This window comes from Triturus cristatus, chromosome 12 (assembly GCF_964204655.1).
Source record: "Triturus cristatus chromosome 12, aTriCri1.1, whole genome shotgun sequence".
In the NCBI taxonomy this organism is placed as follows: domain Eukaryota; kingdom Metazoa; phylum Chordata; class Amphibia; order Caudata; family Salamandridae; genus Triturus; species Triturus cristatus.
In genome coordinates, this window is record NC_140595.1 from 859,641,560 (window position 1) to 859,785,738 (window position 144,179).

The 144,179-nt window shown below is 49.5% G+C and overlaps 1 protein-coding gene across 4 annotated transcripts; it reads left to right on the top strand.

Moving 5' to 3' along the window:
* Nucleotides 1-3,818: 3,818 nt before the first annotated feature.
* LOC146783118 (uncharacterized) lies at nt 3,819-81,584 on the top strand. 4 transcript variants are annotated; one of them, XM_085637093.1, is made up of 2 exons: nt 3,819-4,000; nt 74,391-81,584. In XM_085637093.1, exon 2 carries the CDS (start codon nt 75,028-75,030, stop codon nt 76,243-76,245), a length of 1,218 nt encoding a protein of 405 aa, XP_085493219.1. In that variant the 5' UTR covers nt 3,819-4,000; nt 74,391-75,027; the 3' UTR covers nt 76,246-81,584. The 4 variants fall into 4 exon arrangements, with proteins under 4 accessions (XP_085493219.1, XP_085493218.1, XP_085493221.1 ...); XM_085637092.1 differs by having other exon boundaries at nt 74,394-81,584; XM_085637095.1 differs by lacking the exon at nt 3,819-4,000 and adding an exon at nt 33,010-33,711.
* Nucleotides 81,585-144,179: the final 62,595 nt, after the last annotated feature.

Consider the following 144,179-nt stretch of genomic DNA (forward strand, 5'->3'; position numbering starts at 1 on the left):
GCAAAATTATGACAAAATAGACGTGTAAACAATAGAGAAAAATAGCTTTCTGATTTATATGAAAGAAGAACCCTTTTTAATATTCAATAATGAGCCTGGGAGTCTTAGCAACGTCTTGGCATTTAAAGACACATTTCTGGAGTGAAGAACAAACTCATGCAATGCAAATATATTTTAAATCAATGGAAATACTTTCAAAATGCAACATACACTTGACTGCAATGTTAGGAATGCATACGTTAAGTTAGGAGAAACAACCATTATTGCTTTGCAATTGCAATAATGTTTTAAAATAAGGGAAATGCAGAGGAGAGAGAAAGACAATTTCAAAGTACAATAAGAAATTAGAGCTTCAGCCAAAGATGATTAGATAGAGGGCTGAAGGAGACCACACAGGCGTCAGCGACCCAAGGGGTCACTGCAGCGGGGTAGTCCCTCGAATGGACTAAGGAGCAGATCTTTATACTCTTTCAATGATTAACTATTGACCACAAAATGACGACATTCTCAGGTGACCTATAGGACATGACGCACTTTGGCCACTTTTGGGAAATATATAAGAAAATAGAAGTGCCACACACGCTACAAAAAGTTTCTCAAAAGGTCACAGGATGTTTGGCCATGTATCATAATGAAATTGAACATCTATTGAACAGGATTTGTGTTGCTTCAGGGAAACCTTTATAGGAAAGCGGAACATTTAGGAAGATATAGGTTGCAGGTCTTAGTTACATTAAAGCTAGCAACAGATACAGTAATATGAAAGATGACAGATGGCAAGTGGCCCCCACCATCACGTATAGTGAGATGTCTCTTTTAGCTCGGGAAGTTCCCTATTCTTGCGGTATTGCTATTCTCGCGGTATCTACGTGGGTGTAAGAGAAGAAGAGCACATCGAGGGAGTGGGGGCCTCAGGGGAGCTGGGCCTCGCTGAGGAGATGTAGTGTGAGAGATACACTTTGGGGCCCATTCATAGAAAGAGAACAGCTGAGACAGTTTGGTCAACCTAACAGATTCCTTTTATGCTAGCTGGTGTGGGCTTATCAGGGTCTCATGCCTCAGGTGTGGGCAGAATTGGCCTGGGGTACTATATGATAAAAAATAGACCCTGCTTCAGCATCCCCCTGCACGAACACGTCAGCCAACATCTACGAAGGCTCCACTAGCTCCACGTAGAGAAAAGAGTCACCTTCAAAATCCTCACACACGCCTACAAATGCCTACACAACACCGGACCCAAATACCTCAACAACAGAATCAACTTCCACATACCCAAAAGAAACCTCCAATCTTCCAGCCTCGCACTGGCCCAAACCCAGCACATCCGCAGAGCCAGAGCAGGTGGAAGATCCTTCTCTCACATTGCGACAAAAACCTGGAACGAGCTCCCAGCAGACATCAGACGTGCCCCCTCCCTGAACACCTTCAGGAAGACTCTCAAGACATGGCCCTCCGGCTAACAGATCTGGTGACCCTCCTTCCCCGACCCCCCCCAGCGCCTCGAGACCCTCACGGGCGAGTAGCACGCTTACAATCCCCCGATTGATTGATTCAGTATGACCAGGGCAAAGATGCGTAGGTAACGAAATCACTTCCTTGAAAGATATATTAAACAATAAACTGTGCAGATGGCTGGTAAGTAAGGGAATAAAGGTATCTGGTACCGAAGCAATGTTATTGCTACTGGGTGAAGTTGTATTTCAATTAAAAAATAAAAACACATTTTAAAAAATGTTTTGAAAAATTTGCATTAGTGAAGCTCCATGTTTTATTTTTTTACATGTTGCCTCTGAAGTCCTCTGTTCCACTGCACTTTTCACTACTTTTTCCCCTCTAGGCGCTTGCCTCTCGAGTTTATGTCTCAGTACATGCAGTGGAAGTGGCGCTCATGTGTGCTTTGGGTCAAGTATTTTCACAGTTTGCAACATCATTTCTGTAGCACAAACTGCAACTAATCCAGTTTCTCAGAACAGTATTATTTACTGTGTGGAGTAAATTCTTCTGTTTGTCGATAATAATCACTTTCTAATGGTCTCTTATTTCTGTGCCCTTGTAGTACCTGCACATGAGCCTCTTTCGAGAGTTTATACATGCTTATACCACTGCTTCAGTGACGATCACGTATTATAAACAGACAGAATTATACACGGGTTACAGTGAATTACAGGGATGTTTTTCACTGAGGTGGTCTGAGTGACGTCAAATAGACGAGAATGAAGCTTGAGTTGTCTATGATGTCACTCGGAATCCTATAGTGAAAAACATCCCTGTAACTCTTCACTTTTTATAATTGTATGCTGTGCATGGCACCCAAAACATCTGTCCCGGCTTTCAACTGCAATGGAGGGACAGAGCAGTAATAGGACAGCCATACATAGCACACCCTCTCCCCCTTGACCCAAATATGGAATAAATACCTTACCTGCCATCCTAGGCCAACCCCCAACCCCTTCCCTGCATCCTTTCCCCACTTCAGATGTGCTGGCTAGTTTCAGTCAAAGTAGACAAGCAGCGCTGCGCTGACAGGCACTCGAGAGTCCCGTCACCTGGCCTGGAAGCCGCTTATGAGGCAGCAACAATGGTGAACTAGTTTTGTTATGAACTATTGCTACGTCACAGCAGTGAGTTACTAGATTTGTTAAGTGGTGTAAACGACAGAGGCTTCCTATCAACGACTTCTTTCTGCTAATGACAGTTAATTTCAGTGATATAGTCCAGAGAAGCTGAACAGGCATTTTTCATTCCCACTGTTTTAACAACAGTTGACTGTTGTATCTGTGCTATTTGCATAAATGGGACGCGACCAGCAGAGGCCTGGTAATAACTAATAGTTACAGGTATGTTTTCACATTTTTGATACTCAAAATTACAAGACGTAAAACGTTATGATTTATGAGGTGCAACACTGAAGGTCTGCACTTAACTTTCAAACAAAAACTGCTGTAGTGCACCATTGCGTGGCAGTATCTTGAATTTAAAAGCAATTTATTCACAACGAATAATACGAGTTAATCTACAATGTGTCTCTGGTGAGATAATGAGAGGAGATTGCAAGGGCTGTTGCACTGGCGGTTGTGGGGTTCAGGCCCCGTAGATAGGGAGGGGTGCAGGCACCATGGATAGGGGCAAAGGGGTTCAGACCCTGTGGATGGGAGGGCCCAGGGCCTGGGGGGGGGGGGGGGTTGCTCATGGCCCATGGGGATCCAGTATAGGGGGATGGTGAGGTTGGTCTCTAGGAGGAGTCCGGCGCCTCCATTAACCTCAGACTGGCCTTGGCCGCTCCCGCCCCCTCCTACCTGAGCGGACCCCCCACCCGCCCCGGGCTCAGAGTCTGTTGATGCTGGGGGATATCAAGGTCTATGGATGGGGGGTTTCGGGGTCTGTGGAGAGGGGGTCCAGGGTCTATGAAGGTTGGTCTAGGAGGGGCCCGGCTCCTCCAATAACCTCAGACTGGCCTTGGCCGCTCCCAGCCCCCCTGCTACCTGAGCGGACCCCTCCCCACCCCCCGGCTAACTGAGCGGACCCCGGCTCTCGCCCCCTCATTTCTTGTCCGGAAGTCAGGAGCGCAGCGTTTCCACTCCCGGTTCAGCGGCGGTAGAGTCAGCACTAGCACTGATTGTTAACTCCCACTACCTGATGCGTATGATCGTCTTCACTTCCGGGTCAGCGGGGTTGGCACCAGCAGCAAATGTTGACTCCTCCCACTATCGGACGCGTGTCACTGTTTCCACTTCCGGGTCGGCGGCAGCAGAGTCAGCCCGGCACCAATGCTAAGAAGGCCCATTCTTTTTCCTGTGTCCTGCCTTCCTCTTCCGGGTTAGTGAGGTCAGAGTCAGCGCCAGAAGCGAATGCTGCTCGGTCTCGCCCTACTTCCCTTCGCCCAGCTGCATATAAGAGAAGGTGTCTGCAGTTATCTTCACCTTCAGACCCCCCCAGGGACAGCTTCCCAGGCCCCAGTGCTGCCCCTGCCCCAGGAGGGAGGGGGACAGAGTCTGCTCAGGTAGGAGATTGTCTGCAGCTTCTGCTGTGTTTGTAGCAATAGACTGGATAACCCTGGAGGGAATCTGTGCCGGGCTGGGCTCTTCTATCCGGGGACCTCTGGGGGGCTTTCCTTCCGTTCCTGAGGATGTATGTGATCAATATTTGTGTTACAGAGGGGATCTCTTCACTGCACTGCATCATACTGCACTGTGAGGAATCTTTGCACACTGCACTGCATCTTACTGTTCTACGAGAAACCTGTGCATGCTGCGCTACTGTTAACTGCACTGAAATAAATCTGTGTACGCTGCATTGCACCTTGCAGTACTATGAGAAATCTGTGTGCACTGCATCTTACTGCAATATGAGAAATCTCTACACACCGCAGTTCATCTCACTGTACCATGAGGAATATGTACACTCTGCACTGTATCTTTCTACACTATGAAAAGTTTGTGCATGCAGCACTGCATCTTACTTCACTATGAGGAATCTGTGTACACTGCATCTTACTGCACTATGAATAAATCTGTGCATGCCGCATTAAAGAATATGTACACACTGCACTGCGTCTTACTGTGCTATGAGCAATCTGTGCATGCTGTGCCTACGTTTAGTGCACTATGAGGAACCTGTACACTCCGCACTGCATCTTCCTGTACTTTGAGGAATGTGTGCACACTGTACTGCATATTACTCCATTATGAGGAATCTGTGCACACTGCATTGCATCTTACTGCACTGCGAGGAATATATCCACACTACATTTTACGGCACTGTGAGGAATTTATGAATGCCACACTCCAGCCTAATGCAGTACGAGAAATCACTGCATGCTACACTGCATCTTGCTGCACTAAGAGGAATCTGTACACACCACACTTCATCTTACTGTACTATGATGAATCTTTACACTCCGCACTGTATCTTCCCGCACTATGAAAAGTTTGTGCATGCAGAACTGCATCTTACTTCACTATGAGGAATCTGCATATGCTACACTGCATCTTACTGCTCTATGAGGAATCTATTCACACTGCATTTACTGTATTATGAGGAATCTGTTCATACTGCACTGCTTCTTACTGCACTATGAGGAATCTGCACATGCTACACTGCATCTTACTGCACTATGAGGAATCTGTGCACGCTGTACTGCATTTTACTGCAGTATGATGAATCAGTGCGTGCTGCACTGCATGTTACTGCACTATAAGAAATCTGTGGACTGCACTGCATCTTACTGAACTACCAGGGTTATTTATAGAGGATCTCTGCCAGGATCCGGGCTGAGCTGGGCTCATCTATCTGTGGACTTCTGGGGGGCTTTCGCTCCAGCCCTGAGGGTGTTTGTGGTCATCATTTGTATCAAAGAGGGGATCTGTGCTGGCACTGCATCTTACTGCACTGTGATGAATCTGTGCACCCTGCATCTTACTGCACAGTGATGAATCTGTGCACCCTGCATCTTACTGCACAGTGATGAATCTGTGCACACTGCATCTAACTGCACCATGACCAGGGTTATTTATAGAGGATCTGTGCCAGGATCCTTGCTGAGCTAGGCTGGTCTGCCTGGGGCCCTCTGCAGGGCTTTACTTTTGGCATCAGGGCTGTTTGTGATCATTATTTGTCCCTCCTTCTTTACAAGCTGTTCCTGATTCCTCACTTCTTTTCCTCACCACACTGTCCAAGTTCTTCCTTTGACATCTCCTCCTTACTCTCCCAAGCCCTTTCTCCCACCCACGCATTTTTCACTGCCTAATCTTTTTCCCATGATCTTTTGTCCATTCTGTGCTTCATCGTTTCTTTCTGCCATTTTGCATTTCTTCTTTCTCAACACCGTTCTAATTCTTCCTCCACCTTTCCAATGTTACTCTCTACTCAAGGATCCTAATCCTCTTTTCTCGCCCCATCTGCTTCTTTCCCCTCTACGTTTTGACCAATATGTTCTGGTCCTTAATCTTCGTTAGTGTTCAAGGCACAGGCAGTCCCTGGCAATAGCACTGACTGTGAGCATTTAAACACAACACTGCATCCACATCTATCATGGCGTTCAACGATCTGGATGTTGAACGTCATGATACATGCGCACTGTGAACCATTTTCCCTGCAGAAAGACTATAATGTTTTGTTTAAGTGAATCAGATTGCAATATAGGGGAATCAATTACAGCTGAATTTTCTTCTGAGCACAGTTTCAGGATATGAAAGTGCTTACAGACAGGGAGGGCCTTAAGAAAGTTCTGCATAAATAATATTTCAGGAACTAAACACGTGTTGGCAGCAACAAGTACATTTAGAGTTTGTGTTGTAGTTGAACAATAATTCTGATTGGACCTTGAAGATGATTATGGTGTTTATTTGCAGACAAACTTTGTCAAATAAGTTTGCTGCATATTAGTCTTAACTTCTTGAAGGAAACTGATGGTGCGCAGATAGGCATATGTATATGCATTTTAAAGCACACTTGGTCAGTAGCCTTGATTGCAGCAAATTAAGGCTTAACAAGAACTGCGGGTCTAGGGCTGTACCTCAAGAAATGTTAGCAGAGGGAATAATAAATGTTGCATTTTAATAAACATTGTACAAGTAGATTTTGTAGGGTGTGAATTTATCTCATTCTAATTCGAACCGTTACAAGATATTTTCAACCCCTCCCTAAGAACCACTGTTACCAAGTTTTGGAAAAAATGGCATCAATGGTGCTTATTAGGGACATTTATTTATTTAGTTGTTTTGTCTTCTCATACTTGACTTTTTAGCTTATTTGTTATTTTTAGTACAGTATGTTAGTACAGGAGACAGTTCTTGTGCTGATAGCATGGGGGAATTCTCATGCCCAGACTCTATAACACGCAGAGTGTTAAAACTCTGTGTCCATGGTTCAATTAAGTAATCCCAGGTTTGAGCTTCCATCGTTTATTCTTGGCTGTGATGTGACAGAGCTTTGCCATCGCTTGAATTACAGGCCACGTTTGGAAAGAACTTAGCCTCAGAAAGCAGATAAAACTCAATAATAGAGCACAAAGTGTGATAATCTAAGGTGCCCCCGTCAACACAGAATTGATACCTGTTAGATTTGGGGGTCTCTAATTGGCATAGGTAGATACCTGTGACAAATAGGGACCCTTGCTTCTAGTCAGGGTAAGGGGCTACACTCCTAAAATAACCCCTGCTCACCCCCTTTGTAGCTTGGCACGAGCAGGCAGGCTTATCTCAAAGGCAGTGTGTAAAGCATATGTGAACACATACAGTAATACAGTGACAACACTACAAATGGACACCACACAGTTTGTATTATAAAAATAAGTATATTTATATAGACTTAACACAAGACCAAACAACACAAATCCAAAATACTGTACTCAAAAATAGTCTCTCAAATGTTATAAAATAGCTCAGTTCTCTCAAGTTGTAAATGCAACACTTTACTCTCAATGTACCTTAGATGCGTAGCGCAAACAAAAGGGTTGCAGGGAAGGTGATGCATTGGTTCCTTACACACAGGGGAGTGGATTTGTCGGTTCCTTACTGCTGCGCAGGGGAGTTGATGCTCGCTTCCTTACTGTGTGGGGAGTTGATGCATCGGTTTCATACTGCTCTCCAGTGAGATGCGATACTCTTCTCCGGTGCGATATGACAAAATAGTGTCTTGGTTGCGATGCGACAACGTTGGTGTGATGTGCTCCTAAGAAATCAGATCCTGCTACAAGACGAACCTCTGCCTGAGGAGAAGGAACCGGGAAAGCTGTAGGAGTACTGTGCCTGACCTGGGGAATTGGCATGCAGTGGTTGCCTTGCTGCTGAAGGAGAGGAGAAAGATTTCTGATAAACTTTGCTTCAACTTGTGCTGTTTAAGGTCTCCAAGGGCTTGTGCTGAGCTTGCCCCCTGAACGAAGTCCCAGGACCAGTGGACTTCCCCTCCTGTTCTCCCCGTGAAGCTGACGCCGAGAGAAGTGTGCGCCTCCCAACTCTGCGCGTACTTTAGCAAGCCTGTGCCCCCCTGACCGGCCCAAGCACCGTGACTAAGGCCCTCGAGCCGTAGCTTGCAACGCAAAGGAAGAACTTCGTGACAGTTGATTTGCCTCTCTGCATCGTGCCACTTTGCGTGCCCCCCTACCCTTGCTGAGGGCAGGCTGTGGCTCAGAGTGGTTGGTACGTGGCTCTCCACCGGAGCGTGCTGCCGGCTTCGCATCGCGCTGAGAACAAAGGCGCCGTCCACAAGGGTACGGCTCGAACGCCGCAACGAAGAGCCAGCGCATCGTATGTCTGCACCGTCCCCCTGAGCACCGCAACGGAGGTCCCCTTCGAGCCGGAGCTCGCACCGCGATTGAAAGGACAACGCGCCGTACACGTGCGCTGAGGATTCACTGCGCCGTCCCTGATTAACTTCTACAAAGACCAAGGTACTGTGCCCCCTTCACACCGTAAGGTGCACACGTCACCCGGAGTGTCTGCCAACGCTTGTGAGCCCCGCTCGCAAGCCTCTTACCACCACACGAACCGGCCGACGCGCACGAAGCGCTCAGACCTCCTGAACTAAGCTTTAACCAAGAACGCTTTATCTAAATAGTATTGTGGGCCCGTTTTACACATTATTGGGTCTTGTCATAAGTCTGCTTACATAAAGAAGTATATTTTTGATAACCCAGTGTGGAGTCCATTTGTGGGGGGTGTCATTGAATTGTTGTATGTGATCACAAATGCTTAACCATTACGCCTGAGATAACGCATTGTCTGCTCGCGCCAAGCTACCTAGAGGGTGAGCAGGGGTCATTGTTAGAGTGTAACCCCTTACCCTGACTGGAGGAAAGGTTCCCTGCTTGATAGAAGTACCTACCTGTGCCAACCAAAGAATCTGGATTCTAACAGCAGGACTGATCCTGCACACAGGTGTGTGTCAGCAGGGCTGATCCTGCACACAGGTGTGTGTCAGCAGGGCTGATCCTGCACACAGGTCTGTGTCAGCAGGGCTGATCCTGCACACAGGTCTGTGTCAGCAGGGCTGATCCTGCACACAGTGAGATGCGATACTCTTCTCCGGTGCGATATGACAAAATAGTGTCTTGGTTGCGATGCGACAACGTTGGTGTGATGTGTGAACGCCCAACGGCCGTGCGGTGACTCGATGATCTTTGGAGCCGCGACAGGCCCTGCAACGCGCTTCCCCAGTGATGCGACGATGACCTCTGTGGCAGCGTCCCACTTTTCTGGCGATGTGCCGCGCTTCGGCGATGCGATGATGGCAGCGGCGGCTCGCTTCCTCGGCGATTCGATGACCGCAGCTGCGGCGGCGACACACTTCTTGTTGTCGCGCTCCCAGCAACACGCAGTCTCTCAGCAGGCACTTCAATTCCCAGCAAGGGAATTCAGGGGGGAGCTGGTTGGTGAAGCAACCACTGCAGGCCAACCCCCAAACACACAGCACAGGGGTAGTCTCCTCCTTCAGCTTCCTGGTTCTTCTCCTCAGCAAAGGATCGTCTTGATTCCCAGAAGTGATCTAAAGTTCTTGGGCTTGGGTCCCAATATTTATTCTACTTTTCTCTTTGTTCTCTGAAGGCAGAGAGGCCTTTGCCTAGTCCAAACCAGTTCTGGTCAGTCCTGGAGCACTTTGTTGACATGTCTCCTCCTTTCCTTTCACAGTGCAGGGCAGGGACATCAGACACACCACAGGAGGTGGAGCCATTATTGTGGAGGGAAGGCCCAGCTCTATTCAGGTCCCAGGTGCAACCCCTCCCATCCATCTAGATGCAGATCTCTCTATTCAGCCTTGTGCTGACTCACCCTGTCTCCTGGAATCCCCCAGCCCCTGTCACTCAAACTCCAGACAAGGAATACACAGCCTAGCAGAGGCAGGTTTGGATGGTTAGACAAGAAAATACCTACTTTCTAAAAGTGGTATTTTCAAACACAGGATGTTAAAACCAACTTCACTAAAAGATGTATTTTATCATTCTGAGTTCAGGCATACTAAACTCGAATTTCTACCATGTTCATTATTATTATTAAACTTTATTGTTTGATTAATTAAAACCTTACAATATATACGCAATAATTCATAACAGTAAAATTAGTTATAAAATCAAGTATAAAAACATTTAAACTTTAAGTTTGTTACACTATTGACATATTATGTACTTCCTACATTGCATTCTTTAAATTTTTGATATTCTAACTTAATTCTCAGTCTCATTAAAATTTTTACAAAAGCCGAGTTTAAAATTATATCATCAGTATGGAGGCATCTTATTAATGCTTGTCTGCAACTCCTTATTCCACGAACATTAACATGTCTCTTAAGAAACTGCTCGACCCCATTCTTTCCAACATCCCCAACCTTAGATCCCTTGACCATATCCCCCTTCCCTGGACGGACCACTTTTTGGTTCCCCTAGTATGGGACAATATTACTGTGCCCCCGCCACTCCCAAAAATTAGAACGTACTCCAGACAATGGCAAAAATTGGAACCAGAGGTCTGGGCAGCCAAACTTCGAGAAAACGTTCCTCATCCCCCCAATAACACCTTAGAAGGGGATAAAAAATTCAGTACCTGGATCACTCAATCGCTTGACGCCATCCTGCCCAAAACCCACTCTCTTAGACATATCAAGAGAGTCAACCCCTCACCCTGGTATACCCCGGAACTCAATCTGCTACGTAAGGCGTGCAAAAGACATGAGCGTAACTGGAGGAAGGAAAAAACCGAGGAACGGAAAGAGGCATTCCGTGCCGCGGTAAAATCCTATAAAAAAGAGCTCCGTAGCATCAAAGCCAGTTTCTACGAGGACAGAATTAAAAACGCGGCCTGTTCAGCACACGAAACCTACTCAGTTCTAAAAGAACTACTCCACGCCCCTGACCCCCCACTCAAACCCCTCGACCCCAAAGCAGCGGAAACCAAATGCCAAAAATTAGCCACTTTCTTCGATGAGAAGATTCAAAACATTCTCCTAACCATTCCCCCCCCCGAACAGGACCCCACACAGCCGGATCCTACCATCACTACCGCCAACCCTCCACTGCCACCAGCCCTCCAACCCTCCCTGGACACCTTCGGGCCCGTAACAACGGAAGAAGTAGGAGCTATGCTGGCCGCAATTAAAAGTGGTTCTCCCCTTGATCCTGCCCCCCTCCGCTTCCTAAAAAAAGTGTCAAATACCATCATCCCCCCCCTCACGGCCCTGATCAATTCCTCCTTCTCAGAGGGCATTGTCCCCCCCAGCTGGAAAGCGGCAGCAGTCAAAGGTCTGCTGAAAAAACCCTCTTTAGACCCGCAGGACTTCGCCAACTACAGGCCCATATCCCTTCTCCCTGGAAACAGCAAGATCGCTGAGAAGCTGGTAAATAAACAACTATCGCTTTACCTAGAAAGCAACAACCTCTTAGCGGCCTCCCAGACAGGGTTTCGTCCAGGTCAGGGCACCGACATCGCCCTCCTGACAGCAGTGGAGAAGGCCAGAAGCGTTCTGGATACGGGAGGATCAGTGGCAGTGATCCTCCTAGACCTCAGTGCGGCCTTTGACACTGTAGACCATCCCACCCTAATCCACCGACTGGGAGAGATCGGACTAAAGGGTCTGGCCCTGAAATGGCTAGAATCCTTTCTGACTGGACGCTCCTTCCAGGTGCGGGAAAACGACAGCTGCTCATCCATCATCCCCCTCCGGTGTGGAGTGCCACAGGGCTCATCCTTGAGCCCTACACTTTTCAACGTGTACATGGCCCCACTGGAGAAGAGGGTCAGCTCGTACGGCGTGTCAGTCATCAACTACGCCGACGACACTCAGCTGGTAGTTACCCTTTCCCACCCTCACCACGCCCCATCCGACCTCCACAGCTGCCTTTCTGAAATCCACCGATGGATGAATCTCTCCTCATTAAAATTGAACGGGTCCAAGACTGAGATCCTCCTGATGGGCCACAATGGGCCCTCCCTACCACCTCACCTTTGGCCCAGGTGCCTTGGGGATCCTCCCGCACCTAAGGAAGAAGTTAAGAGCCTGGGTGTGTGGATTGAGAAGGACATGAGTTTCAGAACCCAGGCAAAGAGAACTGCAGGAACATGCTTTGGACTACTTAGAGCCTGCAGGAAGATCTTTCCCCTGCTCCCAGAGACCGCAAGGAGGCTCCTCATCCAGGGTCTAATCCTGGCAAGATTAGACTACTGTAACGCTATATACTTGGGAGCTCCTGAAGCCACCTTGAATTCACTGCAGAAAGTCCAAAATGCTGCAGCCCGCCTACTTACGGGCACACCTGGAAGATCCTCCGCCAGGCCAGCCCTCAACTCTCTCCACTGGCTCCCAGTCAGAGAAAGGGTCTTGTTCAAAGCCCTCTGTCTGGCCCACAAAACACTCAACAACAACGGTCCCCCTCTTCTGAGAGAACTTTTAATTCCATACAAAGCAGAGAGGGATCTCCGGTCCAATTCTGAAAATCTCATTGTAGTCCCTAGAGTGAGAAAAGCTAAGACCGGTGGCCGTCGCTTCTCGGTTCACACGGCGAAGAGATGGAACCAGCTACCCCGAAAACTTAGGACTGAACCGAACTATCTCCAGTTCAGAAAGACCTTAAAGACCTTCCTTTTCCCGCAAATATAATCCCATTAGTTGGCCAAAACCCCTGGAGAAGCAGATCAGCGCTGGGATGCTCTTCGGAGTTACTACGCGCTCTACAAAACCATTAAATTAAAATTAATTAAACCATTAAAAAGAATAGATTTTCAGTTCTGGACAAACACAAAGTAGATGCATGATGTTTTCTTCTCCAAGTTTGCATAAGGTGCAAGTCATTGGACCCTCTGTACTCCACCATGGCATTAGATGACATGAGCCTGGAAATGTTCCAAAGCGGGCTTTTATAAAAATGTGTTTGTTTCTCAGACAAAGGAGTTTCAAGGTACGGTTGCACTTTAACCTTGGTATAGCCATTCAGGAGCGGCCACGCATGTTTTCTTTTTGAAAAGGTGTCTTTATCCAGAAGTAATGATAAATGCTTTGTAGAACTATTAATTACTTTTTTAAAAGAGTTCAAAGTAATTGGCATTTCCCAGACCGAGTTTGCTGAATATTCCTCTAACGATGTAACTAGGTATTTCCACGCCTCGGCTTTCCGGTTTAAATTTATTTCCTGCCACAATAGTTTGGACAGTTGATTAACAGTATCCGTTTTTATCCTTTTCCACACTTTAATAAATTGACCTTTTCGAGCAAGGACCTGATTGGTCATCCCAAATTCCATTTGTATCTGCGCAGGTGATGCATTATGTGGAATTAAAAAGAGTGCTTTATAGATTTTCGTGACTGCGTTATTAATTATGACCGAGTCTTTTCCACACAATGCTTCACTACCATATGTCAAAGTTGGTAAAAGTTTTGCTGATAGTACTTTCAACAAAGGGCCATAACTCTGCCCTCCTATGGATTTCTGTATAATTCTAAATGCCACTAGCAATATTTTTGCTTTCCGTCGAATATCCATCTTGTGTGGTTGATATGATCCTCGATCATCAAATAATACTCCTAAATATCTATATGTATTTACTTGCTCTAATTGTGAGTTATCCAGAAACCATTTATACTTATGTTTTGACCTTGAATATTTCTTAATTTCCATAATTTTTGTCTTTGATTCACTTATCACCATTCTATTTTCTGTGGAGTAGGCAGATATCCTATTTAACAGGCGTTGTAATCCAACCTTCGTTTGGTTAAGTAAAATAACATCATCTGCATATAGCAGGTTTGATATCATAGTGTTGGCAAGTTTGGGTGGACAAGCATTCACCCCATCCAGGGCTCGCGTTAGATCCGCTAAAAATAAATTAAAAAGCAACGGGACCAGGACACATCCTTGTTTCAAACCTGATGCTGTTGGAATTTTTACTGTTACTGTTAGGCCATCTCCCATCCGAACACTGACCCATGTGTCAGAGTAAAGAAGTTGGATTAAGTTTAAAAGGGAGAGAGGTATACCTAGATTTATTAACGTCTGCCACAAAAGGTCTCTCTGCACACAGTCAAAAGCTGCCTTAAAATCTACAAAACACAAGTATAATGATTGTTTCCTAGTAATGTATTTATCCATTAGAACAGATAACACAAGGATATTTGTTGTAGTACCTAATCCTTGTGTAAATCCAGTTTGATTAGGAGGAATGATCTGCTTTTCTCTTACCCAATCTGTTAGGTTAGATAGCAGTACACCGGCAAATAATTTGGCATCCGTATCCTGGAGTGTAATAAGTCAGTCATTTTCCGCCAAAGACCAATCTCCTTTTTTATGAATGGGAGCTATCAGTGATCCCTTCCAAGTTTCAGGTATTGATGATGACCGTACAATTTCATTAAAAACATTTGTCAGGTATCCTGACCATAGTCTGGGGTCATTCTTATAAAGTGCAAACGGTATACCATTTGGGCCTGGCGCGCCATTTTTTTGTTTCTGGATTAATTTACAAATTTGTTTATCTGTTATATAAATTTCTTGTATTTTGTCCTTTCTCATTGGCTCAGACATATTAGCCCTAGATTTCAGTCGTATTGTGTCCCCGACAGGATTTAAATGTATAGACAGAAACCTGATCCACTCATTCTCAGTTAGGGATGATGTTACAACTGTTCTCTTAGATCGTGCTAAGCCGTTTATCAACATCCAGAATTTTCTGGAGTTTGATTGTTTACTGCAGAAGAATACTTTAGCCCAAAAATCGTGTTTCTTTTTATTCTTTTCATCCCACAATAACTTCTGTAGGTTACGATTGACCCTTTTTAATTTTATGCCCAAATCCATATCTTTAGGATTCATTCTTTTCTTTCTCCTCAGTTGATTACGAGATCTTTTCAAAATCCTAGTTGTTACAGTTAGAGTAATTTTGTTCTCTCTTTCTGTTTGCACCTTTTCTTTTTTAAAGATTTTTTGCTTAAAGGTATTAACAAGTTTTTGTATAAAATTAACCCATTATTCAATTGCAGTTAAGGTGTTATCTTCAAAATATGTTTCTACAAATTTAAGGGCCGTCTTGTTAGTGTCTTCTTTACTATGCTCCTTCCATATTAATTTCTTATAGTTTACGGAGCCTGTCTGGCCTGGCAATGTTCTATATTCAGAATGTTTATTAACAGACAAATTAGTAATAAGTATTTGTTGACTGTGATCACTCTCAGATGCTTTTACAATTGAAAAAGAGATCACATTAATAAAAATATTCAAATATACCATAGTGTAATCAATTCTTGATTTATGGTCCTGTGAATAAAATGTCCAAGCCGGTGGGGAGTCTTGGGGTAACCTCCCGTTTAGGATTCTTAAGCCCAGCGCTTCTAGGTCATTAACAAAGTTGCGCCTAATTGGGTTTTAAAAGCATTAGGAACAGTTGGAAATATTTGCTGCGGAATTGCCCAGAAATTTTCTTGTTCCTGAATTAACTCATCTCTAATATTGGGTACAAACAAATGTAAATTAAAATCCCCTGATATAATATACTGTGTGAAAGGATCATCAATCATTAGCTGAGATAGCATTGCAGTAAGGGAAGTTGTCATAAAAATTCTATAACAACTAGATATTGTCGATAAATGTGCATTGCTTATTTTTCTTCTTAGGCCATTAATATTCCATGAGCATAATTTAAATAATTCATTTTCTTCATTTATTTTAGTTCTTTACTTTATTTTTGTATTCTGTCATTGTATTTTACTGCCATGGAGAGCCATACTTATCCACTTTTCATTGACTCCAATTGGTTTTTCCATTTCCACTAAATCCAGCGGTTGTTTAAACAATGATTCTGTCTTTCCAATTGCAGTTTTTAACACCGACTGTACCTGTAAGCCTATTTTATTTTGTTGAGGGAGATTCAGAGATAAAGGAATAGCAAATGGTTTCGGATACATTGTAGGCTTTGGCCTATTCATTTTTATTCCCCCGCTGAGAAAAATTTCCTTTACATTTATAATTAATTCGACTACAAGGATAGTGTCCAATGTTATCAATGTCATTTCCTTGCTACTATCAGGATTTGTAAGAAATTCAATGTTTTCACTTGAGATTTTTTCTAGGGAAGGAATAGATTTAAAGGGGTTGAATAATATTTCCTCTATTCAAGATATCATGGCTACCTCTTGAACAATATTCAGGGACAAAAATCAACTGTGGTTTATCATGTACTGTTATCTTTGGTCTTCCCAGATCTATAGTGGGAAGAAGGACATAATTTGAAATCTGCCGAGGCTCTTTGTCATGATCCCTTATACCATCATAGCTCGTAGTTTTTTGCCTCTGGAGATCCTGGGGACTATTGTAATTTATGCCCTGAGTTGGACGTAGGATTTTGTTTATTTGTTGACCATCCATGTCCTCTTTCCTCATAACATTGGTGTTTTCCTTTGCAAATAATTTCTTAGCAATTTCCATCTTATCGCAAGTACTGTATGGTAAGTTATATTGAGAATGAATTGTTCTTTGAAATATTGGTTGTATTTGGTTTTCACTCTCATCCTCTCTTCCCTTCTTAATCTTCTCATTTATAGTTGGAATTTTTATATTATCCATCTTTTCCATCTGTACCTGTATTGCTCTTTGAATTGTTTGTAAGTGTTGTCTTTCTACTTTCTCACTCTTCTCCACCTTCAGTTTTACATTGCTAGCGGTGATCATTGGTTTTGTTATTTTTTCCTTTCCATTTTGATCCGTTGGAATAATTTCTATTACACCATAAGATCCTAACAATCCACTCTCTTTCCCATATTTTTCTGGTTCTTAAGACTTTATTTCATTAGTTGATAATGAACTATCTCTGCCTTTTAAATTTTGAGTATCATTTGTGTCTTCTTTAGGATAATTTTCCCTAGTGCTTTTGTTAAATAGGGCAAAGTACTTCTTGTTACTTCCATTGGTTAGAGAGCTCCTATCCACATGAGATTCTTTAACTTGCTTTCCCTTAAAGCCTTCAGTTTGATTAAGATCGTTATCTTTCAAGGCATTAGACTTTCTTTCTGAATCTTTTGGTGTTATTACCAAACTAGATTTGGCTTTATTTCTTGCTTTACAGAGTTTTTTCTTATGCTTTTTTGATAAGTAATACTTTGGCAATTTATCTTCCATGTCCCCCTCCCCTTACTAGGGGGTTCTTCATCATTTAAACTTACGGATTTTTTAGTATCGTGTAGTGGACTCTGATCTACTTCGGTTCTTCTATTATCCGTAATTGCCATTATTGGGTGACAATTGATCTAATTTATTACTGTGCCCAGTTTTTTCCTGATGGTTCAGATGCATTTATTACTGGTTCCTCCACGATTTCTCCCTTACATGCATTGACCAGTTTCTTTGGCTCATCAGAAATCTTTCTTTCTTGTTGCAGGTCATTTCCTGTTAACGTGGTAAAACTACCTTTGTAGGGCGCTTCCCTAAAAGGGATACACTGATCAAACTCCTAATGTTGGTTTGCCTCGTATTTTGGATTGATGTAATTGATTTTACAATTCTCTCCTTCTTCCTTATGTTTCACATTTTGCAGACTTATTCTTACATCTTCAAGAATTGTAGTCATTGCCTGAGGTAATGTTATTAATTTACTTATTATTGGGGCACATTTGCAATCAATGGTTGTAGTATAGGCCTGCGTTTGTGCTCTTTTGATTAGGCTATTTAACTCAGCTAGTTTCTGATCAATGCTCACCACCGAGCTTGCCATCACATTAAGTAGGTCCACTTGAATCTCCATTTTATTTGATTGGAATGTCAAAGCTTCTAGTGTCATAGCGGATGTACGATAGAAAATATCCCAAATTGGCCGTTATTCCTGATTAGTTGTAGTTGTGGAATGATGGTGTTGTTGGCTACTCAATTTTTTTTAACATTACAGTTCAAATAAGTGTCATTCTCGGTCCCCCCTTCATTAGGTAATTGCTTTCCCTGTATTTTTTTTGCTTTACAATGAGATGCAGAGTTATTAAAGGTACATCTATTACTTGGTGTACTACATAACTGTATGTCCTCTTTACTTTTTCTATATACTCCATTGTTTGCTTTATATCCATCCTGGTCATCCATGTTAAGGTAGTCCATTAAACTATTATCCTTGTCAGATTCTTTGTTTGGAGCGATATCACCATCAATTTTTACACAGACATCACTACTAACTATGCATGGTGATGTTCCATCTCTATTTAATTCGTGAGGCTCTTGATTTACTATTAGTAATATTGTGTTGGTCCCTGTGCCAGGTTCCCATTTGATTTTCTCAATTATTACATTTACCTCCAAAGGTGGCTGATTACTGACAATCGATATATCCAGTGATCTTTCAGGTACATCTAAATCAGTCTGTTCCTTTTGGATTGCTTGGACTACACTTAGCATTTCAAGATCCGTAACATGACCCTTTATTGTATTTAATTTTACAATGTTTTCCCTCTCTAAAGGAAACATAGACATACTCAATGTTTGCACATCTGAAACTTGACCGAGATTTTGAACATTTTTATTATCCGGCTTAATTTGTGTTTGAAGATTACTTGCTTCTACTGCTGTTTGCATCGACATCATAGCCTCCAATTGATCCTTCATAAAGTCGAATCTATATCGAATTTTTGAAGACTTTTCAAACATTCGTGCAATAGGAGAAATTAAAGATTGATTCCTTCCTACTGTATTTGTTTTTATTTTGGGTACTTTTAGTACTTGAGCTTTTCTTGTTTTTCTTGTGCTAGTTGCAGAGGCTCTATCTCTGCCCGAGCGCATAGTGGAACCACTCCAACCAGTACTTTTTACGAGTGCCTTTCTTGTGCTCCAATAATCCAGATGCAAACCGGACCTCAGGTAGAACACAAACTGCACCTAGATCAACTATGCCACCCCTAGATCCTCCTGGCACGCTCTCTACCGCCCGTTACTACTGCTGTAACTCGCGGCGGCACTCAATAACGGGGTGCCCTTTGGCCTGCTTTTCAGCTTCCTTCTAATTCCACAGTCACCAGCGTATTCACATCTACAGCACTGCAACGCAATGCACCAGTTACGTTGGATTTACCGGGGGATGAAGCAATGAGATAGTAAGGTACAAAGTAATAATTGTCCCGGAATAAACACCACCCCCTCCTCCCCGTGCTCCACGCTCCCGTGCACAAGATGGGGAGAGAAATACTTGCAGAGTAGCCAGCACTTCACTCGCGGCGCTCTCAGCACCTCGCGGCTCCTCAGATACTCTCTCCCGGTTCTCTACTTGCTACTGGGGTTGAGGGGGTTACAGGTTTGCGGAGGGTTGGGGTAAGGAACAGCGCCTGCTTCTACCCGCTCTGCGCTCCGCTACCCGTGATCTGGTATGATCTGGTGTCCGGGGGTGCACTTAAATCCCCCCTCAGACCACGGAAAAGCGGGTGCTCAAGAGCGGAAGGGGGCGGAAGATAGAGCTGCTGAGCCGCAGTGCTGTGATAGCCGGGGAGAAGGAGCGGGGAGCAGAGAACTGGCGTGGCTGCTCCGCCCAACTCAACCCACTGAAGCCACTGGTGCTGTGCTGTGCTGTACTGACACCTGTACCTCCAGCCACCGATGACTACCGTTGGTCTTACTAGTCCTGACGCCCTCTCGTCCTCTCGCTCCTGCAGCTGTTCAACCTGCTCATCCGCTCCCCGGCTCACACGGCCGCTTCGCTTCGCTTGCTCGCCTCCCTCCCTCGCTCGCTCGCTCCGTCAGCAGTAGAGCAGGGATCGCGGATATCGGGAATCCACGGGAGGGCTTCAAGGGGTCTTTAATTTTAAACGTGGTTCGGCAGCACTTTTCTGGAAATGCTGAGCGGGAGCTAAGAATAGCAGTACGGCGGTGTGGCGTCCTCGTAGTGCTTTCGCTCCGACTCGATTGGCAATCCGCAATCCGCAAAACCTGGACTGGAAACAGCAACTAACACCAGCCTCCTGACTTCGAGAGAGTCTAACTCTACTATGTTCCCTGAGTCAGTTAGGATTATAAAATGTAATAATCATACTGCCCATTCTGGCCTATGGAGAACAGGTAGCTTTGCAATAGTGAAAAACGAAAATGGCTGTAATTCACTATTAGGACATGCCACACACACACCAGGGCATGTCCTACCTTTTACCTACAATGCACCCTGCCCTTGGGCCTACCATAGGGGGGATGTCAGGAACTCAATTGCTTGCACACTTACCGCTTCTGTTCCAAGAAAGACTATGTTGATTCGGCACCTTAAGCCGAGAAGGTTGCATCCCCATCTGTGGCTTCTGTTTTACACATTGCTCCTGTTGCAAACCAGCTCGAACTCCATCCAAGATGGCGGCCGCCGTCTATTCAATGTGACATGCTCTAGTCTTCTGGAGAAAGGCTCGAGCCCAAGCCAATCTGCTGCGCGAGCGCCCGGTGAGCCGTGCACTTCAACCGAGGAATTCCGCGTTGACAGCCGCGTCTCTCAGCTGTTCCAGTGAAGAGACTCAATTCCTGTAAGAGTTTCCCCCCCCCTAATTTTTACCCATTAGTATTTATAGGGTATGCCCACCGGGAACCCGTTGCCCTGATTAGAGCCCACTATTTTTATCAGTGTCTTCCCTTCATTTTCCTCCCCCTTTGAAATAACTCGAGTTCACATGTTTTTTAGACGCGCTGAGTAAAGCGTACGTCAAAATAGTTTTCAGCCAGAGTTCCAGAGAGAATTCAGAGTGAAGAGAGTTCATCGACTTCTGTGGAAGTATTTCATTTCCCAGTCAGCGTTCATTACCGTGAGTCCAGAGAGCATCCAAGAACACAGCGAGACCAAGTAAGACAGAGACTTCTTGCTATTGGTTCAGGAGACTGAAGAGATGTATTTAATTGACTTTTTCCACAATTTATCTGAGAGCAAGAGTTATCACCTTTCCATACAAGAATATTGGAGCCTGTTAAGACTACTGAGAAGAGCGCTATAGTTCTTCAGCATTCCAAGAGAGTTAGGCTTAGTGCAGCTACTCCAGGTATGAAAGTCAGTTCCCTGTGAGAGTTAGAGTTTGGTTAAGGTTTAGATCAATGACATAATTGTTCCCTTCTCACTCCAGGTTGTAAAACTTAGGACTGCAGCACTATAGGAACACAAATTTCACTACCATCAAGAAAGAGGCAAAACTGTGCCTACATCAGGTAGACTATGTTCTAATATGGGAGGGAGAGAGGAAACCCAGGGAATAGGGAGGAAATAGAATTGTAAGGTTGTTCTTTTCCCCCTTCTGCAGGTCAGCCAGATCCTTCCTGAATCTAGAAAACTGAGGAGAAAATGTAATACAGAAGATTCAGAATAGAGAAGGTGGCAGCTCCTGAGATCGCAGGCAGTCTCTTTCTTTTCCATTCCCCTTTCCCCCGTGGGTGTCTATACAGAATTATTCTGTCTCGGTAACAGCGCTGGGGATTTGGGACTTGTCATCTGCTTTCTTGGCACCAAGGTGAGAAACCTGACCGGTGACTAATATGTATAAAAGGGAAGGTTTAGTGACTGGCAAGTGGGTGCACTTGCCCAGTCAGCATGGCAGTACCAGACTGCACACAGGCTCTGCAATGGCAGACCTGAGACACACTTTACAAGTTGCTTCGGTGGGTGGCACAATCCGTGCTGCAAGCCCACCAGCAGCATTGGTTACAAGCCCTGGGCACACGCAGTGCACTGTACTAGGGTCTAACAAGTAAGCCGATCATGGAGTCACTAATCCATACATCAATTTACCATAGGGAGCAATGTGGCACTGAACAGCAGTGGCACAGTGCCCAAAGCATCTATAACCAGCAAAAACACATGAGGCAACAGCAAATAAATGGAAGGGAGACCCACGCCAATGGTGCCAGGTCTAACAATACCCAAACATGCCCTACTAACATTGGTAACAGCAGAATATTTAAAGGTGAACCCTTTGTGAAAATATTTGGCAACAGGGTGTGATGGGTAACATGGCTACAAAGGAGCTACCTTGGATCTTGTCATTGGTAAGACCAACTCCATCCGCCTGAATTCGATCCTCCCATGTAATTGGACAGACCACTATTGCATCACCTTTCTAATCTTGGATTCGGTAAGAGCAAGTAGAGCCCAGCCTAAGAACCCAAAACAGTTGAAAAGATGTCTAAGAAACATCAACCCGCAAGATCTGACTGCTCTCTACGATAACATCCTGCCCCCTCCCTTGCACATGTCGGATGTCCACGACCTTGCGGCCCATTATAACCACTCAATGCTTAATTTACTAGACACGGTTGCTCCACTACAGACGAAAAGAATGTCCTCTAAACTCTCCAAACCATGGTACAATGCTAGTCTTAATTCCGAAAGAAGAAATTTAAGACTTGCAGAAAGGTTATGGCAATCCCATCCCTCCCTCGAACATCTCTACCATTTGTGATCCCTGAGAAGCATTTACAATAAACGCATCTGATGCTCGAAGGCCACCTTTTTCAGAACTCAACTTGACCAAGCAAAAAAAAGTCCAAAAAAAACTGTTCGAACTCATCAAGTCCCAAGCTAACAGTTATCCTAATCTCTCGTCACTGGGTCAAGGGTCAGTGCCGAACTGTGAAGAATTTGCTGACTTCTTTATGGATAAGACTATTAAGATTGAAACTAAATTACGTTCTGCCCTTGTTCACCTGTCAATCAGTTCACTGAACACCCTCCATCCCCTAGGTGTGGATATCATTGGCCTTGCAAGCCCTACCACCCCAAAAATGCATCCTGGAGCATGTTCCAAACCTTGGAGGAAGGCTCCATTCTCAAAATGCTGTTGACTTTGAAACCTTCTAATCACTAGAATGAACCTCTGCCATGAAACCTTTTCCCGGAAATTAGATCCTCCTTACTATCACTTTGGATTACGATCGTCAGTGCATCACTTCGGCAAGGTGCTATTCCAGATCTCCTAAAATCGGGTCAAGTAACCCCGATTCTAAAGAAACCATCTGCTGATCCCACGGACCTTCATAACTTTCGCCCAATCTCTAACTTCCCCACCTTGGCAAAGGTCCTGGATAAAGGTGTGCTTGCCCAACTCTGTAACCACACCAACCATTTCCATCTCCTGGACCAATGCCAATCTGGTTTCCGCCCGGGCCATAGCACAGAGTCGGCGCTAACATTGTCGATGATGCGTTAAGAATATTGGATCACAATGAGTCGTGCCTTCTGATCCATTTGGACCTCTCGTCAGCATTCAATACTGTCAAACACGATAACCTAACTGACCTCCTGAAACACAGGATGGGGTTGGCTGGGCCTGTACTTAACTGGTTCTCTTCATTCCTTCAGAACAGATCCCAAAGCTTCAAGGTGAACCAATCCCTTTCCCATCCTGCACTGGTCACGCTGGGGGTTCCCCAAGGTTCAGCACTTTCTCCCACGCTCTTTAACCTGTTCATGGAGCCTCTGACAGAAATTCTGCTATGGGTGGGCAGATGTGAGCCACAATGTTGGACAGGCCACAGGAAGGGCTTGCTCCCTCCCCGCATGACAGGGCCCGAGCCCCGGCCCTCCAGGTGTTACCCACAGCAACAACCCGCACCCCGTCTCCCGACGGAACTCCTGCCCCCGGACATCCAGGTATCATGGGGCCGAACCACTACCGGCTCCCCCGGCCGGACCAGCCGCCATTTTGGACACTGCACCACGAGGCCGCATGGCCTCAGCTCGACCCTAACCCTGGGCCTGGCCAGGCCCCGACATCCCGGCACCACCATCCACCCAGGAGGTGAACGGACCACGTGGCAGGTCAATGGGAGAAAGAAGTGCCGATGGCTCTCCCCCGCCAGGTGCCGATCGCCCTCCAGCTCCCCCGGGCGCTGGCTCCACCCCCCTGCTGGGTGTCTGGACTCCCTCATCCCGGAACTTCCGACCTCCAAGTGCGAGGGTCCGGACATCAAAGGGCGCCAGACCTATAACTAGGGCAGCTCCAGAGCAGGAAGGCAGTTGTATCCTGGAGTCGAGAGACACCGAGAAGAACTCATCCTTGACGGACTACCGGCGCTGCCGTAGCCCTGCCTTGTGAACTATCGTCCTGCCTGCTGGCGCTGCCGCGGCCTTCTGCAACCTCCATCCTCGTTGGGACCTGCTGGCGCTGCCGTGGCCCGTTGGAACTACCACCTTCATCGGGACCTGCTGGCGCTGCCGCGGACCGTCCAAGCCCGAACACCGAGCTCGAGGATTGTGAGCTATCCATCATCGCATCTACCAGATTGGTAACCAGACTGTCCCGCTACCCTCTTTCCCAAACCAAGAGACTAGAATCGAGGGGACCCCTGAGTCCAGACCTCCCTGTACCATTCCATCGTACCTTAAGAAATCGCCTATAAAGAACGTTAAATCCTATCCTTGTGTGGTGTACATCTGTGGGGGGGAAGTTACTCGACTGTACGATCGCTGGAGACGGCTCTCCCCGGAGACCTCTCCCCTTGTCCTCGGCCGACCCTCCCGGTCCGTCTAACATTGGTGGCCAGCGGCGCGATCCGAATCAACGCGTAATCGTACAGAGAGTAGCTCACCCCACGACCAAACCACAATGTCAACCAAAGAGAGCGGATCCACCGAGAAATTCCAGATGGAGAAATTGGAAGAGTACAGCCATCGTGAGTTGAAACAATTCTGCATGGAACTAGGCATTGCTACCACCGGCCTGAGTACCAAAGATGATTTCAAGCACGCCATTGAGTCGTGGGCAGAAACCGGGGTCGCCAGATCCCCGGACCGAAACAGTGCAGCAGCAGAGAGGAACGCCACGGCTCCCGAGGAGCGAGGAACGGGCCTCTCGCAGGAAGAGATCCAAGAAAGAGAAAAAAACAGACTACATGAGTTAGAAATGGCACGGCTCAAAATGGACGGTGAACTAAAATTAGCCGAGCAAAAACTGAACCTAGAACATCTGCGGCTCCGAGAAGAACGGGAAGAAAAACAGAGGCAGAGAGAGCTCGAAGAAAAGAGATTAGCATACGAACACGAGCGCAAACTGGCAGAAATAGACCTACGAAAGCAGAACAAAGAACCGGAGGTGCCCGAGCAACCGCGCACCCCGGGAGCGACAGAAAAGAAAGTCCACATCCCCAAGGATGTCGTTCGAGAGTACGTCCGAGAGGACGACATACAACAGTGGTTCAAGGCCTACGAGATCGCCATGACCTCCCACCGGATCGACCGAAGTGACTGGGGAGCCGGCCTATGGGGGAGGTTCGTCAACGAAGGCCGCGATGCCCTGCTACAGCTCCCAGACCATCAGATGTCATCCTATGACCACATGAAGGCTGCCCTCCTCACCCGATATGGGCTCACACCCGAAATGTACCGCCAGAGGTTTCGGGACTGCACCCGGATCCCGGGTACAACTTGGGTGGAATATGTCAACTATTTCAGCCGAGCCTTCGAGGGTTGGATCAAGGGGAGCCACGTAACAACCTACGAGCAACTTTTTAATCTCATGGTGTGGGAGCACCTCTCTAACAACTGCTTCGTCGAGCTCAGGCAGCACCTCCTCGACAGTAAATTGACTGACCCACGGCAACTCGCCGCCGAAGCTGACCGGTGGGAAAGCACCCGAGTGGGCCAGAGAGGGCCACACGAGCAGAACCGGAACAACCAAGGTCAGCACCGTCCCCGAGGAGGAGGAGGAGGCCAGGGGCGAGGGAGAGACACCGTCCCGGCCGCTCCCGCTGCCAGCACCCCGCCCCCGGCCAGCCAGGGCAACCCCCCGATGCGCCCGGGGTTCCGAGCCAATGTCACGTGTCACCGATGCCAGCGAATCGGCCACTACGCCAATGACCCGAACTGTCCACAGAACCAAACCCCAAAACCCCGCCAGGTAGCTGCCGCCGCCCTGGGGGGAGAACAAATCTCCGAAGAACAAGAAGAATACGAGCAGGCACAACAAGAGTGGGAACCGGCCGCCATGGTTCTAGCGTGCCTAGGGGGGAAAGACATGGTCCCGCGGGCCCCCCTACCCGCCAACACCAGAAAATATAGCCAGTGGGTGAACATTAATGGGCGCCGGGCCGAAGCACTACGTGACACAGGGGCCAGTGTGACGGCCGTCCGCTGTCACCTGGTAAAACCAGAGCAGATCCTGCCGAACATTCTCTGCCCCGTACGGTCAGCCGACAATTCAGAGAGTCTGTGTCGAATGGCCTGCGTCCCCTTCGAATGGGGAGGGGTCTCCGGCATGTTGAAGGTGACGGTCCGAGATGATGCCCCCGTGGACTGTCTCCTGGGGAATGATCTTGAGAGTTCCCCGTGGGCCGCCGTCGAAAGAAGAGAGCACCTGGGGATGTTGGGCCTCCCGGACTGGGCATGCGTAACCACCCGGTCCATGGCCGCCCGTGCCATCCCCCGACCAGAAGAACCAGAATGGCCTGCACCTCCTCCCCCGATCGCTCCAGTAGAGGACACCGACTATACCGACCCCCCCCCAGAGCAAACCCCCGAAGGGGTCGCCCAGCCCCAGGACCTTCCCGACCTGGCTCAGTGGCGTCAAGAAGGGGGGCCCACCCAAGAACAGTTCCGTCAAGAGCAGAATACCTGTCCCTCCCTCGAGGGACTCCGCCAGCAAGCCATCGCCCAGAGCGCCGGGGACACCACCGGAGCCCATTGGATCTATTGGGATAACGATCTGTTATACAGTGAACAGAGAATCGCGGAGTTAGGGGCCAGTCGAGTGCTGGTGGTGCCCCTCCGTTTCAGAGACTTCCTGTTAAATTTGGCCCACGATGTCCCTCTGGCTGGACACCTGGGCCAGGACAAAACCTACAGTCGCCTGGTGACCCATTTTTTTTGGCCGAAGATGAGAAGCGACGTCCTCAACCACTGCCGGTCCTGCCCCACGTGCCAGGCCAGCGGGAAGAGCGGCCGCAAACTCAAAGCACCTCTGCAACCCTTCCCAGTTGTCACCACCCCATTCGAGAGGGTGGGGATAGACATTGTGGGGCCCCTGGACCCCCGCACAGCACAAGGACATCGGTTCATCCTGGTACTGGTGGACCACGCCACCCGCTACCCCGAGGCTGTGCCCCTGCGAACTGTGACAGCCCCGGTGGTCGGCCGGGCCTTAATGGGGATCTTCTCCCGGGTGGGCTTCCCCCGAGAGGTCGTCAGCGACAGAGTCACAAACTTTATTTCGAAATATATGAAGTCCCTCTGGCAACAGTGCGGGGTCACCTACCGATTCACGACCCCCTATCACCCTCAAGGAAACGGACTGGTTGAGCGATTCAACCGCACGCTCAAGGGAATGATTGGGGGATTGGAAGAACCCCTCCGTCGCCAGTGGGATGTACTACTTCCGTGCCTCCTCTTCGCCTATCGAAGTTCCCCAGAAGTCCCTCGGTTTTAGCCCTTTCGAACTCTTGTACGGGCACCCTGTGCGAGGGCCCCTCAGCCTAGTCAAAGAAGGTTGGGAGATGGCCCCCCTAAAGACCCCTCCAGACGTCTTCAAGTACCTCCTGACACTACGCAATCAGACCCGGCGATTCAGGGAAATGGCAAAAGCGAATCTTGAGGCCAGTCAGGAGGACATGAAAAAATGGTACGATCAAAATGCCTCCTCCGTTGAGTTCGAACCTGGTCAACAAGTGTGGGTGATGTCCCCCACCGAACCTTGTGCCTTGCAGGACAAGTGGACGGGCCCCTTCAAAGTGGTCGAACGCAAGAGCCCCGTCACCTATCTCATCGATATGGAATCTTCCCGGAACCCCCTCCGGGTCCTCCACACCAACAGACTCAAACCCCACTTTGTGCGCTCGGAACTCAGCCTCCTGATGGCTACAGACAGTGGAGCGGAAGAAGACTCCGAGCCTCTCCCTGATCTCCTGAAGACTCAGGAGAAAGATGGTTCCGTAGACGGGGTCCGGCTCTCCGATGCCCTCACCCCAGAACAGCGCCAAGGCTGCCGGGACCTCCTTCTGCAGTTTGCTACCTTGTTTTCCCTCACCCCAGGGGTCACCCCCTGGTGCTTGCACGACGTGGACACTGGGGACAGTCCCCCTATCAGACACCGGGCCTACCGCGTACCAGATCGGGTGCGGGCCTGCATCCAAGAGGAAGTATCCAAGATGCTCACGCTCGGGGTCATCGAGCCCTCGGACAGCCCCTGGGCCAGCCCGGTCGTGCTGGTCCCCAAAGCTGCTGCCCCCGGCACCACTCCCGAACTCCGATTCTGCGTCGACTATCGGGGCTTGAATGCTGTCACCAGGACCGACGCTCATCCCATCCCCCGAGCGGATGAATTGATCGACCGCATGGGGGCTGCCCGCTACCTCAGCATCTTCGACCTGACAGCGGGCTACTGGCAGATCGGTCTCACCCCCCGGGCCCAGGAACGGTCCGCCTTTTCTACCCCCGATGGCCACTATCACTTCAAGGTCATGCCCTTCGGCATGAAGAATGCCCCGCTACTTTTCAGCGACTAGTGAACCAGGTCTTGGCGGGGCTCGAGGAGTTCAGCGCCGCCTACCTGGACGATATCGCTGTGTACAGCCGCCACTGGTCCGACCACCTCCACCACCTCCGAGAGGTCCTGCAGGCCCTCCAGCGGGCCGGCCTCACAATCAAGGCCGGCAAGTGCCAAATTGCTCAGGGATCCGTGACCTACCTCGGACACCAGGTGGGAAGCGGTCTGGTGGCCCCTCTGCAACTTAAAATCGCTGCCATCCAGTCCTGGCAGCCCCCAGTCACACAGACCGAGGTCCGAGCCTTCTTGGGGCTCACCGGCTACTACCGGCGGTTCGTGAAGGACTATGGCAGCATTGTGGGGCCCCTCACGGGACTCACATCCAAGAACCACCCGAAGAAGATTAACTGGACCCCAGACTGTCAAGCGGCCTTCGAAAAGCTGAAAGCCGCCCTGTGCACTGCCCCTGTGCTCCAGGCCCCCGATTACAGCCGGGAATTCATTGTGCAAACGGATGCCTCCGACCATGGCATCGGGGCGGTCCTCTCCCAGCTGAACTCCGAGGGACTTGACCAGCCGGTGGCCTTCATCAGCAGACGCCTCCTGGCCCGAGAACAGCGCTGGAGCACAATCGAGAGGGAGGCCTTCGCAGTGGTGTGGGCCCTGAAAAAGCTCCGGCCCTATCTCTTCGGCACCCACTTCCGGGTGCAAACAGATCATCGACCCCTGAAGTGGCTAATGCAGATGCGGGGGGAAAACCCCAAACTATTGCGTTGGTCCATCTCCCTGCAGGAGATGGACTTCACTGTGGAACATCGACCGGGCCAAGACCACGCCAACGCGGATGGCCTGTCACGCTTTTTCCGCCTCGACGAAGAGAGTCCCCAAGAGGATGGGTGACTCTCCCTGCCTTCAGCTGGGGGGGGACGCATGTTGGACAGGCCACAGGAAGGGCTTGCTCCCTCCCCGCATGACAGGGCCCGAGCCCCGGCCCTCCAGGTGTTACCCACAGCAACAACCCGCACCCCGTCTCCCGACGGAACTCCTGCCCCCGGACATCCAGGTATCATGGGGCCGAACCACTACCGGCTCCCCCGGCCGGACCAGCCGCCATCTTGGACACTGCACCACGAGGCCGCATGGCCTCAGCTCGACCCTAACCCTGGGCCTGGCCAGGCCCCGACATCCCGGCACCACCATCCACCCAGGAGGTGAACGGACCACGTGGCAGGTCAATGGGAGAAAGAAGTGCCGATGGCTCTCCCCCGCCAGGTGCCGATCGCCCTCCAGCTCCCCCGGGCGCTGGCTCCACCCCCCTGCTGGGTGTCTGGACTCCCTCATCCCGGACCTTCCGACCTCCAAGTGCGAGGGTCCGGACATCAAAGGGCGCCAGACCTATAACTAGGGCAGCTCCAGAGCAGGAAGGCAGTTGTATCCTGGAGTCGAGAGACACCGAGAAGAACTCCTCCTTGACGGACTACCGGCGCTGCCGTAGCCCTGCCTTGTGAACTATCGTCCTGCCTGCTGGCGCTGCCGCGGCCTTCTGCAACCTCCATCCTCGTCGGGACCTGCTGGCGCTGCCGCGGACCGTTGTGCCTACCACCTTCGTTGGGACCTGCTGGCGCTGCCGCGGCCCGTTGGAACTACCACCTTCGTCGGGACCTGCTGGCGCTGCCACGGACCGTGTAACGACCACCTTCATCGGGACCTGCTGGCGCTGCCGCGGACCGTGTAACGACCACCTTCACCGGGACCTGCTGGCGCTGCCGCGGCCCGTCCAAGCCCGAACACCGAGCTCGAGGATTGTGAGCTATCCATCATCGCATCTACCAGATTGGTAACCAGACTGTCCCGCTACCCTCTTTCCCAAACCAAGAGACTAGAATCGAGGGGACCCCTGAGTCCAGACCTCTTTGTACCATTCCATCGTACCTTAAGAAATCGCCTATAAAGAACGTTAAATCCTATCCTTGTGTGGTGTACATCTGTGGGGGGGGAAGTTACTCGACTGTACGATCGCTGGAGACGGCTCTCCCCGGAGACCTCTCCCCTTGTCCTCGGCCGACCCTCCCGGTCCGTCTAACACACAAGATGCTCATCCACTGCTAAGTGTGGGCAGATGTGAGCCATAGGGTGCTCATTCACGGCTAAGGGTGGGCGATGTGAGCCATAGGGTGCTCATTCACTGCTAAGGGTGGGCAGATGTGAGTCATAGGGTGCTCACTCACTGCTAGGGTGGGCAGATCTGAGCCATAGGACGTTCATTCACTGCTAAGGGTGGGCAGATGTGAGCCATAGGGTGCTCATTTACTGCTAAGGGTGGGCAGATGTGAGCCATAGGTTGCTCATTCACTGCTATGGGTGGCCAGATGTGGGCCATAGGGTGCTCATTCACTGCTAAGGGTGGGCAGATGTGAGCCATAGGGTGCTCATTCACGGCTAAGGGTGGGCAGATGTGAGCGATAGGGTGCTCACTCACTGCTAGTGTGGGCAGATGTGAACCGTAGGGTGCTCATTCACTGCTAAGGGTGGGCAGATGTGAGCCATAGGGTGTTCACTCACTGCTAGGGTGGGCAGATGTGAGTCATAGGGTGCTCACTCACTGCTAGGGTGGGCAGATGTGAGCCATAGGACATTCATCCACTGCTAAGGGTGGGCAGATGTGAGCCACAGGACGTACATCCACTTTTATGGGTGGACAGATGTGAGTCATAGGGTGCTTACTCACTGCTAAGGGTGGGCCGATGTGAGCCATAGGACGTTCATCCACTGCTAAGGGTGGGCAGACGTGAGACATATAGTATATATCTTTCTAAGAGTGGGCAGATGTGGACAGATGTGAGCCATAGGGTGCTCTTTCAGTGCAAAGGGTGGGCAGATGTGAGCCATATAGTATCATTTACTGCTGAGTCGTTGTGCTGCAAGGGGTCCTGCTAGAGGCACCTTCTCCCTCCTCAGTGGTCTCTTCTCAGGTTTTCAGGTCCTTTGCACTGAAGCCCGGCTGCCTTCACTTGTGCATCACACGCACGTCCTGGTGCAAGGAAAGAAGTTCAGGGTTTCATTACTTACTCTAGACGGGCCATATTAAAAGCATCTCTGCAATATCAGCCTGGAAGGGGCGTGGTCTTAGGATGAAAGTGACCACCTCACCTCATCAAGCAGTGCCAAGTCCTGTGCGTTCACCTGATATACTAATGCATTTTGGGTGCTGTAGTCTTGGCCTGCTTTCATTGAAGTAATACGTCTAAGAGACCTGCACTGATTGGCAGACTGAAAGCCCAGATGGGACACAGTGTCCACGAGGGGATGCGGTGAAGCGCTGTTATGATGCTTAAGGCGCTGTATGTGTCACTCCCTCCAGGAACGATTTCTTGGAGACATTTTAAGAATATAATAGTTTTATGTATGATTGGTTTAAATTAACTCTGTCACTCATTTCTTCCATTTTATCATTGTGTTGCCTGTCCATTATTGCTATAATTTACTTGTTAATGAACTTGAGATTTTAAGAAGGGGGAAGGACAACGAAATCAAACGTTAGGTTTAGTCATTTATTTTATTGAGGAATGTAAATGATGGTAAACTTTGTACAAACGGTGCAGTAGCGTGACCTCTCACAGCCAGGGCTTAAATTTTAATGTGCTAATAAAGCATGCATGCACAAATGCAGTATGCATGCACTAGCACACTAGATGAATGCCAGGTGCCTCATCCGGGGTAGTAAGTGCTATATGAATACAATTACAACAAAACGCCGCATGTGTTGGCGTTGCCAATGCTCGTTAGTGTTACAGATTCAGTCAACGACGTTCCCTGCAGTCTGATGGTGGTTGCCCGTGATGTAAGTTTCTTCCTGATTGCTGTGCTAGTGTCACCTCCGAGCTCATCCGGGGCAGGGACATGACATTCATATACCCCTCTTGTGGTGACACTCCGGTCCCAGGCTGAGGGTACAAGGCGCCTCTCCCTCTCTCTGCCCTGGGAGCCCCTCCCTCTCTCTGCCACCTCTGCCCTGGGAGCCCCTCCCTCTCTCTGCCTTGGGAGCCCCTCCCTCTCTCTGCCCCCTCTGACCTGGAAGCCCCTCCCTCTCTCCCTTGACCTGCCCTGAGAGCCCCTCCCTCTCTCTGCCCTGGAAGCCCCTCCTTCTCTCTCTCTCTGCCCTGGGAGCCCCTCCTTCTCTCTCTCTACCCTGAGAGCCCCTCCCTCTCTCTGCCCTGGAAGCCCCTCCTTCTCTCTCTCTCTGCCCTGGGAGCCCCTCCTTCTCTCTCTCTACCCTGAGAGCCCCTCCCTCTCTCTACCCTGAGAGCCCCTCCCTCTCTCTACCCTGAGAGCCCCTCCCTCTCTCTACCCTGAGAGCCCCTCCCTTTCTCTCTACCCTGAGAGCCCCTCCCTCTCTACCCTGAGAGCCCCTCCCTCTCTCTGCCCTTGGAGCCCCTCCCTCTTTCTGCCCTTGGAGCCCCTCCCTCCCGCTCTCTCCGCCCTGAGAGCCCCTCCCGCTCTCTCCGCCCTGAGAGCCCCTCCCGCTCTCTCCGCCCTGGGAGCCCCTCCCTCTCTACCCTGGGAGCCTCTTCCTCTCTCTCTCCGCCTTGGTAGCCCCTCCCGCTCTCTCTGCCATGGGAGCCTCTGGCAGCGTCTTCCTCTCTCTCTGCCCTGGGAGCCCCTCCCGCTCTCTCTGCCCTTGGAGCCCCTCCCTCTCTCTGCCCTTGGAGCCCCACCTTCTCTTTGTCCCTCCCTCTCTCTGCCCTGGGAGCCCCCCTCTCTGCTCCCTCTCTCTGCCCTGACCCGGAAGAGCTCCTCAGCCGGGGGTCCAGAGCCCAGAGGCAGCGCCTGGGGTCAGGTTATGGCTTGCCCTCTGACCCTGCAGTGTTTCCGCCTCGCCTGTAGGGTTTCTGAAGCTACCAATGACTTTAATGGTAGCCTGAGCATTGCTCCCGGCGTCGCCTCAACAACAGGTGATTCTGGGCACATTACTTCTCTCTCCCCCCCCCCCTCCCCCCTCCTGAAGCATGGCTGGCCCTGGGCAGTGTGAGTGACTGCTGCTCGAGTCAAGGCTCCGATGCGGGTCCAGGCCGCGCTGTCAAAGCTGTAATAAATAATAATAAAAAGAAAGACAGAGGGGACTAACGCTTCCGGGTCAGCGGCGGCAGAGTCAGCACCAGCAGGGAATGCACAGAGGTCTGTCTGTGTCCAGAAGCAAGGAGCCCTGTCCCTCTGTCTGTCCAGGAGGAAGAAGCTGCCACCCGTCCACAGCTCTCTTCACCTCCAGACCCCCAGGGGCAGCCCCCCAGGCCCCAGTGCTGCCCCTGCCCCAGGAGGAGGGGGACAGAGCCTGCTCAGGTAGGAGATTGTCTGCAGCTTCTGCTGTGTTTGTAGCAATGGACTGGATAACCCTGGAGGGAATCTCTGCAGGAGCTGGGCTCTTCTATCTGAGGGAGGGGGGGGGCTTTCCTTCCGGCCCTGGGGGTGTTTGTGGACATCATTTGTGCTAAAGAGGGGATCTCTGCACACTGTGCCTTATATGACTGCACTGTGAACAATATGTGCTCAGTGCTTTGTATTTCACTGCGAGAAATCTGTGCATCCTGCATCTTACTGCACTATGAGGAATCTGTGCTCACTGCACTGACGTTTACTGCACTGCGTGGAATCTGTGCTCACTGCACTGACGTTTACTGCACCTTACTCCACTATGAGAAAACTGCATGCTGCGCTACTGTTTACTGCACTGAGAGAAATCTGTGCACGATGAATTGCTACTTGCAGTGCTCCACTGATGTTTACTGCACTATGAGGAATCTGTGCACACCACACTGCACTTTACTGTACTATGAGCAATCTGTGCACACTGCATCTTACTGCACTATGAGCAATCTTTGCACACTGCACTGCATCCTACTGCACTATGAGAAATCTAAAATCTGTGCGCACTGCATCTTATTGCACTATGAGGAATTTGTGTGCACTACACTGACCTTTACTGCACTATGAGTCTGTACACACCGCACTGCTTCTTACTGTACTATGAGGAATCTGTGCACAGTGCACTGCATCTCACTGCACTGTGAGGAGTCTGTGCACACTGCAGTTCATCTTACTGTACTATGAGGAAACACACACACAATGCAGGTAAAGGGTGTTCATTCATTTGTGATTCTCTAAAGTGATTCAAGAAAAAAGAGGAGAGGATGTAGAAAGATAGTGCAGAATCTATTTTTAGGTCGATGCTATCAGACAACCCAGGCTGTCTGATTGCAAAAGACCTATTGTGGTTTTACCAGGAACTGTGAGAGGCTTACAGCCCGCCCATTGCTCCTCATTGGTTGGTTTGATTGTCACTCCCATGTATGTGCTTCTTATTCGATGATTTTACTTGTTCCAGCTTGTCCATCTTAGGCTTGTCTCTCTCCTGGACCATAGCCTATTTTCTATTTCTCTGATTGGCTGGCTTCTACCCTTCCACTGATCACTTTTTGGGAAGTTTATTTTTCTTTTCCATGATAGTGTCTTTTGTTCCAGCTCTCTCCTTCCCTCCCGATGTGTTTCCCTCAAATGCCCCCCTGAGCTTAGTGTTTCTGTTGTGTGTACTTCTCCTCCAACCCTCACGCGAGCTCCGTGTTCTTGCCCATGTGTGCCTCACCCCCGTTCCCTGTCCTGCTGTCACTTGTGCGTGCTTCCTGCTCTCTTATGTGCTCCTGGCTCTCTTATGTGCTCCTGGCTCTCTTATGTGCTCCTGGCTCTCTTATGTGCTCCTGGCTCTCTTGTGTGCTTCCTGCTCTCTTGTGTGCTTCCTGCTCTCTAGTGTGTTTTCTGCTCTCTTGTGTGCTCCTGGCTCTCTAGTGTGCTTCTCCCCCGTTTCCTGTCCTGCTGTCACTTGTATGTGCTCCTGGCTCTCTGGTGTGCTCCTTGCTCTCTGGTGTGCTCCTGGCTCTCTGGTGTGCTCCTGGCTCTCTGGTGTGCTCCTTGAAGTTCTGGGTATTTTAAGCCCAGCGGTGCAGGGAACACACCCTATGACTTAGGGGTTCTTCCTGTTTCAGACCTACAGAAACACAGAGTCTTCTGGGTGAAGTCAAAGATCAGTTTATTGGCTGCAGACCAATTACAGGCGTCCTAGAAGTACAACAGCGTGTATGTTCTCAGGAGACTGCTAAAAATCACAGAAACGAGCTTCTTCTTAAATACAGATTTTCCTGCCTCAGGCGTACATTCTTGGGTTTATGGCATGGTCATTCAGAGTGTACATTACAAACGAAAAAGCAGAGTCATGATGACCATCCCACATTCCAGTGAAGCCAGCCCGCAATTATTTACACAGTAAAGCTCAGATCCCACCTCAGATATCGATAGGCCCCAATAAACATGAGCATCTCCTGTTTTGGGAAACAAGCCATAAAGCAGGAATCAGCAATGTGTGAAAGAGATTAGCTGGGGGCTTGTGTAGGATGAAAAGACTTTATGGTGTGTCAAGCCCTGATGCTAATCACAGGTGGCCAGAGGACGGGGAACTCGTGAGACCAGTTTGACCTGGGGCAGCGGAGCCAAGCTGCCCAGGTCACAGAAAAGTCAAAGAAAGCCACATGTGCTTTAAAAGACCCGTCTTAGCTTCATACTATATAGCCTATGTTAGGGCAACCATAAGATGGCCACCAATACAAAATGGAACCCACGTAGTGATGTAAAATAGCGTGTACACAGTGCATTCATAGCTAAAACGTTACAGAAAGCACTCGTACATACCGCATTAACCATTCGCGGTTCACTATTACCGAGATAGACAGGGGTAGGGTACTATCTCCTACGCGGTCCCAAATTCTAAAGTACGACAGACCCTCCTTTTGCCCTTACATAGGCAATAACTACACACATTTCAATCCGAGTCTAGGTCAATATTCACGAAGTCATGGAGATGTTGCTGTAGCATCATCCTATTACTTAGCTCGTCCCTCGATACAGGTTTTCTTACACATAATGTAGCACAGAGGCCACATATCGCAGGGGCACACTGTATGCACAGACAGAACAGGAAAAGGATGGCTAAGATCATTCCAATGACCATCAGAACTTTCCAACCCCAGGCAGATATCAGTTCCCAGAACCACCCCACCAGTGACCAATCTCCTTTATCCACGTGTATGGACTCAGATATTTTATGCAGTTTGGAGATGGCTTGATAGACTGTTGGAGCGTTGTCTGGTATGAAAATGCAACAACTGGATTGGATAACCTTACATACCCCACCACGGTCTGCAAGTATGACGTCTAGAACCATGTGGTTCTGCAAAGTCATGAGGCAAATTCTGATCGTCTGGCTTGTTCATGTTCAGGTAGAGGGTGAAAAGAGTGTGAGGAGATAGTAGGAGGAGGTATAGGCTGTACAGTGGGTGCAATAGGCTCTTGAGAGGAGAAGAATACAAATCCTACAGTAAACACTATGATACTACATAATACAAACAGGCATAATAATACAAAACGTTTGCGTGTCATGATTTTACACATTCTTGTTCTAAAGTTCATTTTCTCAGTGAGTCTCTCCATCTTACAAAACTCCATCCTCTAATCGTGCCGCTCGCGGCGGGTGAGTATCTTCTGCTAAGGAGTACGCCTGTCAGTCCAGGGAACGCCCTAGACCAACCAGAACCGTCGACCTAACGTCTTCGGCCTGTACCCCAAAGTCTTGGCACCGCGACCCTGCGGCTGAACCCGGATGGTGGTTCGAAAAACAAAAATCAAGAAAGTTCTTCAGATGGGAGAGCTCTGGTTATCAAAAAATAAAAAGGAAAAAGAAAAAGAATATTTATTTGTCTATGGGCCTTGGCCTCAGATTGTAACGAAAACGGCCAGGCACTGTTTGATCTTGAAACAAGAGTTCAGGCTCTGTAGTGTCCAATCGAATTGACGGTGGCACAGCTTCTTGCAAAATATCGTCACTTTCCTGCGCTGAAGCTGTGCCTTTTATGCGTGCATCACTGAACGGCACAAAACGAGGTACAGTGTCTGTTTCAGAGTCTGCGATACTCTCCTGGACCCACTGGTCATACGGCAGAGGCAAAGGGATCCTTTTGATGTGGGCGCCGTGGATCCAGTTTTTCTTCCCCTTCACTCGAACCGCTGATCTCGTAGATAGGAGCACGAGATGAGGGCCGATCCAACGAGGCTCATCGTTGCTCTTGCGCTGAAAATTTCTCACCAAGATCCACGTGCCCGGGTCAATATGGTGTCCTGGAGCCTCAGAAGCCGGGGGGAGAGTATCATGCACCTGTTGGTGTAAAACACGCAGTTTAGCTGTCAATTCGTGCAAGTAATCAAGTAACACTGGATGCTCGATCTCACTGAATTTCGTCGGTCTTGGCACACCCCATACATTGGCCGGGCGGCCAAAAACGACCTTGTAGGGACTAAGTCCCACCCGTGAATGCACGGTCATTCTGGTGGACAGGAGTGCTAAAGGCAGGGCATCAGGCCATTTAAGACCTGAGCTCGCTTGGATTTTGGCCAGTTTAAGTTTGAGAGCGCCATTGTAGCGTTCTACTAATCCAGCTGATTGGGGATGGTTTGCAGCGTGAAACTTCTGCCTTATACCTAGTCCCTCACACACATTCTTCATCACTTTACCCACAAACTCACTCCCATTATCACTCCACACCATTCTTGGCATTCCAAACCTAGGGAAAAATTCCTTCACAAGGGCTTTGGCTGTGGATAGAGCAGTGTTATCTTTTAGAGGGTAGGCCTCTATCCATTTTGAGAAAGCGCAAACAACCACCAATACATATTTCAGGTTGTTGCACCTTTCCATGTGGACAAAATCCAACTGCAAAGCTTCATACTATATAGCCTATGTTAGGGCAACCATAAGATGGCCACCAATACAAAATGGAACCCACGTAGTGATGTAAAATAGCGTGTACACAGTGCATTCATAGCTAAAACGTTACAGAAAGCACTCGTACATACCGCATTAACCATTCGCGGTTCACTATTACCGAGATAGACAGGGGTAGGGTACTATCTCCTACGCGATCCCAAATTCTAAAGTACGACATCCTGGTGGCTCTCTTGTGTGCTCCTGGCTCTCTAGTGTGCTCCTTGCTCTCTGGTGTGCTTCTCCCCTGTTCCCTGTCCTGCTGTCACTTGTATGTGCTCCTGATTCTCTGGTGTGCTCCTGATTCTCTGGTGTGCTCCTGATTCTCTGGTGTGCTCCTGGCTCTCTGGTGTGCTCCTGATTCTCTGGTGTGCTCCTGGCTCTCTGGTGTGCTCCTGGTGGCTCTCTGGTGTGCTCCTTGCTCTCTGGTGTACTCCTGGCTCTCTGGTGTGCTCCTTGCTCTCTGTTGTGCTCCTGGCTCTCTTTTGTGCTCCTAGTGTGCTACTCTCCCGTTCCCTGTCCTGCTATCACTTGTATGTGCTCCTGGCTCTCTTGTGTGCTTCCTGGCTCTCTTGTGTGCTTCCTGGCTCTCTTGTGTGCTTCCTGGCTCTCTTGTGTGCTTCCTGGCTCTCTTGTGTGCTCCTGGCTCTCTGGTGTGCTTCCTGCTCTCTTGTGTGCTCCTGGCTCTCTGGTGTGCTTCCTGCTCTCTTGTGTGCCCCTGGCTGTCTTGTGTGCTACCTCTTCCCGCTAACCTGCGCTTCATGTTCTTCTCTCCAGCCCCCCAGTGCTTTTTAGGTCTCGCCTGACCCAGCGCATGCGCTGGTCTGGTGAGACTTTTTGTGAGGGCTCAAAAAAGTGCTACCACTGTAGCATAGAGCTACAGTGCATGTGCGCGGGCGCGCGCGCCTCACTTTCGCGGCCGCACAGCCGCTTTGATCTTTGATCGCAATCACTTTCGCGGCCGCTTTAATGTTCTCCGTGAGCCAGGGTTTTTTTTCCTGTTTATTACTTCCATGTGGTAATGGTGGCACCTGTGCGCCGCCATTACTACAGAGAAGTAATAAACAGAAACCAGCATTGGCATAGCCAATAGGTCTCGCTTTTGGGACCTTATAAGTATTTAGTTATGCAACTGTTGCATGGCTAAACACTTATAAGGTCCCAAAAGCGAGACCTATTGGCTATGCCAATGCTTGTTTTATTTTGAAAGTTATATATAGCGCGAACATGACCACCGAGGGTAACCAAGAGCTATATTCATCTCTCCATGTATGTTTCTCTCCTTCATGTGATACTTTCCCCCTCCTTGTCCCAACCCTCCTCCCATTCACTCCTTCATTACTCCACGCAGTTTTTTTTTTTTTTTTAATATAAGATTTTAGGATGGAAAATATTAATTTTTTTATTCATCGATCCAGTTGGAGTGCGCCATTTTGGATCAGAGTGTCAAGAATGAAATTAAAGTGTGTCATTCGGCTGGCGTGTGCATGTGGGTTGACACCTGTGGGCGCATACGTTATCATGCATGGGCATGCCATGGCCAGCGGCGGTCGCACCAATGCATCTCTTTTAATTCATTTTTTTTTTACAATGCTGCGCAGCAATGGGAAATAGTCTGATGCATTTGTGCATTGCCAAAAAAAACAATGGCTGAATCCAGGAAGTGCCGTGGATTAAATACTCCTTTCTTAACTGTGACAAGTGAGAGCTACGTGGCTCTGTGAAAAACCACCTCATTTAAGGGGTAATATATGCCGGCTAAACTTCTATAATCTGGAGGTCAACGGTTCAACGCCTACTCTTATGACGCCTTCTCTTACGACGCCTACTCTTATCATCAGGGGTAAAATATCCCAGCTAAACTTATGTGATCTGGAGGTCAATGGTTCGACTCCTTCGCCTGCTCTTACGACGCCTACTCTTACGACGCCTGCTCTTTCGACGCCTACTCTTATCATAAATGTACAGCGATACAAGTGACTGCTGCCCCCCCCATGCTTACAGAGTCTGTGAGGGACAGATTGCAATGTACAGCGATACAAGAGACTGCCGCCCCCCCATGCTTGCAGAGTCTGTGAGGGACAGAGTGCAATGTACAGCGATACAAGAGACTGCCGCCCCCCCATGCTTGTAGAGTCTGTGAGGGACAGATTGCAATGTACAGCGATACAAGTGACTGCCGACCCCCCCCCCCCCTCCCATGCTTGTAGAGTCTGTGATTGACCGCTCCCACTGTGGAAAGGACAGCTACGGCCAGAGTACAGCGTCCAGCCATACAAGAGACTGCTGCCCCCTCCATGCTTGCAGTGTCTGTGAGGGACAGAGTGTAATGTACAGCGATACAAGAGACTGCTGCCCCCCCCATGCTTGTAGGGTCTGTGATTGAACGCCTACTCTTGCGACGCCTACTCTTGCGACGCCTACTCTTGCGACGCCTACTCTTATTGTAAGGGGTAAAATATTGCAGCTAAACTTATGTAATCTGGAGGTCAGTGGTTCGACTTCTTGCAGAACCAGCTCAAACCTCAGTCCTTCTGAAGTTGGTACATTTGATTGCAGTTTCTATGTGCAGCACTTTCAAAATGGCAGGAGTGCGGTATGAAGTGCTCGATTTAAAAAAAAAAAAAAAAAAAGACATTATTATTGTTGCAGTTTATGCTCTTGCATCATATGGTAAAGAGACTCAGAGTGCACATTGTGTCCTGGCGCAGAATCCCCTGCAGTGGAGATGCAGTCAATCGATCGATCAGTAGATTTGTAGAGCGCCACTTGTCAGCCGTGAGGGTATCCAGGAGCAGCCGTCGTTAGTGATGTGTGATGACTCGGTCCCTACTGTCCTAGTTCAGGTTATTCCGGGTGGCCCTGGTCTGGAGATTCTGTCAGGAGTTTCCAGGCTCTCGTTCATTGGCTCCTCTTGTATCTTGTGCACCTTAAACCCCTGAGCTGATGGAGACATGAGCAGATACCATTACAGACCCATACAGATCAGAGACATGAACACTTACCATTACTTACCCATACCATACAGATCAGAGACATGAGCACGTACCATTACAGACCCATACAGATCAGAGACATGAGCAGATACCATTACATACCCATACAGATCAGAGACATGAGCAGATACCATTACAGACCCAGACAGATCAGAGACATGAACAGATACCATTACATACCCATACCATACAGATCAGAGACCTGAGCAGATCCCATTACAGACCCAGACAGATCAGAGACATGAGCAGATACCATTACAGACCCAGACAGATCAGAGACATGAGCACGTACCATTACAGACCCAGACAGATCAGAGACATGAGCACGTACCATTACAGACCCATACAGATCAGAGACATGAGCAGATACCATTACAGACCCATACAGATCAGAGACATGAGCAGATACCATTACAGACCCATACAGATCAGAGACATGAACAGATACCATTACATACCCATACCATACAGATCAGAGACATGAGCAGATACCATTACAGACCCAGACAGATCAGAGACATGAGCAGATACCATTACAGACCCAGACAGATCAGAGACATGAGCAGATACCATTACAGACCCAGACAGATCAGAGACATGAGCAGATACCATTACAGACCCAGACAGATCAGAGACATGAGCAGATACCATTACATACCCATACAGATCAGAGACATGAACACGTACCATTACATACCCATACCATACAGATCAGAGACATGAGCACGTACCATTACAGACCCAGACAGATCAGAGACATGAGCAGATACCCTTACTTACCCAGACACATCAGAGACATGAACAGATACCATTACAGACCCATACAGATCAGAGACATGAACACGTACCATTACTTACCCATACCATACAGATCAGAGACATGAGCACGTACCATTACAGACCCATACAGATCAGAGACATGAGCAGATACCATTACATACCCATACAGATCAGAGACATGAGCAGATACCATTACAGACCCAGACAGATCAGAGACATGAGCACGTACCATTACAGACCCAGACAGGTCAGAGACATGAGCACGTACCATTACAGACCCATACAGATCAGAGACATGAGCAGATACCATTACAGACCCAGACAGATCAGAGACATGAGCAGATACCATTACAGACCCAGACAGATCAGAGACATGAGCAGATACCATTACAGACCCAGACAGATCAGAGACATGAGCAGATACCATTACAGACCCAGACAGATCAGAGACATGAGCAGATACCATTACAGACCCAGACAGATCAGAGACATGAGCAGATACCCTTACAGACCCAGACAGATCAGAGACATGAACACGTACCATTACTTACCCAGACAGATCAGAGACATGAGCAGATACCATTACAGACCCATACAGATCAGAGACATGAGCAGATACCATTACAGACCCATACAGATCAGAGGCATGAGCAGATACCATTACAGATCCATACAGATCAGAGACATGAACACGTACCATTACTTACCCAGACAGATCAGAGACATGAGCAGATACCATTACAGACCCATACAGATCAGAGACATGAGCAGATACCATTACATACCCATACCATACAGATCAGAGACATGAGCAGATACCATTACAGACCCAGACAGATCAGAGACATGAGCAGATACCATTACAGACCCATACAGATCAGAGACATGAGCAGATACCATTACAGACCCAGACAGATCAGAGACATGAGCAGATACCATTACAGACCCATACAGATCAGAGACATGAGCAGATACCATTACATACCCATACCATACAGATCAGAGACATGAGCAGATACCATTACAGACCCAGACAGATCAGAGACATGAGCAGATACCATTACAGACCCATACAGATCAGAGACATGAGCAGATACCATTACAGACCCAGACAGATCAGAGACATGAGCAGATACCATTACAGACCCATACAGATCAGAGACATGAGCAGATACCATTACATACCCATACCATACAGATCAGAGACATGAGCAGATACCATTACAGACCCAGACAGATCAGAGACATGAGCAGATACCATTACAGACCCAGACAGATCAGAGACATGAGCAGATACCATTACAGATCAGAGACCTGAGCAGATACCATTACATACCCATACCATAAAGATCAGAGACATGAGCAGATACCATTACATACCCAGACAGATCAGAGACATGAGCAGATACCATTACAGACCCATACAGATCAGAGACATGAGCAGATACCATTACATACCCATACCATAAAGATCAGAGACATGAACAGATACCATTACAGACCCATACAGATCAGAGACATGAGCACGTACCATTACAGACCCAGACAGATCAGAGACATGAGCAGATACCATTACATACCCATACAGATCAGAGACATGAACACGTACCATTACATACCCATACCATACAGATCAGAGACATGAGCAGATACCATTACAGACCCAGACAGATCAGAGACATGAGCACGTACCATTACAGACCCAGACAGATCAGAGACATGAGCAGATACCCTTACAGACCCAGACAGATCAGAGACATGAACACGTACCATTACTTACCCAGACAGATCAGAGACATGAGCAGATACCATTACAGACCCATACAGATCAGAGACATGAGCAGATACCATTACAGACCCATACAGATCAGAGACATGAGCAGATACCATTACAGACCCATACAGATCAGAGACATGAGCAGATACCATTACAGACCCATACAGATCAGAGACATGAGCAGATACCATTACAGACCCATACAGATCAGAGACATGAACAGATACCATTACATACCCATACAGATCAGAGACATGAGCACGTACCATTACAGACCCAGACAGATCAGAGACATGAGCAGATACCATTACAGACCCATACAGATCAGAGACATGAGCAGATACCATTACAGACCCATACAGATCAGAGACATGAACAGATACCATTACATACCCATACCATACAGATCAGAGACATGAGCAGATACCATTACAGACCCAGACAGATCAGAGACCTGAGCAGATACCATTACAGACCCATACAGATCAGAGACATGAGCAGATACCATTACAGACCCAGACAGATCAGAGACATGAGCAGATACCATTACAGACCCATACAGATCAGAGACATGAGCAGATACCATTACATACCCATACCATACAGATCAGAGACATGAGCAGATACCATTACAGACCCAGACAGATCAGAGACATGAGCAGATACCATTACAGACCCATACAGATCAGAGACATGAGCAGATACCATTACATACCCATACCATAAAGATCAGAGACATGAGCAGATACCATTACAGACCCATACAGATCAGAGACATGAGCAGATACCATTACATACCCATACCATAAAGATCAGAGACATGAACAGATACCATTACAGACCCATACAGATCAGAGACATGAGCACGTACCATTACAGACCCTTGAACTGCTAAAGTCACAAATCGTTGATTATTTGAAAGGTAGTGAGTGGTAATGTGCTTACAGAGTCTGTGAGGGACAGCTCCCACTGTGAAAAATACAGCTGTGGCCAGAGTGCAGCGTAGAGCCATACAAGAGACTGCTGCCCCCCCCCCCCCATGCTTGCAGTGTCTGTGAGGGACAGAGTGCAGCGTAGAGCCATACAAGAGACTGCTGCCCCCATGCTTGCAGAGTCTGGGAGGGACAGAGTGCAATGTACAGCGATACAAGAGACTGCTGCCCCCATGCTTGCAGAGTTTGGGAGGGACAGAGTGCAATGTACAGCGATACAAGAGACTGCTGCCCCCATGCTTGCAGAGTCTGTGAGGGACAGAGTGCAATGTACAGCGATACAAGAGACTGCGGCCCCCCCCCCATGCTTGTAGAGTCTGTGATGGACCGCCCCCACTGTGGCAAGGAAAGCTACGGCCAGAGTACAGCGTCCAGCCAAACAAGAGACTGCTGCCCCCTCTATGCTTGCAGTGTCTGTGAGGGACAGAGTGCAGCGTAGAGCCATACAAGAGACTGCTGCCCCCTCCCCTCCCCCCCCATGCTTGCAGTGTCTGTGAGGGACAGAGTGCAGCGTAGAGCCATACAAGAGACTTCTGCCCCCCCCCCCCCCTCCATACTTGCAGAGTCTGTGAGGGACAGAGTGCAATGTACAGCGATACAAGAGACTGCTGCCCCCATGCTTGCAGAGTCTGTGAGGGACAGAGTGCAATGTACAGCGATACAAGAGACTGCTGCCCCCCCCCATGCTTGTAGAGTCTGTGATGGACCGCTCCCACTGTGGAAAGGACAGCTACGGCCAGAGTACAGCGTCCAGCCATACAAGAGACTGCTGCCCCCCCCCCCTGCTTGCAGAGTCTGTGAGGGACAGAGTGCAGCGTACAGCCATACAAGAGACTGCTGCCCCCCCCATGCTTGTACTCTGTGAGAGACAGAGTGCAGCGTAGAGCCATACAAGAGACTTCTGCCCCCCCCCCCCCTCCATACTTGCAGAGTCTGTGAGGGACAGAGTGCAATGTACAGCGATACAAGAGACTGCTGCCCCCATGCTTGCAGAGTCTGTGAAGGACAGAGTGCAATGTACAGCGATACAAGAGACTGCTGCCCCCATGCTTGCAGAGTCTGTGAGGGACAGAGTGCAATGTACAGCGATACAAGAGACTGCTGCACCCCCCCCATGCTTGTAGAGTCTGTGATTGACCGCTCCCACTGTGGAAAGGACAGCTACGGCCAGAGTACAGCGTCCAGCCATACAAGAGACTGCTGCCCCCCCCCATGCTTGCAGTGTCTGTGAGGGACAGAGTGCAATGTACAGCGATACAAGAGACTGCTGCCCCCTCCATGCTTGCAGAGTCTGTGAGAGACAGAGTGCAGCGTACAGCCATACAAGAGACTGCTGCCCCCCCCCCATGCTTGTACTCTGTGAGAGACAGAGTGCAGCGTACAGCCATACAAGAGACTGCTGCCCCCCCCCCCCCATGCTTGCACTCTGTGAGGGACAGAGTGCAGCGTACAGCCATACAAGAGACGGCTGCCCCCCCCCCGCCCCCCCAAATCCCCTCTATGTCTTGCATCCGGTCATTTTTTTTAAACTTTGGAGCCCCAGACGGTTTAAGCCATATGAGCTTCAATGTCAGCTTTTTACAGATGTGACCGGAGGTCTCCCATCCCCCACAGGGCTCCAGCCTCAGTCTTAGATGAGATCAAGTGAACTTCCCCAAATATGGAGGAAGGCGGATTCCTCGTCCCTCAATCACCCGTTACTCTCTCCAAGGACCCCTGAGTCGAGCCAAATTTCAAATGTATTTATTACATGCGTAGTCAATAAAAACCATTACATGTATTATACAATATATATGAGATAAAGTACTTTTGTTTGTGAATTCATTCTGCTCCGTGCATATCATAAGAGTATGTCCGCACACAGATGCATCGTTACATTCGCATGGGAGATCAAATAAAATACATTATTAAAATCAAGTTCGTGTCCTTTTACTTTTGTTTCGATGAAAGACATACCTGTGTTTGGTTTAGCCGCTGCCTCAAGAGACATCTCCTCTCTTTAGTTCGGGCTGGACACACGCAAACATCATGACTGATGGTCCCAGGAGACTGACTGCACTGCCTGCATCTGTGAGGGATAAAGTGTGATCTGTAAAACATTAATATATGCAGAATTTTGAAGAAAAATCTGCTGTAATAAGAGTGCCTGGTGACGGAGTGGTAACTATCAAGTGTCATGCAGACTTACGAACGCTCCAAAAGGTCCTTTCTTCTTAAAGATGAGACAGCAAGGCCATATTTTTTGTTTAAATGCTTGTTAAAAGTGAGTGGGATGAATTTTTGTTTTAGAACGGCTCCCAAATCAATCAATAAACAATCGATCATTTATAAAGCACGGCAAATCACCATTGAGGGTCTCGCCGCGCTGGAGATGTTGGCTGCTGCGTGGTGGATTTCATTCAAACATCCAGATGTTGAGTCCTTTCCTGAATAGTGAAGCGGTGGGGCGGTGCTGAGGTGCACGAGAAGGGTGTTCCATGTCCTGGCTACCATGTGCGAAAAAGAGCTTCCTCCGCTGTTGACTCGGCGGACCCCGGGGGTGTCTGTGAGGAAGAGGCAGGCCAATAGGAGGTGTCTGGTCAGTTGGTGGAAGGTCATACATTTGTTGAGGTATGCTGGTCCTTCGTCGTGGAGGGCTTTGTAAGCGTTGGTCAGCATCTTGAGCTGGCATCTCTTCTGTATCGGGAGCCAGTGTCGTTTCCTTGGGTGGGGTGGGCTGAGGGTGGGTTGAGGATGAGTCTTACTGCTGTGTTTGTAATGTCTGAAGTCTCTTTATAAGGGCGATTCCTTCATAGTGTGTTTCCGTGGTCCAGCCTGCTGGTGACGAGGACCTGCACAACAGTCCTTTTGGTGTTGACTGGGATCCTGTCAAGAATTCCTGTCATACGAGGGGAGGAAAACGGTAACCAGCGAAAACGGACTACATCTCCCAGGATGCTTAGCGGTTGAGAGGTTATGTAAACAGGAGAGCTGTTACATAACTCAAGGGAAACACGCCCTTATGTAAACAGGAGAGCTGTTACATAACTCAAGGGAAACACGCCCTTATGTAAACAGGAGAGCTGTTACATAACTCAAGGGAAACACGCCCTTATGTAAACAGGAGAGCTGTTACATAACTCAAGGAAAACACGCCCTATAAAGGGAGGAACCGGGAGGTACAAGGCTGTCGGATATTGTGTTTACACCGACGTACCTGCTTCGTGAAGAGCAGTGTTCCGGAGTGGTGCTCCAGTAAGGCAAGAACGGAGGTAGGTCGAGTCGTTACTCCCTGGGCCGTGTCTTGCCCCATCGTCACCTGTGAAGGACCCGGAAGCTCTACCGGTCAACCATTGAGCTTCGCTTTTTGACTCGGCTGAGTCCAAGCGCAGTGGCGCTTTTGCTGGTTGGAGTCGTAACTCCCAGCCCGACCAGAGACACAGGGACTGCCAGCTGTAACGCACACCAGGAGGTGTTTGCCGCGTTACAGACTCGGAAGTCCACAGGATCGATCGAGCGGCTGCTCTCGGTTCAGTCTTCTTGCTTGTGATTGGGGTATCGGTGACGCATCACCAGGAGGTGACTCCGCGTCCCGGTGCAGTCTGAGGAAGAGGTTGAGCGGCTGCTCCCTTCAGGTAGAGACCCCGGCTGGGTGTTTCCCTGACTCCTCGATTCTCCCCAACACTCTTCGTGCCCCTCACAGCCTACCGATTGGCATTGTCGGCCATTTCATTTCTGCCCTCTGTTGGCATACGCCGGGATCGGCGTATATGCAGAGGACGGTTAGGACCATCCGTGCTGTGGGCTGGTAACGTACTTAGCCTGGAGGATTCCAGTGACTATAACTTTTGTTTGTTCTTTGTATTTTATTTGCCTTCATTAAAAGAACTAACCCTTCACAAGTGGTTGCGTCCTCATTGTCGTGTCTGTTAAACGATCCTGAGACGTTCAGGGCGTTACAAAATATCCGACCTTAATAACACTAACTGTCTCCCGGTCGATAACAGACATGGCAACACTTGATGATGTGCTGGCTGCTTTAGCGGCCATGCAAGTTGAAGTGGCTGCCTCTAGGCAAGAAGCAGCCGATGTAAAAGCCAGACTGGATGCTATCCAATTGGACCCGCTCACGCCCAGCACCTCCCTCACGAACCAGACCCCTGCGGTAGTAGTGGAAATGCCGGTAGCCATCCCCTTGGCAACACCAGAGAGGTACAGTGGGGATCCTAACACAGTGCAGGTATTCCTCACACAAGTGGCGCTACATTTATCGTGCAAACCAAAGGCGTTCCCCACGAGTCAGGCTCGTGTGGCTTTCCTTATATCCTATTTGGCTGGAAACGCGGCACAATGGGCCGTACCTCTGGTGAGCAGGGACGACCCCCTCTTATGTGATTGGGGTGCTTTTCGCGAGGAATTCCTGAAGGTATTCGACAGAAGGGCTGACTCGTACACGGCGGACCGTGAAATGCTTGAGTTGAGACAGGGATCCAACGACCTGGTGCAGTATCTCAACGCGTTCCGAAGGCTGATTGCGGAAACCAAGTGGCCTGTTGCTAAACAGACGGCGCTCTTCCATCAAGGGCTGTGCGATGAGCTCAAGGACGCCGTGGCTCATATTGACCCTCAACCCAAGACATGTGAGGGCCTTATCAACCTGGTATTACGGCTGGAACATAGGCTAAGTGAAAGAAAGGGGGATCATGGGAGAAAAGGAAAATCCCTTCCATCCTATGTGACGGTGGGAAGTCCTGAAACTTCCACCGCATCCAAGGGAGAACCCATGGACATCAGCGCAATACGAGCGAGCCTCACAGCCACGGAGAAAGAGTCACGCCGTAAACAAGGATTGTGCCTATATTGTGGCAATAAAGGCCACTACGTACGTGAATGCCCTGCCAAACCGAAGACGTCACGTTATCGGGCCAACCGGTCGGTAACAGCCGTGGTGGACATACCGGCGGAAAACTAGAGGACTCCAAGACCAGAGAAGGGGCATCTCGGAGTCACTCATCCATCCCTTCACTTTCCAACTCGGTCACTAAGGGACAACGACACCTGTTTATCACGGTGCACGTGGGAGTGTATGACCAGTGGATACCCGTTGTGGCCATGGTGGATTCAGGGGCCACTGGCATGTTTATGGACCACAACGAGGCATGCAGGCTAGGGCTAGTGCTTCTTCCCAAAGCAGTACCCGAAGACGTCTATGCGGTAGACGGAAGGCGATTGGTGACGGGGCCCATCGGACAGCACACAGGGGTCCTTCCGATGAGATATGGGAGGAACCATTTGGAACAAATCGATTTTAACATCATCCGAGCTCCCCAATATGGCGTCATATTGGGATTGCCGTGGCTACAGAAACACAACCCCTTTGTGGATTGGCCAACACATCACATCGAAATGACGTCACCGTATTGCATCCTGCATTGTGGAATAAGAACGGAATCCCTTGACGCAGATGAGAGCGGGAGTCAGATGGTGGCTACAGCGGCAGAAAAAGATGTGGCTCTCCCCCAGGCATATCACAGTTTTGAGGATGTATTTGATGAGGTGAAGGCGGAAGTGCTACCACCACATAGACAGTTTGACTGCCAGATCGACCTGGTGCCAGGGGCCAGCGTTCCCAGCGGCAGGCTGTATGCCCTGACGGAGCCTGAAAACGTGCATCTCCGGGGGTACCTGGATAAACTCCTCAAGCTAGGATTCATCCGCCCGTCCAAGTCTCCGGCCGCCTCGCCACTCTTCTTCATCCCGAAGGCTAATGGGGAGCTGAGAGCCTGTGTGGACTTTAGGGCATTGAATGCGATAACCATAAAAAATCGGTACCCCTTGCCTCTCATCAGTGTACTTCTGGAACAGGTCAAGAAAGCTCGTATCTACACCAAGTTGGATTTGAAAGGGGCATACCATCTGGTGCGCATGAGGGACGGAGACGAGTGGAAGACCGCCTTTAAGACCAGGTTCGGCCTTTTTGAGTACCTCGTCATGCCGTTCGGTCTGTGCAACGCCCCGGCAGCCTTTCAGTACTTTTTGAATGAGGTATTCAGAGAGGAGTTGGATATCTACGTGGTCGTATATATCGACGACATCCTCATCTATTCGTCCAGTGTGGAGGAGCACGTACACCACGTCAAAGCTGTGCTCCAAAAGCTGAGGGAAAACATGCTGTTTTGTAAACTCAGCAAGTGTGACTTCCACGTCACATCCGTGGAATTCCTCGGAGTGATGCTGAGTCCAGAGGGACAGGAGATGGCAGAACGAAAGATCAAGGCGGTGAAAAAATGGCCGGTGCCCCAAAGCGTGAAGGACGTCCAAAGTTTCATTGGCTTCGCCAACTTTTACAGGCGGTTTATAGATGGATTTTCAGGAGTGGTGGCCCCAATCACACAGCTACTGAGGAAGTCCGAGGAGTTTGTCTGGTCCCCTGAAGCGAACAAAGCCTTTGAGGCCCTGAAAAGCGCCTTTGGTAAGGCGCCGGTGTTGGCTCACCCCGATCCGGATCTCCCCTACGTGGTGGAAGCGGACGCGTCGGATGTGGCGCTGGGGGCTATCTTGTCCCAACGCACCCACGACACAGGGGTGCTTCATCCCGTTGCGTACATGTCCCGCAAACTCAACGACGCCGAACGCAACTACCATATTGCGGAGAAGGAGCTTCTCGCAATCAAGGACGCCTTCACCGAATGGAGGCATTGGTTGATGGGGGCAAGACATGTGGTATCGGTGTACACGGACCATCGGAACCTACAGTTCGTGACGGCCACTAGACACCTTTCTCCCAGGCAGCTGCGGTGGATGATCTTCTTTGCGGGGTTCAACTTCCGCATCACATATCGGCCGGGGACGGAAAACCGGAAGGCGGACGCCCTGTCCCGTCAATCTGCAGTTAAGGAACCATTGCCTGCGACCGAGCGTTCCATCATTTCCCCGAGGATGGTATTGGGGGTTATCCAACCGGATACTTTCCTGAGGGGTATAAAGAGAGGGATCAGGTCATTCGCATGGCGGAGGTGGCTCCTCAGTCACAGAGAATGGCAGCTGAAGGACGGGATACCCCTGAAGGGCAGGTGCCTATTGATACCCACGCCTAGGCTAAGGAAACAAGCATTCATCTGGTGCCATGACTCTCCATGCGCAGGTCATTTGGGCTTTGAATAAACGGTGGCTAGCATGGGACGGCATTTCTGGTGGCCAACCATGAGAGTGGATGTCAGGAGGTGGGGACAGGAGTGTCCTACGTGTGCTACCATGAAGGCCGACCATGGCCGAACCCATGGGCTCTTACATCCACTTCCGACCCCGGATAGACCATGGGATAGCATATCACTGGACTTCGTGGTGGGCCTACCGGTAGACCAGGGGATGACGGCAATACTGGTGGTGGTGGATTACTTGACGAAAATGGGGCACTTCATCCCCTGCAAGAGAGTCCCTACGGCCGGGGAATTGGCGTCACTACTCCTAAAGAATGTGGTACGACTGCATGGATTACCTGGGGTGATCGTGTCGGACCGGGGGTCGCAGTTTACTGCGCAATTCTGGAAGACTTGGTGCACTGCGCTGCATGTTAAGACCGCCCTGTCCACCAGCTACCACCCTCAAACGGACGGCCAAACCGAGCGCCTGAACCAAACGCTCAAACAGTATCTGCGATGTTTTGTGGACCAGGGCAGGGAAGAATGGGTCGACTTGCTATGGGTTGCAGAGATAGCCTATAACAACGCCACTCACAGCTCCACACAGTCATCTCCGTTCTATAGCAACTATGGCCAACATCCCAGGTTCTTGCCATTTCTACATCCGTTCAGAGAGGACAGGATTCCCGCCACAGCGGACCGGGTGGCACACATAAAAGACACGTTGATGCGCTCAAGGGCTGTCCTAATAGAGGCCAAGAGAAGATACAAGGCTGCGGCAGATAGGAAGAGAAGGCCCGGGCCACTGTACCGCACTGGAGACTACGTCTGGATATCCACAAGAAACATGAGGTTTCGAAAGAACAGTGTGTTCCATCCCAAGTACATGGGCCCCTATCGAATTACCAAGTGTATGGGTCCCGTGAACGTGAAGGTGTGCTTGCCCCAGTCATTGCGGATACACCCTGTCTTTCATGTATCATTGCTCAAACCAGCACCCTCCAAGCCGTCTGGGACACCTAGGCCGGTATGCGTGGAGTCGGAGGTGGAGTATGAAGTGTCGGGCATACGGGCGTCCAAATGGCGCAGGGGGAAGCTGTGGTACCTGGTTGCGTGGAAAGGCTATGGCCCGGAGGAGCATTCATGGGAACCGGCTGAAGGGGTTCATGCTCCGCGCTTGGTCTCCTTGTTCCATCGGCGTTTTCCTGCCAGCGCTGGACCCGTGGGGAGCCGCTGAGAGGGAGGATGTACTGTCAAGAATTCCTGTCATACGAGGGGAGGAAAACGGTAACCAGCGAAAACGGACTACATCTCCCAGGATGCTTAGCGGTTGAGAGGTTATGTAAACAGGAGAGCTGTTACATAACTCAAGGGAAACACGCCCTTATGTAAACAGGAGAGCTGTTACATAACTCAAGGGAAACACGCCCTTATGTAAACAGGAGAGCTGTTACATAACTCAAGGGAAACACGCCCTTATGTAAACAGGAGAGCTGTTACATAACTCAAGGGAAACACGCCCTTATGTAAACAGGAGAGCTGTTACATAACTCAAGGAAAACACGCCCTATAAAGGGAGGAACCGGGAGGTACAAGGCTGTCGGATATTGTGTTTACACCGACGTACCTGCTTCGTGAAGAGCAGTGTTCCGGAGTGGTGCTCCAGTAAGGCAAGAACGGAGGTAGGTCGAGTCGTTACTCCCTGGGCCGTGTCTTGCCCCATCGTCACCTGTGAAGGACCCGGAAGCTCTACCGGTCAACCATTGAGCTTCGCTTTTTGACTCGGCTGAGTCCAAGCGCAGTGGCGCTTTTGCTGGTTGGAGTCGTAACTCCCAGCCCGACCAGAGACACAGGGACTGCCAGCTGTAACGCACACCAGGAGGTGTTTGCCGCGTTACAGACTCGGAAGTCCACAGGATCGATCGAGCGGCTGCTCTCGGTTCAGTCTTCTTGCTTGTGATTGGGGTATCGGTGACGCATCACCAGGAGGTGACTCCGCGTCCCGGTGCAGTCTGAGGAAGAGGTTGAGCGGCTGCTCCCTTCAGGTAGAGACCCCGGCTGGGTGTTTCCCTGACTCCTCGATTCTCCCCAACACTCTTCGTGCCCCTCACAGCCTACCGATTGGCATTGTCGGCCATTTCATTTCTGCCCTCTGTTGGCATACGCCGGGATCGGCGTATATGCAGAGGACGGTTAGGACCATCCGTGCTGTGGGCTGGTAACGTACTTAGCCTGGAGGATTCCAGTGACTATAACTTTTGTTTGTTCTTTGTATTTTATTTGCCTTCATTAAAAGAACTAACCCTTCACAAGTGGTTGCGTCCTCATTGTCGTGTCTGTTAAACGATCCTGAGACGTTCAGGGCGTTACAGATCCACCTGAAGATCTTGTGGAGCATGCGGAGGGTGTAGAAGCAGATGGATGAGACTTTGTTGACCTGTTGTTCCATCAAGAGCTTGTTGTCCAGGTTGATGCCAAGGTTGTGGGAATGGTCTGTTGGGGACAGTTGTGGATCCGAGATTCGTGGGCCACTATGCGCCATTCCAGGGTGAGGTGTTGTTCCCAAAGATTCCGTCTTGTCCATGTTGAGTTCGAGACCGTTGTCTTTCATCCATCCGGCAATGTTCAACATACAGGTGTGGAAGTTGGCTCCAGTGGTGGAGGGGTCTTTGGTCAGCGAGCTGATGAGCTGGGTGTCGTTTGAGTAGGAGATGATGTTGAGTCCATGTGATATGAAGGTGTGTGCCAGGGGAGTCATGTAGGTGTTGAAGAGGGTCGGTCTGAGGGACAATTCTTGGGGAACTCCACAGATAGTCGTCTTGGGCTCTGATCTGAACGGTGGGAGACGTATGGAAGGAGGTGGATGTGATGGAGGTGTTCAGGACCTTTCTGAGTTCATTGCCGATTGTCTTGTTTCCAAGGTTGAAGACGTGGTTGGGCAGGGTTCCTTGGGTACTCCCAAATGCACGCAGTTCATGATGGAAATTGTGTTTTGCATGGTGAGGCGGTCCCATTTGGTGCATAGATGTTTGGGGTTTGTGGGTGTGAGATGGCTGATACTGTCGTCTGCGTAGGGTTGATGTTCGAAGTTTTCATAGATGGCCGAGATCTCGTGGTGGAAGAAATCAGCCAGGGTTTGCACAGTTCTCGGAGGGTGTAATGTCATTCTCGGCGGCAGTGGGATTGGAGAATTCCTTCATGATGACGAAGAGTTCCTTGCTGCGGTTGGTGCTGGCTTCAATGCGGTCTGCTAGAGTATTCTTCTTCGTTTCTTTCAGGAGGTGGTGGTACTGTTTGAGAGCTGTCTTGAAGGCAGTGTGATTTGTTTTTTTTTTTTGTTGCTGTTGCGCCACTTCCTTTCTAGTTGCTGTGTGATGCACTTGGTGGATTTCAGTTCCTCAGTGAACCAGCTGGCTTTTTTGGTTGGTCCTTTGGTGTTGGCTGTTTTTATGTGAGTGATTGTGTCGGCACATTCTGTAATCCACCTGGAGAAGTGTTTTGCTGCTTGTTCTGGGTCAGGTGTTGACCCAAATAGCCTCGGGATGGGGCTTTTTCTTGTGAAGTTATGATTTCTGTCTAAATCAGGTGGCTTGCAGTGTCTTCTTTTGATTTCATGAGTTTAAAACACGTTCACGCTACTTGTGTAGCTGTCGCTTGTTTTACCAAACCAAAGTCTAGGCGAATCCGGGATTGGGAAGCATTTGTAGGTAGTCAGAACATTTGTCTGGTCTAGTATATATTACTATTGATGGTGTCAAAAAGCTTTTCTTCACTACCACAGAGTGCTTCACAGCCGTATGAAATGGTTGGTAGTAACTTTGCGCTTATTGCTTTCAAAATAGGCACCAGGGTTTGGCTCATAAGTTTGTATCATGAGAAACAAATCCCATCCCAAATACATGAGCCTTAGATTTCAAAGGCTGTTCATGAGCTTGGAAGGTGCCACAGTTATCAAAAAGAACACCCAGATATTTTTATTCTGATTCTTTTGCAATATTTTTTCCGTTCAAATGCCAATTACTATCTTTCTTCACATTTTTACCCAAAATGACTACCTTTGTTTGGGTTAGCTTAATGTCCAGCTTGTTGCTTACTGCATACTCGTAGACCGGTGACTCTGCAGGCCGATGTTTGTGCTGCTCATTATCAGGACGTCATCTGCTTACAGCAGGCTTGAAATTAGCTTCTCACCAAGCTTGGGTGGATGCAAAAATGCCTTGTCAAGGTGTGCCGGTAAATTTGCTGTATAATAACGAAATATAAGCCAGTCTTTGTGAAGTCCTTTCTTGGTGCTGAGTGACCATCACCAACAACAAAGCCATGAGATTTGAAACCGTTCCCATGCCGTGGCGGAAACCTGTTGTTGTATCAGGATTACCTTCTGATCCATTGCCCAATATTCTAGGTCTTATAGCAAAAGTCTGCAAAGTATATTGTCTCTCTATTTATTAGAGAAATTGGTGTGTAATTTTTAGGGTATGATTTATTTACCTCCTTTGAAAATGGAGTAGATGACCACCCCGATCAGGAGTCTACTATTTTTTTGTTTTTCAGACTTTTATTGTACAAAGGGATTAATTTATTGGTCTTAGTGTAGGTCAGTTTTAAATAAGGCTTGGCTGAGGCCTTTTGCCTGAATGCAGCGTCTTAGTGACTTTTTAAGATTATCTTTTGTAACTGAGTAGAATTGTAAAGTATTGTGTAGTTTTCATCAACCTTCAGTTGCTTCAAAAGTGTGTTTTTTCTGTATGGATCGCTGGAGAACATGCAGCATGATATTTACATTTAGGATTTGGGCTTTCTTCCTCTCTTCAACTCGAACTCACTTCTGGGTTCCAACAGACTCTTCTGTCCTTCTGTGGTAAAACTGCGACGTAGCCGCTGATCAGTATTGAGTAAACGGTTGGGTATCCTCTGCTCACCCGACCATTGGGGGGTTCCTAGACTCTCACCTGGGGTGTTTCCTTGGGTCCTTGACTCTTCTACATCGCCTGGGTCCAGTCCTGACTTAGATCGTGGTTTGTATCTCACTATTTTGATATATGGTCTGGTCTCCACCCCCGCCCCCCCCCCTCCCCCCCCCCCCCCCCCAGGGACCATTGTGTATAGGTGCTACCTATTGTTCTATGTCCAAAGTATTGTGTGCATTGTGAGTATATCTCCGGGTAGGACAGATTGTAACGTGTTAGTGAGTGATTGTAATAAATATCTATTTTTAAAAGAACATTGTGTGGTCCTTTTTCATTTAGCCTACACTAAACAATTAGATACTGGTAAACCGAGCTGCTTTGCACTCCTCCTAGATTAAGCCTGAAGGCTGATCTCCACAGCTACCACTTAGAGAGCTTTCTATGGTTAGGTAAACCGCTAAAATCACCATAAGGGTCGCCCGAGTTAGTGCAGGGAGCTACACTTACATACGTGAGCACCATATACTGACCCGGCTTCTCACAATTGGTCCATGAGATGCATCAGCATTAACATGAATGTTTTGGGGATTACGTCGGCTGTCATCGACTCCGTGCGACCTTTTATACTCTGCATTCACTTCCTTTTCACCCTTTGTTTTAATTATTCTTTGATTTGATTGTTTACTTGAATATTTCTACGTGTTTATTCTTTTTCATTCTATGTATTTTCATAAGTTCTTTCAATTCTGTATTTTGTGTTAACCACATCGTACTTTTTCACTGATTCCAATAATGATGGCTCTCGACGGTGGTTTGGTGTTTGTCTGCTGGGAATCTAATGGGTATTTTAATAGAAGCCACCATACATCTTTACTAGCAGGTAACTTGGTTCTTGATACTAGAATGGATGTCAGGTGGGCCCAGCGTCCCTGTTGAAAATATTTCACAAGTCCTGGTGCTGCAGGTCCTGCTCAGTACATAATGAAAACAACGATGGACTGAAGTTTGGGCACCCAGACATAGCTGTCTTACAAATGTGACTGATTAAGAATTGTGTCCATGAATCTAATCTAATTGTGAAGCTGATCATTTTTTGTAAAACATCTTTTGAATCTGTAAAAGCTGCTATCATATTTTGTCTTTAGGGACGCAGTGGTTACAGGGTGCTCTAAGTAACTCCTCCTTACCCCAGGGGGGGTTTCAATTTGAGGTGCCATGCACTGCACCGTGGGTACAAGTATCTCTTCTTGGGTCTCAATACTCTGAGTAACTGCCCCTCACCGCAGGAAGTCGCAGTCTGAGGCACCACGCACTGCACTTTGGGTGCAAATATCTCTTGTTGGGTCTCAATGCTCTGATGAGTAACTGCCCATTACCCACGGGGGTCCCAGTCTGGGGTATCCCACACTGCGCTTTGGGTGCAAATATCTCTTGTTGGGTCTCAATGCTCTGATGAGTAACTGCCCATTACCCATGGGGGTCCCAGTCTGGGGTATCCCACACTGCGCTTTGGGTGCAAATATCTCTTGTTGGGTCTCAGTGCTCTGATGAGTAACTGCCCATTACCCACGGGGGTCCCAGTCTAGGGCACCACGCACTGCGCTTTGGGTGCAAGTGTCTTTGTTTCTGATGGATACATCTGCCTGTGGATTCCTCACCATTTAGAATTACCCCTGCACCAGCATTCCACGGAAATTCTTTTCTTAGCACGGCTCCACTCGTGACTCCATGTGAAGTCACCGGAGCCATAAGAAGACCTCGTCGGCGTGCCGACGTTGGATCCCTTTTTTCCACACCATCGACGCGTAACAGTTTTTTCTGGGACTCTCCATTTTACATGTGATAATATTGTTGCTATTATCTATTTCATGTTGCAGTGAGAAGGGCTACTTTGAAGAAGTCAGATTTCAAGCCCTGCAGGGAGTGTGGGGGCCATATATCCATCACGGACTCCCACAACCACTGTCTCTGGTGTCTTCCTTCAGACAACGACGTCGAAGGGTGTTCGTGCTGTCAGAAGATTAACCCGAAGGCGCTGAAGGAACGTGAGCCAAAACTCTTCATGGCGCTGGGCAAAAAAAGAGAAGAGGGGTCGCAAGAGTTCGAAGTCTTTGACCTCGCATACGTCAAAGAAGCAGAGAAGGCATGGGTCTTGTGAAGAAGATGTAGACGAGGCATACCGTAAGTGTTGACGGGTGATGCCGACACATCACGCAAGCCGGAAATACCCAGCGGTGTAGTGTCGGTGGCCCAGACCAGGAAGGATTCCCTAACGTCACCAGCAGAGGATGGCAAAAGACACGTAGACGTGGAAACCGGGGGAGACGAGTGCTATGCCGAGGACAGAAGCGGAGGATAGGAGAACGACGAGCGAGAGAGGCCTGGAGAAGGAGGAAGGGGTCGAACGCGACGGAGGAGAGGAGAACGAGGAGAGAGTCCTGTATACTGCGTCCAAGCCCGGCGACTCACAGGAAGGTATGGACACCCGGTGTCCCAACGCACGGCCCTGGACACGGGTCGTGGCTTAAGGCAAGTACCTTTGAGAGGATCGTTCTGGTGTGGGTGGTGGGGAGGCACGAGGTAAAATAGCACCTGTATCATTTGCATAACTTGCACTATGGGCGTCACTCTCACGGTTCCCCTCCCTCACTTCCCACCAACTGGTGAAGGTTGCACCACATAGTGAACAAAGAACCCCTGTGGAAACCCCAGATTTGTTTTGTTTAGTTTTGTTCCCGTACCATGACCTGAAAGACAAGCCGTGTTGTCCTGTGAACCCCAAGACCCAAGGAGTGACTGAGGAAGGACAAGGAGCCTTGGGAGAGACTGCCCTTATCTTATTTTTCTGTTGGGAGTACTCTTGTTTGTTGGTACCTTTTTCTGTTTTGACAATGCCAAAAGCCTAAAGGAAAAACAGAATAAAAGAAGGCGCATCATATCTTTATAGTGTCCAGTGGTCCCTCCTGCCTCACACACACGTCCTTTCCCCCTTACAGGTCTCGATGTTGATCTTCGAAGGGCAGGGCTTCGAGGTCGGCTTCCCCCGTACAGCGGCGCCGTGACCAGGATACTATTTCGCCTTCTCCGCAGGCGACTCCGGCCCACTCTTCGGCATCGAGGGATTCGCTGGCGCACAGGGATTCTCTGACGCCCAGGGAGTCTTCTCCTGCGGCTTCGCCTGTACCGGCTCCGATGTCTCCGGCACCGCAGCCTCAGCCCCCTGTTAGGCTTCGGATGGATCCAGACCAGGGGGCTTCGGATCCTTATCCTCCTTTTCCAGGACCAGGAGCAGATCCGTCGCATTTCCTAAATGCGATGTTTGCCAAGGCATCTTACCCTTCTTGTGTGGCGTATGGCCCCGTGGGTCCGCCTGCCTTTAATTTGGGCATGCCCCAGCAGTATGCCCAGGCACCTTTCATGCCGACAGCTTCGTCATGGCAGTTTCTGGCGCCAAGGTTTTCGACTCCGATACCTCAATCTCCGGCACCATCTGTTGTTGGGCTGACATCTTCCCGGATTCGAGCGGCGCCGTTGCCTCCTTCGGAAGGGCCTCCTTTGAAGTTGGTGCCGCGGCTGGCGCTGCCGACCCCGAAACAGCGTTGCAGGAGGAAAGTGCAAAGACTGCTGGAGGAAGGAAAGTGCAAAGACTGCTGGAGGAAGAGTAGTAACAGCAAGAACATGAGGAAGGGGAGATCCTGGACTCCGTGGACCACTTCGAGGGCCAACGGAAGGCCAATGGCCTGGATACTTCTCCGGAGTGGGATCTTTCTTCTCCGAAGACCTTGCCTGCACAGGATGTTGCCCCTTACCACTCAGTTTTCAGGAAAGCCACTGAACTGTTGGCCTTTCAGTTGCCCTCAGCTGAGGTGAGGTCAAATATCTTGACTGAAGTGTTGCTTTCTCCTTCCTCTTCTGTTGAGCCTCTGCTGCCTTTCAACGAGGCGTTGACGGAGCCGATTATGAACATTTAGAAGAAGCCCTTGTCTGCCCCTGCAGTTTCTAGTTCAGTGGCAATATAATATAAGCCTGCTCCTGGTGATCCAGCTTTTCTGTCTGCCTATCCTTTGCCAGAAAGCTTGGTGGTTCAGGCTTCTTGGTCCAAGCAGTCATCTGGTTCCTTCCCCACTACCCCAGGGGATAGAGACTCAAAAAAACTGGAACAGTCTGCCAAAAAGGTGTTCTCCTCAGCAAGTATCGCTCTGAAGTCGACCAATGCCACGTGCTTGCTAGTGCGGTACATTCATGCTCTAATAGACTCTGTCAAGCAAGTAGCTCCTAAGTTGCCTAAAGCTGACCATGTTCATTTTTTGGAAGTGCTATCAGACACGCAAGCGGCAGCCCGTCCGGTCAGTCATTCAATCGGGTCAGGACATGGCGGACTCGGTCGCCAGAGTGATGGGCTCCTCGGTGGCTACCAGGAGGCATGCTTGGCTTAGGTCTTCAGGGTTCTCTTCAGATGTACAGGCTACTTTGCTCGATCTACTCTTCAATGGGTCGAGATTGTTTGGAACAAAGGCGGATTCTGCGCTGCAGCGTTTCAAGGAAAGTAGGGCACCAGCAAGATTCTTGGGCCTGCAGTCCCAGCCTAGGGGCTATGGATACAAAAGGTATCGAGGCTTTGGGAAGACTGCTTTCTTTCGGGGCTGTCAACAGCCACAGCAGCAGCAGCAAAATCCTCAGTACAGGTCGTACAGAGGAAAAGGTAGAGGCCGCCAACAAGGGGCCTCTTGACTACAGTCTTCTTCCTCTCCTCTCCCTACCACCGGTACCACAGGAAAGCAGCTATAGATCCCCAGTCTTGGATCATGATGGTCCTGTAGTGGGCTGGGTGTCCCATTTTCTACAAGATGGAAATCTGTTACTTCGGACTGTTGGGTTTTGAATCTTGTGGAAAATGGGTACGCCCTACCTTTTCAAGAGCTTCCATCTCCTTACCCTCCTCGCCAGGGCCCATGTTCAGAGGACAATTTGCTGCTGTTTCATCAGGAGGTTCTTGCCTTGTTGCAGAAAGGTGCGATAGAGGTGGTTCCGGAGCAGGAAAGAGGTCAGCGATGCTACCCCGTTATTTCTTGATCCCCCAAGAAGGGCTGTTGGTTGAGACCGATCCTGGACCTCAGGGTTTTGCCTCGGGCAGGAAGTGTTCAAGATGTTGACCCTAGCTCGGGTTCTTTTGGGACTGCAGCAGGAAGACTGGTTGGTGTCGATCGACTTGCAGGATGCGTATTTCCACATCCCTATACTGAAGTCACATCAAAAGTATCTCCGGTTTACGGTAGGGTCTCAACACTACCAGTTTGCGGTCTTTCTGTTTGGTCTCACTTCCGCACCATGGGCCCTCACAAAGGTGATGGCAGTGGTGGCAGCACATCTCAGAAGGTCAGGGATTCCGTTTTTTCCCTATCTGTATGACTGGCTGCTCAAAGCAAAGTCACCAGAGATGGTGCTGCGTCACTTGCATGCAACAACTCGATTGTTGTTCAACTTGGGTTTCACGATAATTGTACACAAATGTCACCTGGTGCCCTCTCAGAGCAGCATGGTCATAGGGGCAATACTGGACACAACTGTGTGTCGAGCTTTCCTGCCACTGCAGAGGATTCTCGACATTCAGGAGATGATTTCTTTGTTTCACAATGGAGCGGTTGTTCCAGTCCTAAAGGTTCTGCGTCTGCTCGGTCTGTTTGCTTCTTGCATATTGTTCGTCAGCCATGCACACTGGCACATGAGGGCGCTCCAGTGGTGCCTCTGCAGGCAGTGGTATCAGCACAATGGAGATCTCGGAGAGAAGGTCAGAATCTCCAGAGACGCTGCAGCGGAGCTGTCTTGGTGGAGTGTGCAGGGCAACCTGTCTCCAGGAAAGCCCGTTCAACCTCCTCCACCTGTTGCCACAGTAATAACGGATGCCTCCACTCTAGGGTGGGGTGCTCATCTTGGGGATCTGGAGATCAAGGGTCTTTGGTCTCTGGAGGAAAGGTTGCTTCACATCAACCTTCTGGAATTGCGGGCGATATGTTTGGCTCTCAAGGCCTTTCTTCCCTCCCTTCGTGATCAGTCGATTCAAGTCATGACTGACAACACTACCGCAATGTGGTACATAAACAAACAGGGAGGGGTAGGGTTGTATCATCTCTGCAGAGAGACTTTCCGACTCTGGTCCTGAGCTCCGGGCCATCAGATTTGTGTGTTTGCAAATCATCTGGCAACTTTCGGATGTGGAGGTTTCCTTAGGTGGACCTTTTTGCCACTCAGGAAAACGCGCACTGCCGGTCGTTCTGCAGTCTTCAGTATCCAATGCAGGGAGCGTTGGGGGACGCATTTCAATTGGATTGGAGCTCGCAACTCCTTTTCGCGTTTCCTCCCATACACTTGATTCCTTATGTTCTGAGGAAGATTCGCCAAGACCGGGCCCAAGTCCTATTGATCACTCCGGATTGGCCAAGAAGGGTGTGGTACACAGATCTTCTTCACCTCTCTTCATCCCCTCCGCTCCGTCTCTCTCTCTCAGGGCAGACCTCCTCTCGCAGTCGCTGGGGCAGGTTTTACACCCCCCACCTCCAGAGCTTGCACCTTCATGCCTGAAGATTGAACGAGGCTACCTGAATTCTTTCTCTCTACCACGTGGTGGACGTTATTTTTTGTCATCCAGGAGACACTTCACCAATTCTATTTATTCCTCTAGGAGGTCCAAGTTTGTGAAATGATATGGAGAGAGGTCCATTGATCTTTTGAAGGCCCATTTATCTGATGTACTTGGCTTTTACACTTTCCTTAGCTCAGCAAGGTTGTGCTGTGGCTACGGTAAAGGGTTATGTGTAGGCTTTCCTCTGTTTGCTGGACCAGCCGTCTTTGTTTGAGTCCCCTATTGTTATGAGGTTCATTAAGTACCTCACCAATAGGTTTCCTCCCACTCCCTTCATTATGCCTCAGTGCGATTTGAATTTAGTACTTACTTTCCTGATGGGTTCTCCTTTTGAGCCCCTTCATAGTTGCCCCGTTGAGGCTTCTTACTGTCAAGACGTTTTTTCTGATCGCTATTACCTCAGCCAGGAGGGTCAGTGAGCTTCAGGCTCTTGGTTCTAAACCTCCGTTTTTAAATATTCATGCAGAAAAGATGGTTCTCAGGACCAGGGTTGCTTTCCTGCCGAATCAAAGAAAGACTGGAGACGGAAAAAGCACGAGGACCTAAGGAACTGTAGCAAGCAAGAGTTTGGAACTGCAATGATGCTAGAGAGTGCAAGAGAAACACCGAGAAAGAGCAAAGTCTAGGAGTCTGGGGAAAACATGCCAGAGCTACCACAAGCGAAAGGAATAAGGAAAGGGAAATAGTAGAAGGAACTTATGGAACAAACTAGGAACAGTTCTAAAATGAGCAGTCCACCCGCTGCGCCGGACTCATAAAGAAAAGGCAGACAAGGTAGTAAGCAAAATTCAAGCTTCGCTGGGAGAAAATATGCATCAAGCTGCACAGGAACAAAACACAAGCTCTGGCTTAAGCAAGGCAAGAACTGGACAGGAAAACAGGCGAGAGTTCCAGTACACAGAAGATCCATGCAGGAACAAGAAGCTTTAGGCAGCGGCAGCAGCTAGCCCTGGGTGGAGTCACATGGTTTTACTGCAATAGACTTATCACTAAGCGTTACAACAAACAAATGATGGACGGAATGCTGACAATGCATACATTCTCCCCCAGTCAAGAGATCTGGGTTAAATCCATCGTTCTTTTGCCCACTTCACCACCCCAGTTCAGACATGGCCATATGCAAATCAGTCTTGACCCTGTGCCTCATGGGAACAGTCCAGCCCGAACTGCCAAGCCATGTCTTCCCTGGACCGGAATCAAGCATCCTAGGACCGGTTTCTGGCTATCAGCCGTCATCAGCCAGGATAGCTTGACTCCAGTGGCGTAGTGAGCACGGGTCCCACGTCTGGGAATACCCATCCCACTTAGGGCGAAAAGCGTTACAACAAACAAATGATGGACGGAATGCTGACAATGCATACATTCTCCCCCAGTCAAGAGATCTGGGTTAAATCCATCGTTCTTTTGCCCACTACACCACCCCAGTTCAGACATGGCCATATGCAAATCAGTCTTGACCCTGTGCCTCATGGGAACAGTCCAGCCCGAACTGCCAAGCCATGTCTTCCCTGGACCGGAATCAAGCATCCTAGGACCGGTTTCTGGCTATCAGCCGTCATCAGCCAGGATAGCTTGACTCCAGTGGCGTAGTGAGCACGGGTCCCACGTCTGGGAATACCCATCCCACTTAGGGCGAAAAGCGTTACAACAAACAAATGATGGACGGAATGCTGACAATGCATACATTGTTTGTTGTAACGCTTTTCGCCCTAAGTGGGATGGGTATTCCCAGACGTGGGACCCGTGCTCACTGCGCCACTGGAGTCAAGCTATCCTGGCTGATGACGGCTGATAGCCAGAAACCGGTCCTAGGATGCTTGATTCCGGTCCAGGGAAGACATGGCTTGGCAGTTCGGGCTGGACTGTTCCCATGAGGCACAGGGTCAAGACTGATTTGCATATGGCCATGTCTAAACTGGGGTGGTGTAGTGGGCAAAAGAACGATGGATTCAACCCAGATCTCTTGACTGGGGGAGAATGTATGCATTGTCAGCATTCCGTCCATCATTTGTTTGTTGTAACGCTTTTCGCCCTAAGTGGGATGGGTATTCCCAGACGTGGGACCCGTGCTCACTGCGCCACTGGAGTCAAGCTATCCTGGCTGATGACGGCTGATAGCCAGAAACCGGTCCTAGGATGCTTGATTCCGGTCCAGGGAAGACATGGCTTGGCAGTTCGGGCTGGACTGTTCCCATGAGGCACAGGGTCGGACTGTTCCCATGAGGCACAGGGTCAAGACTGATTTGCATATGGCCATGTCTAAACTGGGGTGGTGTACTGGGCAAAAGAACGATGGATTCAACCCAGATCTCTTGACTGGGGGAGAATGTATGCATTGTCAGCATTCCGTCCATCATTTGTTTGTTGTAACGCTTTTCGCCCTAAGTGGGATGGGTATTCCCAGACGTGGGACCCGTGCTCACTGCGCCACTGGAGTCAAGCTATCCTGGCTGATGACGGCTGATAGCCAGAAACCGGTCCTAGGATGCTTGATTCCGGTCCAGGGAAGACATGGCTTGGCAGTTCGGGCTGGACTGTTCCCATGAGGCACAGGGTCAAGACTGATTTGCATATGGCCATGTCTAAACTGGGGTGGTGTAGTGGGCAAAAGAACGATGGATTCAACCCAGATCTCTTGACTGGGGGAGAATGTATGCATTGTCAGCATTCCGTCCATCATTTGTTTGTTGTAACGCTTTTCGCCCTAAGTGGGATGGGTATTCCCAGACGTGGGACCCGTGCTCACTGCGCCACTGGAGTCAAGCTATCCTGGCTGATGACGGCTGATAGCCAGAAACAGGTCCTAGGATGCTTGATTCCGGTCCAGGGAAGACATGGCTTGGCAGTTCGGGCTGGACTGTTCCCATGAGGCACAGGGTCAAGACTGATTTGCATATGGCCATGTCTAAACTGGGGTGGTGTAGTGGGCAAAAGAACGATGGATCCAACCCAGATCTCTTGACTGGGGGAGAATGTATGCATTGTCAGCATTCCGTCCATCATTTGTTTGTTGTAACGCTTTTCGCCCTAAGTGGGATGGGTATTCCCAGACGTGGGACCCGTGCTCACTGCGCCACTGGAGTCAAGCTATCCTGGCTGATGACGGCTGATAGCCAGAAACCGGTCCTAGGATGCTTGATTCCGGTCCAGGGAAGACATGGCTTGGCAGTTCGGGCTGGACTGTTCCCATGAGGCACAGGGTCAAGACTGATTTGCATATGGCCATGTCTAAACTGGGGTGGTGTAGTGGGCAAAAGAACGATGGATTCAACCCAGATCTCTTGACTGGGGGAGAATGTATGCATTGTCAGCATTCCGTCCATCATTTGTTTGTTGTAACGCTTTTCGCCCTAAGTGGGATGGGTATTCCCAGACGTGGGACCCGTGCTCACTGCGCCACTGGAGTCAAGCTATCCTGGCTGATGATGGCTGATAGCCAGAAACCGGTCCTAGGATGCTTGATTCCGGTCCAGGGAAGACATGGCTTGGCAGTTCGGGCTGGACTGTTCCCATGAGGCACAGGGTCAAGACTGATTTGCATATGGCCATGTCTAAACTGGGGTGGTGTAGTGGGCAAAAGAACGATGGATTCAACCCAGATCTCTTGACTGGGGGAGAATGTATGCATTGTCAGCATTCCGTCCATCATTTGTTTGTTGTAACGATAGACTTATCACCAGCATGAGTGAAACCCATCTTTTACAGGGTCTGGAAGAGGGAATCCTGGGTTGACGACCTTCTCCCATAGAAAGTTTACAAAAGGAATAAATGATGGACGGAATGCTGAACAATGCAAACATTCACCCCTAGTCCCAAAGATCTGGGTTTAATCCATCATTCTCTTGCTCACCACGCCATCCCAGATTGGACCCAGCCATATGCAAATCAGTCTTGACCCTGTTCCTTATGGGAACAGTCCAGCCCGAACAGGGTCAAGACTGATTTGCATATGGCTGGGTTCAAACTGGAATGGCATGGGGACTCCCTTACCCACTCCAACAGAGAGACGTCCCAGCAACTCGCCCTGATGGGGAATTTAGGCCCCGATCTCTGTACTGGGGGGGTGAATGTAGGACATTGTTCTGCATTCTGTTCATCAATTGTTCTTTTTGCATTTGTCACCCGAGTGGGACTGGTATGCCCAGACGTGGGTCCCGTGCTCTCCATGCCACTGGAGTCAAGCTAGCCTGGCTGATGAGGGGTGATGCCCTGAAACCGGTCCTAGGATGCTTGTTTCCAGTCCAGGGAGGACCTGGCCTGGCAGTTCGGGCTGGAATGTTCCCATGGGAGTCCAGACTGATTTGCAAATGGCTGGGTCAAAACTGCCATGGCATTGGGAGCAAAGAAACTATGGATTTAGGCCCAGATCTCTGTACTGTGGTGCATGTATGACATTGTTCTGCATTCTGTCCATCAATAGTTCTGTTTCCATAGAAAGTATTGCACAGTGAATGCTCACAGTGCATTCTAGGATCTGTAGTCCAGGTAAGCAAAGATAGGTTTCTTCAGTGCCCCAGACTGAAATTAGAAGGAGGCATCAAGATGGCTGCAGGGACAGAGGTCGGAGATCAAGCTCCGGGGTCCAGGGATCACTAATTTTGTGAAAATCCCTGCTGCTTCCCCCCCCCCCCCCCCCCCCCTGCGTCCCCCCTATAAAACGACTCACCGGAAAACTATCCCCAAGCAGATGTCCCGAAATCACGCCGTGGGTCCCCCGACAAGACCGGAGACTAGCTGACCACGCCCCGATGAGGACTGACAGCCAGCAGACTACAACTCTGGATGATGAGCCTTCGGACACTCACTCTTGGACCCGCAAGGAGTCCGAATCGCTGACCACAGGATAATGAAAACAATATCTATAATTCCTATGCGAAGCAGGAACAACGGAGGATACTGAAACGGAATTGAACGCACACCGCGGCGAGACTCCGCACCGCTCTCGGAACGGTGCAAAGTGGCACAGAAACAGAATCTGCCGAAACACCCAAGGATAGGGAGACTGAAGGCACGCCACCCCCGGCCTGACCCCAAGATGGCAGCAGCCAAGAGTTAACGTTACTCCCACCTACGGAGCAAACGCAGATAATCTCGCCACTCCGCAACGAGACTCCTCACTGCACCCAAAACTCGAACAGTGCAAAGTGGCATACTAAATCTCGAATGCACAGGATTGGCAGACTTCAGGCATGCCACTCCCTGCCTGACCCTAAAATGGAGGCAACAATCAGTTTAACCCGTCTCACACCTAGGTAGCATATTCCCACCCGCGGTCAACTAAATAATCACCGGAACACAGAACGCAGGGACTAGATACTCAAGCGGACTAGAGATCCAATGACTAGGAAAAAGAAGGCACGCCACCCCCTGCCTGACGCCATGATGGAGGCAGCATAGAGACAAACCCTGCACCAGAGATGAAGATTGCCTGCCCCTAATCCACCATGCCAGGACAGCCTCTAACCCATCCTAAGGAATCTTCCTCAGAGCCCCACAGCAACATTTCAATCTGACTCTCCGGCCACAGAAAAGGGTGATACCTCCCCCCACCTTGCATAATCCGGACGTCTGGCCCAATAACGGTGACTCCCCAAATCCATGTTTCAGACAGTTGAAACAACTGTCTGACCCAAGTCAATGACATTCGGCAGCTTTAATTCATTCCAGCCAAAACAGCTATTCACCACACACAACTAAACATATTCCACTAGCTTGAGAGGATACTAGACTAGCCTCTCCACCCCTTTCCCCTCTGACCCAATGACAAAGACATACAGCAGCTTAAATTAATTCCAGCCAAAACAGCTCTTTACCCTGCGCAACTACACCTATACCACCAGCTTGAGAGGAAACTAGACTAGCCTCACCACCCCTTTCCCTCTACTCTGCCAAATGACTGCCCCACCTATCTAACCTCACTATAGGGTCAAGAGGCTTCCCCCCGATACCGGACCCTACATTAAGATAGAAGAGGAAACAGAAAGGCAGTCCCCACTCCCTCAATCCCAGCACAGACCAAAGGTTAAGCACTCCGGCTATATTAGAACTTTACCCCTCCCTTCTTTCCCAAACACAGAGAAGGACTCCTACCCTAAACCCCTTCTCCCTTACCCCCCCCCCCCTGTTATATAGACTGAACACAGCTCAGCAGAACCCTGCACCCTCCCTTTCAGGATACAATATCTCTTCCCACCTCAACCCCCCTCCGCCCACCCACACTTAATGGACTGAAACCACACGGCCCGAACTCCTTCTCCATCACTTTCCCCCAACCTCACTACAAAAGCAAAAAGAAACCACAAGCATAGAGTGATTAGACAGCACCCATAAACTCTATTCGTGGACATATACCACTGCTCCTCCAAAGGTCAGCTAAAAACGGACCTCATCTTCCACACATTAAGACCTGCCAATTGGAACAACATTCTTAAAACCCGCCTGAGCATATCTAAAACAACCAACACTCCGTACAGCTGCAAACTAGCGATCACACTCCCAAACTGCCCTAAACCTAACGGTTACACCTCAGTGACCATCTTCACCAACGTCACTGCCATGATCCAAGCCAATAACGACAACCTGGAAGCCTTTGACTCCATCTTTCCATCGCTCTGCGATGCCCCAGCACACCTGCACAACTCTTGCTCACCCGACTCCCTATCCCACAATAGACCACACCCCCATGAGATCTAACAAAGCAAGCACAAGACTTTTCCCAAGAGAGAGCCCGGAATACACCCTTACCCATCAACTACAGACACTGACACCAATCACACTAGGCCTCCCAAGGCTCAACGGGCTAGCTCAACCACTACCCCCATAGGGAACCACACACAGAGACCCAATAATACAAGAACTGCAATGTCCTCCCAGGACGCCCTTACCCACTCCAACAGAGAGACGTCCCAGCGACTCGCCCTAATGGAAAGTAAGCTAGAAACCATAATACGGGGCCTCTCAGAAATCCTAATGAACCTCTCCACACCCCGAAAGCCCATCCAACACTCATACCCGACACCCTCAGTCACCAACTCGAATCACGCACGACCCTATAAGACCCAATGGCCCAGATGGGACACAAACCCCCTCCTGAATCAGATGCAGAGACCCAAAAGAACCAGAGACGTTATGTCCTCCAGAGAAGCATTGGATCTTGCCGCCTCATATGACACTTCCACCTCGGCCACCTCATATGACACTTCCACCTTGGCCACATCCTACTCCAAGATCCAGGTCATCACCGGATTTAGAAGAGACTGCTTCCCCCCCATCCCCCCCCCCCCCCCAGATCCGCCAGACCCCCAGCCTCTCTCACCAATATCCCAAGAGCCCAGCCAAGTGAGAATCTCAAGAATAAAGGATCCAACACCAACTGCATGCTCAATAACTGCAGGTCGGCTATCAAACATGCAACAGAACTGGCAGAGACCATCCTTTCACATGACATAGACATCACATTCATCACTGAAACCTGGCTGAACGATTTCTCTCCCCCAGATATGGACATGCTTGTGCCCCCAGGTTTCACAATCATCCACAAAGACAGAAAAATCAAACGAGGAGGGGGTATTGCAATCATACATAAGAACGACATCTCCGTGAGGGAAAGGGACGCCCCCAAATATAACTATTTCGAATGTCTCACTGCCACTATCAGGAAGAATGACAACATACCTTTACTCTGCCACCTCTTATACCACTCACCAGGAAACACCTCCACTTTCGGGGTACACCTCTCCGACCTGATCACTCAATACGCACTCTGACTCCAACATCCTCATCCTAGGTGACCTCAATCACCACTGGAATGATGAAAACAACACGCTAATCAGAACCTTAAACGACCTACTAAGCAACAGCAACCTTACACAAGACTGCACAGAAAAAACCCACAACCAAGGCTCTATACTCGATGCCATTATCACACAAGCAGACATAGTCCCCATCAACCACACCCTGCCTGTTGACTGGTCTGACCACCATAATCGCTCTGTTCCACCTAAACCAAAAGATCCAAGCCAAGCCTGCAAGAAGGACTCCCCCTGCTGGGCGAGAAATCTAAGTCCGATTTCCCTCACACACCTGGAGGCAAGGATAGGCTCCCTCTTCCCCAGCAACTCTGATGAGCTCTCAACTACAGAACTCACCTCCCACTACAACACTACTATGACTTCCATTATGGACCAAATAGCCCCTATGAAACTAAAAAGAGTTAGAAACATACTATCTAGATCTTGGTTCAACACAGACATAAACTCCCAAAGACGTGAACTAAGAGCAGTAGAAAGACTCTGGCAAAAAAAAAAACGTCCTCAATCCTACGAGCTAAACTCAAATCAACCCGAAAAAAATACAAAAATCACATAAAGATGGAGAAAGCGTCTTTCTTTTTCAATGCCCTTGACAACGCAAAAAACAGACCTAGAGAACTTTTTAACCTCATCAGAAAACAAACATCCAAACCCCCGTCGACCCCAGTCGTGGCCTCCAAGGACATGTGTGACAATTTTGCCAATTTCTTCAACGACAAAATCACCAAGATAGAACTTTCCCTGGACATGCAAACCAGTTCCCCAGACAGCAAAGCGCCCACAGAGACAGATGGAGCTACCACACTTAAGCACCCACCTAACTTATGGAACTCCTTCAACCCCATCTCCGAAGCAGAGATCGTAAAAATGATTGGCACCATGTAACCCTCAGCACACGTACTGGATCCCTTACCTGACCACCTGGCCATAAAACTCAAACTATCCTTAGCCCCACACTGGACCAAGATCATAAATAGCTCTTGAGTACCGGAGTCATACGGGACTTTCTCAAAACTGTCCAAGTCACACCTCTACTGGAAAAAACAGGCGCGGACACAAACGATCTAAACAACTTCAGACCTATCTCCAACCTCCCTCTCCTAGCGAAAGTCCTGAAAAGATGTGTTCTCCTCCAACTCACCCAACACCTGGACAGCACCAACCTCCTAGACCCTCACCAATCAGGCTTCAGAAAAGGATGTAGTACAGAGACCGCAATCCTAAGTGTAATTGATGATATGCACAAATCTCTTGATACAGGCCAATGCTGCCTACTCGTACTCCTGGACTTATCGCAGCCTTTGACACGGATGACCATAATCTACTTATTAAAGCACTCCAAGAAAGAGCTGGAGCAGAAGAGGTGGTACTACAGTGGTTCACCTCCTTTCTATAGAACCGCACCCAAAGTATAAAAATCAAAAACTTCTCATCAAACCCACTCCCCGGTAGACAGGGTGTCCCCCATGGATCAGTATTCTCCCCACAACTGTTCAACATCTACATGGAACCCCTCACCACCATACTCAAAAAAATCCAACATTCTCTTCCACCTTTATGCAGACGACACCCAAATCTACCTGGAAACCTTCAATGACATTAAGAGACTAAACGACACTCTTAAAGAAGTCCATCACTGGCTTTCACACCACCACCTAAAACTCAATCAAGACAAGACTGAAATCCTCCTAATCTCCAACGCAGAGGATAACCCCCAAACATCAGAATGGCTAAAAGCGATTGATGCGCTCAACTACAACCCCACCTTAGTCGACTCTGCAAAATCATTGGGAATCACCCTGGACTCCAAATTAGACATGAGCAAACACATCAAGAACACTGCAAAGAACGCCTTCCTCAACCTAAAACTACTAAACAAAATAAAACCCTTCATCCCTCAGAACGACCTCCAACAAGCTGCTCAATCCCTAGTGTTGTCTGGACTGGATTACGGAATTGCAACCCTCACAGGATCTGCTAAATCTCACCTAGCTCCCCTCAGATCAACTCTGAACGCTGCAGCCAGAAGGGTCACAGGAGTTAAGAAATATGATCACATCTCCTCTGCACTCAAGGAGCTAAAATGGCTCCCGATTGACATGCGGGCCAACTTTAGAACTGCCTGCCTCACACACAAAGCACTGCCCACAGGGAAACCTGCATACCTGGCCGCAAAACTCCAGGAGACTGGCCAGACGAGAAGCCTGAGGAACACAGACACCCTAATCCTTATTCCTCCGAGAACTCGCAAACAAAGAACCGCATCCCGATCCTTCACAGGAAATGCACCCAAAATCTGGAATTCCATACCAGTCCATATCAGGATGAACCCCTCCTACTTACAATTCAAAAAGCAGCTCAAAGACCTCCTCAACAGATCTCTCCCACATGGATAGCTGCAACCTAACATTCGAAGCATGCCCACAGCAGCACACAATCACTTTGGCGCTAAGATCTCTACCTCATGACATTAAAAACTCTACCTCTATTGCCTCAGGACTATCTTCTGTACCCCTCCGGCCAAATCGTGTCACGTGTCGTGATGCTCTCTTTGACAATAAGGCCTTGTGTATATACTATTGTGATAATTTACCCTACGATTGACATTGTGCGCTACACACGGATTTTCTGTGATACGTCCTGAGTCATTGTACATACTTACATAAACATATATCTTAAAAGTATTCATGCTGTAAAGCGCTCCGATACCTTCGGGTCTGGCTAGCGCTATATAAAACTCTTAAATTAAAAAAAATAGAAGCAATCCGAAGTCATGCAGGAACTTTGTGGTGATTCCTGGCTGCAGTTGGTCCATTTCCAGCACCCCTCAGAGGCGGATTGTTGGAATCGTAACCATTGCAGAGCTTGCCAGAATACTCAAAATGTAGGCAAGATGTCATGTGTTCATGTGCGATGTTCATCCCATGCGATGCCAACGATTATGGTCCGTAACCTATCCTTTTAGACCAGAACAGATATAACTGTCATCTGCCCTATTTCCTGCTCGTTACTTGCTTCTAGTTTTGATTTTATTAAATGTCCTCTTGTGTGAAATGCTCGCCTTTGCTGATCTACTGCAGGCAATACTTTTAAAAATGCTTTTAATAATCTCTGTTCTATTTCTATTCAGCAGACCTGGCCTGTAAACGACTATGAAGATCATATATAACGACTGATGCTGACAGCTGGATGTATTTCGGGAATCTGCAACAAGAGGCGGAACTAAAGGTCACCAATCTCAAGAGACAAAATAATCCACCTGCGTGAAATGTTACATGACCAGCCCAGCAGAAGCTGAACGCTTCAGGGCCAGGGTACACACAATACAGATTCAAAACAAAACCAAGGCACTGGCATACCACACAAAGACCCTAGATAAATCATGGTGTGGCGTGATTATGAAGGAGCTCCTCTTTTTAAAAGAATGCCATTCACGCTGTGGTGTTGATCTGTAGTAAACACAACTTCGCCACCACACAGCAGAAGAGAACATCCTGAAGGGTACAGCGCATGCATGATTGAAGGTGAAAAGAAAGGAGTCCTGGTATGTTCCAGGCAGAGGAATATCCACGCACGGCCTGGATAAGCAAAGTGACCCAGTCAACTCTCAGCCAAAACCAACTTCAACTTGAGAATTGATAACCCAATAGTGACGCCATGTGTGGCACGAGTGTGTGGAGCATTTTAATTACCATTCAACATTAATTGGCAATCGCACATGGACCTGTGCTGAATGGGCAAGGAATAGCTTCAATGATTCATTGGACATGATGGCCGATCAGCAAACACCACCATTGGATGTTTGCTTTAACGTCCTCAACCCTGATAAGCCAATCAATAGAGCAAAGCCATACAAGTGCAGTGACTGTGAGAAGAGCTACAGCTCCCCGGCACAGCTGAAGACCCATTATAGAACACACACAAGAGAAAGACCATTTGCATGCAGCGACTGTGAGAAGAGCTACAGTTTTCCTTCACAGCTCAAGAACCATCAGAGAACACACACTGGAGAGAAACCATTTATGTGCATTGAATGTGGGGCGAGCTTTAGTCAGTCATCACACTTAACAGCACATCATCAAATGCACACAGGTCAAAAGCCGTACAAGTGCAGCGATTGTGGAAAGAGTTTTAACCGATTATCAAACCTAACGAGGCATCAGCAAATGAAAACAGGAGAAAAACCACACAAGTGCAGCGAATGTGGAAAGGGCTTTCGTGAATTATCAAAACTAAAGATACATCAGCGAATACACACTGAAGAAAAAATATATATATGCAATGAATGTAATATGAGTTTCAGTAACTCTTTGGCCTTAAAGCACCATGTGCAAAGACATGCAGGAGATAAACCATACATTTGCAAAGAGTGTGGGCAGGGATTTATAGAATCATTAACCCTCAAAACACATCAGCAAATCCACATAGTCGAAAAACCTTATAGATGCAAGGAATGTGGAAAGCGGTTTAATCGAGCATCAAACCTAACATGTCACCTGAGACTACACACAGGTGAAAAACCATACAACTGCAGTGACTGTGGAAAAAACTTTACTGATTCATCAAAACTAAGATCTCACCAGCGAATACATACAGGAGAAAAACCGTACAAATGCAGTGAATGTGGGAAGAGATTTTATCAGTCTTCTCATCTAAAGTGTCATCAACGAACACACACAGGGGAAAAACCCTACATGTGCGTAACATGTGGAAAGGGCTTTTCTGAATCCGCAAAACTAAGGAACCATCGGCGAACACATACAGGAGAAAAGCCGTACAGCTGCACTGAATGTGGGAAGAGCTTCACGGAATCATCTAACCTAAGGGCACATCGGCGAACACACACAGCAGAATGGAGAGAGGATGTGAATAACTCTGCCACAGTTAAGTCTGACGTGATTAACGGCGTGCAGTGGGACTCTGTCTACCAAATGTATATAAAAACTGAGCAAGATGATAACAGTGACTCTTCTACCACAAAATAAAATGTTGCCCACCCCTAACTCTAGCTGTAGTGCCATGATTGATTGAGGTTGTGACATCCACGACAAAACTGCAAAATCAATAACATATACTGCTGTTGTGTTATTCCGCTATGATTGTCGATTCATCCCCAACAATAGTCCGAGCTTACAGTCCAAAGATCCAAAATCCATTATTCTAGAAAATACGTATTAAATATACGAATCATAAAGGACACTAATCAAATTGGTTGAATATTATCCTGGTGTGCCCTGCCTAGAAAGGAGATTCATTTTTGTTATTGTAAGTATGCAAACATGTGCTGCTAGTGTTGTAAGGGCTTCAGTGTACCATCAATGCGAAAATACCAGCAGTCAATGCAGACTGAACAAAGACCATACTAGAGCAGTGACTGTGTAAAGAACTTTGGTATCTCAATTGCAAATAAATGACCATCAGCAAAAAAAGAGGAGAAAAACACCCATATGCAGATACAGGGGGACACCATTGATCCATCATAAAAGAGAGGGCCGTAACACAACCCTAACCTGAAACACAAGAATGACTTGGAGATCCTAACTGATAAAAAACTGACCTCGCCTTCAAGAAGAAAGTCCTAAATAATAAAATGGTTGAGGTTTTCTCTCCTAAGAACCGAAAGATGCACAGTGTAGAAACATAGAGAAGACACACAGTGACGACACCCAGTGAAGAGTGATGACACACCTTGACAACGTACAGTGATGATTCACAGTGAAGACACACAGTGATGGCACACATTGAAGAGTGATTACACGCAGTAAGAACACACAGTGATGGCATACAGTGAAGAGTGATGACACGGTGAAGACACCAAGTGATGGCACAGATTGAAGGGTGATGACACACAGTGTGACACATCTGGAGATGCAATGTGTAGCGAATGAAACGTGGAACAAGGTAACAGGAAAAGTCCCAGTATTCATAGGTGAACAGGATTAATCCAGAGACCTGGTAGGAATTCAGACAGGATGACCATCGAGGTGACCAGGTTTGAATTCAGAAAGAAGCTGCTTTTGAGCTAATGCAAGGATTACAAACACCATGTGCAGTAAATGTAAGAGATTAATGCAGAACATCATCTAAGAATTCAGTGACACTGGAAGAGGCTCATTCCTGTCATGATAAGAACACAAACTCCTGTCTGTGAAAGAAACGTGTAAAGAGTTGTAGTCCGCCCTCAGCCTTCAAGAGCTGTCAGGAGGCCCACAGGAGGCACAGGATCAGCAGAAAAGGAAAGTGAACTGGAGCAGGCGCAAGAATAAAAGACAATATAAGGACCTGGTAGACACACCCTGAGCTTACCAGGAGTGGACACACGAGCATGCACATGGGTGAATCGACATCTACATCAGCGGCTGATAATGGCAGTGCACAACTGTTCTTGGCTAAGACTTTAAAGAAATAGTAGCGTATCTCGACTGTTTCGTCTCAGGAAGCCATTATTGTCTGTTTCTTCTCCACTCTTGTGCACCCTTTGTCCCTCTTATCTTCTTTTTCTACACACAGTTGTACTTCTTTTTTGCTTCCCATTCTACTACCGCTATCATCTGCCTCCTCTCTTCTCTTCCTCATCCTCTGATTCCTTCAGTCAGCTCTTGGCTTTTCTTCCTCCTTCCCCAGCCCCCTTGCTCTAACAGCCCTGTGTCGCTGTCCACCAGTCACTTAACCGAGCTCTCATTAGGACCCTTTCATGATGCAGGTTGGCTTTTCCCTTAGCAGGCCTGACTGAATGCCACGGTTGCACTGCCCCATTAATGCAGTTTAGGAGTATAAGAGAGGCTTCACGAAACAACCTACAGGAATCCAATTCTTGTATTTCTAGCTTTGTCATTCTGGAGACAACATTTTAACATTATGACTCAAAACAATGGGCAGACAATGGGATTATTACAAAAAAAGGCTTTGAAATACCATTGGGAATATCCAGTCTTGACCCACACACACAGCTTCTTTCTGGCAAAAGAGTTGGAATAAGATTATGCAGAGGAGCTGAATGAGTTCACTTCCAGCGGGCAGTAAGAGAACAAGCATTTTCAATGCACTAGGCGACGCATTACTGAAAGTTTGATGTTTTGGCGTTGCATTCATATTGGCAACACCAGTAGCTCAAACTTTCAGTAATGTGAGACCGATTGCATCGCAAATGCTTTTTCTTCTTCAGCTGTAGGTTGAAGGATCACAAGCCGACTCACCGGTCTTTATATACGCGAGGAGGCTGGCTAAATGAAGTACCAGTACAGTAAACGGACTCTGACGCCCACGCCCCGGTGACATAACTACACCCTCCCGCACACAAACAGAATAGCTGTTTTTTAACTGCATAGATTCTGTGATAGGGAACAGCCGATAAACATCTGTTTAAAATTAACAAAATTGCATTAATAAACACAAATTATAAATGTGTGTTTTTCACATGTAATCTACTCAGTAAAATTACAAGTATTCCTATTTTATCATTTGCGTCACTGTAAAACAGTGACTCTGTCTCACCATTTTACTTCAAAGCGATTCCATAGTTATAACGCGAGTATACCCTGGCACTCGATGACCCCTGCTTTTACACAAAGCTCTGGCCCTGAAACTTCATTTTGATGCATTTCTTTAGTTTCGATGACCAAGCACTCAGTGCAGCCTACCATCACTAAATATGAGTGGTACCTTGGCATTTAACTCCGCCAACTCAGCAGAGTGTGCTATATAACAAACTGTATTCAGTCTTGAGTCGTTAGCAAGTTAGGTTGACAATGCCGAGGTGGTGACGTTGGAAACGTCTCCTTGGGTGCTACGGGGTAGTTTGCCCTGAGATGCACGTATAATGGTCACGAGTCCTGACGCAGCCCTTGTTAGTCTCACTCTCTGGCAGAGAGTGATTCAATAGTTTAGACAGCCATTTAGGAAGAGCAATTAAAAACCACTCAATGCAGAGGGCATATTGGAACCGCTCGGTCACAGGTCAAAATAAACACCAGTCTACAACAGAAGAGGGTCAATATTTGCTTTACTAACTAGTACATTGAGAGAATTTGTTGCTTTCCGCATGCTAAATAATGAAAAATATGGCAAGTCCGGCATAAAGAAAGATGCAAGGCGTGCCATGCTGGTAAAAAAAAAAGTTTTGTTTGGCGAGGTGTGTGGCCGTCATATTAAAAGTTAAAGTGCAGCATGACACTAGGAAGCCGGGAGTCACATAATGTTTTCGTGGCTCAGCTGTCCTGCCCGTCGTACATGTGCGCTCTGCCGCAGAGGGGGTGCAGTTGAAGTGGGGAGAGGCCCCTAGACTGGCCATAACGAGCATGCATGCCACAAATGCTAAAAAGTGTACATTCTTAACATTAGCCCTACGGTCAAAAAAGAAGGAAGGAGGCAGCTGCAGCCAAAGAGAGGGTGTGAACGAGAAGAGGATTCTGCTGCAGTCTGGGAGGATGAGCATGCGTGGCTGTGTGCCGTTCCTGAGCTTAAAGAAGCAAAAAAGGAGAAAAGAGTGCGTTGAAACTAATAAATAACATAACGAGTAACAGGACATGTAACGGGGCAGTCCTTATGGGATGCTACAATAACAGAAAAAGTGGTACTAAGGAGGGACTGCTACGCCTATTATCCAATGAAAACCACTATTTACAAAGGACAGTAACAGGAGCCAAGTAAAAAAAATTGGTGGAAAGAGGGCGGAGCTTAATGCCCATATCTTGAATACAGCATGTCTCATAAAGGCAGCACAAGCGCTACCTACATCTCTACAATACAACTACAGTTCTAGAGGCCTCACTGCCCATTTGATTCTCCGCTCTGTGCGTAGAAACCCTCAAAGTGTTGCACACGCTGGGAAAGAAATCTCACATGACCATAGTATGCAAAGCCATTTGTGGATACCTTCAAAACACAACTAATGAGTAGGCAAAGATGTGGCCACTTCCAGATCCCAGAGAAAAGCGGTCTTTAGCTCAGTGCAGCACTACGAAGAACATGAAATTTGAGAGGTTGATGCCGAAGCATTTACAGATATGCCCAGTGCTGGAATAAAGCCAAGGCATTTACGACATTGTGTTTGTTTGGGTGCAAGAAGATGTAATCTGCACAACAAGATAATCCGCTTTTACTAGAAAGATTTGAGTAGAATGTGCAGAAATGATCCAACAAAACGAGATATGATGGACAACAATAAACTGCAGTGTCCTGCATATGTAAGATGAGTAAAGCACTGGGGCAGAAGGTTCTCCCACAAACTGGGGCCACTCAGGAGCCGCTAAATCCACCTCTGTTCTCAAATGAACTTTTACCTCTTTTCTCCGTTTCGCCGAATTGATTGCTTGATTTGCAAGAAATAAATATAGAAAACCAAAGTAGTACATCAGTGAAAAAGAATAATAGGACACAAAAGTTGCTAAACCTCGAGTGGTATTAGTGATAAATGCTAAATAAAATTGCTGTGCAGCTATAAGAGAAGCGCACAAACTCCTTTCAGTGGATCGGATCCTGCGAAGGATTGGACTGCATCAACTGGCTTAATACTGAAAACATAAAGAAAAGTTTCCTCTCTTCCCCATATGCGTTTGATCCTCCAAGGGGGATATCATCAAGTTCATATTTCTTAGCAATAATGCCATCACAGTCTTGATCGTACCTATATTTCCCATTGCCAATGGCAACTTTCCAGTAAATAGATCAGAGGAGTGATACATATTTGAGAAGTTACTTATCGCACCCAGCCTGGAAAGGGACTAGCAGTAGTAAATTAAAGTGATAATTACCTCGCATAGAATAGCTTGGCACGGATAGAACATTTCGAAATAAGGAAATCCGAGCAATGTATAACATAAGAAGAGGCCCTAAGGGAGCAAGAATTACGAACACTTTATGGCTTTTTTGCCTGTGAGAGCGATTAGGGTTTCGGCACTGGTTGCCACTGAGAGAAAAAAGATGAGCGAGCCCGCGTGCTTATTGATATCCCTCACGCATCCACCCTCGATGAAAGAAGGGCTTGCATCTCCAGGTAGGAAACACTGGGTCAGCAGTGACAGTGTTATGGAATCCTTGGATCATAGATTGCTGTAATGCCCTAAGCAAAGGGATTGCACACTTTGGACCTTCGTAAAAAGCAGCAATCATTTGTCAATAAGATCATTTGGAACAATTACTAAATCTAAAATCTGTAACTTCTTGTATGTCTCTCATGAATATTATTGATATGTTTAAGAATTGAATGCACTATATGTAGTTAGCTGTTCGTGTAGTGGATAAATGTGTTACTGAATCTGTTTGTGGCAATTATGGTAATACCCACATAAACCTATTAGAAATAAATAACATACGTATACTGTAATGTTGGCATCAAATGTTACTGGCCCACCAGTGAGCACATCTAGGGAGGAATTGTACCTGTGCAGGTCTCTTTGTGAATTCATTGCATTCATTTCACTTCAATAGCGTTTCGTTGTATAAATGACATTTTATGGTGTACATTTGATTGCATTCAGATTCACCTAAAAGTGCCTCAACGTTACTGGGCAAACATGATCTATTCCTATTCATCCAATCTCAAAACCATCTAGGAACATCTAGGTGACTGTAGAGCTATTGCAGCTCGTGAGCCCCTCGTTGGGGAAGCCTTGTCTAAAAGGAGCCGGGTCGCGCCAGTATCCTTCCTTTACATCATGGGAAGCCAGATGGGCCGTTTAAGGGTGCGATCACTTTCTCAATTACTGTTCTGATTTTGCATTTATGTTTTCTTGCAGTTTCTTCTATTGTACATAGCTCAGAGATAGCCAAAATAACCCCTTATAGGAGCTGCTGGTACCCTCCCTACCACTCTGCCGAACCGGTGGAGTGATGGTTGGTCAATCGGCTAATTGACCGCAACACAACCAACATTAGGTAATTCTTAACGCTCCCTCTGCCAGCATTCGATGCTGCAGGTGATCGCCCCCCAAGTTGGGTCGGTCTATATCAAACCAGGTACCTCACTGTTGGGTTATTTGTGTGTTTGGTCAACCCTGGATACTAATTAAGGAAACCAACCACTGTGTAGATAGTTTGTTTCACATCTTTCGTCCTGAAGAATTGCCATTTGATCCTAGGACAACCTAGGCAAGAAACATGTTGACCTCTAGACTTGATCCACTGCTGAACAGTACATCAGCCGTGCGCCACTATCATTTTTTAAATGAGATTAGTGGACTTGCTGATTAAAATTGCTTTTGAGTACCACTTTATTATTACTACCCACACATTCGACACTCATTTACACCACAAGGCCCTATACCCGCACCGCACCTAATGGCATTGGGAATAAAAGATCTCCGACAAAGAGCCCCTCATAGGGTGCCCGTCAGGCATTGCAGCGTCGACCTGACGAGGAGCACGCCCTATGATGAAGCATGACACCCAGTGTGAGGGCCCTAGTTCCTAAAGTGGGAGACACCTACTCCCCCTTTTCGGACATTAACCTACACCGACCAGTCCTCTTCTTTTCCGGTTTACTCTCTCTCTCTCTAGGGACTGCATCCTTTGTTGTAATATACCCTCCCTACCAGCTCATGCAGTCTACCAACCACTAAAATGTTTAATAACATTTTATTATTTTTTTAACGTAATGTTAGATACATTTGTCAGCATTTAACCAACTAAACCGTAAAAACACAGTTCCAAATCCAGTTCAAAATCTCTACATCTGCCCCCCCCCCCTTCCATCCCTAAAAAAAGTTCCTTGAGGGGTCACATAACTCGAGAGCTGGTGGAGGTCTTGGAAGGGACAAGGAGCATCAGCGGCTTGCACGTAGGTTCAGATTTACTCCTTTCATCTAGTAGATCCCATGTAGGTATCCCTGTAGCTATCAACGTCCATAGTACCCTGCCCGGTCAGTCTGGAGAATCCACCTTGTTCCAATGGGCTGTGATTGCTTGCTTGTCTGCAAGCAGCATGTGTTGAGATAATCTCTTGATTGTCCTTCATATCCGGGGTTCTCAGGTCCATCGGAGTCTCTGCTATAGCGGCAGCTGTCCGACAGCGGAGTGTGTTCCTTATGCTGCTCAGCATTTCGAACAGAATCTTTCTTTTAGGGCGCTCACATCCCGTATGTGCTCCATTCCTTTCCAAGCCACATAAACACCAACATTTCTTATCCAGGGAAGGATACGATCATTTCAATCCATTCAGCCTGCTGTACTAAGTACACACCCATTTGTATATGGTCTCTTTCTTCTGTACACTAAGCAACCATCCTATATGTCACTCCATAACCTTTGTTATTGTGTTTTTTTTAAATGTTTTTTTTATTGGGTTCTCAATATAGTATATTTCACAACCATCATTTTCTCTGTAGGAGATGTACAGAAACACAAGTTGATTTCCTTGCAGGTTTGAACATGTATTCCCCAACGCCCCCCACCCCCCTAGCTGCTCATGTGGTGATGTAGTTAAACCATTCGACATCCATTGATATAAAGCATGCAGCCAATGTTGCAGGTCTCTTCCGTGCTGCGGAAACATGTTACTAAATGTATTACTTTCGTGTCCGTAGTCTCGGTGCAAAGTATCCCAGTGTTTATTTTACTAATAGTGACTCATTACCTGTGACAGTTGGTAAGTTTTTTTTTTATACCTCATTCTTGTAGCCAGCATCAGCTCTAACACCAAGAATTTGCAGCTAAATTTTTTCAATGAGCGCCTCTTCCCATTTACTGTGTGCCTTGGGGGACTCCGGTAGGTCATCTTGTAGGGCCCTATAGAAATGAGCTTAGAGTCTTTGACCCTCAGTCAGATATAGCAACCTCTGCAGCGTTTGGGAGGGCAGTGGTTGCTCAGAAAAACAGGGCCGAATCTCGTGCGCACTGGTCGATATCTTGGCGTATTGTAGGCATTGTCCAGAACCCAACGCAAATGAGTCAATCGCATCATCACGCTTGATAAACTGGCCCCCAAGATACAGGTCACACAGAACATAACAACCCCCTTCTGCCATTTATGTATCGACATGACTTTCATTATCTCCGCAAATGGTTTTAATACCCATATCAGCAAACCTGTGCATATGGCATGCGATGAAGGACCCTCGTTACCACCTATTCCCAGATGTGATCAAAAATGGGTGTGAACTCAGGATCCATGCACCACGCATAAGCAGTTCCGGAAGAGTACACGTCCCACATGAACCTCTTAGCAGCCTTTTCTCCCAATTATCATCCTCATCGAGCCATGGGACTGCATGCTGAAGGTGGGCGGCCATATAATAGAGCTCAAGATTGGAAAGTTCAATGCCTCCCTGCTCCCACGTTTGTTTCACCATGGTCTGTCCTATTCTCTTCCGTTTTGTGGCCCAGAGGAGATCTATTCTTAGACTGTCCAGCTCTTTGAAGTAGTGTCTGGGGATCTCGTGTAGTGTGCCTTACAGATCATACAGACACACTGGCACCACCACCATGTGTACTAGGGCTGTCCTCACCATCAGTGAGAGAGAGAGAGAGAGAGAGAGAGAGAGAGAGGGGTCCCCCCCGGAACTGTACCGAAGTTCGCAGACCCTCAACCACTCTGCCTATATTAAACCCCAGCAAACGCTGTTTTCTCATAAGCTATTTTATACCCAAGATCGCGTATATCCTCCATATTCCACGGTAACCCAAATCAAGGGAGCATTGCGCGGTCTATAGTTGCCAGACCGCCCAGCAGCAGCAGGCGGTATTTCTGAGCGTTAACAAAGTCCGGATACCACCCCTTAAAGTCTGCCAGGGCACCCAACAGCACTGGGAAAGAATCTTCTGGATCTCGTAAATATACTAGGGCATCGTCCGTGTTTTGTGAGATCACATATATTGTCGCCCACTCGGATACCCCAAGGCTCTAACCTCTGTCGTAACAGCGCTGCCAATATTTTCATCGCCAGCGCGAATAACAATGGAGACAGAGCGCACCCCTGTCTCGTGCCGCTATGTAGTGGGAAGCCTGCAGAAACCAAACCACACATCTGGACACTGGCCACGGGATCAGTGTAAAGTAGCTTGAGCCATGAAACGTATTTGGGTCCAAAACACATTCTGTCCAAGACCTGCCAGAGATATTCCCCTAGCACATAGAAGCCATCCCGTAGACTAGGGGCATGGATAACATGAAATTGTCTATATAAAATATACATGGTGCTCCTCTTTGGAATGAACCCGCACTGAACCTCATGAACAAGGGCAGATGGACAGAGGAGCAGACGGGTAGCCAACAGACCGCTCAGTATTTCCACGTCCACATTTAACATGGAGAGCGGTCTTTAAGACGTCACCTCCACCAGTAACTTGCCTGGTTTTGGCGCCAGCACCACAAGAGCCTTATGCATAGTATCCGGGAGGCGTCCACATTGGTGCGCCTCCAGGTACACTTCCAGTAGCCTATCAAGCATCACATCGTCATATTTATGGTAAACTTTGGCCAGAAGGCCATCTCCCCCTGGCGTTTTTGTCACTTTCAGATGCTAGGATCTCCTCTTCGGTTATGTCGACGTCGAGGGATTGCGTCTCTTCCTCCCCCATCCTAGGGACTTTCAAGCCTGCCAGAAAGTCCATGTCCATGTCATCGGATCTGGTCACTCTTTTCGCATGGTCCCTTTCAAGATGAGCCTTGAACACCTCATTTATAGCCACCTGGGAGTTAACTACTTTACCTCCGCTAATTTGTAAGGCCAAAATAGGCTCACAGGACTCCTGTTGCCTCAGCGGTCATGCCAACATGGCTGCTGTCCAGTCCGCGCTCGTCATGTAATCTCAGCCGATATGCAGTGAACGTGTACTTTACAGCCTTCGCCAGTCATCTAATAGAGCACTGCGTGTGCACCTCCATTCTTCAAGCTTCTGGGGTTGCGTTGAGACCACCCCCGCCAGGTCAGAGAGTCTGGCCTCATTTCTTTCTCCAAGTCACAGACCAACTGTTGTTTCACCCCGTATGTAGTGTTCAAACAGACCCCCCTGAGTCCAACCTTCATTGCATCCCAGTCATGCCCTGCTGCTTGAACTTCCCCAGATCTCCCTGAAATAATGCGAAAGCTCCTCGTGCACCACAGCCGCAAACGGTGGGTCTGTCAGAGCCTCGCCTCGCAAACGCCATAGCGGAACCTTGGGGTCTACACGTCCCCTCAGCAGGCGCACTAGAAGTGGGTAATGATCAGATATGTATTGCGCCAGAGAGGCCGCCTCTCTGACCTGTGAAGCAAGCCCCACGGTAGGAAAGCAAGTGTCCAGCCTACTATATAAACCGCTCTCCGATGTGGCTTGGAAGTCCCTCCCTCCACGCATCCGCCAGGCCGAGTCCCTGCATCAGTCCCTTCAGTTGGCCAGTCATTTGGGGTTTTGTTTTTTCACGGGGGGATTTGCGCTGTAACCACCAGTCAAGTACACAATTACAATCGCCCACCAGTATCATGTCAGCGGTCAGAAATATGGCAGCGGCCATCGCCACGTCAGTGAAGAAGGATGGACAGTCAACAATAGGAGCACAGACATTCACAAAGCAGACCTCCTGCCCATCCGGGACTCCAGTCAAAACAACAAACCTACCCTCAGGGTCCTGCACATGCCCCCTCTACTGGAACAGTACCCCCGGAGCCACCCATGCCATGATGCCCTGTGCATAACCTGAATAGGACGTATTGAACAATTGTTCCCTCCAGCGTCTACGCAAACTGGTTACGCAGTCCACCCAAACATGCATTTACTGCAAAAAGGCCATAGAGACATGATTTCGTTTGAGATACGCATACACTCTTTGCCGTTTCTCAAGATGCATTAGTCCCCTGACATGCCAAGCTAGGAGTTTAAATGTCGCGTCCGCCATCTTTTGTATCATTTAGGCTCGGCACAAGATCCGGACACACCAATAAACAACACCACTTCACACATCCCAACATCCAATCACACAAGCAGCCACATCCCCCTTGAAACTGTATTATAGACATAACTGTCCTATTCCCCAACTCCCCCACCCCCTGAGCAGTACCGCAAACCCGCCCACCTAACAGCAAGTGGCACATGAATCTGCAGTTCCCACCCCATACCCCGTTTCTTATCTGTGATCAAACCAGGGACACAGATAAGGAACAACGAATACGCTATGCTAGACATCCGTACTCTGTAGCAGTCGCAGGGAGTTAATACCCACAGCACCGCCACAGCTCTAGACCCCTGGTCCCTACATCTTTAGGATGTCCACCTCATCCCATCTAGCTTAGTAAGGAACTAGTATGTACTGCGTTGACACCATCTGTGCCCCCACACCGACACTGAAAAACACACCTATTCCTCATATTTGTATAATGATGTGTGAAACAGTCAGCACAGGCTGTAAAACAATTATACAAACTACAACTCCCAAACCTCACATTAAGCGGTCTCAGAATACGCAAGTCCCAGGTAGGGGCGGAACCATTGTGTCTCCCACTGAGCACCTCATCACATCATTACTCACTGCCCACGGTAGAAAATCAGTTCATGGCGGGCCCCCATCTGTACTGTCTGTGCCATACTCAGGGCCACCTTGTCCGTCCAACTGGGAGTCATTTGTTGCTGGCAGGACCTCCGTGTCTCCAGTGTACCATCTGAGCACACAGCAGTACGTCCCATCTAGGAGAGAGAACCATCACGTCTGCTTCTTCCAGCCTGCCCCCATCTAGGAAAGAGAACCATCACCTCCGCTTCTTCCAGCCTGCCCCCATCTAGGAAAGAGAACCATCACCTCCGCTTCTTCCAGCCTGCCCCCATCTAGGAGAGAGAACCATCACCCCTGCTTCTTCCAGCCTGCCCCCATCTAGGAAAGAGAACCATCACCTCCGCTTCTTCCAGCCTGCCCCCATCTAGGAGAGAGAACCATCACCTCCGCTTCTTCCAGCCTGCTCCCATCTAGGAGAGAGTACCATCACCTCCGCTTCTTCCAGCCTGCCCCCATCTAGGAAAGAGAACCATCACGTCTGCTTCTTCCAGCCTGCCTCCATCTAGGAAAGAGAACCATCACCTCCGCTTCTTCCAGCCTGCCCCCATCTAGGAGAGAGAACCATCACCTCCGCTTCTTCCAGCCTGCTCCCATCTAGGAGAGAGTACCATCACCTCCGCTTCTTCCAGCCTGCCCCCATCTAGGAGAGAGAACCATCACGTCTGCTTCTTCCAGCCTGCCTCCATCTAGGAAAGAGATCCATCACCTCCGCTTCTTCCAGCCTGCCCCCATTTAGGAGAGAGAACCATCACCCCTGCTTCTTCCAGCCTGCCCCCATCTAGGAAAGAGAACCATCACCTCCGCTTCTTCCAGCCTGCCCCCATCTAGGAGAGAGAACCATCACGTCCGCTTCTTCCAGCCTGCCTCCATCTAGGAAAGAGATCCATCACCTCCACTTCTTCCAGCCTGCCCCCATCTAGGAGAGAGAACCATCACATCTGCTTCTTCCAGCCTGCCCCCATCTAGGAAAGAGAACCATCACCTCCGCTTCTTCCAGCCTGCCCCCATACTGTCTTTGCCATACTCAGGGCCACCTCGTCCGTCCAACTGGGAGTCATTTGTTGCTGGCAGGACCTCCGTGTCTCCAGTGTACCATCTGAGCACACAGCAGTACGTCCCATCTAGGAGAGAGAACCATCACGTCTGCTTCTTCCAGCCTGCCCCCATCTAGGAAAGAGATCCATCACCTCCGCTTCTTCCAGCCTGCCCCCATCTAGGAGAGAGAACCATCACCCCTGCTTCTTCCAGCCTGCCCCCATCTAGGAAAGAGATCCATCACCTCCGCTTCTTCCAGCCTGCCCCCATCTAGGAAAGAGAACCATCACGTCTGCTTCTTCCAGCCTGCCCCCATCTAGGAAAGAGAACCATCACGTCCACTTCTTCCAGCCTGCCCCCATCTAGGAGAGAGTACCATCACCTCCGCTTCTTCCAGCCTGCTCCCATCTAGGAAAGAGATCCATCACCTCCGCTTCTTCCAGCCTGCCCCCATCTAGGAAAGCGAACCATCACCTCTGCTTCTTCCAGCCTGCCCCCATCTAGAAAAGAGAACCATCACGTCTGCTTCTTCCAGCCTGCCCCCATCTAGGAAAGAGAACCATCACCTCTGCTTCTTCCAGCCTGCTCCCATCTAGTAGAGAGAACCATCACGTCCGCTTCTTCCAGCCTGCCCCCATCTAGGAAAGAGAACCATCACCTCCGCTTCTTTCAGCCCGCCCCCATCTAGGAAAGAGAACCATCACGTCTGCTTCTTCCAGCCTGCCCCCATCTAGGAAAGAGAACCATCACCTCCGCTTCTTCCAGCCTGCCCCCATCTAGGAAAGAGAACCATCACCTCCGCTTCTTCCAGCCTGCTCCCATCTAGGAGAGAGTACCATCACCTCCGCTTCTTCCAGCCTGCTCCCATCTAGGAGAGAGTACCATCACCTCCGCTTCTTCCAGCCTGCTCCCATCTAGGAGAGAGTACCATCACCTCCGCTTCTTCCAGCCTGCCCCCATACTGTCTGTGCCATACTCAGGGCCACCTCGTCCGTCCAACTGGGAGTCATTTGTTGCTGGCAGGACCTCCGTGTCTCCAGTGTACCATCTGAGCACACAGCAGTACGTCCCATCTAGGAGAGAGAACCATCACGTCTGCTTCTTCCAGCCTGCCCCCATCTAGGAAAGAGAACCATCACCTCCGCTTCTTCCAGCCTGCCCCCATCTAGGAGAGAGAACCATCACCCCTGCTTCTTCCAGCCTGCCCCCATCTTGGAAAGAGATCCATCACCTCCGCTTCTTCCAGCCTGCCCCCATCTAGGAAAGAGAACCATCACGTCTGCTTCTTCCAGCCTGCCCCCATCTAGGAAAGAGAACCATCACGTCCGCTTCTTCCAGCCTGCCCCCATCTAGGAGAGAGTACCATCACCTCCGCTTCTTCCAGCCTGCTCCCATCTAGGAGAGAGTACCATCACCTCCGCTTCTTCCAGCCTGCTCCCATCTAGGAGAGAGTACCATCACCTCCGCTTCTTCCAGACTGCTCCCATCTAGGAAAGAGATCCATCACCTCCGCTTCTTCCAGCCTGCCCCCATCTAGGAAAGCGAACCATCACCTCTGCTTCTTCCAGCCTGCCCCCATCTAGAAAAGAGAACCATCACGTCTGCTTCTTCCAGCCTGCCCCCATCTAGGAAAGAGAACCATCACCTCTGCTTCTTCCAGCCTGCTCCCATCTAGTAGAGAGAACCATCACGTCCGCTTCTTCCAGCCTGCCCCCATCTAGGAAAGAGAACCATCACCTCCGCTTCTTTCAGCCCGCCCCCATCTAGGAAAGAGAACCATCACGTCTGCTTCTTCCAGCCTGCCCCCATCTAGGAAAGAGAACCATCACCTCCGCTTCTTCCAGCCTGCCCCCATCTAGGAAAGAGAACCATCACCTCCGCTTCTTCCAGCCTGCTCCCATCTAGGAGAGAGTACCATCACCTCCGCTTCTTCCAGCCTGCTCCCATCTAGGAGAGCGTACCATCACCTCCGCTTCTTCCAGCCTGCTCCCATCTAGGAGAGAGTACCATCACCTCCGCTTCTTCCAGCCTGCTCCCATCTAGGAGAGAGTACCATCACCTCCGCTTCTTCCAGTCTGCTCCCATCTAGGAGAGAGTACCACCACCTCCGCTTCTTCCAGCCTGCTCCCATCTAGGAGAGAGTACCATCACCTCCGCTTCTTCCAGCCTGCTCCCATCTAGGAGAGAGTACCATCACCTCCGCTTCTTCCAGCCTGCTCCCATCTAGGAGAGAGTACCATCACCTCCGCTTCTTCCAGCCTGCTCCCATCTAGGAGAGAGTACCATCACCTCCGCTTCTTCTAGCCTGCTCCCATCTAGGAGAGAGTACCATCACCTCCGCTTCTTCCAGCCTGCTCCCATCTAGGAGAGCGTACCATCACCTCCGCTTCTTCCAGCCTGCTCCCATCTAGGAGAGAGTACCATCACCTCCGCTTCTTCCAGCCTGCTCCCATCTAGGAGAGCGTACCATCACCTCCGCTTCTTCCAGCCTGCTCCCATCTAGGAGAGAGTACCATCACCTCCGCTTCTTCCAGCCTGCTCCCATCTAGGAGAGAGTACCATCACCTCCGCTTCTTCCAGTCTGCTCCCATCTAGGAGAGAGTACCACCACCTCCGCTTCTTCCAGCCTGCTCCCATCTAGGAGAGAGAACCATCACCTCTACTTCTTCCAGCCTGCTCCCATCTAGGAGAGAGTACCATCACCTCCGCTTCTTCCAGCCTGCTCCCATCTAGGAGAGAGTACCATCACCTCCGCTTCTTCCAGCCTGCTCCCATCTAGGAGAGAGTACCATCACCTCCGCTTCTTCCAGCCTGCACCCATCTAGGAGAGAGTACCATCACATCCGCTTCTTCCAGCCTGCCCCCATCTAGGAAAGAGAACCATCACCTCCGCTTCTTCCAGCCTGCTCCCATCTAGGAGAGAGTACCATCACCTCCGCTTCTTCCAGCCTGCTCCCAGCTAGGAGAGGGTACCATCACCTCCGCTTCTTCCAGCCTGCCCCCATCTAGGAAAGAGAACCATCACCTCCGCTTCTTCCAGCCTGCTCCCATCTAGGAGAGAGTACCATCACCTCCGCTTCTTCCAGCCTGCTCCCATCTAGGAGAGAGAACCATCACCTCCGCTTCTTCCAGCCTGCTCCCATCTAGGAGAGAGTACCATCACCTCCGCTTCTTCCAGCCTGCTCCCATCTAGGAGAGAGTACCATCACCTCCGCTTCTTCCAGCCTGCTCCCATCTAGGAGAGAGTACCATCACCTCCGCTTCTTCCAGCCTGCCCCCATCTAGGAAAGAGAACCATCACCTCCGCTTCTTCCAGCCTGCTCCCATCTAGGAGAGAGTACCATCACCTTCGCTTCTTCCAGCCTGCTCCCATCTAGGAGAGAGTACCATCACCTCCGCTTCTTCCAGCCTGCTCCCATCTAGGAGAGAGTACCATCACCTCCGCTTCTTCCAGCCTGCCCCCATCTAGGAGAGAGTACCATCACCTCCGCTTCTTCCAGCCTGCTCCCATCTAGGAGAGAGTACCATCACCTCCGCTTCTTCCAGCCTGCTCCCATCTAGGAGAGAGTACCATCACCTTCGCTTCTTCCAGCCTGCTCCCATCTAGGAGAGAGTACCATCACCTCCGCTTCTTCCAGCCTGCCCCCATCTAGGAGAGAGTACCATCACCTCCGCTTCTTCCAGCCTGCTCCCATCTAGGAGAGAGTACCATCACCTCCGCTTCTTCCAGCCTGCCCCCATCTAGGAAAGAGAACCATCACCTCCGCTTCTTCCAGCCTGCTCCCATCTAGGAGAGAGTACCATCACCTCCGCTTCTTCCAGCCTGCTCCCATCTAGGAGAGAGTACCATCACCTCCGCTTCTTCCAGCCTGCTCCCATCTAGGAGAGAGTACCATCACCTCCGCTTCTTCCAGCCTGCCCCCATCTAGGAAAGAGAACCATCACCTCCGCTTCTTCCAGCCTGCTCCCATCTAGGAGAGAGTACCATCACCTCCGCTTCTTCCAGCCTGCTCCCATCTAGGAGAGAGTACCATCACCTCCGCTTCTTCCAGCCTGCCCCCATCTAGGAAAGAGAACCATCACCTCCGCTTCTTCCAGCCTGCTCCCATCTAGGAGAGAGTACCATCACCTCCGCTTCTTCCAGCCTGCCCCCATCTAGGAAAGAGAACCATCACCTCCGCTTCTTCCAGCCTGCTCCCATCTAGGAGAGAGTACCATCACCTCCGCTTCTTCCAGCCTGCTCCCATCTAGGAGAGGGTACCATCACCTCCGCTTCTTCCAGCCTGCTCCCATCTAGGAGAGAGTACCATCACCTCCGCTTCTTCCAGCCTGCTCCCATCTAGGAGAGAGTACCATCACCTCCGCTTCTTCCAGCTTGCCTCCGCAGCTGCGCTGACTTTCGTTTCTCCATCGGGATCAACATCCCTGTCCACTTGGCCCCGGAGAAGGGGACCCCCCTAAAGGGTCAATCCATTCGCTGGCCTCAGATGCTTTAAAGAAAATAAGTATCTTTCCCCGGTGACTACTCGAAGCTTCGCTGGGAAGATCAGGCTGCATCATAGATAAAGACCACGTAGAATTTTTTGGACTGCCAGATAAGTTTCCTTTAAAGTGTCATGCGTGGACCCTCTACTCGCACTTGCTGCAGGATTGCATCTCAGTCCCTGTAATTAAACAGGTGGGCAGTAAGGCCCATTTCACCCACTGACTCCTACTAAGGCCTCAGTCGGTTTATTGTCATTTATAGGACTGAATGAAAATATACCGTTTATTTTAAGGAAGCGCTATGGCAGGCCGAGAGAGCGTGACAAAAATGCTGTGCTCTGGCATGCGGACCAGGTTACTGGCAGTGCATACTGCGAGCCACACAAGACCAGTACTTGTCTGCAAAAGCCAAGCCATCTGGTGTTTGCAAACAGGAATCGGGAGGCGGGAGACTGGCCTTGAAATCGGTGGTCTCCCGTCTGGATCGGGAGGGTTGGCATGGTTGTTTCAGAGCCCAGGGGCAGGGCAGGCCCCCTCCAGAATGATGCCCTGTTAGTTAAGTAGAAGGAGACTGCTGGCAGGCAGTATTTTGTTTCTCTTGGTAGTTCTGATGAGGGCACGCCGCATGGCATCTTGGGTTTGGTGCAGCACACTGCATGGCGTTCAGTGGTGGGCATTGTATGGTTCCTGTTGTATCGCCTTTGCAAGAAGGTATTTTCCGAGCACATGAATGCTTGAGTACTTGGCCTTGTGGGGTCTCCTGTTCTCTACATGCTCACCCCCTTTCGTGCATTTCACCAGAGTCCTAATAAAGAACTGGAAGTCTACCCTGGGTCTCACAAAGTGCAAGCGCGGAAGCGACTTCGGAGTTCTTGGGTTTTCCAGTTCAAGAGGCTAAATATGCTTTTGAAGTATTATCTTGTCTGTTCTGCTCCTAGTTAGAGAATCGGGGGCGGATTCGAGGCGCATCTGTGAGGATGTCCAGTGCCTTCAGTCGGTGAGTGTTGTGTCCCTGTAGACTCTAGTCCTACTTCTCTTCTTTGATGGTAGGTGCTGCAATGTTCCTGAAGCCTGCCCTTTGCTTGTGTTGCAGCAACAAAGAGGCTGTCTCTCCTCTCCAGGTCAGTGCATCTGTCCAGGCAGCCGGCTGCTGGGAGACTCGTAGGAGAAAAACTGGAACTTGTTTTTTTTTTATCTCTTGAAATGTTTAAAATGTGACAATTTGCCCTGAGGCTTCAAGCCGTCATTGGTTTCTGCTGCAGAAACGGTGTAGTGCATTAATACTGAAGAGAAACCATGAGAATTAGTCAAATATCTACATTTATTTGCTTTTCTGTCAGGTTTAGGGGTGTGGGAGGAGGAGTCGTTTTCTGCTGGTGCTGACTCAGCCGCTGCTGACCCGGAAGTAGAAACAAATACATGCAAGCAGGTGGGAGGAGTGAAAAATTGTCTACCAACTTTTTAACTGTGTTCAATTGTTTGCGCATTTTAAACTGTGTTTAATTGTGTTTTATCTTTGCCAACTATTAATTTGCGAATTTGCACACTTGTGGAGGATATACATTTGGGGGCACTTTAAAATTGTATTTTTCATTGCCGTGTGAGCTTTCCTCACTTCCGGCGGGACTGTACTGGGCGCCATTTTGATCTTGAACGCGCTCTAGTCTCCCCACCACCGGCACTATTTAAATGCACGCTGCACGTTCGCAGGTGCTTTAGGGCTGACAGAATTTTGTTCTTGTTTCTATCCAAAATCGCTGCTTTACCAACTTTTTAACTGTGTTCAATTGTTTGCGCATTTTAAACTGTGTTTAATTGTGTTTTATCTTTGCCAACTATTAATTTACGAATTTGCACACTTGTGGAGGATATACATTTGGGGGCACTTTAAAATTGTATTTTTCATTGCCGTGTGAGCTTTCCTCACTTCCGGCGGGACTGTACTGGGCGCCATTTTGATCTTGAACGCGCTCTAGTCTCCCCACCACCGGCACTATTTAAATGCACGCTGCACGTTCGCGCAGCGGACGAGCGCAGCGGGCGCGCCTAAGGCAAGCCCGTCTGCGCCCGTCAGCAGCCCGACGGGAGCCGGGGCCAGTTATGCTGCCCATTTCAGGGGGGAGGACTCTCGCCACCGGTCCTACTCACGTGAGTGTCTTATTCGGCTGCGGGGGTCGTCTTGCAACCCGAAGCTGTTCCCTAACCTGTATGGAACTAGTGACTTTGCGTGTGAGGCATGTGGCTTCTGCCTCGAGTTGGGTGTTGGTTCTGGCTCTAAAATATCTAACTCCTCGGTCATTTCGGCGGCGCTACTCAATGTGCGCTCGCTGAAAAAGCACCATGCAGAAGTGTTTGAGCTCCTGGACGATAAAGCTCTGGACTTTTTATTTCTTACGGAGACGTGGCTTGATAACTCCTCCGACCCTATTGTTACCTTGGCCATTCCCTCGGGGTACAAAATCAGCAGATTAGATCGTACCACTGGGAGAGGTGGGGGTTTGGCTGTGATATTTAAAGAGATGTTGGCGTTGGATAGGTGCTCTCTCAGCACGTGGGATGGCTGCGAAGTTCCGGATTTTAACCTTCGCTGCTCGGCCCACTTTTCTCTTGGAGGGTCCCTGATCTATCGTCCGCCGGGAGTAGCCCATGCTTTGCTTCAGGCCTGTGTGGAGGCGGTCTCCATGAGAGCTTTACAGTTCTCTCATTATGTGATTCTTGGCGATATCAATATTCATCTTGACCATAATAATTCGAAAGACACACGTGATCTTCTTGATACTTGCCAATCTGCGCAGCTCTCTCAATGGGTCGATCAGGCTACTCATATTGGTGGCCATATTCTTGATCCTATTTTTTCCAACTTCCCTATCTCTGTTAAAGCTCCACTCCCTGTCCCCTGGTCTGATCACTATCTAATTCCCTTCTCATGGGTGGTGACCCCGCCCGGTGTCAGTCCAATGGTCAGTCATAAGCCAGCATTCAAGAAGGTTGACCCCCTATTGTTTGCCAAGGCGTTGGCGGCCAATAGGCCGTCTCTGTCACAAGACCTTGATCAGTGTCTTGTTGCCTTTTCTAACTGGCTTTCGGGCTCTTGGGCGGCCATTGCCATTCCCACCTCGGCTAGACAGTCAAGGGCTTCTCCCTCCAAACCCTGGTTTACGGAGGATCTGTGTCTCCTCAAGCAGGGCTGTAAGAAATTGGAGCGCGCCTGGCGTCTTAGCAACTACTGCTCGTTAGCAAAGAAGCGGCTTAGGCTGGGTAAAAAAACCTACTATAAAGCGATCTCTTCTGCTAAAAGGGATTTCTTCGCCACTTGGATTGATCGAGCCAAGAATAACTCGAAAGAAATTTTTTCTATCGTTCAAAGTTTTCTGTCTCCTGTGGCGCAGAGCTGCGTCCTACCAGCAACCACGGCTTGGTGCGAGACACTCTCTACATTTTTTCGGGACAAGATTTTAAAGATACAAGGCAGCTTCTCTGTCCCGCCTGTCTCTACGGGGCCCTTGATTCCCTGTGTCTCCTCTCTCACTACTTCTGCGGTGCTGCCTACCATTCATTCCATGTCTTATTTCTCCCCGGTGGATCTGGCGGGTACCTTGAGAATTCTTCAGGGTCTGAAGTCCGGTTCTCCGGACGATCCTTGCTCAGCAAGACTTCTGGCTTCGGTGGCAGAAACAGTCAATGAGGAAGTTAACTGCATCATTAATCTATCCTTGCAGGAGGGCAGGGTCCCTAACTGTTGGAAGCAGGCCAAAATCCTCCCCCCTACTGAAGAAATCGACTCTCGATCCTTCAGCGCCGGGAAACTACAGACCTATTTCTCTTCTCCCCAGCATGTCTAAAGTCTGTGAGAAGATAGTGAACAGACAGCTGTCTGAGTATGTCGAGAGTGTGGATCTTCTTCATCCTGCCCAATCGGGTTTCCGGCCTTCCTTCAGTACGGAAGGTGCTCTTCTGGAAATCTCTGAAGCCGTTCGGGACTGTCTAGACGCCGGCGATAAGGCTGCCCTTGTGCTGCTCGACCTGTCGGCAGCCTTTGATACTGTCCCCCACTCTCTGTTGCTTGACAGACTCTCGGCGATTGGTGTGTCGGGCGCAGTTTGGGGCTGGATCAAATCTTTTCTGGATGGCCGCTACCAACAAGTCTGGATACCCCCGGCGGCTTCATCACCTCTTCTCGTTGACACGGGTGTTCCCCAGGGTTCCTCCCTTAGCCCCCTCCTATTTAATATCTATCTCACTCCTCTGGTCTTTTTAGCAGAGAGGCTGGGAGCTAAGGTCATTGCATATGCCGACGATACGCAACTTTTGTTCACTTGGGACAAACAGGGGTCATCGGTGGCCCATGTGCAGAGGTGTCTTTCCTCGGTCTTCAAATGGATGGCGTCGGCACATTTAAAATGCAATCAGGATAAATCTGAGGTCTTGATGTTTGGTGACTTCCCCTCTGGATTTAGAGAGAGTATCTGGCCGCCTGAGTTCCACCGCCGGTTTCAAACAGCAAGACCGTTAAGAACCTGGGCATTTATTTTGACAGTAACCTTTCCTTTTCTAGCCAGGTTACTCGTTTGACAGGCTGCTGTTTCGGTCTTCTCAAAATTTTGAGAAAATTTCTTCCGTTGCTTCCTCAAGCGGCTAGGGAATCTGTGGTGCGGGCACTTATCTTGTCCCGCTTGGATTATGCTAATGCCCTCTATGCTGGGCTCAAAGCTTTTGTACTCAATAAGCTTCAAGTTACCCAGAATGCGGCTGTCCGCATGTTGGGGGGGCTGGGTCCCAGGCAGAGTGTTCATGACTACCGCCATTCCCTCCATTGGCTTCCGGTCAGGGCCCGGATAGCTTTCAAATCTCTTACCCTTGCTCATCGCGCCCTGCATAGACGGGGGCCGGGATACCTTCTGAAACGGTTCTCGTTCTACGTGCCGGGGCGACACCTGAGGTCTTCCTCTCTCAGGCTCATGAAGGTACCTCGCTTCCAGCGCCATAGACTAGGTGGCGCTTCCCTCGTTGTGTATGCTGCCCGCGCCTGGAATGCCCTCCCCCTTTCTCTCCGAATGGTTGAAGACTCTGGGGTTTTTAAGAAACTTCTAAAAACTTACCTCTTCTCGTAGGGTTGAGCTTTAATTCTGTCCTCCTTGAACCGCGCCGGGACACTCTTCGAGTATCTGTGCGCCTAATAAAAGTAAATAACATAACATAACTGACAAAATACAGCAGCCAATAAACCAACTTTAAACTTGCATGACCCCCGGAAGGTCAACCCCCTCCAGTGTCTGCACCAATCACCACCAAGTCCTTCACATAAGTGTCTGTGTAAACGCCATGACGTCCTCTTTCTTTGCGATCCATTTCAACAGCCCAAACATAACTGGAAACACCTCGTGACGTAGAACCTTGTCACAACTGAAGCTGTGCGCCACATCCAGTGAACTCCGCACTACCTGTGTATCACTCTTTCAGATTCAGGTCTGCTTGCTCTGGTCACCTGAAATGGAAATAAACACCGTAAATTCCATCCCAAACCGATGGACGTACCGTAACCATGAATTAACTCTAGGGTGGGTATACTGCATTATAATATACACAGTATTGTCATTGCACTGTAACCTGAATAATAAAAGGTATAATACTCAACCAAAACATATTCACTGACATTGTAGCTTGGGTGGGATAATCCTCGCCTCCGTGTCCTTAATAGAATTGAAAATTCTTTATTGCGATTGCTAGTCAATTTTTCATTCTATGTCAGTCCACGGAGGCTCTGATTATGCTAGTTTAAAGTTGTTCCACCACCACCGAAGCCACATCTACAATAGGTGTATGATAAAAGGTCTTAAACGTAGAATCAGCAGACCAATCCGCCACAGTCATGATGTCCTGCAGCCGAGAGCCGGCACCAAATGACTTGGAGGCCATGGCCCCTCTAACTGAATGAGCTCCAAATTTAGAGGTATCCACACCTGCAAGACCCAGTAACCAAATGACCCACCTGGCCAGAGTCGCAGACGTGACTGGGTGAAAAGGTCTCTGAAGAGCAATCAACAATTGTCCCAACACATCATTTCTAAATTCTCTAGTACAATCCTCATAAACCTTCAAACATTTGACCACACATAATTTGCTGTGATGAGGAAAGTCAGGGTAAGAAATACAGTGTGAATGTGTCTTTGTACGCCTTGAAATCGTGAATGAAACTCCCGAGGGAGTGAATACTCTACCTGCCAAATCCAAGGCCCGTATGTCAGACACCCGTCTGCATGAGATCAGGCACAATAAAATCGTCAATTTTGCCGATAGCTGTTTCCTTGACAGACCCTCGTTATTGGGCCAGTTCATCAAAAAACGGAGGACCGTAGAAACATCCCAAAGAGTCGTATACTTAGGCTGGGGAGGATTCACCAGCCGAATACCTCGCACCACCTTGCAAACCAGTGGATGTTCTCCCACCGGTTTGCCCTCTACATGCGGGTGTCCCACTGAGATCGCAGATCTGAAATTGTTCACAGTCCTATACGCTAGCCCCGATCTGGCGAGCTCTGACAAAAAATTTAAAATCATACGGATGTTGGATCCCATAGGATCGCTCTGTCGTTCATTACACCAACTAACCCATCGTCTCCAAGCGGATTCGTACCGCTTGTGAGTGTAGGGTGCCCAGGCCTGTGATAGAAAGAAGAGAGTGTCCTGTGAAACTCCCGGCACTTGCCAATGACGCCTGAAAGTCTCCAGGCCATGAGGACTAACTGATGTTGAAGGATCAAAGGATGTCGAAGCCCTTGAGGGTCCGTGAGGATATCCGGGAATGACTGAATTCGAACCGGAGGCGCGCAAGTCAACTCCAGCGCGCTCAATACCACGCTTGTGCTTTCCAGCACGGTGATACCAGAATAACCTCCGCCCTCTGTCTGCGGATCTGCGCCAGCACTCTGGGTATCATGACAAGCGGTGGAAATGCATATAGAATGCCCGTCGTCCACGACTGAAGGAAGGCATCCGAGCTGACCGCTAGAGGGTCCGGGCACCAGCTGTAAAACAGGGGAACCTGACGATTCAGCCTGGACGCGAAAAGGTCCATCGTACAAGGACCCCACTTGAGGTTCAAGGCCCTGAAAATTCTGGGATGGAGTCTCCAATCGCTGGCGTCCCTCAAATACCGAGAATTCCAGTCGGCTACCACATTGGTCGACCCGGGAATATACTCCGCTGTCACCACAATGTGATGGTCGAGGCAAAAATGCCAGAAGTCCTTTGCTATTTCCGCCAAAAGGCGAGATCTGGTGCCTCCCAGGCGATTTATATAACGGACTGCGGACACATTGTCCATGCGAAGAAGAATGCAGCAAGAGACCCTTTGAGGAGCCAACGTGCGAATCGCAAATGAGCCTGCTAGAAGCTCCAAGCAATTGATATGCAGCTTCAACTCCTCCCGGGACCATTGACCCCCTGTCTCTAGAGTCCCACAACGTGCTCCCCAGCCCCAACGACTGGCTTCCGACTCTATCACCACATCCGGACTGGTTGAGAAAATGTCTCTGCCATTCCAGGCGTCCATATGTTCTAACCACCAATTCATCTCCGTACGTGCCTCTGCCAACAGTACAATGTGCTGCGTGTACGAAAGACCCTTGCGCAGATGTAAAATCTTCAGTCTCTGAAGGGCCCGGTAATGTAAAGGACCCGGAAATATCGCTTGAATGGAAGACGCCAAAAGTCCAACCAGTCGAGCCAAAGTCCTCAATGATATTGTCGGAGAGGCAAGCGCTCTCCTCAACTCCTTCCTGATCGCTACTCTCTTCTTGAGAGGAAGAAGTAACTGCGTCGTAAGGGAGTTGATCTGGAACCCCAGAAAATCCATTACCTGTGCAGGTACCAGAATGGACTTGTCCAGATTCAGGATGAATCCCAATTCCTGCAGGAGTTAAATCGTCCATGCTAGGTGGACTAACAGAAGGTCTCTGGACCGCGCCATGATCAAAATGTCGTTGAGGTAAATGATCAGGCGTACTCCCCTTTCTCGTAACCATTGTACCACCGGCTTCATCAACTTGCTGAAACACCAAGGGGCGGACGAAAGGCCGAACGGCATGGCGGAAAACTCGAACCATTGATCTCGCCAACGAAACTGAAGGAACCGCCTGTGCGGAGGGAATATACAAACTGCGAGATAGGCATCTTTTAGGTCCAATCGAACCAGCCAATCGCCCTCTAGAAGGATGTCCCGCAGGAGGTGTATGCCTTCCATTTTGAAATGTCGATACACGACCCAGGCGTTGAACTCCTTGAGATTTAACACCAGGCGAAATCCCTGATCTTTTTTGGGGACTGACCACACCCCGCGTGTGAGGAACAGTCTCCACTATTGCCCCTTTCTGGCGTAATGCCTCCACCTCTTTGTCGATGAAACTCTGCTCTATTAGGGAAAAATGAAGAGAGCTGGGCACGTGTGTCTGCTCTGGAGAGGCATAAAACTCTATGTGAAAGCCCTGCACAGTCTGTAAAATCCAGGGGTCGGTTGTGAGACTTTGCCATCTGTGGAAAAACAAAGCTATCCGACCACCCACCATGCACTCCCTGGGACTTAGGACTCGTACCTGAATATGAGGCATCTCCTGCTGTGTGTTATTGTCCTCGATAGACCCCTCTCTGACCTCTGCCTCTTCCTCCTCTATTACGGGAGGGGTAGAATTGTGGTCTCTGACTACCTCTGCCTCGTTGCTCTGCTCCTCGTGAGGTCTGACTAAAACCTCGGCCGAACCCTCGACCTCTTGAACGGCCGGCCTTGTCAAAAACACCCGTGTGAAACACTTTTTTAATGTTTGCTTGGGCCTTGTCCAACGCCGAAAAGGTGGCCACATACTTCCCCCATCTCCTTAACAAATTTGTCCCCAAACAGCATGCCATTGGCGAGGGAACCTGGTTCGGTAGCGGCCATCTCCGCTAACTGGGAGTCCATACGCATTAAGAAGGATCTTCGCCTCTCCGTAGAGAGAGCCACATCGGCATTTCCCAGAAAGCATAAAGCCCTTTGGGCCCATTCCATGATATCGGATGTATTCAGTGGGACGTTCTGATCCTTTGCATTAACTGCAGCCTCTAGAATCTTCGTAAGGGGTCCAGAGACATCCAATAATTTGTCCTGGCATCCCCGCCAAGCCCTATCTAAACCTTTCTTAGGGTCCTTCCCAATTTTTCTCATGAACGTCGCCATATTGGGATCTAGTTCTGGCGTATCCGCCACCTTCCCTATTAAGGAAGGCATCGGGCATTCCGAACGTAAGGTGGCCCGTACTTCTTTCTCAAAACCCTGTGCAAATTATTAGCGACCTACTGAGCCACTTCGGGACCCGGTACCCACTCGTTAGATCGAGGATGAACCAAACTTTGAGGGTCAAATAAGAGGTTCTTGGGCGCCTGACTGTCATCTGCTTTATAAGCTGTATGTTTAGTCTTCTGTGCTTTCTTTTTAGGCAACACCGATTCAACCTCAGAATCTGAGGTAGCCGATGCAGACTGGGAAGACTCCTCAGTAGTATAATGAGCCATGGAGCCATGGTCCTTCATAACATTCGTAGCCATGCGCGCTAAAATTTTGGCCGATGACTGTGAGTGGCCCGCGCTGCTATGAGAAGATTTCACCTTCCTTTTACCAGAGCTATGAAGGGTTTTAGTAAAAAGCTTTAAAGCCTTGATCAGGGCTTTATTTACCGAACCTTGGACGTGGGTGTCTGTGGGAGGGCAGGTTTGATATGCAGACGAGGAGGCTGTATATATTTTCTAAATGAGGTAGTTTTATTTTCTTTAGTGGCAATACGAGGTAGTGAATAAACAGTTCCTTTTGGTTCTCCGCCTGCTGCTCCCTGAGCTGGACCCAAAGGTGATGTTGAACCCGCAGGGTGGGACTCTTCTGCGTCGCTAGTATCGGGGTCTCCCCGGAGGCTCATAGGAGGAAAGAGAAAAAAGGAGCCGTCAGTTCTGTGTTTGTTTATGTTCTTTTGGGTAGTTTTAGTCTAACCGTCACCACACCCGGGAGTGTTCTATGGGATTTCTCTTGTCCTTTAGGGGCGCGCAGGACACGAGCGTGCATGCACGAAAAGAAAACAACCAAAAACCAACTGTGACCTTATACGGTCTGATAGTTAAGAGAATACTTTCTTCTCAGGGGAATTGGTAACACCAAGAGAGGTTTTTAGGGTCACGCTGAGAACGGTCGTCTTTATGGCCAAGGCACGTTCTGCTCAATAAGAGGCTAAGGAGAAATATCTATGGGTCCTACGGGGCAGGCACTTTCTTTTACCTCCCCTCCCTCTCTCCTCCCCCCCCCCCCCCCTGAATCCCTGGGGACGGTTGTACTCACAGGCTCCGCCGCAACTCTCCAGAGTTGCGGACGCTCTCCAGCATCCTCCGTCGGACACCACCACTCCTCGCAACACTGCTCTTCCGGATCTCCGACGTCGCCGCCTTCTCTCCACGCGTCCTGGTGTTCGTCTCCGCCTTCCGCCGCCGCCGTACCGGGTCCGCTTTCTCTCTCTTGTTTTTCGTGTTGTTCTTCGTCTTCTCTATCGCTGTTCTGCCACCCCTGCTCTCTACTACCGCCCTCTTTCATTGGCTCTGGGAGACAACTTCCTGGGTCGGCCCGCCTACTTCCGGCGGCTCCCGGATCTCCTTCTGTGGAGAGACAGGGGGTTGATATGGGTAATGTAGTCTTTGGCAGTCCCGTTGTCCTGTAAGACCGGGAGGATGGCGTGGACTACGAAATGAACCCTCCCCGGGTGTTCTATGGGTACGTCCGTCCTGCAATCTCTCACATCCCCTTTCCCTTGCTGTCCTTCTACTAAGAGATTGTTCTTGGGGAAATCTGGATAAAAAGTCAACGTTTCCTTGTTCGCTTCCTTTTCGGTGCTTGGTGTGGAATCGGTAGGGTTGAAGGGACAGGAACCACCTAAGGACTCTTTCGTTGTGGCCCTTGTTCCGGGCTAACCATTCAAGGGGGGCGTGGTCGGTATACAAGGTGAATTCGCGACCATCTAGATAATAGCGTAAAGAATCTATGGCCCATTTGATGGCCAGGGCTTCTTTTTCGATCGTAGCGTAATTTTTTTCTCTTGGGAAGAGTTTTCGGCTAAGGTACAGAATGGGCTTTTCTCCTTGTGGGGTCTCTTGGGACAATACAGCCCCCAATCCCTGGTCCGAAGCATCGGTTTGAAGGATGAAGGGAAGCGAGTAATCCGGACTGATCAAAACGGTGTCGGAGGTAAGGGTGGTTTTTAAGGCATGGAAGGCCCTTAAAACATCTGAAGGGGGATTCCGTAATATCTCTTCGGTTTTGACGTGTTTCTGGAGCAAATTTGTTAAAGGGGCTGCCAGGTGGGAAAACTGAGGTATAAATCGGCGATAATATCCCAATAACCCTAGGAATGCTCGGAGATCTTTCTTAGTTTTGGGTAGGGATATTTGAGAGATTGCCGCTAATTTAGACGATTGTGGTCTAATAACCCCCTCTCCCAGTAGATATCCCAGATACTGAACGGTCTGGGCGGCAAGATGGCTTTTGGCAGGATTAATTTTAAGACCGTATTGTCCTAAGGTTTGGATGACTTGGAAAAGATGTGATAGGTGTAGTTCCCACGTGTCGCTATATATAATTATATCATCTATGTAGGCACCTGCATAGGACTCATGGGGCTGTAAGGCTATATTCATTGCTCTTTGAAAAGTTGCTGGTGCCCCATGAAGGCCAAAGGGTAAAACCTTGAATTGATACAATCCTTCCGGGGTGGAAAACGCCGTTTTCTCCCTATCCTGTTTTCTCAGGGGAACCTGCCAATAGCCTTTGCACAAATCCAAAGTGCTGATATATTTTGCTTTCCCGATTCGTTCCACCATCTCATCGACTCGTGGCAGGGGGTAGCTATCAAACTCCGATATTTTGTTGACTTCTCTGAAGTCGATGCAAAACCGTACCGATCCGTCCGGTTTCGGTACGAGGACAATGGGTGAATTCCATTCACTTATGGAAGGTTCAATGATGTCCATTTGTAGCATCTTTTGAACCTCTTCTTTTATGACTTGACGTCGGGCCTCGGGAATGCGATATGGTTTCAAGCGAACCCGCTTTCCTTGGGGAGTTTTCAGGGTGTGCTCGATAAGGGTAGTTCGGCCAGGAGTGTTAGAGAAGGTCTCTTTCAGGGGTTGTAAGACTCGTGAAAGGTCATTACGCAAAGTAAGAGGCAGGTCGGGATCGATGCATTGGTCGAATAAGGGAGGCTGTTCACCCGTTGTACACATCGAGACGGGCAAGGGACCCTCCCATTTCTTTAGTACATTAATATGGTATATTTGGGTCGTATGTTTAGCGGGATCAAGTTCAAGACGGTAGGTCACAGGGGTTACCTGGTCTACTATTCGGTAGGGACCCTGCCATTGTCCTAACATTTTCTGATCCGAGGAGCCCATCATGAGTAACACTAAGTCACCCACTTGGAATGTCCTGGCTTTGGTTTTCTTATCGTACTGGGTTTTTTGTGACCTCTGGGCGTCTTCCAAGTTGTTCCGAACTATAGCCCTAATCTGACTTAAGTGAGTACGTAATGCGGCTACATATTCGGGAAGGGGTTTAGAATTATCTTTTTCTCGCTCCCACCCTTCTTGGGCCATGTCTAGGAAGGTACGGGGTTTATGGCCATACAGCAACTCAAAGGGGGAATAGCCGGTGCTTTTCTGTTCCTTGCACCGAATGGCGAATAAGGCCAGAGGTAACCTGTCTTCCCATTTCCGGGTTTCAAGTGCTAATAGCTTCTTAAGTGTGGTCTTAATGGTGGCATTGTACCTTTCCACTAAACCGTCGGTTTGTGGATGGTATGCCGCTGTTCTAATCTGTTTGACCCCCAGCTGGGAACAGACCTGTCTCATTAAGCGGGATACAAAAGGGGTCCCTTGGTCGGTCAATATTTCTTTGGGGAAACCCACCCTTGTAAAAACTGTGATCATGGCTTTTGAGATATTAGCGGCATCGGGTCGACGTAAGGGTATGGCCTCTGGGAATCGAGTGGCATAGTCTACTATGACCAGAACATATCGACAACCACTACGAGAGGGTAACAAGGGACCTATGATGTCCATGCCGATGCGACGTGAGGGCTCGTCTATTATAGGGATAGGTTGAAGCGGGGCTCGGGGAGGATGGTATCTACTGTTCTTTTGACACACTGTACATTCCCTACAATATTTTCCTACCTGCTGGTAGATACCTGGCCAATAGAATTGCTCCGTTATCATTTTCTCCGTTTTCTCAGCCCCAAAATGACCCCCTAACAAGTGACTGTGGGCAAGAAATAGTACTTTGTCTTTGAATGGACCTGGAATCAACAACTGGGCTTTCTGGTTGGGGGATCCCTTTCTGTATAGCAAACCCTGTTTCTTAAAGAAGTAAGGATCTACATGTTGTGGATCTTCTTGGTCTAAGGCTTGGTTCCATGCTTCCTGTAATACGGGATCTTCTTGCTGGGCGGCATGAAAATTTCTATCGGCTTCCCATGGATTTTCCTCCAGAAGGACGGGTAATGCTACGGGGCTCCTGGATTTTTCGACTCTCCGTTGTTTTCTACTTTTCCTCTCTTTGGCAGGGGGCCACTCTTTATCTGTGTCTTGAGAGAAGGGAGCGGAAGACCACCAATCATCCTCTCGGGAACTGGTCTCGTGCAATAACTGGGACAATTTAGGATAATCATTACCGAGTATTGCTTGCTCTGGCAAGCGTGGTATCAACCCTACAGTAAGGGTTGTTCCTGAGTCGTGTGGGTGTTGAATTTGTACTCTAGCTGTGGGATATGGCTTGGTATCTCCATGAACACACCGAATGGAGACCGCTCCGTCAATGGGGCCAAGTCGGTCCCCCAGTTCTTGAGGACGTATTACTGTATAAGCACCCAGTATCAGCTAGTGCAGTCATTGATTTGCCATTCACGGAGACATTACATCGATAGGGGGCTTTTTCTTTTTCCAAGGGAGAGCAGTAATAATTTCGCGCCATCCCTATTTCCATTGGTTCCTCTTTCAGGGGACAAAATCGGGCGATGTGTCCCATCCCTCCACACTGAAAACACTGGGTCCCTATTGGTGGAGCTCGAGGGGCTACTCCTCCAGGAATGATGGCTATGGGGTCCGGTCTCTTTATCAACGGAGGACGCAGAGGACGTTGTGCCCCATGAGCCGCAGGTTTCCCGGTAGATTCCTCGCGACCCTTCTGTATCTCCTGAGCCCTGTTAAAGGCGCTAGCGATTTCTACTGCTGTTTCGAGTGTGAGGTTGGCCTGTTGTCGTACCCACTTTTGGATAGGAGGGTGAAGAGAGGACAAAAATTGTTCCAAGTATATTTTTGCCATGATCTCCTCCTTATTTGTGGTGGCTGGTTTTAACCACCGATCAGCCATATCTTTCACCCTGAAATACAAGGCTCGAGGGGTTTCTTGCGGTCCCTCCCTCATTTGTCTTAGCTTCCGCCGATACGTCTCATCATCCACTCCCAGCCGTTCCATAATACAGCGTTTGATGTCCGAGTAGGGAACCACCCCCTGTACCGTCGCAGCCTGATATGCAGCCTGTAGGTCTCCTGATAGGAGGGGACCCAGGTATTGGCCCCACTTGTCGACTGGCCAGGAGGCTGCAGTAGCCATTCGTTCAAAATTAGTAAAGAAATAATCCGGATCTTCTCCTGCTACATAGCGTTGTAGAACCACAGAGGGAAGGGTAGTAGGGCCCCTCTGGTGTCCGAGCACCTCGGTGATTTTATCCATAGCTGCCCCATGTGTCTGGTTTTGACCCATAAGTACTTGTTGTAACTTGCCGCAGTCCTCTTCTACCACAGTCAGGAAGCGTTCCATTACTTTCCCTAGATGTTCCTGGTTTTCCGCCATCTTGGCTAGGGCAGCCTCCATTTTGCCTTTCAATCCCACTTCTGACACCACTTGTGGGAGGGCAGGTTTGATATGCAGACGAGGAGGCTGTATATATTTTCTAAATGAGGTAGTTTTATTTTCTTTAGGGGGACGGTTGTACTCACAGGCTCCGCCGCTCTCCAGCATCCTCCGTCGGACACCACCACTCCTCGCACCACTGCTCTTCCGGATCTCCGACGTCGCCACCTTCTCTCCACGCGTCCTGGTGTTCGTCTCCGCCTTCCGCCGCCGCCGTACCGGGTCCGCTTTCTCTCTCTTGTTCTTCGTGTTGTTCTTCGTCTTCTCTATCGCTGTTCTGCCACCCCTGCTCTCTACTACCGCCCTCTTTCATTGGCTCTGGGAGACAACTTCCTGGGTCGGCCCCGCCTACTTCCGATGGCTCCCGGATCTCCTTCTGTGGAGAGACAGGGGGTTGATATGGGTAATGTAGTCTTTGGCAGTCCCGTTGTCCTGTAAGACCGGGAGGATGGCGTGGACTACGAAATGAACCCTCCCCGGGTGTTCTATGGGTACGTCCGTCCTGCAATCTCTCACAGTGTCCAAAACTTCCACTAGATTTTCCTCCTCATCAGGCTCCTGATACTCCTCAAACTGGTTACACTCCACCCACTGATCTTCCTCTTCAGCGTAGTACGCCATTGCCACGAAGCAGAGGGGATTTGGAGGAACTTTCAAAAGGGGGGAGCAACCCTGGGGCACCTCAGACCTTTCCACAGTCACAACTCTAAGAAAAACGATATACTGAGGGTCTTATGAGGTGAAATATCAAGGTGGAAGGAGACCCCTACACTCCCCTAGAGCAAAGCTCTTATCCGGATACTGCCCCGGTAGGCGTTCACAAGGCCAGGGATTTGTGCAGTCCTGCAAGCGCTACACGCGAGGAGACGGTCTCTCATGACTCAATAAAAACGGCTCCTCGCGATCGCGCGCAGTGTTTGGGACCACAACTCGACTGCTCCCTGAGCGCGAGAGTCTCGCGTCTGCCTCCTCCTGCTCCACCGCCCCCTACCTCTATTAAGCGCGTTTCGCGGAACCCGACTCGCTAACACGCTCCGGAAAACACCCGACACTCGTCAGCGCTCGTGAACGAGTCGGTGCCACATCAAATCACTCGCAACAAAATCAATAACTATCATTAAATACCGCTAAACCAACCTCCCCTAACATATATCCCACAAAGAGAATGAAAGGAAAGGCACTTATCTGCTGCTGCAGCAGCAAAGAAAGAGGACGTCACGGCGTTTACACAGACACTTATGTGAAGGACTTGGTGGTGATTGCTGCAGACACTGGAGGGCGTTGACCTTCCGGGGGTCATGCAAGTTTAAAGTTTGTTTATTGGCTGCTGTATTTTGTCAGTAAAGATTGGGAAGCATAATCAGAGCCTCCGTGGACTGACATAGAATTAACTTTCAGTGCCACTGCAGCCTCCGGCTGACCCGGAAGTGGAAACGCTGCTCTCCTAACTTCCGGCCAAGAAAGGCACCCACCTGCTATGCGCGGCCCCCGAGGAGGGGGCGAGAGCCGGGTGGGGGGGTCCACCCAGGTAGGAGGGGGACAGGGAGCGGCCAAGGCTGATCTGTGGTTAATGGAGGCGCCGGGCTCCTCCTAGATCGACCTTCATAGACCCTGCACCACCTCTCCACAGCCCCCGAAACCCCCCATCACTAGACCTTGATCCACTCCCCCTCAGCATCAACAGACTCTGAGCCCGGGGAGGTCCGCTCAGGTAGGAGGGGGCGGGAGCGGCCAAGGCAGGTCTGAGGTTAATGGAGGCCCCTCCCAGACCAACCTTGAAAGAGTGGGAGAGACCCTGAACCCAACCCCCATCCACAGGCCCTGATTCTCTACCCCCCCATGCCTTGTGCCCCCTGACCCCTCCTAGGCCCTGAATCCTACACTCACTCCACCACAGATCCCGAGGCCTTCTCAATTCACACATACTGAACCATCCCCTATTCATAGGCGCTGGACCCCCCTCCTCGCGTCCCCAGGCGCTGGACCCCCTCCTCGCATCCCCGGGCGCTGGACCCCCTCCTCGCGTCCCCAGGCGCTGAACCCCCTCCTCGCGTCCCCAGGCGCTGAACCCCCTCCTCGCGTCCCCAGGCGCTGGACCCCCCTCCTCGCGTCCCCATGCGCTGGACCCCTTCCTCTCGTCCCAGGGGCTTGACCCCCTCCTCGCGTCCCCAGGCGCTGGACCCCCCTCCTCGCGTCCCCAGGCGCTGGACCCCCTCCTCGCGTCCCCAGGCGCTGAACCCCCTCCTCGCGTCCCCAGGCGCTGAACCCCCTCCTCGCGTCCCCAGATGCTGAACCCCCTCCTCGCGTCCCCAGATGCTGAACCCCCTCCTCGCGTCCCCAGACGCTGAGCCTCCTCGTCTCGTCCCCAGACGCTGAACTCCTTCCTCTCATCCACAGACGCTTGACACCCTCCTCGCGTCACCAGGCACTGGACCCCCTCCTCGCGTCACCAGGCGCTGAACCCCCTCCTCGCGTCCCCAGGCGCTGAACCCCCTCCTCGCGTCCCCAGGCGCTGGACCCCCTCCTCGCGTCCCCAGGCGCTGGACCCCCTCCTCGCGTCCCCAGGCGCTGGACCCCCTCCTCGCGTCCCCAGGCGCTGAACCCCCTCCTCGCGTCCCCAGACGCTTGACCCTCTCCTCGCGTCCCCAGGCGCTGGACCCCCTCCTCGCCTCGCCAGCTGCCGAACCCCCTCATCGCGTCCCCAGGCTCCTCGCGTCCACAGGCGCTGGACCCCCTCCTCGCGTCCCCAGGCGCTGAACCCCCTCCTCGCGTCCCCAGGCGCTGGACCCCCCTCCTCGCGTCCCCATGCGCTGGACCCCTTCCTCTCGTCCCAGGGGCTTGACCCCCTCCTCGCGTCCCCAGGCGCTGGACCCCCCTCCTCGCGTCCCCAGGCGCTGGACCCCCTCCTCGCGTCCCCAGGCGCTGAACCCCCTCCTCGCGTCCCCAGGCGCTGAACCCCCTCCTCGCGTCCCCAGATGCTGAACCCCCTCCTCGCGTCCCCAGATGCTGAACCCCCTCCTCGCGTCCCCAGACGCTGAGCCTCCTCGTCTCGTCCCCAGACGCTGAACTCCTTCCTCTCATCCACAGACGCTTGACACCCTCCTCGCGTCACCAGGCACTGGACCCCCTCCTCGCGTCACCAGGCGCTGAACCCCCTCCTCGCGTCCCCAGGCGCTGAACCCCCTCCTCGCGTCCCCAGGCGCTGGACCCCCTCCTTGCGTCTCCAGGCGCTGGACCCCCTCCTCGCGTCCCCAGGCGCTGGACCCCCTCCTCGCGTCCCCAGGCGCTGAACCCCCTCCTCGCGTCCCCAGACGCTTGACCCTCTCCTCGCGTCCCCAGGCGCTGGACCCCCTCCTCGCCTCGCCAGCTGCCGAACCCCCTCATCGCGTCCCCAGGCTCCTCGCGTCCACAGGCGCTGGACCCCCTCCTCGCATCCACAGGCGCCGAACCCCCTCCTCGCGTCCACAGGTGCCGGGCCCCCTCCTCGCGTCCACAGGTGCCGGGCCCCCTCCTCGCGTCCACAGGTGCCGGGCCCCCTCCTCGCGTCCACAGGTGCCGGGCCCCCTCCTCGCGTCCACAGGTGCCGGGCCCCCTCCTCGCGTCCACAGGCGCCGGACCCCCTCCTCGCATCCACAGGCGCCGGACCCCCTCCTCGCGTCCGGACCCCCTCCTCGCGTCCACAGGCACCGAACCCCCTCCTCGCGTCCACAGGCGTCGGACCCCCTCCTCGCGTCCACAGGCGTCGGACCCCCTCCTCGCGTCCACAGGCGCCGGACCCCCTCCTCGCGTCCACAGGAGCCGGGCCCCCTCCTCCCACCCACAGGCGCTGGACTCCCTCTCCACGGGCGCTGGACCCTCTCCCCGCGTCCACGGGTGCTGGGCCCCCTCCTCATGCCCACAGGCCCTGGACCCCCTCCTTGCGTCCACGGGCACCGGACCCCCTCCTTGCGTCCACGGGCACCGGACCCCCTCCTTGCGTGCACGGGCGCCGGACCCCCTCCTTGCGTCCACGGGCGCCGGACCCCCTCCTTGCGTCCACGGGTGCCGGACCCCCTCCTTACGTCCACAGGCGCCGGACCCCCTCCTCGCTTCCACGGGTGCCGGACCCCCTCCTCGTGTCCATGGGCGCCGGACCCTCTCCTCGCGTCCACGGGCACTGCATCCACGGCGCCGGACCCCCTCCTCGTGTCCACGGGCACTGCGTCCGCGGGCGCCGGACCCCCTCCTCGTGTCCACGGGCACTGCGTCCATGGGCGCCGGACCCCCTCCTCGTGTCCACGGGCGCCGGACCCCGTCCTTGCGCCACTGGGCGCCGGACCCCCTCCTCGCGCCCCCGGGTGCCGGACCCCCTTTTTGCGCCCCCGGGCGCCGGACCCCCTCCTCGCGCCAACAGGCATTCTCAGTTCATGTTTCAAAACTCACTTTTAATAAATTTGCTACTAAAGCATGGTATGGCAGCACACTGCCATTTACAAACAGCACATTTTCTATAGAAATGGCCACATACCTTACCACTAATATGCAGTTTTACTGATAAAACGATATATCGTATAAACAATCTGTGGAGGTTGGTCAACCTACAGCCTTTCATCTCGCTCTCGTGTATAGCTTGGTTGTCGGCTGCTCATTTTATCCGGGAGGTTGTGTTTAATTTTCTTTCTCTGACAGCCAGTCAGTCAAAGCTTTTATTTCGGTAAAATACCATAAAAAGACATAAATACATAAATACATTAAAAAACATGATTAAATAACATTGTATAGAGTGAAATCCATTAAAACAGTTCCATAGAACAAACACCATAAAAACAAGATCTGTTCCACGAAACGGGAAAAAAGATAGAATTGATCCAGGGCCAGTAATATACACATATACCTCAAAGTACTATGATGATGAACAGGGTAGTACTGACTCAGGGGGCTGAGTAGCAGAAGACAAAAATTTGGACCTGGCGAACCACATTGAGAGGAGGAATTTAGCCATTGCAAACACTACCAAAGGGGTGGTGTCATATTTCAGAATTCTGAACACCTCCTTGTAGTCCCTAAGGCCCCTAGACTTGCATAGCTGGATGATCCATTTTTTTCGTGCAATATTGTATAAGGGGCAAAAGAGAACAACATGCAACTCTGTTTCGCGAGTGGCAGAGCATAGGGGGCAAGAGCTAACGGGGTTTGCAACGTTAGACCATCTATGGGTGAAATCTCTCAGTGGAAGGGAGCCGTGTCTAAGCTGAATATAAAGTTTCTTAGCCAGAGGAGGTTGGATCACGTCTAGGAAGACTTCAAATTGGGGGCTGCACTTAATATCCAGAAAGGTATCAGTGAGCCTACCCAGGGAGGAATGGAGTAAGATACCCTTCCTAAAGGATTTCAAAACCTCCCTCAATAAGTTCTTCGAGATTGTACAGCAGGTCACTTCCGGTGCAGACCATAAATTCCTCATCCCTATTAGGTTGCAAAGGTTTTTTATGTGGGCAAGCCAGGGGATCTTATCCGAATTGCCCCTTGCCAAAATGTCACCGAGATCGAGCCTATAGCTTTCCAACTCGGGCGTTGACCAAAGACGCCTCCAGAACTGAAGAGGACGATTCAGGGCAATCTCTTCTATGGAAATCAAACCTAGATCCCATCTCAGAGGGATTAGTGGGGTGCTGACAGGTAAATTCAGCAGTCTCCTAATAAAGGAATTCTCAATAGATGAGAGGGAGGCGGGGGTGGAATATCCCCATAATTCAGCACCATAAAGTGCTCCTCCTCTGGCTTGTGATTTGTAGATTTCCATCGGGGGGCCCAGAGGTTTGCACGAAGAATTATTAAACACCTTCAGGATACCCCCCCACTGATTGGGCTAGTCTCAAATTAGCCTTTGCCAAATGGGATCCCCAATTCATTTTATCATTAAGGGTCACCCCCAAATAGTCAAACGTGGCAACCCTATCCAATTCAATCTCTCCTAGTTTGGGGTGGGGGCAGTTAAGCGAATTGGAACCAAACACCATAAATTTGGTCTTAGAAAGGTTCAGTTCCAGATCCCTGATTTTACAAAACGAGCAAAAGGCCTCTAATGTACGCTGTATGCCCATGTAAGATTGAGATAACAAGAGCGTATCATCAGCGAACATCAGGGCCGGGACCTTACGACCCGCCAAAACAGGGGAGTCCAGGTTAGCGGAGCACAAAAGGAACTCAATCAGCCCATTAATGAAGAGGGAGAAGAGGGTGGGGGCCAGGACACAGCCCTGCCTCACACCCTTCTCTACCGGGAAAGGCCTAGAAAGTTCCCCGCCTCTCCCATATCTCACCCTTGCATAGGTGCCTAGGTGGAGACGTTTGAATAAGTGGCAAAGATAGGGAGGGGCACCCATCTCTAGCAAAATGGCCCAAAGTTTTTCCCTTTGCACCATATCAAAAGCGGACCGAAGGTCCACAAAGATCAAATACAAGTTACCGGCACCCATGCTGACTGTTTTCCAATAGATTAAAAGTAATCTAAATAATTGATCAATAGTAGAAACCTTAGCTCGGAATCCCGCCTGTAGGGAGGTTAGAATGTGTTGGTCCTCCATCCAGAACTGCAGTCTGGATAATAGGACTCGGGCAAACAGCTTCTGAAGAACGTCAATCAGGCTTATGGGGCGGTAATTGGCTGGGTCCAATGGGGAAGATTTTTTATGGATGGGAATAATTTCTGCACCCAGCCAGGTGTCCGGGATCCTAAGGCCCTGCAAAATAGCATTAAAATATACACATATATAAGGTGCCCAGATTTTTACATCACTTCGGTAGAGGTCACCGGGGATCTTGTCGAGCCCTGGAGCTTTCCCCACCGAAAGGGAATTGAGGGCCAATTCAATCTCTGGGAGAGAAAAGAGGCTAGACTCAGTTTCTACCTGGCTCAGCAAGTCCATTGCAGTATCAATCTGTAAGAGGCCTGCAACGTTGCTAGCCGGAGGATTACTGGCCGAGAAGAGGGGTTGGAAATGGGCGAGCCAGACCTCCTCACTAAGATTAGGAATAAATGCTGGGGTGCTGGCTACCGAGCCCGATCGAACAATGTTCCAAAACGCCCTCGAATCACGGTCAGCTAGAGCTTGGAGTAAATTATGCCACCTTAGATCCTCCCACTCGGCTTTTGCTTCCTTGATCAGGTCTTTATAGGTGGCCCTGGCTGCCCGGATACTGGACAGCGTGCCCTCTTTCACTTCTATTAGCAGGGCAGACTTGGCCCGCCTACAGGTACCATTGAACCAATGCTCGGGCCTAAGGGGCCTTGGTTTTGAGACCATGGGGTTGTAGGAGAAGAAGCTAGCCAAACTACCAAGAAAATCCTTATGAATAGTCTGGAGTTCAAAAAAGCGGGACTGCGGAATATCCCCAGCAGGACTCAAAAGATGGAGGACTGCTTCCAGAGAGCGGGTCACAGCACTATATAAATCAGCCAACTTTAGATCGTCAGTCGCAACCCTTTCCCACCTGATCCGTCTGCCACCTGCCACTAGGACCAAATTCTCACTATGTAATGGAGATTGGGGCCTAGAAGATTCACTACCACCTAGATTGTTAATCAGTTCCAGAGACAATAGGTTGTGATCGCTGTCGGCCCTTGGGATAATAGAAAAAGAGGCCAAATGGCCCCAGAATTCTACATTCACCAGAACATAGTCAATGGACGAACAGCTCCCAGCTCTGTTAAAGGTAAAAGACCCCGGAACGTCCGGGCAGAGTCTGCCATTGCAGGCCCGCAAGGAGTGTGCAATGGTAAGCCTATTAATCTCGAGGGCAAGGGGGGAGAGACGTTTGGCCGGGTAGGAAATGAGATCAGGGATTAAATAAATTTCGTCCTCCTCACAGGTGGGGGAAGGAATCCCTGGGAGAGGTTCGAAGTGGCAATTGAGATCTGCTCCAATTAGTTTATGGGACGCCTGTGGAAGAGAATGTAGAACATTATCCAGGGCGCCCAGAATCGTCAAACCTAACTGAACCGGCTGGGGGCGCAAGTACACATTTATAACTGCTAGTGAATAGCTAGCAGGAAAAGTTAGTAGGAGGCATAGAATATCAGGGGACTTTGAATCCAGTGGCTTTACTGAACACCCCAGGTGTGTTGCAACCCAAACAGCTAGACCCCCTGAAGGTCTCCCACGCAACCCCTGAACTGCTGGGGCTGCAAAAGATGCGTAACCCACCCTCCGAGGTATAGACCGTAGCCAGGTTTCTTGAAATATACAGATGTCATATTTGTCCATTAACTCTCCCCACTCGGGATCAGAGAGTTTGGACTCTAAACCGGCCACATTCCAGGACCCAACTAATGGTTTCCGGAATGGTATACAAGGTGGGCTGTCAACCGGAGGGGTGGGAGAAGGGGGGCTGTGGGAAGCAGAATGGACAAGGGGGTTCGACCCTAAATAGCCCACTGGTAGACTGGGAGACAGGGACAGAGGAGAAAAGGGCTCGGGGCCATTCACCGATCCCGGGGCAACCAAGGGCGCCATCGTCATTATATCATAAACATCCTCAGCCTGGCTCCCCCCCACGGGCGTCAACTCTCCCTTGTAAGGACTCGGTTGTAGTGGTCAGTCCACCGCATTTAGCGCACCAAAACGGTTTTCAACCGGGATGTTAAAATACGAAATGTGTGGGGCCTGGTGGAAGTAAGGTAAATCAGCTGAGACCAGAGTGTTGGAGATGGAATAAAAATACCCCAAATGCAATGCCTCAATAGCACCCCTTCTGTACTGCCCTCCCTGCATCAGAATGTAATCTACTACTCTGGGGTCCCTAAAGTTAATCAAGACACAGTCCCCCCCTATGTCTTTTGAGCGGGTCCCTAGCCAGTTAACCCTCCGCACGTGAAGGATCTCCCCTCTCCCTACTCCCTTCAAAGGTCTATTTTTGGACAGCCAGTGGATGACTTTATTTTTTAGTTCAAGATAGGATTCCCCCCTTCCATTCATTACCGATGGAACTCCCGTGAGCACAATCACATAAGGTGCTGCCTCCGGAGGAAGCTGGACCAGAAGATGAGAATCTTCCAAGCTCCGGAGGGGTCGGTCCCCCCCCTCAGGTAGGCGGGAACCGGCCCCGTCTGTGTTCCGAGAAACTAAATCCCTGCAATGGGTTGGCAACTCATGGGTTGGAACAACAGTAGGGACTCGGGGCACAGTCAGGGACAAATGAGGTCCAGCGTTGAGGGAGGGGGCAGTTGAATGCACCATAGGAGGCTGGCCCAGATCCGTGGACACCTGGGTCGGGGGTAAAGGTGGTTGAGAAAGGGGGGTAGAATTAGATAGATTTACTTGAAGACTAGCACCCTCCGAACTGCCCAAATTGGCCTTAGGGTCCTGGATAGGCTGCTTCTTCCCAAAACCTTTAAAGTTAACTAGGGAAACCAACCTGTCAATTTTGGATGACAGGGATTTAGCCAGGAGGTTTAGAGACTGATCTATGTGTGACTGGAGATCAATTAAAAGAGTAGTCGCCCAGGTCGGAGGGATAGAAGTAGGGGGGCGAAGGATCGGGGCCGAAGGGGGAGAGCTGTCTGGAACAGGGGCTGGTAAAAATCTCCTCTTTCTTAATTTCTGTTTTTTTTGTTTTTTCCTTGGCTTAACCTGCTTTATAGGGGCCACAATAGAAACAAAGGAGGATGATGATAACCCCTCTTCCACTAGCGCTGGCTCATCTATTTGAGCCTGAGCGCACGGTAATTGTGTGAATGAGGGCAGCATAGAAGACATGGCATCAGGATCCACCTGGTAAGAAGAATAATCAGACAAACCATCTAGAGGGGGGGCCATATTGAATGCCGGTGTAATCGACAGCCGTTTTTCTGTGTTTTCAATGGCTGTAGCCACCACCCCAATTGTCTTTTGCAGCATCTTGTCAATCGCTGTAAGACTCGGGAACTGAGAGGTAGAGTTCGCCAGTTGTCTAGTCATCGGACGACTAGCTGTAAGTTTGGAGTGCTTCCCCATGATTCTAGTGTGCCCACGACAATAAGCAATGAAAACCTTATGGCACAAATCGGTAAAATCCAACAATAAAAAGGAGCACACTCTACACCAAAAAGAATGACTGACTGGAATAAGAACAATAGCAATAGCCAGTGAGAGTTCAAACACTACTGAACCGGGGAGCAAAGCTTAGAGGGGCGGCCCAGCCCGGCCTCCTCCGGCCCCGGACGGCCACAGACGGTCCCGCCCTTGTCCCGGGCTTAGCCCGGCGTCGCCCGCGCGCGTCCCGCGACGCGGAGAGAGCCGTGCACTTTTAAGCGCCTCCGGGCGCGTTTGGCGGCGTCAGCGGCCGCAAGGTAGTCTGGGGGCTGTAGTCTCCCCCCGCGCTCGACCGCGATGTAAAGTGGCGGTGGCGGGGGAGACACGGAGCAGAAGGGAGCCCAGGAGCTGCAGCGTCGATGGCGGAATGCAGCAGCAGCAGCGGTATCCCCAGCAGGTAGGCAGGAGTCTTCCCGGTTGTATTATTATTTCTCTGACAGCAAATTATAAAACATAAGCTGACGTTTGACCCCTGTCTCTGAATGTAGAGCAAGTGCAACAAGATTGTGTAAAGGCCTCTTTATTGTTCATTCCCTTTCAGAGAGGACAGAATGACTGTTCCTTATCAGCTCGCTAGGAATGGCCAGTGGGCCCTAAAAATAGCTCGCCCTGGTAAAATCTGACTTGCCAAAGCGAGTGGACAAGTAGATTTCTCGAGACTTGCATCTCCAGGCTCTCAATCCTACCCTAATCCACAGGTCCCGAATCCTCCTTCAGTCCATGAATACCCCTCCCCATCCACAGACTCTGTACCCATCCAAACCATAGGCTTGAACCCTCGCCTACAGGCCCTGGATCCTCCCCTCCCTCCCTCCCTTCATCCACAGACCCTCAACTTTACACCCCCCATCCATAGGCCCTGAACCCACCTCAGTCTACAGGCCCTGAACCCCTCCCCCCCCCCAGTCCTGAACCCTCCATTCTTTGGTTAAGCACTCTGTTGAGAGTAAACTTATTTTCCACCTGTCTCCCTGTCGTACTTGTCTTCCCCGCCGCGATCTGCGTTGCGCTCTCTCGCCTGTGTGCTTCTCTCCCGCTTGTCCTCTTATGCATCTCCACCCTCCACTTTTTCTCGCTTGTGTCTTTACCCCTGACTCCACATTGCTCTGTCTCGCCTGTTCGCCTCTCTCCCCATCCACGCCCTCAGTGCTCCACATTCTCCCCATCCGTGCCCTATGTGTTACTTCCTCCCACCCATGCCTTATGTGTTGCTTTTGGCCCTGTTGCTTTCCCAATCTGGTTAAAAAATCACTTTTGCACGAATGTTTGTTTTTTTACTAAACCAACTCAGATTGGTAAATGAAATGAAATAAAAAGCATCTGCTTCGCTTTGTAGGCACACGCATACTTATTGCAAACACCTACAAAATAACGCAACCGGCTGGGACATAGGCTTTGGGATGCTGTACAGCACCATGAAAGCGCATTGGCAAAGTCCATGGGTCCCAAAGACGAGACCTGTTGGCATTGTGAATGCCTGTGTTTTGCCATTTGATATGATAATGAGGTGATCAGGAGAGGCAAGTCAGCCACTGGGCATGTTAAAATTGAGTGAGATATCATATGTAACTGGAAACCGCTGATTAGTAAAAACAAGCATTTGCAATGCAACGGTCTCGCCTTTAGGACCTTAAAAGTATTTAGCCATGCAGCATATTATCCTGGGTGTTATATATACTCTTCTCATTTAGCCTTACACAACTGCTTTAGAGCCTTATAAGGGTAGTATATAAATAGGATACTAAAATACCATGTTTGAAGCGGTGGAGGCTATTGATAATGTGTAGATTAAGGGAATAGAGACATAAAACAAGGTGAATATATGTTTTACTGCCCAAGTTGTGAACTCTAGAAGCACTATATTTATTTTAAAAAACACGACTACAAAAATGCATTCTTCCAAATTCTCAAAAGCCTTTAGGACGTTAAAAGTGTTTAGAAGCTGCTGACAGTGGACACGGGCGCTATTGTTAAAGAGCGGTAATTTGCGGTTGTTGAAAAAAATACGATTTTGAAAAGATCGCATTTTAGAAACTTTGACCTATTGGTATTGTAAATTACAACGGCTTTCATTAGTGCAGGTTGTTTAAACAAGTAAAAAGCATTGTCATTTACAATGCCAATAGATCGAAATCTCGCAATTGCGAGACCTATTGCTTTGCAAATGCTTATTTACTTACGTTTTTTGTTTGCAGTGAAGTGGATGTATGTTGTTTGTAGTGGAATTGTGTGGTTTACATTGGAATTGTTTGTTGTGGAATTGTGTGGGGTGTAATTGTGTGGTGTTTAGTGTATTTGCGTATTGGAAATAAGTGGGATGGTGAATTTATAGGTGTGAGAGTTGTATAAAATAGAAAGTAAGAATGAAAGTGATAAATACTTTGTGTATGAAGTGGTGAATGAACTCTAGAGAGAGTAGTGGAAAGAGTGTGAGAGAAAGAGAAAGAAGTGGAGAGAAGGTTATAGACGCATAAAGAGGCTATGCAATATGAGTAATGCTGGATCCGTGTGTTTGTGTGTGATGGAAGTATGTGGATAGTGAGTATGTGGTATTAAGTGTAGTGGACTTTTATGCAATGGTATTGTGAGTCGTAGAGTGGCACGTATTGAGTGGAATTATGTGGAATGACATTATTTGGACTTTTGTGGGGTGGATTGGATATATGTGGTGCGTAGTGGAATTATGTGTTGTGGAGTTGAATTGTGTGGCATGCAATGGAATTGTGTGGAGTTGAATTGTATAGTACTGAGTGAAATGTAATAAAGGTTGTAACAAAGTGTGGAAAGGTGTGGTGCAGCCGCCAGGGCAGATGACTTCGGAGCACAGGGTTCACGGATGGATCCCCTGCTCCAGCGGCAGCTCAGCTCAGCACCATGTGACTCTGGGCAATAGCTCACTTAATTTCCACAACGCACCCAGCGCCTTGAGACCCGTAAGGGTGAGTAGTTTGCGCTTTACAAATATGGATTTACATTTATCAATGCAGCAAGTGGTTCAGTATTACACGTTTGGAACAACCCTTCAAAATTCACGTCTGACACCAACACTCTTACCACATATGCCCCTCTTTAAACTTATGCTACACAAACAAAGTACAATGAATGGAGTAACCTCATCCAAAAGCACTTTGGGGCTTTGACAGGGGCATGGGAAACTACACAAATGTAATAAACAGTTTGCTACACTTATTAAAACCTCAAGATCGAGGGCTCAACAATATGAAGTTCCGAAACCTAATTTCAGGGAGACTTTAGCAAAGCATTATCACCATCTATGCCAAACCATTTTAATTATGTGGCAAACTAGTTCTAGGCAATTTTGCCCCAGAATTGTCACTCATGCAAATTCCAAACTGCCACAGAGGTCCACATTTTTTTTAAGTCACTGATTCCAAAATGATGCCAAGCACAATTTTCACTCTATGAGTGACTGTCAACCAAACACAGCCAAATCTCAAAGCTATTTAACAACCACAGACATGTTTTTTTTTTCATGTGTGGGAATTTGTAGTGATGCAGTTCACATATTTTGATAGAAGTGAAACTTGAGCAGAGGCAGCAATCAATGACATCTAGATAAAAGTAAGTACAAATTTAAGTATAAAAGGATCCATTCAAATATGCAGTAGAAAATACATTGAGTACTAGAAGGTAAATGAACACCTGTGTGGGTCTTCTGCAAGGTAGTTACCTCAACCCATTTCGGCTTGACAGCATCACACAAACAAAGATTGCCTTTCGATTATGACATTATGCTAAGCTTTTGACCTAAATAGAATGCGAAGTAGAAGAGGCCAAGGGACAACAGTAAAAAAAAAAATGTAAACTCTGATATAATTATATAAATTGACGATAACCACATGTTCAAAATTGCAGAAGGTAAATGGAGGTGTAGTGGAAAGAAGGTTGATAAGCAAAGAAGGAGATTGAAAGATGATAAATAAAACTGCTTGTAGACAGGCAAAACTAGATGGGCTGAGGAGGAAAAAAACAACAACAGTCCACAAAAATGTGATGGAGAAAACCTCTGCTACCCTTTTTGGAGACTGCTTGAAAAGTGAGGGACTCGGATGAGCGAGGGGACATTAGATAGGCCAATAGAGTGCCTTGGGTCCTAATGCAATGAAGGAAAATGGACACACCGTCCGACTGTTTGAGAGTACAAGGCATATCTGAGGTGCAGTATGCTAGAGTGTTTCCTTTTTTGGACTTTTCATTTAAAAATAACCACTATCACATTTTTTAGTCTAAATAGTGCAATTTTAGCAATATAAAACTACAATACCCAGAAGGCATTAGGTTGTTATATGAAAGTCTAGGACTGGATCTATGGCACAGAGTGAGGTGGCCACCTTAACTCGCTTCTTCAGAGCCCAGGCACCACTATTCCTGCTGTATTAATGACAGCTACATTCTCAGTAGTACTTAAGCACATCAGCTGAACCACGAGGACCGAAAACATGTTCCAAATGTTTGAGAAGGGCGCGTCCAGGAGCATTTCCGTGGAGCAAACATAGCTGACAAGCAGTGACCCCCTCAGCAATAAGTGGATGAAAAGAGACTTTGTTCTCAGTTACACTGTGAAATGTAAAACAAGGAGACAGAGAAGAAGAAAACGGGGCAGCAGAAGTCAACATGACGAAAAAAGGGTCGGTGGGATCAAAGAGGAAAATTAAGAAAGGAATTGGAAAATATTTTATATAGCGAATTAGAAGGAGGAGAGATTCCGTTTCTATACATTTTGCATAGTTCACCAATTCCTTGGCCTCTATGGGAATCTTGGAGCGCAGATTCTGTTCTGCGCAGTGTGATGGATAAAGACAGAAGTGAAGACAGCGTGGATGAAAGGAGGGGACGATGGAAAATGACGGGCGTGGAGAAGTTTTCAGGCAAGGTAGAGAGATGTAATATGAAATTATGAAATATATGTAAGGGGGAAGAGATGGGGCTGAGGAGACCGAAAGAAGATAAGTAAAAAGATACTCGGGAGAGGAAAGAGCGACCGTTGCGGAATGTGAGAGGGGTTTAAAATGAAAGGAAACCTAGGAAAGGAGGATGACCCTGAAAGTTTTTAGAGTTTTACTAGTACAAAATCATAAACCGGCATATGTGGAGGGATGACTACAACTTGCAGAACTCTGCCCTCCTGTGTACAAAACATGATGCTGCAATAACCAGCACCTACCTGACACGACTCTCGTCAACCAGTAATGACCGGCACCCCCGCTGACCCCATGTCGGAAACGATAGCTATCAGGCTGGCTCGACAAGAGAAGACAGAGGGCAAAACTCCTGCGTGTTCCTCTCCTCAAAAATCAAAGCAGCATATAAACATTATTGGCCATAGGGTCAATTACGAAGCCTATGGAATCCCAAACACTGAATAAACATAACTGTACTCTCTAAAACACACGTATATGTGGTGTGGCAGCAAATTGTATCAGCACGTAGATAACTGCGATCGTCTCCCATCAATCACAATGCCTTTTCCATATAGCACCCTATTAAGAGAAATACTTGAGACACTTGCATAAATGTCATGCATTCCATTATAAGCACCTCGCCCGCATAACCCCAACGTCTTCACTTCCATTTACAACTTTTTCAACGGAAAAACAAAACATCACAAACGGCTTCTGACATCTTTCATCGGCATGGAACTCAAACAAGAGCCTTTCAAACACATATAAACTCACCCCTCTCATGAAACCCTGTGACGCATCGCAAATCCCCAACATGGTGCACAATACATCACACGCTCACCAGTTACGCAAGATGTGCTGCATTCACGCAGCCACATAGAATGTATTTCCCTCAAATCACTTTGCTAATCATTTAAATACGCTTCCGAAGTTGAAACTGCAGAGATAACAAGGTGGTGATCCACAATTAGCTACTGCCCGTCAACAGTGCCTCAAAACAAGCCTCCCCAGGCCCAGCTGTGCTGCGTACAGCACTCCTACCTTGCCGACACCCCAAATTCCAGCATTCACGACTCTTTATTTTTCTTACACTTTGTCTTGGATGCTGTCACTTGGGAACTCTATATTTGTGCACTCGATACATCGTCTACTTACCTGATAGCATAGCTTTTCCGCAATGGTATTTTTCTTAACTAAGGTGTTGTTTGCAGATCAACAAATCCGCAAGATTGTGTCTGCAGACGCTATATTAACAAAATGTATTGTGGGCGGCTCCTTAAAAAGCACCTTAAACTGACTGCCCCCCTCCTATCTCCCTCATTCCTGGCTGACGTCAGGGCTCCCGCCTCTGGTGTCCATAGCTGCCAAGGTTTGGGAAACCAAAATGGCATCAGAAAACAAAATATGGAATCACTGTGGAGGTAGATTGGCACCAGGGCGGACAAGCAAAATGGCATAGAGTAGTGCCACGTGAAAGTAAAATGGTGTCAGGCAATACAATATAGAATTAGAGTGCTAGGTGTCAAGGAACACAACATGAAAGTAAAACATCTACGGAGACCAACAATGTGAAAGCAAAACGGTGTCAGGAACCCAATGTGGAATTATAATTGGCCTTAGAAAGCACCAGCGAGCACGAGAGGTTTATAGAATGGAACCAGGGTTACCTAGACAGAAGTAACAGTTTCAGAGAACATAACGTAGATGTAAAACCTATTCATAAGACACGATAGAGACAAAATCTGACGCAGAACACAAAATGATTTTACAGCATTAAGGAAAGTGATGATTTCTAAGACCCCCTTTCACGGCCAGTTCCCAGATGTACTGAGCTAACACTGTCTGAATGTGTCTTTCAACCTTGGTGCCACCTCTCACCTCTGTCATGCCCCAGAGTCCATTAAGCTGTGGGGAACGAACACTGCTGACAGCTGCTCTGCTCAGGGCTGCTCAGACGGTGCTGTGCTCGAGTCAGGCGAGCAGCCCAGCGACCTCAGTGCTTCGACCGGGGACAGATGTCCTCAGCAGTTAAATTGAAGGTACGGTGAGTGGGCTCGTCTGTGACACGGTTTGTCGGACTGAGCTTTATCTTTAAAGTTCGCACTCACCGTGAGGAGCTGATCTGATTCGAAGCCCTGTCTGGGCCACACAATGTCTTCCTGGAGGCCCCACAGAACTTTTTAAAAAAACATCCTCTGCCTGGTGCAAGTCAGGCATGCCGACCTCTGAACTAAATCTCCACCAGCAGCACTGTCACAAAGGTTGACTCGCGCTAAATACATCCTATCGAAGTAACAGAGACGGCGGGCAGGAGCTTTGTTTTTCCTTGTTGACCTGTCCTGAGCAGTGCATCGAGGAAAAACAAAGCTCCCGCCCGCTGTCTCTGTTACTCCGATAGGATGTATTTTTTAATGTCACTCTCTGGCGATCTCACTTCCTGCAGTGCAGGACCGCGTGAGGTCACATCCGGATTTAATGAGCAGGCCCCAGCACCTCCTATGTTTTATCAGTGTGGTCTGTGTCAGTCAGTGACTGACTCAGACAGCCTGGCGCGCAGCGCTAGGGCAGCCCGGTAATAATTAATTAATGCTGGCAGGCGGCTGAGTGAGGCCGCAATTGTAACAATGTAGCGCTTCACTGAGGTGGTGAAATTCGCCATCCCTCCACTCCGACAGCCTCTCGTGCGCACTCACACACACGCATCCACTCACATCACACGCTTGCTTAGGCATGCTGAAATGGATGCCTGCTTGTGCCCCGGGGGGACCGCAAAGGGCATTCTCATAGAGAAGCACTGTAGTAGGTCCCTGCTTGTGCCCCCGGGGCACTGTGAAATGCACGCAACGGAAACAAAGATAAACCCCCTTTCAGGGGATTGTCTTGAAACGAAGAGAGGTGGCGTAACATATAAGGCTGCCGACGTTGAAGCTGGAGAGCAGAGTTCGATCCTGCCTTGGGCAGTATTAATTATAAATAATTAAAAGAAGGCCCTAATTATAAATAATTAAAAGAAGGTCCTCGGTGTGGTGTGGGCTGTATAAAGCGAGACTTGGGCTGTATTAATCCTAAATAATTAAACAGATGAGAGTGGGGCGAGACAAATAAAACAAGCATTGGCAATAGGGTTGGGGCGAGACAAATAAAACAAGCATTGGCAATAGGGTTGTGAGAAGGCATTGGAAGAAAGTAGTCTGTGCAGTAAAGGGGCCAATAGCCGCGGAAGGACACAAATGAAGACATGTCCATCATAAGGAGGGACTAACAAGCCTACAACCAATCAGAAGCCACTATTTAAGACACCAGCCAATGAAAATGATGGGTGGAGAGTGGGTGGAGCTTACATACACTATAGTGTATACTGCATGTCTCAACGAGACAGTGCAAGCACTGCCTAGGCGAGACCTAATAAAACGGAAGGTGAAAATAAATTCATAAGGGAATAATGATAACATGTCATTATAAATGTAATCAGTGACACAGTGAGCTGCTGTGCAGTGTGAATGGCTGCAGAACAATCAACCAATCATTGGATTTGCAAAGCGCGGCTAATCACCCAGCAGGGTATCCAGGTACTGGCAAAGAAGAAGTTGTAGATAGATCAGTTGAGCGCCATTCGCCTCCACTGTTGCTCCGGCGAATGCGAGGGTGGCTGGGTCTTCTGACGGCGAGAAGATAAGCTGCGTGTTATCTGCGTAAGATATGATGTTTAATCCGTGGAATATGACGATGTTAGCCAGGGGGTCGTGGAGGTTTTGAAAAGCGTAGGGCTGATAGACGAGCCCTGAGAAATGCCGCAGAAGATTTTTTTAGTTTTGGAGGTGAACGGTGGTAGACGGACTTTCTGAGTTCTTCCGGTTAGGAAAGAGGCGATTCCCTTGAAGGTGTTTCCTTGAATTCCGATGAGATGTGGCCTCTTGATCAGGGTGTGGTGGGATTTAGTGTTGAAAATGCTAAGCGGTCGAGAAAGATCAGAGCTGCCATTTCTCCTTGGTCGTGGAGAGTCCTGGTGTCTTCGGCAACTGCGATCAAGGCAGTTTCGATGCTGTGTTTGGAGCTGAATCCGGTTTGGTTGGTGTCGCAAAGATGTTTGTTCACCAGGTGTTGCGTGAGTTGGCGGTTGATGGCCTTTTCCAGGACTTTGGCGGGGAAAGGGAACTGGGAAATGGGTCTGTAGTTTTTGAGTTGTCTGGGGTCTCATTATTGTTTGTTGATGGTGGGGGGCACTCCCTACAGAAAACAACAACGTGTGTCAAAAGCTAACAACATCGGGGAGCCAGTGTCCCACACCATGTAAACAGCAATTCATTTATGTTCTTAGTTCAAAGCATGGGGTGGGCGCAATCTACTGGAGGATATGGAAGCTATTGGTTTCCGTCAACTTTAATTTGACTAGGATCGTAGAGGGTGTAATCTTTATTAAAACTCATATAACACATCTGAAGGCAAACAGCGCTGCAAAACCTCACTCAGCTGGTAAATCAGAATATTGGTTTGATTTTGCGCTCCCTGTTTATGCGTCTGTGACCTGCTCTTCACGTCATTCTCTTTCTCACACATTCTTTCTGCTACCCTGTCTATCTCAAGCTCATTCACCACTTCATGCACAACCATCCTATGCCTCTCTATCTTCGTTTCCATCTATTCTCTGCAGCTCTCAATCCATCTATCCACCACACCACATAATTCAGCTATACAAATATACTACACACCACACAATTCCACAACTAACCCTTCCAATGCAAAAACATTGTCATTTACAACGCCAACAGCTCTAACTCTCACAAATGCGAAACCTATTGCATTGCAAATGCTTGTTGTTGTTTTGGTGTCATTTTAATCATAAAAATATTTCCTATTTTTATAAATTGGTGTTGGTTTTTTATTGCGTGTTGTGCCTTACTTATTTAATGTATTGGTGTTTTTAAATGCTTTACACACCTGTTTTCTAAGTTAAGCCTGTCTGCTCGCAGCCAAGCTACCGTGGTATGAGCAAGGAATAAATTATTGAGAACTTGACTGGACCGTATTTGAAATTGTGGTGTTATTACTAATTGTAGGTACCTACCTGCACCTACAAATATACCTTCTTCAAACACCTAACAATATTAATAATACCAAAATACCTTCCTTGACACCTTCACACATGAAAAAGTGACAACTGCTCCGCCAATCTGAAGGCAGCCACAAACAGTAGCTAGCCAATCACATCCAGTGTTGCTGTACACAGGTAAAACTCCTTTGTCAACCTTACTGACACTGGGGCGTGGTTTGAGTGCGCGGCAAGATGACCGCTCACTAGAGAGGCTCTGCCAGGCTGAGCCTTCCATCCGCCTAGTATCCACCTTCCACACTACATTTCTGCGCTGAAACATGAGCGTTTTTGCTCCCTGGTGTGTCCTGCCTGGATTGGTGCTGATATCGCTGCTCGGACAGGTTTCTATGTTCATCAGCGAGGAGAAACAGATTCCGGCTCCAGGCGTCTAAAATGGCGGCTCCGCCGCGGCCCTGAGATCGATGTGCCGCGGTTTGCCTTGCGGCTCCCTCTGCCCAAGTGGGGCCAAGTTTGCTGCCTGTGGGGGTTGGCCCTACTGCCTGCGCACATTTGGTGCTTCCCAGAGATCTTCCCCTCAGTCAGTTGCTGGAGAGCTATGCGGAGCTGAGGCCCCTGTGACTCGGAGGCCCGCGACTTCTACCCGCACTGCCTGGAGCTGCTGAACGACGCTGCGGAACCCTGCGGGCTCGGTGCCGGTTGCGGTGAGTGGGGGGCGGCCTACCCTCTACCGGGAACTGTGGAGGCGGCGCCGGTGGGGTACTGGGCTGTGCCCCGCAAGCTGTGGCTGGGTGTCTGGGCGCGTGGGTGAGCGGCGGAACGAGCTTGCGGGGACCCGGCGCCTGGGTGCGGTGTAAGCGAGAATGTGCATGGTGCCAGCGTTGCTGTGATCGGGAGCAGTGGCTGGGGTCAGGGGTGCGGCGGCGCAGAGGATTCACTGTGCCTGTTGGGTGTATGGATAACTGCTGCACTTAAGCGATGCGGAGGTCCCCCTGGTTCCTCGCTGTATGGTCTGAACTTCCAATTGCACTGCGGTGCTCTCGGCGGCTCCTGGACCCCCGCTGGGATCTACACGGCGCTGGTGTTCCCGGGGTGGCATACTGCTCCTCTGTGTGGGCTGTCTTATAGTAGTGTTTCCCAGGCCTGCTGGCCCTCATTACAGTCTACAATGGGGCGCACAGACAAAACTCCACCTCGCCTCACCTTTGAGGCACGAAAATCCTCCACGCAGAGGGCGGCCTCGGATTCAGAGGCGGAAGCCCCTGCTGCTGGCCCCGCCACCCTTGAGATAACACTGATGGCCATGCAGCGCAGTTTACAGTCCATAGAGGGGACGATGGCTGTGGTGAACCATCGCTTGGAACATATGTCGGCCCAACTAGAAAAACATAATGCTCGAATGGGTGAAGTGGAGCAGCGTGTCTCGGCGATGGAAGATGGGCTCAGTGAGGTTGCCAGGAGGGCACTGAACGAGAGAAAGTGCTCTCTCTTATCCAGGCTAAGAACAAGGATTTGGAGGCCCGTTCACGACGTAACAACATCTGCATAACGGGCCTCCCAGAATCCACGAATGTAGGCAAGATGGAACTGTTTATCGAGTCTTTGGTGAAAGGTATTTTTGGCGCTGAGCAGCTATCCCCCATGTTTATGGTTGAAAGAGCGCATAGATCCCTTGTGGCACGACCAGTACCGGGTGCCCCACCACGCCCGATTATAGCGCGGTTGCTCAATTATCGGGACCGCGACGTGATATTACGTATGGCCCGTGATAAGGGAAACATTGTGCACCAGGGCAACTCTCTTTCATTTTTTCCAGATTTTACAGTGGCTGTCCAGGCTGCATGGAGGGAGTTTGGGGCTGTAAAAAAGTTTCTGCACTCTGAAGGGTTCCCTTACCCCATGTTATACCCGGCTCGCCTGCGTATTAGCCCTGAGAGTGACTCCAAAATTGTCACTAATCCTAAAGCTGCCCTTGAACACGCCAAATCTCTGAAACGTGCTAGGAGAGAGTCACAGGTGCCCTCGGACACTGAGGAACACTAGGGTCCCAACGGCTAGTCACGTGAGCCGAGATTTGGTTGATGGTCTTTTGTGACTGTAGCATTGTTGCCTTTGCCCATTGCTTTTCTCCTCAGGTTGTTATATTTGGGTTTACCAAATGCCGCTCTGTGCCTTGCTCTGACCGGGGGGTGTGGGACACTGTGCTATTGTGAGGAAGGTATCGTTACTATGCTTGCTCAGCCACCTCCTACTAGTTGGGAGGACAGAAGCGCTCGGTCGCCCCCCTCATGGGAGTGCCCCAAATGTACTTGGTTGTTCTTCTTGGTTGGTTGGGTGGGGAGGGTCTGTGTTGGGGTGATTCTTCTTGGTATGGTTTGAATTATCGAAACTGGGATGGCTTTGGCAAGTTGGGGAGGTCGAAGTGGGTGGGGGGCTTGGGGGGTGGGGGGCAGTTGGCACTTGCGAATTAGTCGGATTCTGGCAAGAGCGACCGCAAACTGACCTTTGAATATTCTGCCATCTCGGAGACGTCCAGACCCATGTGTAGTGTGTTAAAACTCCTAACTTGGACTAAATGTGGCCCCAACGGTCTCACGACGGCACGCTCAGCAGACTCCTGGCTTACTGTTCTCACTGCAGTGTCTAGTATATGTACATATCTGTGGCTCACCTAGGTGTTATGAGTGGTAACTTTCCATTTTTAACGTGGAATGTACGTGGCCTTAACCCTAAAAAAATACGCACCGTGATAGCGGCCCTAGACAGACTCAATGTACAAGTGGCCGTGCTTCAAGAGACTCATCTTACTACCCTATCTGAATGGAAGGTGGGGTCCCGGTGGGCTGGGGTGCGGATTATGTCATCTTACTCATCGTATTCCCGTGGGGTGATGATACTCGTTAAGCAGGGGGTTTCATTTCAGGTGCATAGATCGGAGACTGACGGCTCGGCTGGCCGTTGTGCATGGAACGCTTGGGGGTACGAGTGTGCTATTAATGAATGTATATGGTCCAAATGTAGATGATCACCCATTTTTTGCGGATGTGTGGCATCGTTTCTCGGCCTGATAGTCTTGGGAGGGGGACTTTAATACTTGTTTGGATGCTAAGACCGACAGTTTTGGGATGGGGGTAGTGCGGCATAGACAAACCACCACGGCACTGCTGGGCATTCTGGAGGCTGGGAATCTGCATGTTATTTGGCATATGAGGCACCCAGAGGCCCGGTAAAGCACTTTTATCTCCACGGTGCATGGAACGTGGTCCCGGCTGGACTACAGGTTGTTATCGGAGGCCGCTTGCACTTGGGTGCTAGATGTACAACACCTAGCAAAAACACTGTCTGACCACTCCCCCGTCCTTCTCGAACTAAAGGTCCCTGGCTATGAAAGACCTCGGTTTTCATGGCGGTTGCAACCATCTTCCCTGACGGATCCAGTTATTAAACATACAGTGGGGGAGGCTATTCAAAATTTTTTCAGGGACAATGAAGGGTCAGTCGATAGGGGGTTCTTTGGGAAGCCTTTAAGGGTACAATTTGGGGGGTCTGTATTGGTGCACAGGTGGGGGTTCTTAAAGATCTACGTCGCAGAATCCATAAGTTAGCCAGTGAAATAGCCGCTCTAGAACGGGCCTATGCCCGCGACCCAGCCCCGGAGACGCTATCTAAAATCAGCGATCTGGTAACGGAGCACAATGAGACGGTGGATCAGGAGGTGGCACACAGAATCCGGCAATGCACTGCCCGTTACTATGGGGAAGGGGGCACCCAAGCCGCTCTTTGGCACAGAAGCGCAGGGCGTCTCCCTCTTATAATAAATGGACTGGCCTACTATCCTCTGAGCTGACCTTGGAAGCCTGGAAGTTTTGTTGTGCCCTAACGGGGCGCCTGACAGCAAACTGCAACCTCCGCATAATTCATTTCCACCAGCTTTACTACACACCGACTAAGTTATGTAGGTTTTGCTTGCGTGGCAGCGCATGCTGTGTGCGTTGCGGCCAGGTTGATGCGGATTTTATGCACTTAGCTTGGTCGTTTGCTGGCATCTCCAATTTCTGGGTAAGGGTCACGCATGTGTTGGCGGAGGTCATTTCGGAACCTGTTGAACGTGTGCCTGAAGTGTGTCTGCTGGGCTGGGTACAGAAGATTAAACCCTGTAATAGCGACCCTTGACCCTCTGGTAGGTCGCTCCCCCCGCCGCAGCTCCGCCTGCACCCCCGCTGTCGCCGCTACCGCCGGAGAAGTCGAGGACCTCCACCACCCGCAGGCCTCCACCTGCGCCTCATCCCTGGTGGCCAGTGGTGGCCTTGGGTTCGTTCTTTTGCCTTGTGCTGTCTCACGCCTTCTTTCCTCTGTGACCCTGTTTTGTGCCTATATCTGCCGCGCCCCCTGCCCCTCGCTCGGTGCTCCGCTGCATTGCCCCTTTCATTTCTGTACCACCTTGCCGTCCGCGCCCTCAGTTTGTGCTTCTTTGTGCCTGTGACCCTGTTCTGTGTCCACTTTCATTTTGTACCACCTCGCCGTTCGCGTCCTCAATTTGTGCCTGTGACCCTTTGTGCCCCGTTTTCATTTCTGTACCACCTCGCCGTCCGCGCCCTTAATCTGTGCTTTTTTGTGCCTGTGACCCTGATTTTCGCCCCGTTTTCACTTCTGTACCACCTCGCCGGTCTCCTGTCCCCCGTCCCTGCCGCTGCCTCCCCTGCGGCCCCGCCCCCTCCGCGCCCATTCGCCGCTCCCGTCCCTAGCCTCCCGCCTCCCAGCTGCTCCTCCCTCCCCTCCTCCCCATATATGGCGGCCGCGCAGCGGCAGATCCCCTGGCACCCGCGCCAGACACGAGTAGCACCGTCTCCGCTACGACGCCAAGACCCTCATCGCTCTCAACCCAGGAAGAACTCATACCTGCTGCAAGGTCGCCCCGAGGCGCACCCACGGCCCCTTCACCTGCCGAAACTGCAACTTTTCCTGCAACGAAAGCACCAAGACACCCACCACAACGGAAGCCAACCAGCTCAGATGCATCCTGATCAACACCCGCTCCGCACACAAACACGCCATCGAACTCTGGGACCTACTCGACACTACATCTCTGGACGTCGCCTTCCTGACCGAAACCTGGATGAACGAAACCTCGGCACCTGACATCCCATAGCCATCCCAGACGGGTACAAGATCACCCGCAGAGACCGCGTAAACAGAGCCGGAGGAGGCATCGCCATCGTTCACAAAAACACCATCAAGATCTCTACAAACACCAACGACAACCTCAGCACCGCCGATTACATGCACTTCCAGATCCACATGAACCCCAAGGCCACCCTTAGAGGCACCCTTGTCTACAGACCACCAGGACCCCGGGCTCAATTCTGCGACTCCATCGCCGACCTCATCAGCCCACACGCACTGACCTCCACCAACTACATCCTCCTCGGAGACCTGAACTATCACCTGGAAAATAACGACAGCAACTCCTCCACCCTGATCGACAATCTCGCCAACCTCGGACTCAAACAGCTTGTCACAACGCCGACCCACACCGCCGGCCACACACTTGACGCAATCTTCTCCTCAAGCCCCCACGTCACCTTCAGCCACGTCTCCGAACTCACCTGGACCGACCACCACTGCATCCATATTTCCCTCTGAAATCCGCTCGCACCCCACCGTACCCTACAGACCCCCCTCCGCCGCTGGGGCAAGATCACTGAAGAACAACTCCAGACAAGCGTCGCACCCAACCCTCCGACGAACCCCACCAACCCGGATGAGGGGGCACTCTCCCTCGAACGCTGGATGAACGACTGCGCCAACACCATCACACCACTGAAAAACCCCACCAACAGAGGCACCAGCAGAAGAGTCAGCTGGTTCTCCCCGGAACTCCTCGACTCCAAACGTACCTGCCGGAAACTGGAAAACACACGAAACAGGGACAAGACGCCAGACAGCCACACTGCCTACAAAGACGCCATCCGCAACCACCACCACCTCATCAGGACCGCCAAAAAGACCTCCTTCACAGATCGCCTCGACAACAACACGCACAACAGCAAGGAGCTCTTCACCATCGTAAAAGAACTCTCCAACCCCAGCTCCAACGCCAACGACATCCCACCATCACAAGCCCTGTGCGACTCGCTTGCCACCTTCTTCCACCAGAAAATCACTGACATCCACAACAGCTTCAGACACCGGATGACCCCGGCCGACCACGCCGCACCTAACCCACCGCACCTCACCACCCACGAAGCCCTGACCACCTGGGCTAACGTGAGCATCGAGGACACTATCAAGACCATGGGATCTATCCACTCCGGCTCCCCTTCAGACCCCCTCCCACATCACATCTTCAACAAAGCCAGCAACTCCATCGCACCCCACCTGGACCCTTCACAATCAGGATTCCGCAGCAACCACAGCACCGAGACCGCCCTCATCGCCGCCACAGACGACATCAGAATACTGCTAGACAACAGCGAGACAGCAGCCCTCATCCTCCTTGACCTCTCCGCCGCCTTCGACACCGTCTGCCACCGCACACTACGCACGCGCCTCCACGACGCAGGGATCCAAAACAAAGCCCTGGACTGGATCACCTCCTTCCTCTCCGGCAGAACTCAGAGAGTCTGCCTCCCCCCGTTCCGCTCCGAGGCTTTCAAGATCATCTGCGGCGTCCCACAAGGATCCTCCCTCAGCCCGACGCTGTTTAACGTCTACATGGCGCCACTAGCACGCATCGCCCGACATCACAACCTCAACATAATCTTCTACGCCGACGACACCCAACTGATCCTTTCCCTCACCAAGGACCCCCTCACCGCCAAATCCAACCACCATCAGGGAATGAAGGCTGTCGCCGACTGGATGGAGGACAGCTGCCTCAAACTGAACACAGACAAGACAGAAATCCTCATCCTCTGGTCCAACCCCTCCGCATGGGAGGACTCCTGGTGGCCCACATCTCTGGGGTCCATCCCGGCCCCCACCGACCACGCACGCAACCTGGAAGTCATCCTCGACTTAAAACTCTCCATGACCAAACAAGTCAACGCAGTCTCCTCCACCTGTTTCAACACCCTCCGCATGCTCCGCAAGATCTTCAGATGGATCCTGACAAACACGAGGAAAACAGTCACCCAAGCCCTGGTCAGCAGCAGGCTCGACTACGGAAACGCCCTCTACGCCGGAACCTCGGCCAAACTCATCAGCAGACTACAGAGAATCCAGAATACCTCTGCACGCCTGATCCTCGACGTCCCGCGCCGCGACTACATCTCCCCCCACCTGAGGAACCTGCACTGGCTCCCCGTCGACAAGAGAATCTCCTTCAAGCTCCTGATCCACGCACACAAAGCACTCCACAAAATCGGCCCAGCCTATCTCAACAGCCGACTCTCCTTCTACGTACTCAACAGGAAACTCCCCTCCGCTAACCACGCCCTGGCCACGGTCTCACGCATTCGGAGAACTACTTCCGGAGGCAGATCCTTCTCCTATCATGCCGCCAAGACCTGGAACACCCTCCCCATCCACCTACGCCAAACCGAAGACCTGCTGACCTTCAGGAGACAACTCAAGACCTGGTTATTCGACCAGTAACTTCCTCCCCATCCCCCCCCCCCAGCACCTTGAAACCCGCCCGGGTGTGTAGTGTGCTTTACAAATGACCTGATTGATTGATTGTAATAGGCGTCTAGTAGCCATATCCACCCTTTTTGCTAAGAGAGCGGTGGCACAATGCTGGGGGCGCAAAGGCCGTGCCCATGGTTAAGAGGTGGATCCACAAGTTGCTATATTGCAGGGACCAATTGGAAATATTTGCGGAAGAGCTGCCTGAAGCATCCCGACCTAGGGACTTTTGAGCCCCCCCTTTCTGGGTATCTCCTTACAAATCCAGACTTGTCATAATTCCCTGTAGAAGTGCGCACTTCCAATGGGCTGGAGGACTGGACTTGCTCCCTGGGGCTCCAGGGCGCCACAATATACTACCACCAGAAGCCACAACTGTATATATAGTGCCGGGGTGGGGGGGGGGCTGTGGGGCGGGGTGTTGTTCTTTCATGGGAGGTTGATGTGAAATGTAAAAATTGGCTTGTACTAGATATATTGGCTCAGGAGAACTGCTCAGCCTACCTGTGTGTGGGCCTGTGTATGTTTTCTGCTCTGACAAGCTGTTAATAAACAGATTTTTTTTAAAAAAACCTTACTGACACTGCAGCTAACAATTAACCGATGCCGAGCCTGTGTTATGACGACTGATACGAAGGCAGCTGATCCTCGCACATTGTATGTGGGATGAAGCATTCATCGATTGATACTCCCAGTAACCTTAACAGCTAAACGAGTCCTCGATGAAAAGTCTTTAGCAGTGTTTACCAATACTGAACAGATCTTTTTGTTAAATGTTGTTGTATTGTCACTATGTAATCCCGTATGTAACTGGTGCTCTTTCTTTTATTTAGTTAAAATCAAGAATCAGCCCAAGTACCTTTGTTAAAGGCAGAATCTTTCTCCAGGAACAAAAAACATTAAAATAATTGGGTAGCTCCAATCATTTATAAGGTATGTTTATTTTTAAATATTTTTGATGTGTCTATTATGAACACAGTGCTCCGATGCATCTGGCCTTCATGTGTTTTACATTTGTACAGAAACAACACATTTGTCTTTCTCCATCATTGCACTGAGTGTAGGGGGTTGTACTGATGTTCAGGGAGAGCATTTGGTGTTGAAGCAAGTGTGTGTGTGGTGCTGTTGAGATGTTGGACTCAAGTTCACAGTTGTGTTGCTTTCTATCACGGAGCAGCACAGAGGTGCCTGGGATATGGAGTGTTCTCTCCCATTATGTGCATCCAGTTCCAACAGCCTGTCTTTCCTGGTTCTGGTGTGTAGTGTCCTGGGACGTTGATCGGTTTCCGTGCTGACGGCGGGACACAGAGCCTCACCTTCAATAAAGCCCCGGGACACTGAGGTACTGTTTAGGGTCCACCGCCGCAGCCGTCCTCCCGGACGTCAGTGTGTCTTGTTTTCGCCTGTCAGATTCCATCTGACAGCGGTGAGTTTTTGGATACCGAGGCGATAGCCTCATTACTCCACATTCATTTTTGAGTTTTTTTAGTCGCTGTTTCGGTTGTCTTATTGATGTGACGCTTTGTCACAGTTGAGGTTGGATCACAAGGTCAGCGCTGTGAAAGGCCGCAGGTTGCGTTCAAAATGGTTTGCGGAAGTGTCAGCAAGTTTAGTCGCAGAGTCTTGTATTCGTCTGCCAAATGTCTTCTGGCAGTGATGAACTTTTGATGGCTGCCGCGGCGGTTGCCTTCTGACAGTGATGAGTTTTGGTTACCTGCCGGGGCGATTTGCCCTCAGGCACCCCCGGACGTGCGTGCGTGACCTGCTTTTATTTTAACACATCACGTGACCCGACGCGCACGCCTCAGCGTATCGCGTCAGTGACACGACATTACACTGGTGAGCATTAGAGTGAAGGTAGTCAGCTTGCTGAAGCAGTTGCAGTGTTTCTTGGTAGCTGCCGTTACCCAGTGCACAAAACGCCTCACTCGGAAGGAGTCATCTCATCATTGTTTTACTGGGCGGAGAAACTAAGTATTGATAATGCTCATGCTTATTCCATCGTTTTGCAGACCTTGGCTCCAGTGTTAAGAGATCTGTTTAATATTGTTATTTTCCCAAAAATGGGTAAAGACCCCACACTCTGTAGATCATACTGTCCAATCTTCGTAATCCATGCTGATGCTAAGATCTATACCCGCTACCTTGCTAATCGGCTGTCAGTGATTCTTTCAGAGTTACTCGATCTAAACCAGCAAGCATGGTTTCTTCCCTGGTCAAGACACAACATCGAATGTTAATACAGCAATCTCTGCTCTGAAGGTGGCCTCTTCTGGCGGAGATACAGTCGGCATGATATGTCTGGGTGCGGAGAAGGCCGTAGACTGGGTCTCCAGGCCCTTCCTTTAAGGAGTCATGGAGTCTGCAGGCTAAGGCTCAACCTTTGTATCCTCAGTTAGGCGACTGTATGCTGGTCTTAAGGCAAGGATCCGCAGCACTGGTCAAGTATCAGATGCCATCAATATTTTCTGCCCTCTCTCTTCTCAATTATTTGCATTATTCATAGAACTGTTTCTCCAGTTCCTCAAGTGATCAGAAGAGATACAGCCCCTGAAACTGCACCTGTATGAAGTTAAAATCATGGCATATGCCGATGATGTGGCTGTCTTGACACCTGCTCCGATAAGTGGCTTAACATCAGTGGTCTCAGCAGCCCAGTCATTTGGGGAGGTAGCCGGCTGCAAGTTAAATTCAGACAAGACCCAGATCTTATCTAATGCTGCTCAGTTAGGACAGGATGTGAGGTGGGTCCTTTCATTGGTTTACCTGTGGGTTAGTTATTTTGACGGTTAATACCTCGGAGATCCTGGAGAATAATTATCGGAAGCTGTTTCAACACTGACTTTTTTTTTTAGTGGAATCATTTCCATCTGGGACTCATTGGGCGTTGTAATCTCATCAAGATGACCAACCTCCCTCGGTACCTGCACCTTTTTAGCTGTTTCCCAATTGTTCTTCCAGCGCTCAACTTTACTAAAGTGGAGGCCTTTTGGCAGCAGCTTATTTGTAGTTCTCGGAAGCCGCGCTGTAAAATCCAGTTTTTGCAACTACCTAAGAAAGATGGTGGGGTTTCAGTCCCAATTCTTGGGTTTTATTATTTTACCTCATTGTTTTCAAGTCTGAGGCTGGTATTGGGTTGAAGGTGGTGTCCTCAGGGGCGCATGTTCCCTGAGTTTTTACCCTTAGGCTACTCTATACCGCCAGGAATGGGGATACTTAAAGTGAACCCCCTTCAAGACTTTAAACGTTTTTCATCTTATTTGGAATGCATTTAATCATATTTTTCCAGATATTACCCTATTGAAATAGCTTACGCATCTGGGCTATAATCCCAATTTTCCTCACTGTGTTCATGAGGGCTTTTGTGGAGGCTTGGGGGAAGGGTTTTCCTACTGATTCTAGGGCAGTTATTCAAAACGGATGTCTTCTGCTAATTTTGGAATGTACAGCAACAGTTTTCACTTCCTTGCACATTTTTCTTTAGATATCTGCAGGTGAGGCATTTCAGCTTTCGTCTTGAGGAAGATGATGTGCGCTGTACCGATAACCCGTGTCTGGATCTCATAAAGAATGCTCCACTGAAGAGAAACATCAGGCTGGTCTATAAGGCAATGTATCTGTCATCCCACGGTAGCATGGTTGATCTTTCCAGCTGAGGGCAGATAAGTGGAGTGCTTAGCTCAACACTGGCTGTAGATCTTGGGCGCAGTTATGTACTGTTTTATTCAGCCTTGAATGTATCTCGCATCAAGGTACACCATTTGAAATGTATTAATAATTGGTATTACACCCGTCATCTTTCGGCAATGTAGTTATGACCGGATAACCGCCGTTTCCTCTGTGGATCGACGGGAGCTAATGTGGCTCATGTTTTTGCATCTTCCTCTGCACTGTGTTTGTACTGGGAATTTGTCTTCGGCAAGCTCTGTTATCTCAAACTTGGAGGTCGTGGCGGATCCGAAGCTGATATATGTTGGGGCATTCACCAGCTATAACCCCTACCTATCGGGCTTGTTTTAATTGAGACCAATTCTCGGAGGAGAAAGCTCATTCGGATTTGGGACCCTGTCCAGGACTGGTTGGCCAAGGTGCTGCATAACAGGACATGCCTGCCTAGCCCTATTTTCTTTGTTGTTGATTTTGCTTCTTCTTTTTTTGTTTTTTCTTCTAGCCCTCAGCCCTAAACCCTCATGCCCAGCCCTAAGCCCTAGCCCGCAGCCCTAAACCCTATGCCGGAGCCCTAAGCCCTAAACACGGAGCCCGCAACCCTAGCCCTCAGCCCTAAACCCTCATGCCCAGCCCTAAGCCCTAGCCCGCAGCCCTCAACCCTATGCCGGAGCCCTAAGCCCTAAACACGGAGCCCTCAATCCTAGCCCTCAGCCCTAAACCCTCATGCCCAGCCCTAAGCCCTAGCCCGCAGCCCTCAACCCTATGCCGGAGCCCTAAGCCCTAAACACGGAGCCCGCAACCCTAGCCCTCAGCCCTAAACCCTCATGCCCAGCCCTAAGCCCTAGCCCGCAGCCCTAAACCCTATGCCGGAGCCCTAAGCCCTAAACACGGAGCCCGCAACCCTAGCCCTCAGACCTAAACCCTCATGCCCAGCCCTAAGCCCTAGCCCGCATCCCTAAACCCTATGCCGGAGCCCTAAGCCCTAAACACGGAGCCCGCAACCCTAGCCCTCAGCCCTAAACCCTCATGCCCAGCCCTAAGCCCTAGCCTCCTTCACTTATTCATATTCATGGTTATCTAGTACATGAATTTGTTTATCCTTTTCTTTTTTCAGGAGAAAAATGTATTCTTCTTTTTAGTTAATTCGTTTTTTTTCGCCTTGGAAGCAGTTGTAGGATAAGCGCCTAAGGACTTGTTCGGTTTTGCTCTGTCACTAATTATGCTCTTATTTTTATTTGTCTGTTAAGCAATGTATTTGGTCCCCTTGTTTCTGCTATTTTATTGCATTCTTGATCAGTTTGAAATCAATAAAAATCATTTAAAAAAAAGATAATGCTCGCACTTGTATTTCATGACTGGGTTAACTTGTTAGTGTCTGGTCATGAAAAGGAGGCAGGATGCTACCCATCTTGGCTTCCTGTGAGGGGTTTGAGCCTGATGTTTACACCTGTCCTGCTGCACCTAGTCTGGAAGGACTGACATATTTCAGTTGCTGGCTCCTCTGATAGCACTTGCTGCTGCGGTCCAAGCAGCATCCGCATCACAGGACCACATGGACCGCCTTCAGTGTTTATTGACAGTCTGCAGGAGTCGCTGGGGTGAGAGCACTGGCGTTTGCATGTTGTAGGTTGGTAGTAAGAGTGGTAGGCAGGCACTTCTGACACCATCTTCGATACTTGTGCCCAATAGAATCACACACCATTAAATATAAACAGCACAACAAAGAATAACCATGTCAACAGCGCAGAACCACAGCAACAGGTCAATTCATTATCATGTACCCAGTGCTTAACTTGTTTCCCTTTTGCAGCTTGTTGTGTGCGATGTTTGTATAAATGGTCAAGTACTATGGTGCATGATGTGAGGGAGCAGCAGGATTATTTTAAATCTGTGTTTTTGAAAGTTTGAACATAAACCTCTCTTTAGAATGTGGGTGCTGTGTATGTACAGCTTATTCCTTTGTAGTGGGGAAACGATCACATTTTCAAACTTAAATGCAGTGCATATAGATGGAGAGAGTCAAATGAAACATCTGCTGAAGCTAACCTTATAAGTAGCTGGGTGCAGGAACTGTGTGTGTAACTGCAGTAGAGATCCCTGTAAGAAGAGCAGGTGCTAGTATCAAGTGAATAGTTATTATTTGATGCTCTTTGTTCCTTTATGTATTTTGAGTTCTCGGATGTTGCTGTCATTCCTGGTGTTGGGACCGAGAAAGCCCCCACTTCCTGGCTCCCCGCACTGTTGCCCACAGGTCAGCATCTCAAGCGACAGTATTTTGATCCCACTTCAGCACGCAATACGATTGTGCGTATATGCTGAGGCCTTTTGTGTAAAGTAATGATATACATAGCAGGGCTCTGAGGTTGGACGGTCACAACATGGGCACCCTCCTTATCCGAGGGTGACTACTGTCACCTCCCTGGGCTGTAGAGGAACGACAGCTGAGGCAAGGGTATCTTAGCACTGAAATAACAGATATTTATTACCCAGCTCAATGGTACTCATTTTATCAATCTTGTAAGGATTAAAGGCTAAGTGGACCTACTGGAATTTGAACCTGTGTTTGAGAGGTCAAACACAGAATCCTGTAGTGGATGCATTAGTCCACATTCAGTCACCATACCTGCCACCATCATCTAATTATTAAAAGAGACTTGAAGACTATAAAGAGATTATACCTGGAGGTGGGCATCACCACTGCTACCCTTGTGGGTACATAGCTTGTTTAGGGTTGCTTTGGAGAGGCCCAAGGAAGATCCCAGGCTGCCATTCTGCACGTACCACAATACTATGTTCTCTTCACTCGTCCTGGCGCTGCCCTTCTGCGCGTACCACAATACTATGTTCTCTTCACTCGTCCTGGCGCTGCCATTCTGCGCGTACCACAATACTATGTTCTCTTCACTCGTCCTGGCGCTGCCATTCTGCTCGTACCACAATACTATGTTCTCTTCACTCGTCCTGGCGCTGCCATTCTGCGCGTACCACAAAACTATGTTCTCTTCACTCGCCCTGCCATTCTGCGCGTACCACAATACTATGTTCTCTTCACTCGACCTGGCGCTGCCCTTCTGCGCGTACCACAATACTATGTTCTCTTCACTCGTCCTGGCACTGCCATTCTGCGCGTACCACAAAACTATGTTCTCTTCACTCGTCCTGGCGCTGCCATTCTGCTCGTACCACAATACTATGTTCTCTTCACTCGTCCTGGCGCTGCCATTCTGCGCGTACCACAATACTATGTTCTCTTCACTCGTCCTGGCGCTGCCATTCTGCGCGTACCACAATACTATGTTCTCTTCACTCGTCCTGGCGCTGCCATTCTGCTCGTACCACAATACTATGTTCTCTTCACTCGTCCTGGCGCTGCCATTCTGCGCGTACCACAATACTATGTTCTCTTCACTCGTCCTGGCGCTGCCATTCTGCTCGTACCACAATACTATGTTCTCTTCACTCGTCCTGGCGCTGCCATTCTGCGCGTACCACAATACTATGTTCTCTTCACTCGTCCTGGCGCTGCCATTCTGCGCGTACCACAATACTATGTTCTCTTCACTCGTCCTGGCGCTGCCATTCTGCTCGTACCACAATACTATGTTCTCTTCACTCGTCCTGGCGCTGCCATTCTGCGCGTACCACAAAACTATGTTCTCTTCACTCGCCCTGCCATTCTGCGCGTACCACAATACTATGTTCTCTTCACTCGACCTGGCGCTGCCCTTCTGCGCGTACCACAATACTATGTTCTCTTCACTCGTCCTGGCGCTGCCATTCTGCGCGTACCACAAACTATGTTCTCTTCACTCGTCCTGGCGCTGCCATTCTGCTCGTACCACAATACTATGTTCTCTTCACTCGTCCTGGCGCTGCCATTCTGCGCGTACCACAAAACTATGTTCTCTTCACTCGCCCTGCCATTCTGCGCGTACCACAATACTATGTTCTCTTCACTCGACCTGGCGCTGCCCTTCTGCGCGTACCACAATACTATGTTCTCTTCACTCGTCCTGGCGCTGCCATTCTGCGCGTACCACAAACTATGTTCTCTTCACTCGTCCTGGCGCTGCCATTCTGCGCGTACCACAAACTATGTTCTCTTCACTCGTCCTAGCGCAGCCATTCTGCTCGTACCACAATACTATGTTCTCTTCACTCGTCCTGGCGCTGCCATTCTGCTCGTACCACAATACTTATTTATATTTTTTTATTTATTTATAGCATTTGTAGAGCGCTACTGTAACCCTACGGGCATCCTGGCGCTGTGTACATATTGCTGAAAATACTGTGCAACAGAGGAGGGGGGAGTATAAAGTTCTGGTGAAATTAGGATTTGGGGAAAAGTCATGTTTTCACCTTTTTACGGAAAGCCATCAGTTCGTCTGTTTTCCTGATGTCGATAGGCAATTTGTTCCACAGATGGGCTGCGGCTAAGCTGAAAGCTCTGCCGCCATAAGTGGCTTTCCTGATTCTGGGTATGCTTATCAGGTTGGAAGATGAGGAACGGAGGGACCGTGTGGGTATATACCATTTGAATTTCTTTTGAAGTGGTCGGGGGCCCATTCCGTGTACTGCCCTAAAGACAATGCAGAGGGATTTAAAGCAGATCCTTTGATGTACAGGTAGCCAGTGAAGATCGGCTAG

What these genes read in the sequence shown, in the direction of transcription:
- LOC146783118 (XM_085637093.1), top strand. Translation starts at nt 75,028, where the DNA reads ATGATGGCCGATCAGCAAACACCACCATTGGATGTTTGCTTTAACGTC.